Genomic DNA, 119,189 nt, shown 5'->3' on the forward strand with positions numbered 1-119,189 from the left:
CAGAAAGGAGCAGTGCACACAGAAAGAAATCATCCTCCAGAAAAGCAGTAATGGACACATTCAGTAATGAAAAATATGTAATTACAACTAAGTTTTACTGGAAATATTTATCCTTATTTGCAATATTTGGTATAGCTCTTTATCCAGCACTTGAAAAGAAAAGATGTGGCCAGAGAGCAGCCTCAGGAGTGATGTCAGTGGCTGTCGATCCAGAGCAGTGTGCTGGGTTTGGCTGGGATAGAGTGAATTTTCTTCACAGTAGCTGCATGGAGCTGTCTTGGATTTGTGCTGAAAACTGTGTTGATAACACAAGGATGTTTTTGTTGCTGCTGTGCAGCACTTAGACAGAAACAAGGCATTTTCTGTCTCTCACCCCACCAGTGAGATGGCTGGGGGTGCACAAGAAATTGGGAGAGGATGCAGCCATGGGAGCTGACTCCCACTGACACAAGGGATACCCCCTACCAAATGGAGTCCTGCTCAGCACTCAGACCTTGGGGAAGAAGAAGTGTTCATCTTTCAGAGATGCTGAACTTCTGACCAACAGAGAGACATCTTAATGCAAAATGATGCTCCTCCATTGAGAGCTGGGACAGAGTTTTGTGGGATTCACGGCTGAGAGACACAATCTGCACTCCCATTGTATGTTTGATAGGGGCTGGGAGGTGTCCTGAACTCCTACACTCAGCACAGTCCATTTCTCTAGATATTCATTAGACAATATAATAATTACATCCTAAAATATTTAACAGTTCATGTCATCTCTAGATTCCTCCCCCTGGGGATCATTACCCAGCTGTCCCAACTGCAAAGGGGTTTTTAAGTTGTTCCAGTCTGCAGGAGCCTCAGTATATTCTGCAGCCAGAACAAAGTTTGTCTTTTTGATGAATGAGGCTTCTTAAGCTTTATTTATGATCAAACAGAAGTTTTTCTCTGGGAATCCAAAATTCCTGGAGAGACTTTTTCTCATACAAGCCAGATCTCAGGTCATGGCTGAGAGAGAAACAAAGAGGCTCTTCAGAAGTGGAAAACTATTCCCTCCCCAGCAGCCCTGTTCAGGTGAGAAGAGAGAGCAGAGAGGGTTCAGCTGAACAAAAAGTGCTAAGAGCCCTGATCCCTGAGGTTGGGGTCTTTTGAAAGCCCTTCTCCAGTCATGGTAACTGGAGACATTGTCACTTCCCCCAGACCAAAGTCTCCACTGGCCCACAGAGAGACTCCCCAGCCTACAGAAGACCTCTCTGCCCCTCACCCCACAGAAATCCCACGAGGAAGGCTTCACTGCCCTGGGGGTCCGAGTCTCTTGGCAGACAAACCCCCAGGAACACCCAGCAGCAGCCCAAGAAGGACTGCCTCTTCTCTGCAGCCTCAGCTATCTCCACTGGATACGTTTGTCCATCTGCACCTTCACCTGAGGAGGGCTCATGTCCTCTTCTTAGCCTTGGCACTGCTCCCCACTAACCCACAGCCCCGACCCCTCTGCCTGCACCTCAGGGTGCGAGACCCTTTGGCCCAGGGCAAGGCTCTGCCCACTTCTTTTTGCCTCTTTTGAGCTACTGGCAGCGATGAGGACGCAGGAGAGCTGGTCCAAGCCTGGCTGTTTCACGGCTCCCTCAGCCTCTGGATGGATTGTGGGAAGCCCCAGGCTGGAGCTGGCCGCTCACTGATCAAGCATCTGACACGGAAAAAGGACCACGAGTGGAGGAGGGGGTTCCTGGGGCAGGAGTGCTCATCTGGCACTCCAGGAGAGCCTCTTTCAGCGCCCCCGTACCCAGAGCTCAGCGGTCCTGCGGGGGCTTTTCTCTGCCAGGCAAGCCCGGGAGATGGGGAGTAGGAGGTGAGGGCAGCACTCATCTTTCTCCTGCCTCTAATCAAAAGAAAAACAAGTTTGAAAATCACTTTTCCCTCCTCTATCCGTGGATCGTTAAAAGCACCTGCGAGCTCCCATCAGCTCCTGCCCAGGAGAAGGCGGTTTTCGCTCCTGCAGGCTCCTGTTCCCCCAGCGGGGCCAGGCACACACCAACCATCACAGGCCCCCCTCTAGTGGCATCGCTGCACGTCCCGGTGTCCGGGAGGTTCCCACACAGACCTCTCCACTGACTGCAGACAGTCCATGGCTGACCCCAAGGAGTCCCAGGGCCCACTATGCTTCTAAATGAATTTTGTAATAAAAAGGGAGCACTGTGTTGGCACGAGGTCTGGTTATTCATTGCCCACAGTTATTTAACTGGGAAACATGCTGTGATGGCCCTCCCGAGGCAGCAGCAGCTCTGAGGGCCAGGTGCTGGCAGCTTAGGGCACATCCACCCCTGGGAGCCTTTGGTGTCCCTGCCACACCTGCAGCAGGAGCACAAGGGCAGCTGCCTTGGTCCAGCAGTGAGCACAGCGTTCCCTGCCTGTCTGACCCTTTGGGATAGCTTCTAGTGACTGGGGTCCTGCTCTTTGGTGCTTTGTACCTGGTTTTGGGAAAGATGTGAGGCTGTTCTGGCACCAGTGCCACCATCCCCTCTCAGGAGATGATGCCACCAGCCCGTTTTCTAGTGCCAGGGAAAACTGCAATCAATTCGGATTAGAGGCTCTTTCTGCAGCCACAGAATCACAGAATATCCTCAGTTGAAAGGGACCCACAAAAATAATTGAATCCAGCTCCTTAGGCTGCACACAACAACCCCGAAGTGCCCATCATGTGCCTGAGAACACTGTCCAAAGGTTTGTGGACTGGCAGGCTTGGGGCCATGACCACTTCCCTGGGGAGCCTGTTCCTGTGCTCATCCACCCCCTGGGTGAAAAAACTTTTTATAATATCCAGCCTTAACCTCCCTGAGATGGGTTTAGCCCACATTCCTCCCCATCATCCTGAGGGTTCAGGGATACAACCTCTGCACTCTCACCTGGTATAAAACCACAAGTGCCCTTTCTCTGCAGGCTGGTTTTCCAGCCACTGTGAAAAACAAGGTTAAATACTTTGTGTGCCATTTTAAATATAGAGTCTCAGCTGTCAGTGTTTGCAGGGGCTATTTTCTGGTAGAGAGGAGACTGGTTTATAACAATTAATTTCCATATTGGCAAAGTACCAAAAACCTCCCCTGAAAAGCTCTGCAAATGCTGGCATTGAGATATGAAAGCTTTCTGTGCCTCTCTGTTGGGAGGAGAGCCTGACCCCAGCCAATTTTGGGGAAGCCAGATGCAAAATCCTACTCCCCAAACAAAACACCCCAGAGCTGGACATCACTGTCAGAAGGAAATACCCACCCTGGCAAGGCCACCTCCTCCATGGGGCCCAAAGGACTCAGGCTTCCAGCACAGCAGGGATATAAATATTTGCAGTACCAAGATCCTGCAGAAAAGCAGCTCAGCACAGGAAAGAGCTGTCAAACATACCTCTAGGTCCTGCTAGATCATATTTTCCTATTAATTTTTTTTTTAAAATCATATATACTAGCCTTTCATTCATGTCATTTAAGGAATGTGCTTTAAATCTCAGTCAAATTAACAGCGACAGGAGCTATAAATCCAACCTGATTTAGTGACAACATTTCTTATAAGCATGCAAAATAAATTCACAACTATAAAAATTAACTCTGAAAGTCTGAGAAATTCTGAAAAGCCGTTTAAAAGCCTTTTCTCAGGAGGGCCTGGGGAAACAGCCCTACACAAGAGAGGGGCCTGGCAGCAGGGCTGTTTTGATAACCTTCAGTGAAAGGGACCTGAGAATATTAACCATTACTGAAGGCTGTGGAGGAAAAAAATGCTGTAGCCCTCCTTGCTGTTTTCCAGCTCAGATGGAGCTGTGAAGATATGGCACCTGGGATGGGATATCTTTCAAGTTACTGTAACACAAGGAAAAATTACTTTTAAAAATAAACATTTGTTTAGAGGAGTTTGGGAGTTTGATGCTGAACTGTTCAGGTACCCAGTAGATTTAGTCTCAGCAAGGCTGGGTGCTCCAGTGCATGTTCTGCACCACTGCTGTCGGCAGCAAAACTCCAAACACTCCTTTCTGCTGCTCTGGATGTGGACAGGAGATATAATAAATAAGGAAAAAAGAAAAAAAAAAAAAAAAAAAAAGAAATCCTCCAAGGCAGCTAGCACAAAGCACAGATAAACACCTGAGGATGCTGCCAGCACCCATTCCTTGGGTGCCAGAGCTGTCCCTGGCCTGGCAGAGGATGAACTGGGCAACCAGTTTCATTTGGCTCATAGGAGAGCTTAGCACAGCCAGCTGTCATAATAACAAATGGTTTGGAAAGAGTCTTTCCTCAAACAAATAAAAAACACTGTGTTAAAAAGCATTGTGCCATTCCCTGAATGAAGTTTCATGCAACTCCATCCCAGTTTCTGTCAAGTGATGTCTCTAACCAACTTGGATAGGCTTTTCCATGTGATTTATACGTAGGTTGTTCCCTTTTTCTTTTCAGGTGAAAAGGGTGCACTGTCTGCACTGCAAGTGCATTTCAATGTGGAGTAAAAAAAATAATTAGAAAAAATAATCAAATAAGTTTAAACAAATAAATGCAGAAGCTAAAAGTGAGTAGAGAAAAAAAAACCAGTTTCTGGATTAGAAATTTCACAACTCACTTTCAACAGACAATTAGAGGGAAAAGTAATTACAGGGTTTGCATAATCTGTCCAAACTCAGAGTCCTGCTAAGCAACAGCCCCAGCACCCACATTGTCAATGTGCCCAGCTGATGTCAGAGCAGGGCAGGGTGTTTTGGGGGTGAAGGGAGATCCAGCTTGGACACACAAAGTGTTCTGTACAGGCTTAGGCCTGGGGACTGACCACTGCAGGAAGGTGGACAAAAAAATACTAAGTACACTGGAATACCTTTACATATATATACACACACATATACATATAATGCTTCAAGGATTAATTACATAAAGATTTAAAGAAAAGGTTAATTATGCAAAGATTAAATAATTTGAATTATTAAAATAGTATGTTTTAAATAATTTAAATTATATTAAGTGTTTTAACAATTAATGTTAATTTAATAATTTAAATGCATATATATAATTTATTAGAGATACTCACAGCTGCAAAATGCAATTCTCAGTTTTGAGCAACACCCCAATATATGAGGCATTTGCCACGCTGGCTGCAGAGATGGCTATCAGAAACACAGAGCCAAGGCCATGGACAGCCAGAGGGATCTGAAGAGGGAACTCCAACAGCTCTCCAAACCAAAGGAGAAGGCCAGTGGGCAACCAGCAAAATCCCAAGATGTGGCAGGAACAAGTGCAGCCTGGGGTCAGTGATGCCTACAGGATGAGGACAGGCTGAGTGTGTGGGTTGTGAGGAGCTCCAAGACACTTATCTCCAAAGACCCCTTCTCTTTGCCCATTTAGATGCACAAATGCATCCCACCAATACCAGGCAGGGGGCTGGAGTACTCTGGAGTTACCATTCCATGGTAACTGCTGTGCTGCAGGGACTTACCTTCCACCACCCCCCAGAATACCCAGTAAACCTTCCAGCTGTGCCATGGGTCCCAGGCTGTGTTCCCATGCGGCAGTGCCCTGCCTTGGGGCTGTCCTGGATCTCTGGTCAGCAGCAGGCAGGGCTCCAGCTGGCCACCAGGGCACTGCCAGGTCTAGTCAGTGCTCACAGGACAGCTTGGGCCAATTGAGGAAGGATGAAGAAGTTCCCAGTGGGACTCATAGGTACTAAGTGGCCAAATCCTACTGCAAACCACCACCAAGGAGAGACTATAAACAAGGAAAAAGAACTTAAGTTCAACCACATTGGTAGAAAAGCACTTTCACACCTAAAGGCAAAAAAATTATGCCAGTCCTCTTTCTATACTGAAGGAAGTGCGTCTTGTACCATTGCAAGTCTGCCCAGCAGGAGGCACTGGGACACCGGGAACCCGTACACGACCCAACCCCTCGGCTGCCTGCTAAGGCAGCCGCTGCACTCAGAAACCTTTGTCAAAGCGCCAAGGGCAGAGCAGAATGTCCCCCAAAGCACTGATCTGTGCCCAATACAGTCAGTCCTCAGTTGGCAGAGCTGCTGGAGGTAGCTGAATGCTGTTGCCTGAAGCCCTGCCAAGCTCTTCTCATCACCACCACTGGGTGCTCGCTGTCCTTAGCAAGGTTATTGTTGCGGCCACTCCACAGCTGTCAGTGCCCAGGCCAGGCAGAGTTGGTCATTTGAAGCAGAGCTCAGTTTTTACTGGAGGTAACCCCAGCCACAGTAGCAGCCAGGGTCCATCAACTTCACAGACAACTCCTCTAATTTCAGCAGGTGTCATTAAACTAAGACAAGGGGGCAACAGGCCAGAGAAAGCCAGACAAGCACAGGCTCGACTGGGACATAGGAGTTATGCAGGTGAGATGCTCTCAAGGTTTACTCACACCAACAGCTGTATCCAGGTTTGTTTTGTTTAAAAACATTGAATAGGAGGCTCCCGCTGAGGTACCTAGCACAAGGCTCGTAAAACACAGTTAACTATAAAAAGGAAATAATCTGATAAACCTGGGGCAGGAAAGTCCTTGGCAGCCACTGCATCTCAAGTTTCATCGGGGCTTTCAGCAGGAGAGTGTTTGGGAAAACATCTGCTGGTTTCCATGGCTGTTCCTGGAGGTGCTGGCCCCAGGTGCAGGGAGACACCTTCTGCAAACAACCCCAGGGATCCCGGGGGGAGCGGCGGGTGTCGGGAGTGCCCCGGGATCACAGCCCAGACGGCAGCTGCCCTGAGCCTGGGGTCTGCACAGGGCAAAGCAGCAGAGCTGTGTAATGCTCCACCCACACTGTGCCCACTGCACCCTGCACATTTATGCCATATGGCCTAAATTTCTGCCACTTTGTTTTAAAGGAAAAAAAAAATTGGTTTCAGGGGAAAAAATTAATGGTTTTGAGGTTCTGCCCGAATTTTCATGGCTAGCTGCACAGGCCATAGACTATTTGGTCTGCCTGAAGCTGGTGTGTGGTGTAGTTTCAGCCTGAACTTTACTGACTACATATGAAAAGAATCCAATGTTGTTTTTAACATGCACATTTTAATGAAGCAAACATTTCTATTTAATAAGTTATAAGATACAATTTTACAATCCTGCATTTTTATTCCAGTTTATTTTGTTTTTACTTTCTAGTTTACAATGTAGTGAGCATTTCACATTAAGGCACAAAAAAAAGCACAGTAAAAAAACCCCAACCTTCCTTTTTTTCCCAGTAACTGTGCTGGAGAGTAGTACATCCACACATAATTACAGAACTGTAAGCATGAACTTCTCCCAAGGGCCAGTGACATGTCAACAGGTTTTCAACAAATCCTACCTTCTCCAAATTGCAGAGTTTGATCTCATCAGGAGAGTTTACTAAAGCCCCAGCAGCTGACAGCAATTCAGATATGCACCTGGGAAGTAGCATGGAGTAATCCGGGTCAAATAGACAAGTTAGAAGGAAGTTTCCACTCCTTAACCCTCATCAGAAACACCTGTTGCAGCTCAAAGAGGATTGCAGGAGAGGTGAGTTTGCTTCAGACATGTCCTTGGACTGAGAAATAATAAAACATCTTGCACCAAAGAGGGGTTTGTTCATTTATATTGCTGTTATTGGTATTGCTATTACTGGTAACTTCACAGACCCACCCTGTGTCCCACTGCAGATGTGGGTCCCATTCCCAGGATGGCTTCTCTGCCCCTCTAAGCTCTGGCCTGGCCTGCAGCCTCCAGGGGAACCACTGGTCATCTTCTCCACACATGTGGTGCTCTGGACTACAGTGACTCTGGGTCACACAGGTCACAGTCATGCCTGGCTTGGCAAGTTCAGGGGCCTTATTAATCCAACCAACCCAGGGCTTGTTCTTAAATCCAAAACAGTGTGGGGGGGGTTACCTGTAAAGTTACAGAAACATCACCAGCATCCCAAGCTCGTTAAAAACCGCATTACTAGCATCATGGCCAAAAAGCTACCTGTCTCTAGAGTTACAAAGCATAAACAGAGAGGCTGAAAGCTTACAGGAAGTCATTTTCAGTCTGCTTTTGGTTTGCTATAAAAGATAAACTTTTTCTAAGTGTAAACCATTAGCAAAGCATTTTCAGAAACATTTTAAATTTGAGTGGTAAAGCTACTTATAATAGCTTTTTATAATGTTAAGCGTTAAAATTGATCAAGTATACAAAGGCACCTATTATAGTACCAGTTTTACCTCATTTCTTTACAGAAAAGAATTTGAACTGGGGACAGCCCAAGTCATATTCCATAACTAAAATGTAAAGTCTCCAGTCAAATAAAATCAGTAGTTAAGATACCCAATTACAAAGACAAATTCCAGTTTTCAATTAACATCTAAAGTCTTTAACATCCGCAAGGGAAATTAGTGTCTAGTCATCCACATGATTCTCCAAACATTAACAGTGACCTGGACAGTACTACAAAGGTACAATTTGAAGAGATATTAAATAAATTGACATTAGGTTGGTAAGTACGATAGAAGTGAAATGCTTGTAAAAACAGTTACAGAGTTTATGTCTGACTATTGAAATGTGAGCCGTGTGTATCTAGAAACTGCATTTTGCAACACGACTGCACCCAATACAACTCTACATCTGAACTGCAAATGCAGAGACCATCTGGCAGCGCGTTTATGGAACGGTGACATGGAAGGGACTCCCAGGAATGTGCTCGTCCCCCCACTTCACTGCCAGCACATAGTCCCCCCTTTCCTTGACAACATAAGTGACATTATACTGATGGCTGCCCAAATGCTTGATGGACACCTCTTCACAGGGTATTGTAGGTCCGTGGACGCCAACCAACAGCATGTTGGAACCTATAGCAAAACACACAACTGTTAATATCCCTGAGCTTAAACAAGGCAGCATGGTTGTCCTATAGTATATTGGCTCTGTAACACATGAAATTTGTTATTTTAATTCACAGAGTGGTAGCTGAGCCATACCTCAAATTAATTTGGTATAAGAAGGAATTTTACATTAAAAAGCTTTCAACATCATAGAGGTGAGGGTTTATCTGTGCTATTTGCCAAACCTGACAGATTACCACTATCTAAGTAGAGCACAGGAGCCATCCACGTTACTTGTGAAAACAAGCTGGAATTACTTTACAATTACTTAATCAGAAGTTAATAGCAGGGGCCAGTGGACACAGCTGGCCTGTAATCCACCCACCACAGAGCTCCCAGATGATGATGATGACCATCAAAGGTTACAGGAACACTGTGCATTACATGCTACAATGCACCACAAGAGTTGCTTAAGTTCAGCAACCTGTTTGTTCTCATGCCATAACCCTGTGGTTCATTCAGGCGCACCTGGCTCAGATGAAGCCATCTGGAGAGACTGTAAAAATTCTAGTTCCTATGTATTAGGACTGACTTGATGAGCACAGTATAATACCTGGCATTTTTCTTTAGTACCAGATCATTACCTCAAGCTCTGAGTTTTACCTCTGAATCTGCAAGTTTGTTTAGGGAAAAAAATGCCCAGCTATATCACCAACCCTGAACATCCATCTGGTTCCTGTATCCATACCTGCTTTGCTGCAGTCCACAGAGAAGGAGCTTTTCTGACCCACAAAAGCCTTTGAGAGTCCTGCTCCCCGGGAAACCACTTTGCTGGCATCTGAGGTGGATTTGGGAATGGCACTATAGCAAGTTTCAGTCGATGACCTTGTCACCGACTCTACCAGGATGGAAGAGGTTTCGTTGGCACTGCCTGGGCTAACCAGTCGCTGCCCTGGAAACAGAAAAGGTTTCTGACATTCAGATTCACCCCATCTGAAAGGCATTCATAAGAATGTTTCAAAACTCTCCTAATGACTAGCATGCATTCTGCATCCAAAATGCATTTTTGGAGAGGAGCAATTTCCTGCTTGGGTTCTTAAGCTGACATCTTCCAGCATCGCTGGCAACAATCCCATCCCAGAGCCCTCAAGTGGCTAAAGGACCACAGGAACTTCAGGATTCATTAAGCAAAGCGGGTTGCTTAAGAAGAGTTAATTGTGCTCCAATCACCAAATGCCAAAAATTACTTGAGTTGGCAGAAAAGCAGGTGCAGTTTTGCAATAACCCATTTTGAAAGCAGAGCATGTCCCGGGAGCGCAGTCCCCGCCACCCTCTCCCAAGAACACCACCACACTATGGACACCACAAGAGGGTTCATGAGTTCAGGAGCAGCAGTAGAGATGAGCTTGAGCCTGTGCTTAAACACAGTGCTGGAGAGAGAACAGGCTTCCTAATCCAGCCCTCCTCACTTCACCTAGGAACCTCCCAGACATTAGGAGGTCAGAAGCCTCCCTGACCTTTGGCTAGGTGATACCTGCACCAAAATGACACCAAGAGAGGCAACACATGCTACAGGTGAGCAGGTTCCAGGCTTTGAGGTGGGGAGAAATGCATAAATAAGTCATATTTCCCTGCGACCCATGCAAGACCTTAGCACTAGATCGGGACTTAATATTACTCCATAAAGCTGTTTTATGGCCCATCACTTAGTCAAGCTGCCAGGCTCCATGACTACTGCTTTTGTAGCTGTTCCTGAGACCCCTCATCTAGGCTTTGGAGGTGATGGGAAGCAATGTTTTGCTTCTCATGGATTTGGGCATCTAGACTAGAACACCACATTGTCTCAGGAGGATGTTTTTACTGAATGACATGACCTACTTCAGGTACAGAGTAAATACTAGTTAGCTTTTTACCTGTAACCTTTGCCTTGAAAGGGCTGCCCACTATGTGGTTAGGTCCACCATATTTAACTCCAATTAAATAGTTTCCTGGAGCCATGGGTGTGTACATGACTTTGTAACCTTCTGGAGTTTCCTGGCAGTCCATTTTCACCTTTGATGGCCCTTCAATTGTAACAGAGAGGGTACCTGGACCAGCCTTGGTCGTGTTAATGAAAAACTCCGACTGCAGTCCTAGAAAGATGTAGCACAGTGAGACACACTCTTCTTCACACCCGATGTTACACACGCAGCCTCACGCATTAAACAAGGGGTAATTCCGCGCAAGATCCGTCTGCCCAGGGCTGCAGGCAGGGAGAGACACCACATCCACCCCAGCAGCCTTGCACAGGCCAGCCCAAATGGAGTTCTGCACCCCTGGCAGCCTCCCCAGCTTCATCCTGCTCCCTCCTCCAGTTAGGTTGTGACTGTGTGGGAGAAGGCATCGTGAGAGCCCTTCAGGACTCAAATGGAAGTAATTTGGTATCAAAAAACTGGCTCAGAGAGAAAACAAGAGCTTTTCTGCTGGGCATCAGAGTCCACACCCACACAGCTCCAGCATGGCTAAGTTTGGGAGAGCTCACAGCCGTCTCACTGTCTGGACTGCAAATCAGCAGTGAAGAGCCCACAAGAAAACAAGAAAGACAAGGGGCAGGAGATGGCCTGGAGGAGATGGGTGTTTGAACTGCTCGGCAACAGCACTCTAAGCAGTTTGTGGAAACAAAAGCTTGTTTAATTACAGCATCTGGTTAACACAGCTGAATTATTGCTGCTAATACTAAGCCAATGACACGATTCCAGCAACACAAGAAAAAATTAAGTAAGGCTTTCAGCCCCCAAATAATTTACTGTCAGACTCTGGCCTCAAATATTTATGATCTTTGGGCTGTTGCATGAGACACTGTTGCAGAGGAATGAAGTGCTCAGGGCTCACTCAAAACCAGAATGGCCATGGGAAAGTTTACTGCTGCTGAGATGGAAGCAAAAAGACGTGGGAATAAACTCGGGAGAAGTTTCTAGCCTCCCCGCAAAAGAGGTTGCTGTGTTGCAATGCTGGAAGAGTCCAGCTCCCACAGAGTGCTATCTTCCAGCGCTCCAGCAGCCCATCCCCCTGGCACTGCCACCCTGGGAGGTCAGGCATCAGCCTGAAATGCCCTGCTCAGCTGGAGAGAAGTTAATTCTCAAAGCCAGCAAGCTTCACAGCTTCTTGCTAAGAGCTCTTGCTCCAGAGGCACTGCTTTTTCCTGTGCCCCAGATGAAGGCTCGCATTGTTGGAGGCTGCAGACGCTCAGCTCTCCCAGGGGGACGGTTCAGGTGCTCAGCCACTGAAACCCCTACACTGAGTCATTGTTCTGAAACGCTGCTCAGCAGCTCCCAGGGCACTGCACTTCTGGCAGTGGCCAGGATTCAACAACGGGGCACAGAGCAGCTTTGCTGAAATGAAACAGTCTATTTAGATTAAAAACAACCCCAAGCACCTTTATAGATGAAGAAATATTCCTCTGTCCCTGAAGCATCACTGGCTAGTATTAATGAGTGCTTTCGTTTCCACCTATTAAAGGGGCTCAAGCTACATCTTTATTTTATAGAGTGTATCTGCATGTTTCCAAACCCAACTGCTTGGTTTCTCCAGAACAGCAGAAGCTTTGACTGAATAACTGCAGTACATTTTTTTTCACCGGGAGAAAAAAAAGGTATGAAATGGAATCCACAGGAAACAGCAGTGGATAGGACAAAATGAACTAGCTATTCTGTTACACAACAAAGGGAAAGAAAAACAATCATTTTACTCTGCTATTTACCTGTGTGTGTGGCCTGAGCAAGAACACAAATAAATTAAAGTGCATATCCTGGAACGTTTTCATACTTACTAAGGGCACAAATCATAGAAATGAAAAACCCTAAACCCTACATTCTTGAGTTGAGAACTATCAGATGAGGCAGCCACAGCTGACAACGAGGTGTCAGATTTCCAAGAAGAAACTGTTCACACTGCATGTGGAGCATGCATAGCATACTACCAAGAGAACAACCCACCTTCTCCCTAGGGTTTACATATCCTACTACATTTCACTTGAGATTTCTTAGAGGTGCAAGCACCAAAGGGAGGTAACAGGGTACACCCTCGTACCCATTTAATCTACACAAATTAAACAAGATTCCTTCATCTCTAAACAGCCAACTCAGACGTTTTGTTCATGTGTGGAAGGGGGCCAGAGCATCTCCAGAGCTCGAGGGACCACCGATGTGGAGATAAGCTAACCAGCAGAGCTGTAGTCCAGCTGCTAACCAGCAATTCAGTGAATACATGTTGCAGTTGCTGTTTTACAGAAGTTTGTTAAGGCTCAGTATAGGCTGCAGACTTGTGAGTGATGGTTACAAGACGTGAGCATGCTAGAAAGCAAAATTAGCCTGCAGTCAGGTCAGCAGAGAAATGTGGGTTAGTTGAGCTGCCTTAGCAGGTGAAGTCGTGTAAAAGTATGCCTAGAAGTAAGTTCCGTATGTCTCAAAGCCCAGGTGCAAGCAGGTCTGTAGGAGAAGAATTACCCGTGGTGCCACTCTCCAGGCCAGATCCGTAGGCCATGACAAGGGCAGGGTTGCCCGCCTGGCCAGGCTCGCCCACGCGCACTTTGAAAGGGCTGCCCACCACATGGCTCCCGTTGAACTTCACGTCGATGGAGTGGATGCCGTTCTCGTGGGGGATGAACCGAACGGCGTATTTATCTGCAACAGACAAGGGGCTCTTCTCACAAATCACAGGCAACAATCCCACCATAAACCACCAACTAAACCCAACACAGGGCTGATTAACAATCTGAGCTTCTGAAAGCCTTTGACATATTTTGGTCCCAGTTTAAGTGAACTCAGCTACATGAGCTGCTAAACTTGTATTTAAGGAGGAAAATGCTGTATTTATCACAGAAGGTATTACAGCTTGTGTTTTCACCTCATTCACTAGGACTTGATCTCGACTGTCATCTAGTCTGAGGGTTATTTGCCTCACTCATGCACTAAACATGAAAACTGAATCACACCCCAACCTGTTGGCAGCTGAGGGAGCCGTGTGCAGAAGAAAAGCAGCTGGTCAGAGCAAGCCAAAACTTACCAGTGAGCTGAGTGTGCTGCTCTGACACCACACCTTTATCTAATGAAGTCATTTAGCAATTTGCTGATATTTCACTTTTTTGATTGCATGTTAACTCAGAGGCGGGACTGATCTCTCCCAGCTGGACAGCTGCTGTCTGTTCACAGTACAGACCATAACTCATACAGACTTCAAGTGAAAAAGAAAAGCTCATTGCTGAAACAGGTATTGAGCTTTCTGTAGTGTTTACTTATAGACAGTTTCCTTGACATTTCATGTGAAGGAGTGAGTGTGAGTTAAAAATAAACTATTAGTCAAAGACTGAAGCACAGCTTTGAGAAATAAACTTCTTCCCTGGTTAAATCCAACAACGACATCATATTTAATTTATTACTAATGTCACTGTACCTTCACTGGCAAGCCAAGACTTAAATACTTCTAACTTACAAGTTGGAGCTCAGTCAGTTCATGGAAAAATATGGATATAATCCTGATTGAACAGCTCTTGACACCAATTGTTTTCCAAGCAACATGCTCATCCCTGGAGCATACTACTTGTAACTCAAAGGAACCAAATACCCTATGTGCCAGCAAGTGCTTTGGAGGTCATGCAATTGTTTTGATCCATCATCAAGTTGTGCTCACCTGGCTCCAGCTCAGACACATGGCACTCCTCGACAGCTCCGGAGGGGCTGTGGACTTTAGCATCGATCTTGCCCTTTGCCCCATTCAGCCTTATAGCAAAGGATGCTGGCTGATTAACTTTTAATCCAGACTCCTGAGAATGCAACAGTCAGATTATCAAATTCAAACTTTCATTTCAGACCGCACAGGACTTCTGGCAGGGAAATAACCACTTCACCATGAGGATTTTTTTAGACTTCAACAAAAAGCATAAAGTTGTGACTTGCATTAATTCTCAAATCAGAAGCTCTCTCCCTCTTAGGGGATGGCTGATTCAGGAGTCACCCACAATGGCTAGGCTGACTTTTCCCATGGTAACAGACTGTTTGCACCACATCAAGGAGTAACAGATTTACAATACTAGTCACCCGTTATCACTGAGGTCAGCCCTCGGTATTCAGGCACTTGATTTAAAGGATGCTTAAGCTATAGCTCCATTTTCAGCCCATTCATTCCAGATTCATTCAGGGAAAAGCCTCTGATAATCCAAATGTCTGAAAGAGTAATATGCATGTTTATATTTGCACAAGAGGCTGCATTTGGAGCACCACCACAAGACAACTCAAACATAAGAAAGTAATTTAGAACACAAAACCGGATGTTGAGGTGCTGTCAGGCCATTGGTGGAAAGTGAGGCAGCTCCACACCTGAGCCACAGTGGTCCTGCACAGCACAGCCCATGCAGCTATCCGGCAGTAATATCTCACACTTAACATACTTTACCTCATTTTGTTTTCAACTAAATCCTGAAGAGAGAAATAAATGCAACTGAGTAGAACTGAGGTACAACGTATAAACAAGTCCCTCATGTGAATTTAGTGGAGGCTGATGCTGCACAATGGACTCTGTTAAGGAATACTCAGCTTTATCCACCTCTCCAGGACTTAATTGAAGTGTGAGTATTCCTGTCAAAGAGTCTTTAAATGAAACACAAGGCAAACATCAATACCACAGTGACTAATTAACGCCCTTGTAACTCCTGGTTAGAAGAGATACTATTGGATCAGGCTGTCATGGTTCACTAACACAGCCGAGGCAGAGAATTCCTGTAGCCCAGGCAAACTCCTAGGGATCACAGCTGGGACATAACCAAAAAAAGCCTTAACATAAGTACTAATCACCACTCAAGGAGGACTGAGGTACAGTATATTTAGACACAGATTCTCAGTCTCATATCCAAGCTTCTGGCTTGGGAGATTTCAATCAGGCCTTTAATGTTACTTGTATTTTAATGCCTGTAACCACACACATACATAAATTATATGGTGAGGTTACCAGATGCGCCTAGACCAGCTACAAAGCTGTGATTCACTCTGAGATTCACTGTGATTCTGTGGTTTTGTGACATCAGCCAGAGCAAATCTGCACCCTGACCTCATGGTGGGGCCACCTCTGTCTGCCTGGCCAGGCTGCAGTCATGTCCTAGCCATGCAGCCCTGTGCTACCTCACCCATGGAAACACAACTCTTCACACACGTGCCAAATGAGAAACTTGGTACCAGCATGATCACTGGTGGTTCACCTCTAAATTTCAATTCTCCTTGTCTTTCCCCTAGCTAATGCCATGGGAAACATGTCTTAATTCCTCCAATGCTATTTCTGGAGCCTTTTATTCCTAATTCCCAAGTGTTATCACTTGTAAGACACTCAGTTGAGCCTTCTGCCTTTGAACTCTGGCTAGCCAGAGTTACCCAGGGGTCAGCTGGCAAAAATCTCTCTGGCTGCAAGCTGAGTTTGAAAACAAGCACCAACCAAGACAAGGCTATTACTAATAAGGGACAACCATTTTGGTTTTGGAGAACAAGGACGAAATCAGTCTCTGTGGTAAGTCATAGAGATGTTTCCTTATGTCTCACCTGAAGACTAGTGACAGTGAGCCTGCGAGCATCATCGGAGGGGGCGATGACAGGAACCAGGTAGGGGCTTTCGGGAATGTGCTCATCATTGAACTTTATGGACACCTCATAGTTGCCTGCAGAGAGAAGAGAAGCAGTGAGTGTCCTTAGTTTCTTTGAAAGTCACAATCAGTGTTGTTTCCATGTGATTTGGTCTCAGGACACACCTGGCTCTTGAACTATATATGATGCACCACAAGATCCATCTTTATGGTCATCAAAGGTGATTTCTGCTTTACTTGGGCCTTCTACAGCAATAGACAGTCCTCCAGCTCCAGCTTCCCGTGTCCATATGCTGAACTCAGCTGTTGAAACACATAAGACCACACACAAGAGTAAGTTTGCTGCTGTTGCTGGGTTGCAGCTTCCTCCTAACAGATGGTAAAGTTCCACTTGAGCGTATTTTAAGAATAGTAGCTCATCCCACCATCCTGGGAGATAATGTTCAGCAGTTTCTCCAGGAGGCTCTTGTTAGCAAAAACACTGCACTGCAGACCTGCACACAGCAGATTCTGGAGCCCACTGAGAGCAGAGAACTCACCTGGAACACCTGTCTCTCCACGCTCCAGCCCCGGGCCTCCAGCTCTCACTTTATGGGCTCCTCCCTCACCCAGTGGCCCCACAGTGAACTGGAAGGGGCTGCCTGGCACTGGCTGCCCTTTGTATTTGACATCGACAGTGTGGACCCCCATTTCTTGCGGCACAAAGCGGACACAGTAGGTGTTTTTGTCACACTCCACAATTTCAGCATCGAAGTTTCTCCCAGAGGGACTGGTTACCTGAGCTGTCATATCAGCACAATCAATTTCTAGCAAGAAGAAAATAAAAAAAAAATGCAGATTAGAAAGTGACAGAGTTTTGGAAGCCAGACCTGAGCTCAAGTGATTACCCAGTACAAATAACAGAAGAGGCACACATATGCCCATTGCATGCTCAGCTGTGTGCTTCTGAGCAGAAAACCTGGCCAAGCTGCAGCTTCCCAGGTGCTACAGAGGCCGATGAAGTGGCTGGATAAGTGCAGCCAGCTAAGTCTGGCCTACATGATTCACAGTTTCCAGACAGCAGGACAAACATTTAACAGCCAACATGATCTTAAAACCCTGGAGCTAGAGTGAGCTATGCACCCCATTCTCTAGCACACTGTACACAGAACAAATTAAATTAAGGCCTCATCAGTATTTATTTCTCCATGTGTTGATCATGGTTATGCATATTTTTAACTGTTTGAAAAGACACATTACCAGTATTTCTTCCCTAAGTTCTGTTAATACGAGGATACCTTTACAAAACAGAAGTTCATATTTTCCCTGCTTCAAGTACCCCACGCTACACAAGTGCAGGCTATGATTTTAGGGATAAGGATGTTGTTGCTTACCTGGGATTTTTAGGTTCAGATCACATATACTTCCTACTGTTGCAACAGAGGGAGCCCGTCTTGTTCGTGTGATGCTTTCCTTAACTCTTCCTTCACCACTGATCTTTACACTAAATGGACTGCCTGTAAATATCACAGCAAGTCATTCCTCCTGTGCTTATTACACATGCCACTGAGGACAAAAATAAAAGCTTTCTCTGACTTGTAGGGGATCATAGGGGAACTTTTATACCCACCTAACAGTCAGCCCAAGTCAAATACACCCACATAACCAGAACAGTTTTGGATGCTTGCTGCTTGGGAAGAACCTCCTCGAATCTTTGTGACTTATAGTCTAAGCCAGATCACACAGCCCACCCACAGCTCCAGAGTACTGGTCAGCCAGATTCCATTGTACTAATCAATAATTTGCTTAACACTTCTGCTTACCTGGAATATGTTCATCTGCAAATTTTGTGGACACAATGTACACACCAGGTACAGTTGGAAAATAGGAGACTTTGCAAGTTCCATCTTCTAGATCTTCAGTTTGGATCTCTACCTTACTGGGTCCTTCAACTGCCAGGGAGATACCACCATAACCTACAATACAGATAAGTTAGCCTCAGATTTGCAAAGCTCTGCTCTAAATCTGACATAAAATAGTCCAAACCCATAGCAGGTGCTAGTTGGGAGGTTTGTACTTTAACAGACAACAGGGAGTTGCATGATGCCTTAATGACATTTCTGTATTCCTAATCAGTCAGAAGCACAGCATGCATTCAGCTCCTAAAATTCTCTGACTATATCCCTTTTATTTCAATAATGTTGAAAAGTTATCTACCAAGCTAAAAAGTTATCCAAAACATTAAACCAACAGGGAAATAAGTATATCCCTCATTTCCTTCTTGCTATACCAAATGATACTACAGCCAGCACCGCCCCAGTGACAGTGTCAGTTGTAACAAAGACCTTACAAAACATATTTTAAGTGAATAGCACTATCTGTGGCTAATAACTGACAAGAATGCCTGTGTTTAATGGCAGCTGCTGCTTTGCAGCTTACACGCTGAGGGAGGCAGTGCTGTCGTGTAGAGTCAATATATATCTCATAGCATCTTATGGTCCCTTTGGGAGGGAACTAACCAGCATCTCTTGTGTCTACAATGAAGTCACACATTTCAAAGGTTCGTCCTTCTACCAAGCCACGTCCAAAAACTCTTGCCCGTCTGGCATCCCCGATCTCAGACTGGACCACCATGATTGTTACAGGGCTGTTTGGTACATGGCTCCCGTTTTTCTTGATGCTGACCAAATGTTCTCCTACTTCCCGTGGAATGAATGAGATTCCTACAAAGGAGAGAAATGTGAGAAATTTTTCAGTTTTTGTTCATGTTACACTTTATTTAAATGCCTTAATCACACCAAGAAATGAAATACTAGAAGAGCACTCTCTCTACTCATGTTGAAGAGTTGCTCTCAAGTGGACCACAAGGCCATTCATATATGCTGACAAAACTCACTTCAATTGCAATCTGGCATATCACATGCAAGCTAAAATAAGAGGACGTTCTTCATACTTGTCTGTCTTTGGACAGCTGTAACAGACACTTTCAGCTACTTGGCTGGACAACACTCTTCCAGGAAGGAGTAAGAAGTCAGTCATTTTACACAGCAAAGCAAACTGGCTATCACAGTAGTCTCTCAGAGCTTACCAATGTGGTTATTGGGCAGCCTCTTCAGAAGACAAGGCTCATCACGACCAGATGGGGCTTTAATGCTGGCTGTTAGGAGACTGAGATCAGTCTCATTGATATCCAACATGAAGTCAGCAGCAGAACCAAGTTTAACCTGAGACCGTCTTCTGCTATCATCTGAATACAAAGAGAAACAAGTCACAAAACATTACAAGGTTAAGGGCAGAACAAGTCAGAGGACTTCAAATTCCTGCCACAAACCAGGTTCCCCATGCTATCCGAGGTTAATTTTTAATATGAAGTGCTTTCAGAAGTTTAAACTTTATACCTGTGATCTTGGCTGTGAATGGACTGCCTGGAATGTGTTTATCATTGTATTTGACCAGGATGCTGTAGTTCCCAGGTAGAGTAGGCAGGTATGTGACTGTGCATGTCCCATCTTTGTTATCAATGCAACTGATCTCTGCTTTTGAAGGTCCTTCAATAGCCAAGTCCAGCCCACCTAGGAAAAAAGTAGAGTGGCATCTCCATAAATCTTTGTGAACACCAGGTCCAAAAATTTGGTCGAAAGAGAAATATCCAGTACCTTGTACTGAAATGGAGCTTAAATGCATGTTTTCAAAGGACAGCAGCAAAAACAGCTCAGACCAATCCACTAAGGCCACAGTTGTATTCAGCCTTTAGATTCACCTAACAGTGATTCCATACCCAGTCATCATCCACTAGACTTAATCTGCTTTCAGTTTATTTTAAATTAAACAAGTAATTTGCACCCTACACCACAGGGTACATCTACTGCTTTCAGGAAGGGGCAATATACCAGTTTTTACTGCAAGTTACAGCCTGATATTTGCATAAGTTGTTTTGTGTCACATCAGAGATACATAGTTGGACAGACAAATGTAAATTAAAGCAAATGTGCATTACACTGCCAAGAAGTTCCTTATTTAGGGAAGGATGGGTTTAAGGAACTGACTTACCCTCTCCTGCATCTTCTGTGACAATAGTGAAAGTTGCTGGTTTGTTCGCAACCCCATAAATGAGGCCAGGCCCATAAGCAGAGACACTGCCACTGTTTGGGTAATTGACATAGAACTGAAGAGGGCTCTCTAAAGGGGAAAAAACCAAAAAGCAGCACTTTTAAGAATGAGTGGTCCAGGCTACAAGAACTGATACCCATGTTCTTGAATGCTCTCTCTCATTATGTTGTATCTGAAACACTTACTGTGACTGTAATGCACTTAAAAACCAAATAAGCCTCCATTTCAATCTTCAAAAGACACTGTTCCACAATTTGTGCCACATTCATTCATGGAAGAGTAAGTGTTACTCTAGTTACCAGAGATAAGCTTAAAGGATGTTGCAAAGGGTCTTGTTCAGTCCAAGTTTATTTTTAGCACATTAAATCAGAACATGACTCAGAAGCAGGCTTTCAGTTCAGGCACTGATTCTGAATTTTGGCAGCCCAGAATTAGGAACTAACACAGCACACAGACTCAATGAACCTGAACTAGCAAATCTGAAGGGTATCCAAAAATGTATTTGCCAGCCTCAGATTAGCTAAGCTGGTGCACAAGAACAAAAAGTACAGTCACCAACAACCAATAATGGTTTCAGAAAAGGCACAGACAGCTCTTCAGTCCAATGTTAGATTTTGCAGCTGAGACAGTAAAAAGTTTGATTCATGACAATCTTCATGAAGGAAACACTATTGCACATCATCTTTCTATCCTAGCACAGGGTAAAGGTCTTAGTGAACCAATACATCAGACAGGTCAGCATCTACGGGGGTGCCATATCTATAAAGAGCTGAAGGACTGAAGCAGCACCATGCATCACACTGCTGAGCTCCCTACTTCAGCCAAAATTATCCTGTGTTTCTGTATGAACAGAATCAGCAGTCCCTCTCAGACTGTGCTGAAGGTATTTTGTCTCATTTCTACACATCCTTTTACAGGTCCGCCCCTTTCAGCCCAGCCCCCCAAAGCCAGCATGCCTGGAGAACCACAGGGCAGCCACAGCCTCCAGGCGAGGCAGTGCTTCCACTGGGGAGCTGGTGAAGCAAGGACAAAAGAAGAGAACTGGAATGAAAGGCAGTGGTTTCTGCTTGTTAAAAAGCAGCCAGGGAGGAAAAAAGAAAGATTACAGCATAATGTGCATGTTTTATTTTATTGCAATCAGATGTAAAGAGTAACTATAGTATTTCAGCCAATCACTTCTCCCCACAGTTTTGAGATTTTTTTTTGCCAATGCAGTTTTAAAGATAAACACACACTGTAACCAATAGTTTTGTTAAGCACCATGGCAGTAAATTTCAACCTGAAAAACTGGTAGTTAAAAAATAGTATGTTTCTTCTTCATAATAAAACAGCACAAAAGCTAGTTCCCAAAACCAAAATCCATTTTAAGCCTGGCTGGTACGACTAAACCACAATAGAAGCTCATATGTGCTGGCACTTCTTTGCTTTAGTTCTCTCTGGACTACTCGCAGAGAAAGGGCTGCTAAATGGTAAAAAAGGCTGGGCAGATCTTTCCACAGCATGTACAACTCAGCTATAGAACCTCAGCAGCGACCAGATGCATCAGCAGGACTCTGCACTCAGATTTGCATCGCCTGTTTTGTCAGACTTACCTGGGATGTGATTTCCCATGTATTTTATGTGCATTTCATGCAGCCCAACCTCAGTAGGAGCATATTTCACTGTTACTGTGCCATCTTTGTTATCCACGATATCTGGTGTATCCGTCTTTCCAGAGGGCATGTGTACTTCACCTACAAAAGGCCACCATGGGAGTTACAGAAGGAGAAGCTGCCTGCTTTCCCTCTCCCACCCACAGAGAACTGTCTAGCCATTTTAAACAAGCATTTTAAATTGTTAAATTCCTTACCCACAGGCACAAATAGAAGACTATTGGGAACACTAACCAGACATGTTTTCTACTTAAGCTACATGAATACAAGGCAATGGTAGACATCTGGCAAACGGTCCTGTGACCTTACAAACTCTACAGGCAGGGCTGTTTGCTGCAGCACGGAGCCTTTCACAGCAAGCCACATAAAAAGTACTGATCTACCTCATAGCAAGATGGTCCCTCTTCTACTGCACTTTTGAAAAGGAAAGACTGACTGTTCCTCCAAGCTGGGACAGGCCAGGGCTTGGGGTGGGACTGCTAAGCTAGAGGGCAGAGGGGACACAGGCCTTGTGTGCAGGAGCTTAGTGCAACCAGGCTGCTACTGGAGCGATGCTCTCAACTGCCAGACCTGTAGAAAAGAGGTCACCTGCTTTGGAGAAGGTATGTAGCAGGAATGCAGAATTAACTGCTTTATCACATCTGCAGAAAAGAAATAATGGAGCTTATCAAGGATGCATGTAGCTGCTCCAGAAGGGAAAAAGCATCAACAGGCCCTACAGTGCTGTAGCTCACAGCCTAGCACTGAAGACCACAGTAACACCAAGAATCCTCACTTAACTCAAACCATTCAAGGGGCATATCCTACTCATCCTCAGTGGATGCCGCTCAGTGTGAAATTAAACAGCTACATTGCTGGCAGGATACAAACCTCCCACACACACTGTGCTCTAGACCACCCAGTCTGTTAGCTGCAAATGGATAAAAAGCATAAATCTCCCTGAGAGGCACTCCAGGTACCTGTTATTTCTCCTTTCCTTACAGCAAATGGGATAACCATATCAAAGGGCCTGAATCCCATGCCGTTCATGTCTCCAACAGGGACATAAGCTTCTTCTGTAACCTGAAGCAAACAAAAACATGGGTCACTTCATAAAGGCTGGTAGAGCCAAATTAGCACTGAGCAACTCCACTGCAAGCACAAGCAGAAGAGAGTGTGCAGTGATTATTGCAGCCAGCCAAGGACTGGGCTCAACCAGAGCAGTGTCCGGCCAAGCTCTCCTTTACAACACCACACTGCAGAGCAGAGCAAATCAAACACGGCATGGATGGAAGACATGCTGGAAAAAAGGAAGAGATAAAAATGGAATACAAAGGGATGGAAGACAATGTAGTGCACACAAGACCCAAAGTGGCTCCATCTGAAAGGATTTAGTTGCTTAAGGCCTGGAAGAGAAAGTGATTTTTAAATGGGGCAGAATGATTGCAACACAAAATGGACAAAAGAAACAAGTTTCACAATGCGACTGAACTCAAGATACTGTGATTTTACTGGGAAAACAAAGCAGTGCACTCAGGGTGCTTTTGCCAACAGCAGACATTTCAGAAGTTGAAGCTGTGGGTGCAATGATCCTCTTCATTTTTACATGAGTTTATTTGGAGATTCCCTTCAAGCAGCAAAGAAAAAACAAGGTCTGGATCCCAAGAACAACTGATGAAACAGAAAGAATGGACACAATGACCAGAGCAATCAAGCAGTCCCAAGAAGCAGGCTGTCATCTGAAATGGAAGACAGATGGGGAGCTGAAAAATGTAAAAATTGTGTACCCAAGGCTGGAATCCAGGGCGGGAAGCGCCCACTGGCTCCTGTGACTGTGAGGTGACATCATCAGCATCTACAGCCTGGGCAGGGGTAGAGGCAGGTTAGTTGTTATTAGATGTTATTCTGGCATGGAAGCATTCCCACCTTCCACAGTGCAGAACACACTGCTCCTTCCAGTTCAACACTTTGCTCTCACAGTGTAGCCCCTCCAAATCCTCTTGCCATAGCAAAGACCCAGATCCAGTCAGAGAAGCTGGGAAACTGCCCTTATCTGCAGGCATTGGGGGAAGCCAAGGGACAAAGCCAGTATGTGCCATTGTTGGATACTTGGGAGTGGAAAGCTGTGCCTGAACATTGGTGGAATTGAATATCAGAGTTGCTTCCTTATGGGACTGACGCAGTGAGGGAAGGGAAAGGTTTAAACTTAAGATGAAAGTCCCTGAGAGCACTGCAGAGCATGACATGCCAGCTGGGGGCAGGGGACCTGGCTGTTGTGGGAAGGCTGTTCTGGCTCACTGGCACTTGGTGAGTGAACCAGCCTACGTCCAGACACAGCAGCAAAGCCATACTTCTGATTTATAGCTGGGACTGCATTGTCAAGATGCCAAATGTGTTTTCCCCTGGCGCAGCCACTCTTCTCACCAGGCACACCAAGAGCATAACTTGCAAATTCCCAGCCCTCCATTAACCCGACACAAGTGGCTGGGACTGACACCCACGCAGGCAGCTCCTCTGCAAGGCTCTGCCATCCCAGCCCCTCCTGCCCATTTACACCACTGCAAACCACCCTAATGAGATAACCCACTGGAAATTTCTGCGTGGATAGACTCCACTAAGAAAACCAATGCAAACCAGAAATGCTACTGTTTCGGTGTTCTCTGTCCCCAGCTGAGACACCCAAGTCAAACACATACTGTATCAGTCAGCTAGGAAGTGGGAATTTTGACTGGCCAGAATGGGCTCCCTGACCTCGAGAGGCACTCTCTGTGGTGAACCTTGAGCAGCAACCAAGGGAGTCGTTTCTCTCAAGGAAATCTTCAGACACCCATAGCAATCTGCCAGGATGACAGGTTAGGAAGAGCCAGAGTTGCAGGCCCCAGAGATTTGCCTGCAAGCTCCATCTGAACTCAGTACAAGTACAGTCCTGTGATTTCAGGAACTGAGATGCACCAGAGGCTGCTTTGGCTGAGATTACAAAACCAGGAATTTTTTTATCAACAGAGAGATGGTCTTCACAAGAAGGGCTTCGGTGAACCCTGAGAGGCACCTAGTCTGCTTCTCAAGTGGCTGGCGTATTGTTTGTTAAATGTGGAGAACTGCATATTGGAAGGAAGATAATTAGAAGGAGGGGGAATTTGGATGCAACAGCTTAACTAGCATTTAAAAATCATTTAAAAGTGTGAGCTAACAGTCTGCTTCCCTGGGATCTGTCAGCAGATCATTCCTTATTTTGGTAGCAACTTGATAAAAAGTGAGAAACAGAGAAGGCAGAGCACTGTATCTGACAATGGCCAACATAATTAATTGTACAAACTGATTACAACCACCTTTACATAATTTAGAAAAAATCTACAGAGTCAAGAACTGAAAAACACATTTCATCAGAAAAGGAAAGTCTGATCATCATCCTCTGATGGTTTCTATCCCACTTTGCTTAACTGTATTGCCTGCTCAAAGCAAGTTCTGCAAGGAACAAGAATTCATTAGCTCCTGCTAGCCTAATAAATATCCGAACAAACATTTACACACAGTTAACCTATTGCTAAATAAAACATGGCAGCAGTAATGTGAGTGGGAGGTACTTCTGGAGCAGAAATGGCTTACCATGACAGTGAAAGGACTGTTGGGAATGTCCACCCCACCAAAGCGGACATAAATCACATAGGTTCCTGGTTTGGCAGCAGTGTAGAAGATATCGTAAGTCCCATCCTCATTTTCAACAACATCTGCTTCAGCTTCTGTCCCATCTGGCGTGAGGACTGTGCACGTCACTTTTCCCTTCCCTGCTGATTTGGCATCTACCACAAAACCAACCTCCTCACCAGTCTTCACAGTGGGTGCAATTCCAGGACCTAGAAGGCAATTTTCATTACAGGTGTTCACAGGACAGTTTTCCCAGGCAGACTGCCTGTGAGGTGCCTAGGGAGCATGGCACCAAGACATTGGTCCCAGGGAGCCACAGATGTGGTTTTGGGAGCAGATGTACAACAAGGGACATTTGTAAAATTGGTCAGCACAGTGCTATGCAAGAGCTGGCTACTGGTTCTCTTTCTCCTCTGCAATCAGAGAGGCTGGATGGGAACAGAGAGGAAAAAAGCTAAGTTTGAAGAAAGCAATGCCTTAACCCATACTCTTATCATCCTACTCCTTTATGCAGAGCCAAAGACCCTTTCTTCTGCCAGCAACTTGGCTGCACTGCTTTAACATAAACCTCCCTCTGTAAGCAGCTATAAAAGGGCACAGTAGCAGCCATGGCCACATTTCCTCCACCATTATCCACAAATGATTTTCCACTGTTCTACCACACATCTCAAAGAAAGAACATCATGCAACAATGCCAAAATTGTAGCAATCAGATCTAGCTTGAAGAACACTTTGTTTAAATGAGAACTATTATGTCTTATTTACAGTAGTACATATTGAATACTCCTGCTTGTTACCAGGTAAATGGCTCATTTTCAAGTGGCAACAAACCTGCTGGTTTAATACCTTGGCAGTATTCCAGCACTTACTCCTACAGTGATTGTATTTCAGCTTTACAGCACTGAATCAGAAGCACTTCTTGGAAATGGGAAATTTTAGCTGGCATCTGGCAGTAATTTCCATCTCAGTTACTTTGAATAGTTAGTGACTTGTGTTACTTGGAAGAGAATCAGATTTACCCATTACGGCATCTTTTACACAAATTTTGAGGCAAAGAGGGTATCTCTTTTTTTCTTCCATTGTGTCAGGAATGTATTTCTGTTTAAAATAACCTGAAAGCAGCCAGATCCTGGACAGGCCTCAGGTGCGCTCTAACTGCACAATGCCCAGGTCCAGCACAGTGCCCACACACTCTCACAGATCTAAAACAACAGATTAGATTTTCCTGTTCCATTTGGCCTTGCCAACTTTATTTATTTATTCTACAATCAAGGGACTTAATGTTTAGTGGTATTCTTGTAACTAGCCTCTGTCACTTCTACTGCCTGCCACAGCCTCCTGGGAAGTGGGAGCACGCCATGGTGACCAGCCCAAAGCCACGTGATGAACACCTGTCCCTAAAATCTGTGCGCTCCTACAGCAAAAATCTGGAGTTCTCTACACCAAAGCAATGATGTTTTGAGTCATAGTAGTATCTTATCTTTGGGTTCTCTCCTTCCCAAAAGCCTGTTCAGACCCAGGCCAATCTTGACCAGAAAGAAAAGCAGCAGAAACCTCCACTAATATCATCCAGCCTGAATAGGCTTTGCTAATATAGATGCACATGACCTACTTACATCCTCAGAATTAATTCTGTTGTAGCTTGCAATGAAAAGCTTCTCACAATGCTCACTGTGCAAGGAGCATAATGCAGTGGACACATACATATGTGTTATTTCTAAATCAACCTCACTGAAGTTCTCAGCTAGATTTATTGATGCCAAAATAACCATCAGACAGTTGCATCTGGCTGTTTGTAACAGCCCAGGCAGTCTGACAGATTTTGTTAGAGACTGCAAGAGATGTCCGCTCACTCACAGGGTGGACACTACTTTATCTTTAGGAACAGCCCCTCTGTAAGAGCAGCCAGACTACAAAAGTCTCAAGCGTGTCTTCTACACCCATCACATCCACTGCACCATGCTCAGAAGGCAGCTTTACACCCAGAACAAACAGCAGCAAAGAGAGGAGTCAAACACTCACCTGTGGCTAAACACTTGCTGGCATCCCCAGCTGGAGATGCCCGGATCCGATAGGGAGAGGCCGGGATATCATCTCCACCATACTTCACGCCAATCGTATAGCGGCCTGTTTTGTCAGGGACATAGGTGACTGTGTAAGTGCCATCCTTGTTGTCATGAATGTCCACTCTCTTGGGTTTGCCCTCTTGGTCCTGAGGAATGCAAACCAGAAGATTTAAGCACTATGAAGGTTTTGAATTTCCTTAGCTGGGCATCAGATCTGTTCACAATCATACTTAGGTGTTCTCAAGCAGATACAGAACTGCAGCTTTTTGAAGTTTAAAGATATTTTGCTCAAAGACTAGTAACAAAAATAGTTAGGAGCAGAAAGGTATCAAACCACCATAAAATAATCAGGGTTATCATTAACCACTCTTTGGTCAATATGAGAATGCTTACAAGAGCAGCAGGCCATTTTAGTGAACTTAATATTAATTTTAAGTAGTTCAGGCTTCACTGTCATACTGCTGTTGGAAATGAAGAACATTTCCCAGGTCCCTGAGGCACAAATGGGCAGTCACACTGTGCAGCTCTGTCCTGCATAAGTGGTGGGTAGCCTTGGGCAGCTGCTCCCTGAAAGGTCTGAAGGCAGGGGGAAGCATTACTGGAGTTTGCTGTCATCCCTCCTGCATGAGGCATCCAGCTTCTGGCCCATTGCAAAGTCTACAGCTAAAAGCAGGTCTATCCAGCCCCTTCAACTACCATTTCTAATCAGTTGCAAAGCACAAAGCATTTTAGAAAGTCTTCCAAGCCTGCTTACAGGGAATCATATGTTGACTCCATTTTGTATTTTATTACTTAACACTGTCTGGGGTGCATTATAAGTGGCAAAGGACTTGAGATTTTTAGGTACAGCACAAAAGAGCTTACTTCTTTCAGGAAGGCTTGTGAAACATTTGACATTCAACAGCTCAGAATAAGAAGCAAACAAATGCTGCCAGAAGGATCACCTATGCACTTCTACCATACAGGACTTGTGGAACTTGATCTTCAAAGCCCCAGCCAGGCTGAGAGCTCTGATAAGCACTTTGGATCCTTTAAGAGCACACCTGCATGCCAGAATTAATGGCAACTGCTTTGGTGTACCTGAGCAGGCATTGAGACACAACAGGAGCAAGAATGCAGAAGGGCAAGTACAACCAGGCATACCATGACCCAAGCATGCCAGAGCTCAGCTATGTGCTTTATGGTCCACTATCTAGATACCTTTTTGCTAAGGCCACAGAGTCTAGGCACCAGAAATTTCAGAAAGAGTAGTAACAAACATAAATCAAAACATTCCTGCAGTATCTCCTTAAGTAGCTTATGACTTCTGGCAACATTGAAGGAGACACTGTGTGGTAACTTATCATAACATGATGCTCAGAGTGGTCATTATCTCATGGCCTTGCTGAACACTGCTAGATGACTGCCTCCATTTCAAATGCTAGTATTTTCATAATCTTAAAAGAAATTACTTATCTCATTTTGTGCATTTGTGGAGTATAAGGTTAGGCAAGAGACAAACAGAGCATATCTGATGACTTTAAGACAGAAGTTTCACAAAAGCACTGTCAAGCGCTTCACAAATGCAGAGTGCAAGACTTTCCTGTACCGGACCTTAGGATCCAGTCAGCAGCCCAGTCTCCAGGACACTGGGTATGTTAGGATAAAGCTGTGGCCACTTCTGAAAGGAGATACTCATGCCCACCTAGAAAACATGTTTCCTGTCCTGTCTGGTTTTGTTACTTACCGTGATCTGTACAGCCAGAAGTCCCTGCCCAGCATCCTTAGCATCCACAGAGAACTCCACAGGCAGACTGGCTAGAATGCCATAGGAACTGAGCCCTGGTCCACTTGCTGTCACTTTGCTGGCATCGTATGTAGGAAGCACCTTCACCTTGAAGGGACTAACAAGAGCAACTCATGATTTCCCCTCCTCCCAAATCAATGGCTGATAGTTGCTGCAGTACACGCTGAGGTACATGTTGATACAACCCTCTTACACTGTCTGCTGCTGGTGCAGTGGGCTCAAAACACCATTGAACCCTGAAGTTGTGCAAGGAGCTGCACTGGTTAAGTAGAAAGGACCACAGCCACTCATGTACTAGGAGAACATAGAAGATTCTTAAATCTTCAGTTCTCCAAAGCTTCTCTTATCACCTTACCTGCGAGGGATCTCTTCATCAGCATATTTGACAGTGATCATGTAGGGTCCCTCCTGCATAGGGGTGTACACCACCGTGTGGGTGCCATCTCCATTGTCTACCACATTAACAGGTCCCACAACTCCTAAAAAGGCAACATATGATTTTCTCAGCTTTCCTATTAAAGGACAGTCATTTGCTGTACAAAGCTATAAGATGCACTGCTTATTTACAGCTGGCAACAAATTTCAATTTTTTTTTTAATGAAAGCAACAGGCATGTATTAATGATCAGTTTCCCTTATTTTGTATTCAAAGCCATTTACTCAAGATAGACTTTTTATCCAGTGCTCTCTGGGCTCCCATCTTCTTGCTGTAAATAAAAGCTAATGCGAAAATACTGGAGAAAGATCTGCCTTTCGGTACAGTCTAGGTCAAGAGCAAATGCTAAAAGTGCATTGAAGATCTTTCAAGACAGAAAATGAGTAATGCTTATAATTGTCTGAACTATCATTTACAAGATTACTTATTATTACTAGGATTCACTGCACAGAACTGAGCCCTAAAGCCAATTGGTGTGTAACATTCACCAGCTGAGTCTTTCACAATCAGGTGTTTAGAAAGGCAGGCTTGCTGCCTAGGCAAGAACACCATGCAAGCTGCCAAAGACCTAAGAAAGTAGATCAATTATTTCAATTTGCATTAAGCTAAATCTACAACAGATTATGTCACATATCAGTTCAGATCAGCACACAAAGCAGACTACAATTACAAGTGGGCTGCAAAACACAGAAAGGATTAGTAGTAGAGCAAGCACAAAAGAAATGTATACAGTTGCCATGCACAGCCTAAAAGCAACACCGTTGGTTCCCACTCCCTCCTGCAGATGATTCTTGCTGCTGCCAACCGGATTTCCAAGAACCACAACTGCCAGTAGTTAGCGAGAGTTCAAACCTGTCTCAGTGTCACCCTTTGGACCACCTTTAAAGAAATCTGAAATTGCTTTCAGTGGGGAGCGCCATCCCTGGGAATCCATCTCATCTGCTAGAATTAAAGAAGTGTTACCTGCAGGGCACATGCAGAGCAAGACCTGACACTCCAGTGGGGAGGCAGCTCTCACCTACCAGTAAGGTGAGACTTGCAGCCAGCAGGTACTTGCTGCCAAGATACTGTGCCACTGAAACACAGCTTTCTAGGTTAATGCAAACACCATAAATGCTATCACTCGAGGACCTTGTTGCTCTCTAGGGACCACTGCACACTTTCACCATGATTCAGGGACTCCTGCAATCTACTGACACAGGTTTCCCAAGTAACTGTTCATATGTTAGACTTTGGATTTACTGTTTGATGTTGAAAACTTAACACAATTGTTCACCTGTGATGGTTATTCACATCACTTCTCCCAGCCATAAAGATTAGGTGATTAGGCTAAAGTCAAAGACACTGGCCACAGCAGACCTACCTAGGACACAGCTCTTCTTTCACAGAATGACATGTGGGTCAGCTGCCAAGGGGCACTTGACAGATAAACAAGACCAGAGGAAAACGCTCATTCAAGTGGTATCACCATATTTGCAAGCAGGGCCAGGACCATGTTACTTGTCCAAATGCAGATATGGGCAGAGCCAGATAGAATACTTTGGGTTCTTACCTCTGGGACCCATCACCACCACTTCAAGAGGCGCTATTCCTGCCTTGCTGGTGTCTACAGTGAAGGACTGGGGGATTTTGGCTCGAACAGCTGTCCCCAGACCTGGTCCTGCTATCTTCACCTTGCTGGGATCCACAACATCCTTCACAGGAACCTTGAAAGGACTGCCTGGAAGGTGACATAGTAAATGTTAAACACCACAAGGTTAACAGAGAACAAAAGGTCTTTTTTCTCCACTTTTCCTTAGGCATTTTTATTACTATCCCTCTGGTGCAGGCAGGAATGACAACCCCACAGACTCCACACTATCCCTCTGCTTCTGTAAAAGCCAGAATTGTAATGATGGTGCTTCTACATTTTCACAGAATTGTTGACAACAATTCTGTTGTGACCCGTCTGCCTCTCACACCTCAGGAGAAAAAAAATAAATGCGAAAGAAACCAGAAGTGTGAACGAAGTATCATGGAGGCAACATATCTCCTTATATCTTACTAAGTTCAGTATGTCAATAAAGAGAATGAGAACAACAGGAAACATCCCCTCTTACTGCAGAACAGGATCTTTAATGCACCCACATACCAATTTTCATGACCCAAAGTACTACACACCACTTGTGCATAGTACCAGTTATTTGTCAAGGGTTAGTGCCCTTTTTCCTATTCCACTCATCTGTGTCCATTTGAGCAAATGCCACTGCCTTTTCTGCCTGAGTTCTGAAGAAAAGCAGAAAGCCAAAATCACATCAACATCCCAGAGCACAAGACGATGCAGCCAACAGAGAACTCTGAGTCCATAGTTTGACTTCTCCCCTCTTCTGAAAGCCACTGAGCAAGAGCTCTTACCAGGAATATGCTCTCCCCCGTATGTGATGTTAACATCGTACTCTCCTGGAACATAAGGAACATACTCGGCACTACAACTCCCATCTTTGTTATCTTTACAGCTAATTTTAGATTCTGAAGGTCCTTCAACAGTTATTCCAAGGCCACCAATTCCTGCCCCTCTGCAAGACAGAAACATATTGTTAGAACCACCTGCTTCTAAAGCAGCTTGGTAGCCTTCACATGCTCTGGCTGCATTTTCATCCTTTTTGGAAATGTGGTATCCTGACTTCCAATGTTCAGTCTTCAGCACATTCTAGCATGCAAAGCTGTTCAGAACTACTTCACTCAAATTTTCCTAGAATTTTCTCCTCAGGAACTATAAATTCCTAATGTCGAATGTTTGCAGAGCAGAGTAGAGGAGTAGACACATAGTCAGCAGCTGGACACAGCTTGGCCTTTTTATAAATATTTGTACTGAGTTTAGCATCCTGCACTGCATACATCACTACACTCCTCCCCACCTCAGATATCTACCCCTTCAAGATCAAACAGGCCCCATCACCTGGTGACAACCGAAAAGGCATTTGGCTGATTTGTGAAAGCTTCTGTAAGTCCAGGTCCTTCTGCCTTCACACGTGATGGATGGCAGCCCTCTGCAACATTCACTCTGAAGGGACTATTTGGCACAGGCACACCATCATATGTCACACTGACTGTGTGTGGACCTGTTAAAGAAGAGGGAAATGTTTTCTCAATTCTCTAAATGTGCTCATCACTTAAATAATTCTACAAGATGCTACAGATTTAAATGTCAGTATATGGGTAAGAATTCATCTTGGATTTCACAGGACTTCACTAGTGTTTTGTTACTGATATTCCATCTACACACTGTTCTTCTAAAGACAAGTTACCATAAAATTCAGTTCTTAAAGTTAAAATAAAGCTACTTCCTGCAGAATTAGCTCCTCTACTAGCAGACTTCTTGCAAAGATGCCAACAAGTTACTGGCAGACCTCAGGGGTTTGCCAAATGAAAGTGGCAGAAGAACTGCTTGCTCTTGGTTTTCCCCTTTCAAATAAAACAAGCCCTGAGGTTACCCTTTTCAAATGGTGTGTACTCCACTGAATATGTTCCATCAGCATTGTCTTGGATGAGACAGTCTGTGGGGGAGCCAGATGGGCTTGTGATTTGTGTCCTGATGTGGTCACCACCAGCCTTAGTTAGAGGTCGAGCATCCACAGTGAACTCAGTTGTAGCTTCTCGGAAAATATCTACAGGAAATGTTTTGAAGAGTCACTTCGAGAAGAGCATATATTCCAACAACAAAACATTTGGTGAAGTAGCATGATAAACAACTTGTTTGGGAACATGAGACTCTTGTCTGTCCGAGAATCACCATGGAAACATACAAGGCTTTTACAACTTTCAATGCTCAGAATACTCAGAAAGGACTTCAAGTCCTACAGATTCTGATAACAACAGTTAGTCTCACCTTTTCCTTCAACTCCTGGCCCAAACACTTTAACTCTGCTTGTGTCCACAGCTGGCTCCACTTTGACCCGGACTGGGAATTTAGGCACTTGCTCTCCTCCGTATCTCATCTTGATTGTGTACATGCCAGCTGAGAGTGGCACGTAGGTAACAACATAGGTGCCGTCTTTGTTATCATCGATCTGGACCTCTGCTTTGGAACCAGTATCTGACACCATGTCCACCCACAGGTCCCCAGGACCCGCTTCTGTGCAGTCGACATTCAGCAGTCCCGCCTCGCCTACTTTACCACGCTCCAGACCTGGGCCTGTGGCAATGACTTTAGAGACATCAAATGGCATTTCTATATCTGCCTTGAAGGGTGAACCAGGAATGTGAACTTCTTCAAAGAGGATGTTTACAAAGTACTCTCCAGGCTTTGTAGGCAGGTAGGAGACAGAGCAGGTTCCATCGCCGTTGTCCGAACATTCAATTTTAGCTTCACACGGGCCTTCTACTGTCAAGCCCAAACCTCCAGTTCCTGCTCCTTTGGTATCTATTGTAAATTGGGCTGGTTTTCCAACAAGACCCCCTCGAAGACCTGGACCATGAGCTTTTACCTAAGAGAGAATATGCAGTTGAGCTAAACAGCCTTTTCCACGTTATTGCCAGAAGACTTCCTAGATAGACTTGTTTGTATGTGGGACTTGATCAACAGGCTCTTAAAAAGACACAGAAGGCACTGTCTCCTTTGCCACTCAGCCCATTTTTACTGTAAAGCTGGTACTTCTCCTCCAAAGAGGTTTCTAGGCAAAGGATATTTATAATCTCACCATAGCTGTTTTTATATAGCCATGGGAAATAAAAGGTGGAAATGTTACAATATTTGATGGCTATACGTATTTTTTCTAGAAATATATTTCCTTAGGAAAAAAGCATCTTAATACATCAGAGATGCTTATACTTGAATTTGCCACACTGTGCAGGATGCTTGCCACATTTTTGATTAGTTCAACTTTTTTTTTTTTTTTTCCTAATACAGTGTTACAGGAATGAATTCTTCGAGTCATGGAGGCTGCAAAAGGAATCACTGAGCACTCTGAGTAAGGATGCTCCTGGGTATGTTTTGACCAAGACCAAGCCAAGTCTCATGCAATAGCCCACAACTCAGTTTTCAGGTATCAGTTGCTGTTGCAGCCCTATACTGTTCACTTACCTTGGAGGGGTCTGGAGGTAATGTGGCCTCCACAGTGTAGGGGCTCCCTGGGATTGGGTTGCCATCATAACTCACATCCACCACATACAGCCCTTCTTCTCGTGGGATGTATTTTGCAGTGCTGCACTCTTTACCCAGAACTGGTTCCACCAGACATGGCACAGCTTTCCTCATAGGACTGGAAATATTAACCTCCAGTTTACCCTGCCCACCAGCTCCTTTGGTATCAATTACAAATTCCTGATCCTTCCCTACTTCCACTCCTGAAAAAGACAAAACCCATAATACGTTACTTAACATCAGACAGTGGTCCAAGGAATCTTCCATGCTCATATCACTGAGGGAGCAGGTACTGGCAGAGCCCTGCCCAGTCTGCATTCCTCTGCAGGCAAAAAACCCTCCCAAGCCAAACAAAAAAAAAAACAACCAAAACCAAATGCCTTGGTTAATTGACAGCACAAAGCTACAGGGGAAAACAAGCCTGTAAGGTGTGGTCTGACAGTGTCAGAGGCTCATTTCAGGAAAGCAACACTATTTCACAGCCTTAAGTTCTTCCACTTTTGGAAAGCAAAAGGACTGTATGAATGACACTGTGCATTGTAATGGTTTGATACATTTGAACAGCCATCTAGCCCGCAGGGAAACAGATTTCATCAGTGAGTGCTCAGCCTTGTGAAGCATCCAACTCAGTTCACCACAAAGGACCAAACCCCAAACACATTTTCTCCATATTACTATGTAATCTTAGTAAGAAAGAAAAAAACAACCCCAGAAATCTAAATTGAAATTCAGTCCTCAAGAGGACCACCTAAATAAGTGTGGTCAAGTTATAAAGTTGGAGCTGGTTAATCCCCAGCTGTAGCAAGTTAAAAAGGAGATTGTTTTGCCTGCTCCTGCTCCAGCAGGACATGTTTGCTATCACCCAGACTCCAGAGACCCTTCAGAGGCTTCCAGCCCACAAGTACTTACTGTTTTCGAGTCCGTTGACTCTAACTTTGCTTAGGTCTAGAGGAGCAGCAACAGCCACTGTGAAAGGGCTTTTAGGGATAGGATCACCACCGTAAGTTAGCAAAACCTTCATAGGACCCTAGTTGGAGAATTTACATGTTAGCTCAGTTCCTCACTTTGCACAGACACAGCAACACCCAAGCAGTAAATAACCACATCAACTCATCTATTTCATCTGGTGACAGCCAAACTTACTGGTTTACGGACACTAAAGCTCTCGCACCACTGCAGCCCTTCAAAGTACTAAATGGTTTTTATTTAATACAGGAAGAGCAGAAAATACAGTTCTTTCCAACATTTAATTAGACTATATTCAAGCTGCCTGGCAAAGCCTCCAGCTCAGGCTGGCTCCCACCCTCCCAGCACTCAGACCTGACAGCTGAATGAATGTCCCACTGCCCCAGACCAGGTATCCCCTTCCACCATACGGAGACGCCAAAGCTAAGACTGCAAAGAAGCTGTATTATTAGAGCATCTGAAATACCAGGGGTTTAAGCTCTACAAGTCAGAAAGATTAATGCTCTTGTGTATTTTGGCTGGAATGCTGCACAGCCACAGCAAGCTCCAGCCCATGATGTGTGTTCCTTTTATTCTCTCCTACCGCAGTCCATATTTTAGCTATATTCACTGTTTGCTTACTTTTCATTCTTGGCCAATTCTGCTCAAAAGTGAAATACTCACGGATGTTTCATGCAAGCTAGTGAATAGATTCCATGATTATTTTTAGTTGTTTTTAGGAAACATACACACGGGTAGCTGTAGCAACACCACAAGATAGATAAGGCCAAATAAACAGCATTAAACCAAGGCTGGTCTGTGACTTGACGCTGCCCTTCAGGAATTTAACTACCTACTCCATCCTTGCCCTGCTCTGGAGTCTACAGTCTCATGCATAAGCTACTCCTAAGGAACCTAAGAAGGACAGCGTCCAGGAAAGACCTATGTGCTCACAGCGTGGAGGGACAATGAGGCTACTCTAATTACTGAGCAGTCTATTTTCATCTCTTTTTAACCATTGCTCTCCTGCCACTGCAACCTGCGAGCATCTCCTGTAAGCCTACAAGCTCTTCCATGACCCACGGTACTTCTCCAGATGGAAGACGCGAGTGGAAAATCTAGTTTGGACATCCTGGCTTGTTTCAACAGTGATTTTCAGGTGAAATACAGCAATCTGCTGCTGCTCATGAACACATGGAGTACAGAGGAGTGCTCCAATCTGCATACTAATCCTGATTAAACAAGGCAAAGCCTCTCCAAACAGGCACACCAGCCACATCCTGAGATCATGCAACTGCTTTATGGAAAAACAAATGCCAGCTTTATGGTGCTTCCAAGAATTCTGAACCAGCACTATCAGCTAAACAATACTGCAATCTTCCTTATTACTTCACTTTTACATAGCTCCATTCAAGGAAGCTGGGGCAGATGACCAAGTAGTGCATTTGGTTGTTCAGAAAAAGAGGAGCAAGACACTTCTGTCTCAGCACAAGAGCACCTAAGTCCTCAGAAATATGAGCTTTGTGCATTCTGGTGTTCAGTGGCCCTTTACATGCAAGTACATCATAAGGAGAAATACTTCTAGTTATTAGGAGCTTCCACTTTTAGCTCTTTAACAGTGTGCTAGAAAGGCAACAACTTCATCATTTGCCTACTGGGAACTAGTGCAGCATCATCCAAACTCTTTTTTTTTGTCCCTTTTGCACTCCAGCTCCTTTGAGACCAGCAGCTTGCTGACAGGCAGCACACCACAACCCCAACTCTGCAGCAGTCTGTGGCAGCTGCAGCAGCAGTCAGCTCTACTGTGGAGTCTGGGAAGGTTTGCCACCTTTCTTCTTCAACTGGTAAGGTATGGAATGGCAATGTGAGCTGTATTCTACTGCATCAGTATCTCTTTGCCACAGAAAAGAAACCAGTGGCAAGCTATCAATAACTACACCAGAAAAACTTCATTACTGCTTTCCAACTCCCATTGTACTGCAGGCATTAGGGATCCATGGGAACAGGATACCCTGGCAAATTTTTTCTGCTTTTTCCTCTGTGCACAGGCACTAGGGAGGGAGGTCATTGCACTACAGCAACATGAGTTGTTCACTGTTGTACCACTACAGGAGTTGGACCTACCTGCTGTATCGGTGTGTACCTAATAGTGTGGGAATAGTCATAGTTGTCAATGATATCCAGATCCATCACTGCCTCTCCTGCCCCTGAGCTGCTGAACTGCACATCCAGTGGTGCTTTTCCAGCTCCCTTGGTGAACACAGTGAAGTGTGTTGGCTTGCCACTTTCCACACCTGAAGAAAAATGTTAATTCTAATTTACACACAGCTCAAACACAAACTTTTCTCAAGAAGCATTCAGTACCAATAAAGCCCAGTCAAGCAAAATACCAAAGGAAAAGGCATTGTCTCCAACTGCCTGACACCCCACCCCACTGCTGCATCCCAGCTATGCTCAGACATGCTGTAATCATCCTGCGACAGCTCCTCATGATCCAGTACTGGTCACAACACATGAACCCAGTTCTCACCGGTTTTGTTCAGCCCGGGTCCTTCAGCTTTCACTTTGCTGGCATCGTGTGAGGGGTCCACTTTAACTCTGAATGGGCTGGCAGGAATTTCCTGCAACAGAAACACAACTCCAAAAATAACCAGGTCACTTAAACAGACAATAATTTTAAGATAATTCTGCTCTAATTCCACCATCTTGAGTAAAATTTCACTTCACTTAAACATTGCCTTGCTGAGTAACATAATTCAAAATATAGGGCAAAGTTCACAGCTGGAAGTTTGTCTCTCTTGTTTTTTATTTTTAAGGAAAACTTTTTTCCCCTATTTTCCTTGAAAAGTCACTTAGGTTTTTTTCCTTCAAAAGGCCCCATCATGGAAGCCACACTCATGCCAGTCCAACATGCCAGTGTCCCCAACTACTCCTCTCACTTGCATGCATGCAGGTATTGAAAAAAGTTTCCATTTTTTACACCGTTACAGAAACGGTGACCAAACCAAGTGCATGTGAGCTGACATGGAAAGAGGCAGTGGTGAGCTGGCAAATGCATGGTGATGGAAGAGCAGCTAAAGAGATTATCGAAACATCAGGCTGCAAAACGAAGCTTACGAACCTCTCCTGCAAAAAGTACTTTAATAGTGTAGCGCCCGGCAGCAGGTGGTGAGTATTTCACTGTGAATGTATCATTAGCATTATGGATGATGTCAAAATCTATGTCCTCTTCCTCACTGCTGACCACACGAGCATCACACTTAATTCCAACACTGACATCACCTAGGAAAAGCAAGCAGAGGTTTTACTACTGGACAGCATAGACATTGCCAGCCAAACAGCCAGACCATTCCCATGTCTAGCTGTCTGAGTCATCATGTTAACTAACTAAGATCAGATCACAATTCACTGCAACGTTCTGCTCCCAAGGTTTTTCCACTAAATAAGGAAAACCAGCACAGAACAGTACATAATCCCCTCCTTGCATGACCTGTGATTCTGATACCACAGAACAGCCCAGCCTGCTTTTACCTTCTCCTGCATCCGTGCAGTCCACAGTGAAGTGGGTCGGCTCACTTGCTTTCAGGCCAGTTCTCTCCACACCAGGTCCAAACACTTTGACTTTCTGAGGATGACTCCCTTGACCTATAAGGACCTACACAAATTCCCAAGGGTCAGAATCACACACCTCTGCCACACTTGAGATTACAGCCAAGTCAGAGCACTGCTTGGAGAGGAGCTATAGGATAACAGAGGCAAATGAATGGCTGCAAATCTGCCAGGCTGCAGGTGGGCTGATAGGAAACCACCATGTGAACTTGTAAAAACAGAAATATTTATACAAGTGGCTAGATTTCTAAAAAAAATGGAGCAGAAGGACATACATCCTTGAAGTTCACAGAAGGGTTTTATCATCCTAGTTGTAGTAACAAGTAGTTGTGAGTACCAATGTCCTATTCGGCTAGAACTACAAACTATTCATCTCTGTACTTACCCTAAATGGGCTATTGGGCACATTGGCTCCTCCCCAGACAACAGAAATTGTATGTTTGATTGGCTTAACTGGCACATAGGAACAGGCAAACACACCATCAGGCTTGCTCTTGATCTGGATATCTATAGGGTTTCCTTCTCCATCCTAAAAAGCAGTAATACAAGCAGAAAGTTCAGGTACTTCAAAAACGTTTGCATGGTTTGAACAGCCCAAGACTGTTCCAAAATGTGTCAGGCTTTTTTCTTCCAGATTTACAGCTCAGAAGTACTGAAGAAACCTGCAATTTACACTCCTGTAAGTCTTCCTCATCTAACACTTGCTCATTCACACACCATTCTACAACACATAGAAAATTCACAGGCTCAGAAACACTTCAGTGCTTCCAAATGACAACTCAAGGAAATTACACCTTGCTTTGCTGAAGGGACTCCAAGTAAGGAAGCAAAGCCATGAACTTCATACACTTCAGAGCAGTCACTTTTTCTTCAGTTGTTGCCTGACTACATTACACAGATCAAAGCACAGAGATTTGAGTGAATTATACATGGCCAGAATTAAAGTGGTGTGTGAGTAGAAATACTTAAGCCACTTTTCTAAACCATATTAAAGCCCTTTCGCTGCAGTTTCACACAGCTGCCTTTGGGCTTTTACCTGTGCATACATCTTCAGAGGTGCTTTCCCAGCATCCTTGGTTTCAACTGTGAACTCAGCAGGAGTGTTCACTATACAGCCAGTCCTCTCCAAGCCTGGGCCATAAGCCTTCACCTAAAAGAGCACCTCAAGAGTGTTAGTTTGCAGTTCAGAAAGAGAAACAAAACTAAGTGATTTATGTATGAAGACCTGCCCCCTCCACAAACCCCATGAACCATGTGGTACTTCTTCAGCAAGTTTTCATTACATTAAAAAACCACAAGTGTTATTAGAAAAAGCTGAGGAATATCTGGCTGGGTAATACCTTGGCAAATTCAGAGCTTTAAGCAGAGGCAGCTTAAGAGTCTGCTAGCAGAATCCTTTAGAAACATCTCTACTGTAGTTACATCAAATACATGCTATGCCATGGGTGAACTCCTATGCCTCACCTTATCTGCATTGAAGTCTCCTGAAGCTGGTCGAATGAAGGCCATGTAAGGGCTGTCTTTTATGTCCTCATCATCACACATGATGTGCACAGCATATTCACCAGGCTCTTTGGGCCAATACTTAACATCACATGAGCCATCATTCTTGTCATCACACTCAATTTTAGCCTGAGAAGGGCCTTCTATTGCAAAGCCTGAAAAAGGAACAAGTAGGTTCCTTATATTAGGTTTGTGGTGGCTGCTAATTTAACACCACTTCCGCAAATAGCTTTTTGTTAGCCATAACCATGCCTGATCTCTCAGTCACCCTTCTTCAGCAATACAGGAGATAATCCATCTTCCATCATTCCAATCTGGATGTTATCCCACAAAACCACAGATTAACACTCATCACACACACTCCTGTCTCTAGGACTTGCCTTTGATACTCTGATAGATGTTTGTGTTTAGACCACAACATCTTACAGACATGGTTTTTTCACTGTTGGGAAACCGATTATTTCTCATGAGTTCACTGCTAGCATTGCAAGACACAAGTATTTCAGGGAAACTAAGTCAAGTAACATACCAAGAGAGCCAACTTCTGTGCCAATGGACTCGACCACAAAGTCAGCTGACTTGCCCACAACTCCCTCATGCAGTCCTGGCCCCCAGGCTCGCACTTTCTGAGGACCTGCTTCATGACCCACCTGAACTTCAAAGGGGCTACCAGAGAAAAACAAAGCATGGTATTAGAAATGGGGACAAATACAGCATCTATGTTTTCCCTCAGGCATTTTAATGAGTCTTTACATTGGCTTTTCCAAATTAATAGATGCTATCATGTGGTGGCACAGTGCCCAGCAGTGTCTTTCTAGCAAAGAGGTCATCAACCCATCACATGCTTACAGCTTCCACCACAAATCCTGAGTGTCATATACTTGCTCTGCTTGCTATAACTGTGGACACCGAAATAATAGATCCCTTCAAAATCTTACAGCAAAGTCCAAGCTGCATCATCTACCACGTTTTACTAGGTTTTTTAACTCATGATTTCATGTCAGAAGACTGATGCAAATGACCCTTCAGAGCTTTGTCAAGTGCTGCAGCCCAAAAACAGGCTATTAAAAATAAAACATTGTAACAATATACCACTAACTTATCTCGCCAGCGCTTCTTCAGAGGTCAGCATTGCTTTAAAAGCCCACCAACTATGTAACCCACTGAAGGACACAAAAATGCTCAAGAACCTACTTTTGACTCACCTTTTTGGGATGTTTTGCCCACCCCATGTAATTGTGACAACGTACTTCCCTGGTGTGGCTGGGTAATATTCAAATGCATATATACCATCCATAAAGCCTTTTTGTTTCACCAACTCCTCCAAGCCCTCTGTTGAAAGATCAGTTCAACATTGAACTTAACAGTTTCCATCCTGCTTTCAATTACTCAGACAAGTTCATGTTTTCTAGTATTTATTTTAGTTTGCAAGAACAAATTTCTTCCACCAGAAAAAAAAAGAGGTCAGGTTATAGGGGAAGTTAGTTCTAGCTGCCCTCTAGGACAAAGGCAGCAAACACTTCTAGAAGAAATACAGAAGAAAGTATTTCAAGTTACCAGACTTAGTAAGTTCCCTTGTGTTTTATTTTCTTAGTCTGCAGTATGATGTGTGTCATATGTTAAAACAAAAAAGCTTAACATTTGTCAGACTTTGTAACCACAAGTATGCAGGGAATGCCTACTTTTTCATTTTCTTCAAGATGAAGAATTTAGGAAGAAAAGCTTAATACGCTAAAATTTACATTGATAGGTCTGTTGCCTTTTTCCCCTCCGGCCTCATGAAGCCACACAGCCAGAGCTCTGTGTGGAGGAGGTGAAGGCAATACAATGCACCTTTGAGTGCTGCCCCAGGCAGGGGGAGGTTGCAGGCTCAGAGTACCACACAGGGACTGCTGCTGGCAGCCACATGAGCCAGCTGCCCCCGTGCTCCCATCCTCCCAGGCAGAGGGCCACATCCAAAGCTCAGGACCAAGAGACCTGGGGATGAATCCTCACAGATGGTCTCTGTCACCCTATGGGTTCCTTTCCTCCTCTGCCTGTGTGCCCAAGCAGCTAGTGCTACCAGAATACTACTCTGAGCCATTCCCAGCTTTATAAGAGCAGGATTTTCATACTGCCAGAGATCCTGCATGTGATTTGCTTCCACAAATTGGATGAAGATGCAATGTGTACCCATAAAGCTTGGAGGCCACAGCAGGCAGATGCACGGCTCTCCTCAGTTTTGCTAACTGATGCATTGAAATGGAAAGAACTAAAACCAGATATAATCTTACTCAGCCCTGCAGATCAAAACTTTCTCAACAGACACAAAGAACCAATAAATCCTTCTGAAATCTGGCATATTATAGAGATCCCATCCCATGCCATATAGAGACACCACCTCCCTCCTGCTCTTCTTTTCCCAGGCTTTGCTCCTCCCCCTTCTCCAAAACACACGCACAGCACAGATTCACCCCAGCACTCACTTGGTCCCTTTATAGTCACTCCAAGGTCTCCGCTCCCTGCTGCTCTTGTATCAACCTTGAAGTCAGCCGTCTCCCTGATACGGACACCTTTGGGCTGCAGACCTCGACCAGTGGCACGACACGCGTTGGGGTTGCATGCTGCAAGGCAACTTCAGGCATTACTAGAGTCTCTGATCTCAACATACAGGTAGCCTAGCCAGCCAGGGACAACCTTTACTTTAATGTTGACTCAGGGCAACCACAGCTTAGCTTTCAGCACAGGGTTATAGCATTAAGGCAGACAGACTGAAGTCTGCCCAGCTGCTATCTATGCTCCCTGGCTTTTAGGCAGTAGCAGTCAGTGCAGCCAGGGAACACTGATCCCCTCTAAGACCATTTTTTTAGAACAATTGCAAACACTGAAGCCCTGCTGCTTTCCAATTCAACGCCAGTTATCAATACAAGACTTTTACACAGCTATCACAGAGAAATTTACCACAGACGCAACCTTCCTGATGCCTTTTGCATTGAGGCCCACTGCAGTGTGGGGTGAAGGGTCCCTTTTGCAGATAAGCCCCAGTGAACGGTATTATTCTTCTGGTCTTTCAGAAGCACATGACTGGGATAACTGCTATTAGCAAAGCTAAGTTTTGCCTGTGCTTCATTAGAAGATGTTGCATCAACTCCTCCTGCTAGTCACAGTTGCCACTTTCACAGAAGCAAAGTCACCAAGCCATCTGCAGACTGAAGCAGGGTGGGGCAGGAGGGTTACACATGGCTTAGGTTTATCTTGGCCACTTTACTGCAAGCACTTCTCTGGGCCTGCAGAGTGGCTACAGAAATTACGCGCACTTAGGAATAATTACACAATCCCAGCTGTCATGAGGTTTTCAACGCCAGAGACCTGAGAGGTTTGAAGGGACTTACAAACAACCACAGCTTCCCAGCACTGTAAACCGAACATGCATTTTCCCCAAGCACGCCGTGCTTACAGCAGGAGCACAAGTCTGCCAAGCAGCTTGTTAGGTTTTCACTCATTATACAACAGCTTACAGGTTTTCCCCTCACCCCTGCAGCAGCCAACATCACCCCGTGTCCTACACTGGATGGTGTGAGTGGAGATTGTGTGCCATCTTCCAGCTCCGAAAGCTCAGTGGGGACACACAGGAGTGTGGCAGACGTGGAGTGAGAACAACTTGCAGTGCACTTACACAGCTGCCTCAGGCAGCTTGTGGTTAAGCCAGTTTCACTGACTGGGTCACACAAAGCTTCAGTTCACTTGCAACTTTCCTTCCCAACCCCAACAAAACCAAAAATCCTTTTGGCTGCGACAAGCTGCAGGCCAGAAGCTTACAAAAAGCAAACATGACAGAGCATCCTGCACACCTCTTACCAACTACGAAGCCATTAGCAGTGAAGTCCAAAATTCCACAAATGGAGGGTAGCTCAGGAGAGATGAGCAGAGATCTAAAAGCATAGGAGCAGGTAAGGATGGAACAGAAAGCAAATTAGGCATCCATTAAGGAGGAAAACAGTAAATACAGTCATTTGAGGAACAAGGGTGGAAAACAGCAAGACACCGCATAGCTGCATAAATTACTCAAAAAAATTCAAAGGGCAGCTTAACATTTGTAAGTCTAGGCAGAAAAGAAACTAGCAACAAAAGCCATATTACTGTTAGAGAGCACTGGTTTACCCTGAGAGTACTCAGGTTACCCACTGACACAGGACGAAGATGTTGAAAGGTACAGAGAATATAAAAGGCATGATCCAAGCATATTCTGTGATCACATCCAAGGAGAAAAGTTGCCATCTACATTTATATACATTTTTTAAAAAACGTACCCTCTCCAACGAGAACAGTGCAAGGAGTTTTGGGAATTGTCTCCCCAGCAAAAGTCACTTTGACAATGTGAGGACCAGCTTGAACAGGTTTATAGGTGCAACGGTAGACTTGGTTGCCTTTGTCTTCCACTACAACTTCAGCAAGGCTTCTTCCCTGAGGATCCTCCACTTCCACAATCACATCCCCCACACCAGCACCTGCAAAGGAAACAAGCCCAGCTGAGCCTTGGCTTCCCCACTAGCAATAGGCACCCTGTTTCAGACTACCACTAGCTTTCTGGGCTCAGCCAGCTATCCTCTGCTGCCAATTCTAGGCATAACTCTGCATTCAGCTTTTCCTGACAGCAATCAAACACTTGAAGAGGGAGTGCGCAAGACAGCATGGTGGCATTCCATGAAGTCAAACTGACAGAGCTCTGCTGCTCCAGACACAGGATTTCACAACATAGTACTGAATACACATACAGCCTGGTTACCCTATGGGCACCATCCTGAAGCACTTTTATCACAGATCAGACCACAGCTTTACCAGTCAGTTCAATCTCTCAAGCTTTGAAGTGGTTTAGATTAAGAGATTGGACAAATGAATGCTGGTCTGACAAGGATTTTCTGCTGGATTATATGTATTCGCTTTTGTTCAGACTGCTCCTCTCACATCTTATTCAACTCATCATACAACAAAAACAGTTTTCTATACACTTTTTAGAGGCCAGAACTTGTCTTTACATGATTCAGACCACTCCCTCTCCCAATTAGAGACTGAACGTAATACTTCCCTCACTATAACATTTAATTTTATTCCTAAGTTCCCTCAGGCAGAAGGCAATTTCAAATATGCTACTCAGCGTATTTTGGTGCTTAAACGCTCCAAGTAACTGCCCTAAGTAGTTTCACATTGTTCTAAATGAATTAACATTTGTAGCATCTTATTGACTCATTCCTCCAGGCTACAGCATTGGCCTAATAGCAGGTAACAAATAATGTGATGGAGATGGCCTAATGAAGATAGTAGCCCTCTAATAATTACAATAGAGGTTGAAACCGGTTCATCATTGATTTACGAACTCAAAATAGCACTGCAGCAGGTTCTTTCTGTAGAGCTAAACATAGAACACACTATGTGTTGACAATTTGCTCACGGTTTATCCTTCACATTTATGTTCAACATGTCACACTCCTGTTTAAACTGAGAAAGAAAGAAACCAGACAGGAACTTGACTGCTGCTGTCCACCACATTCATGGCAAAATTCTGGGTCAGGCTTAGCCCCCTCTCGCCCCAGCTCAGCTCTGCACTTCAAATACTTCATACACAGCTGAATCCTTCTGAGCAGCCTGGCTTTTATGTCACCTATGAGCTTGATGGGGCTACAAATCCTCATCCACTTTTCAGCTTTTTTAGTTCTCCAAGGCCTTAGGTTCTCACATTTGAGGAAATGCAGGATTTCCATCATCACTCATCCTGCTTACCTGCTGTGTAGATGTCAAAGTAGGTAGGCTTATTGGCAATGTTCCCTGCTGCCTCCAGGCCAGGTCCTTTTGCTGTCACTTTGCTTGCATCTCCCTGGGCTTTGTCAACATTCACTTCAAATGGGCTCTTTGAGATGTGCTGCCCAGCAAACAGCACTGAAACCTAGAGACAGAGAGCATCAGCTTAGACCCACTGGGCAGAGTTCAGACCACCACCATAAAGCCAAGCACAGGGTGAAGCACCTGCATTCCTGACACAAAGCCTCTTTCCCTCAGAGGTGAGGAACCATGCATCCCACAACCCTCATCACATCCATGCTAATGCCGGCCACCTTCTTCAAGTTTTATTGATTAGAGTCAGGCATATCATGGAAGCTTGAATCAGGATGTGCCAATACAAGGTGGATATCCATCCAGCAATAAAGTGGCAGCATTTTATCTTTTCAGGGTGGCTTTGGGGGACAGCCATCCTAGGAAGTGTCAAAGCAACAGGATCACCCATCATAAACCTGTGTCTTTGGGCATCCAGGGACAAAGGGAGGGAATCCTTCTCTGCAAAATCCCTACAGTGTACAGTACCATCAGCCAAGAGACACCTTATAGAAACAACTTGCTGTTTTCATCTGCATCTCTGTGACAACTAACAAAACAGCCTTTGTGAGTTGCACAAAGTGGCCCAGCTATAGCACTTGATACCCGAACACAAATGCACTTCCTCCCAACACATACTTCTTTCCCCCTTGAGAAGGGAGCAGCCCAAAAGCCAGATGGAGAACTAAGGCCACACCAATTTAACTTTTCTTCAGGATGACTGCAGTGGCTCTTACCCATCAGTGAACAAGAAGCCCTCAGGAGCTCATGTTAACAACCAGCAAAGCAGCATGTCTAGCAAGAGACTACTGGTTATTGACACAAAACCCACCTTATGGGGTCCAGTAACCCTTGGAACATACTGTACTGAGTAGGTCTTGTTTTTGTCACTGGACGGCGTTATCTTCGCCTAGGAGAGAAAACACATTCATCGACAAGCTGTGTCTACATATGCCAGCTGAACTTTTTTCTGGTACTGCAATCTATGTCCAGAATCAGCAATGTTAGACACATGCTGCTGTGAGAGCACGGATCCTTGTTATCCCCCTCTTCTCACATGGAAAAGCATGCCATTGATTTTGTCTTTACAAGAGAGGAAGCAAGCCACCTTCTCCCCACCCCATCCCCTTCCTTTGCTGTTAATTGCTCTATTGAAGCAGGCCAAAAATGAGGAGACAGCAAGTCCAATGTACAGCTGTACTTTCCTGGAATGTTGTAACATGATCAAGTGGTGCACTTGGATGAGAAGTTTCTATAAACATTAAAACCAGCATTTTAACTCAAAATGATTCATGGCATCTAAATAGTTGCTTTAGCCATTCTTGCAGAATGAGTAAATGCAGATAGTGATTTAGTGATGTACATTATCTAAAAGCAGGTCAGAGTGTACTTGGCTAGTAAAGCTAAAGCTCTGCAACTACTGGACACTGAACTGTGCTGCTTAGTGCAGGTAGTGACTTTTTTCCAAGGCAATTATGAAGAAAAGCTTGAGGCTTCTTGCACTTCAGATAAACAGTATTTTGGAATTTCTTTTTAAATTACTTATTTGTTAAGAACTGACTCGTGAAAGATGAAGGTTACCGCAAAAACTACACCATTCAGACCAATTTGACTTTTCCGTACGAGACTCTTAACATACGTACCTCCTCTCTGTTTCCTTCTGGATCTTCTATGAAGACCATGAGGTCACCCTGCCCAGCACTGATGGTATCCACCGTGAAGATGGCAGGCTGCTTCACCATGTTCCCTTGAGGCTCAATCCCTGTGAGACAGATACAGAAGAGCTCATTAGCTGCTGCCACAAAACCTGGAAGACAGTTTGGAGGCTACCGAAAAGGTGTTGGACCCATTCTCCCTTGCAAGCCATCAGAATCAGTTTCCACAGACTCCTGCACGTCATGTCTTTACCTTCTGCCCATAGCATGATGCTCACAATAAGGCCTTCTCTTACCAGACAAGCATTTTTAAAAACTGGTTGAATCATCAGCACTCAACTCATCTTAAAATCTCTGACCAAGTCAGGAACCCAGCTGCTATCTGGATTCAGGTAAAAGCAAGTTACCCTGACAGGTACTGAGGGTCACCCCTGCTGCTGGTGAGTGCAGCACAGATGCTGACAGCAAGTGGGATATGAGCATTAGCTGCTCTTTAGGAGCTGCTTTGCTTCACAGAGCTAAATGCTTAAGTGTGGTACACCACAGGATGGGTGACTAAAGAGGCAGGAGAGAAATTTTGGGAAGCTTATCTGTGGAAGCATTACTCTACAGCCAAGAGTAAAAGACTTACTTTAAGCAAGGTAATTTTTACCTGTACTGCCCCATCTTACTCCATTTTCAAAACCCAGCTGTACTTACTGCTCAGATTTACTACCATATTCTTTGAAATCTGCTCAGACTACCTCACCAGATTGTAAACTGTACAAATGGCATGCAGGAACCTCTTAAAACTGTAAAAATCTTGCTATTCAGTGTGGTTTCCACTTAACTTTTAATCAGTTTCCTTATTCCCCAGCACAGTGCCTGCTACAGCACGCATTTACCAGCAGGGTTTCATCACCTCCCTGCACACAGTCCCAGGTCATGACATCTGTCATGGTGGTGTCAGACTGAGTGGGTGTAAGAACTTGCCAAGGTTGCTGATTCCCGACTAGCCCAAACACACATACCCTTCCATCCAAGGCAATTACTCCTTGGCTGATTCATAAAATCGTGGGCACTACTGCTCCATAGCACAATTAGTGGAAAGTGCAGCTGAGAGATTATGAAGGAAGTGGTTGTGAACAACAGAATTCCTGAACTTGTTTATCTTCAGAAAACAGTAACTTGAGAGCAATGCAAGGAAGATCATGTTTTTGCTAGGAAATCTGAGCATTCTGATAAGGTGTTAACAACTGACATATTAATTCTTTCAAATTAAGCCCTAGTGAAACTGCTACGAATTTCCTCTGTGTCTCTCCAGTCCACCTCACAAGTATTAGGATATGGTATTCAAGTTAAGTATGCCACCTTCTGCAAGCACAAGAAGGATCGATTATCCTCCTCTGAAGACAATTTTGGCCAGTTGTAACAATTAGTTACAACACTTCCTTAGCCCACACTTCTAGATTTTACTATCTTATCAGTAGTCTGCTTTGGGTGGTTAAATGAGAACTTCTAGCGCATCACTGATGACCTGCACAACTATACATCCCCTTTGCAGGCTCATTTCACATCATCTCTACACATGGCTGTCCTTGGCACAAACCCCCACGCTGCTCAGAGTGCTGTGCTACAGCTAAGACTCTTGTTGGGAGGTTATGAAGAGCATACAGGAAAAAGGTTAATAAAAAGGGCCAAGACTGACCCGCTTCACATGTGACAGTCATCTTTTTCTGAAAGCACAAAAACCCGTTTCTCACCTGTCCAAAAGACCCTGCTCAGTCAAGGACTGAGCCCCTTGCTGCTGGAGTCACTTTCCAGTTCTGACATATCTTAGCAGTCAAAATCATCAATCAGTATTTTTAGTGACTCTGTTTTGGCAATCAACTTCAGGAAAACATCAATCTTTCAAGAAGAACCACTCACTCTAAAGTAATTTCCATTACAATGGTTCCAGAGCAGAACACACATGAAAGCAGGCAACAAAGTAATTCCAGTTTTTGAATGAATCAAAACATGACTAAAGCCAGACTTGACAGACTGAGGCAGACTGATCAGTCATTTACCATCTGGGGCCTCAAAAATGCGTATTGTGGTTTGCTGCCGGAAGGCACCAACAAAGGACATAAACCCGAAGTCAGATAGGTGCTAAATGCACTTTAACTGCAACAACTGCTCTTAAGTGTCCATGTCTCTTCATTCCACTAGTTAAGTTTCAATGGAAAATCGAGTTTAAAAACACCAAAGCAAATAAGAAAACCAGGAAAAAAAAAAAAAAACTTTTGTTTCTTTCCATTTCACTCTTGTACACCCAATTCTGAAATGCACTCATTCTAAAAATCTTGAAGGATCAACAGCAGCCCACAGATGCAAAAATAAAAAAAATTAAGATGGAAGGAAGAGCCAAGTGTAATGCCAAAGAGATGTCTTCCAACATACCAAGCATATTAAAGGTAAAAATTTGTTACTTATTCAGTTGTGACTGTGCGCCAATCTAGAATAGAACCTCATCGATAGTTATATGAAATTATCAATTTAAAAGGTCAGTTAAAAATAAGGATGCCTACACAGATATACAGAATCTATGGATTAGATAAGAATCTATGGACAACCAGCAAATTCAGCCTTCAGTCCTTCCAATCAGTAAATACAGCCTTTCCAACAAAGGCTCAGCACTATTTAATGTCTCAAGGGCTACCAACCCATTTTGTACATGTGCAAAGTATTCAACACTACCAATGAATTCAATTAAGTAATTTAGAATTAGCCCACTCTAACACACATCAAGCCTGGGAAATGGAAAATTGTCTGTACAGAGAGCCTGCTCAGAGAGACAGTGAGGTGATGAGGTGTTTTTTCCCCAAGTTACCAAGGAGACTAAGTGTTGGATACTTAAAGAGTACTTAACCAAAACGAAGAGATGGCCAAAGCTCAGAGGGGGAGATAACAGGAGTTTTGGGGCAGGTAAAGCACAGAGCTTGAGGCAGCTGGGCACTCTGGTTTTTTCGGTGTTTGGAGAGAGAGGATGGCTGGGTTGCTGCTTACTGTGAGAGGAGTTCACTGTGGCCAAAGGGGTACAGTCCTGGGAAATCTACCATCATCTGCTCACCCTGGAATTCTGAGCTCCTCCGCCTACCCTGCTGGAGCTGGGCCAGCCCTGCTCTGCTGTCCCTGTCGAGATTTCTTCGGCACTGCTCCTCTTGCTACAGTGTGACCCCGCACCCCCTGCCCTGCCAGGACATCCTGCCATCCCAGCTACCAGCCCAGGACTTTTCCACTGTTCCAGCTTGGTGCTCTGAGAGCAAAGAGTAGGGCCACCGAGACCAAAGTGCCCTGGGTTTTTGTGAAGCAAAGCCCTCAAGGTTCTTGGTACTGTTTGTGTTATTAATGCTGTAGTTGTTGTTTCTGTTTGCTTTGTTGTATATACTAGTAAAGAACTACTATTTCTATCCCCAAATCTTTGCCTAAAAGCCTCTAACTGCAAATTTATAATTGGAAAAGGGGGGGAGGTGGTTTACATTCTCCAGTCCAAGGGAAGCCCCAGCTTTCCCTGGCAGACACCTGTCTTCCCAAACCAACACATGAGGTCTTTCTTCTTTTAAGGAATGCTTTATCACAAGAAGCATTCACTGCTAGATCATTACCCATCAGCAGCAATACTGCTGGCCTGAATTCCACACCAAGGTTGTTTTAGCCCCATATCATGCTACTTGTTCCAGCTGTGGACGAGAGGCTGGCAGCTTGCAGAACAGGTTCAGACTGGGGAATTTACATGTTAGAACTAGGAGTGCCTTTTGGACTATATCCATGTATTTCTGAAACCAGGCACCACACCAAGAGTATACAAGTGAAACTCTGAAGTCAGTTACAGTAGGTCTGAAGTTCAACATAAGCAGAAAACCCTACCAAGCTTTCTGAGGTTACTGCTCCGTGCAGCTTCAGTTCACCAAGTCCTTACCTCTGCCATAAGCCCTTGCTTTCTTTGGATTCAGTTTGGGTTTTAAAGGAGCTCCTGGTTTCAGCTTGGCTTTGGGGAACTGGGACAGGTAAGTCATCACAGAGTGCTCATCCACATCAGGGTGTATAATTTCTTCAGGGGTAATAACCTGAAAGACAGTGCAATTAAGCATATTGTACCAGTGCTTGGTTACCGCATGTCAACACAGAAACAGAACTATGACACAGACTTGGATTTCAAAACTCCCACATGTTAATGGGATTTCTTACATTTATTTTCCCTTTGATACATAGAACATCATTTATTCTCTCAGGCAAGAAAATCAAGAAGCTCATTATTGTCCCAGTATGGTTTGGGGGCTTTTTGTGCCTTGATTACTACGGGTTCTCAGGAGACTGCAACCAGCTTAATGGTATCAAGGCAAGACAACAGTAGTTATGTTCTCCTTGAAAAGTGACATGGGAATAATGGATACTGAAAAAGTTAGTAATTCATAATCCTGTATGCTACAGCTTTGAACTGCAACGCTTGCAAAGTAAAACTTGTGACCAGTCTCTTCTCCTGCTTCCACAATATAAGCAGCTTCAGAGACTTCTAGAATTCTGTCCAACTTTATCAGCATGAAAATAATCCAGTTTGTAAATGCATTGCTCTTTGAACATTATCATCGCAGGTGATTTCCTAAGCCAGTAAGTTTTTCTTCTGTGGAATTCAATACAGCAAAACAAACTCACTCTATAGACTAACAGATCAGGCACCACCACATAAGGCCCTTTCCTGCTACTTTACATGATGCAACAGCAACTGTCTTCAGCAGAGACACCTACACAAAATCTTACAACCAGAGCTCTGAAATGTAATTCAGTGTGTTTCATTACAATGCACCCTTTCTCAGGCAACTCTACACGAGTTAACAGCAACTTTTCAAAGCATCCAAGCAGCTTCACCTGTTTTCCTCAATTTAAACTCCAGCTAGTCACAAGGCCAAAGCTAGCCCATGTGTGGGTGGCCTTACCTGCGGCACACCCAGCCAGTCATCTGCCTGCTGCATGGCTTCCCGAGCGTTGTCCACAGGCTTCTTTGGGTCCCAGGTTTCCCAGTCAGGGCACAAACCTGCAAACACATTTCAGTCATTGTGTGTTATCTGCCAAGCTGCTTTCCCAGCTGAAAAAACCAAGTCTAAACTCCACATCCCCCTGCATTACACTGCTTCACAGAAAGACGTTCAGAGCTTTGCAGAAGTAACCAAAACAAGACATGCACATACTGCTCACTCTAAGACAACAATCACTATAGAGTCAGAGATTGGTTTTGGGCTGGAAGGAATCCTTAAAGGTCATCTAGGACTGACCCCTACCCCCATAATGCACAGTGACATCTTCAACGGAGCCTTGTACAACCTGACCCTGAGTGTTTCCAGGGATGCAACATCTACCATCTCTTGGGGCAACTTGTGCAAGATATCACTCTAAATTTAGCACAAATATATCTACCATCGTTTATATTTCACTGGTTCTCTTGCAGCATATTTAGGAAAAAAGTTTCAGCTGCTTGCCACAGCAGCCCAGGTTGCATTAGATGCACTAGCAAGGCTGTTTTATAAGAAGGGGAGGAAATTTTGCCTTTTTCACACTTCAAATTATTTGCCTTAAGCAGCTCGGTCTCGGCTTGCTAAACACTGAGGTTTCAGTTAGTGTGCAGCTTCTGGCTGCTCTGCGCTCCCTCTGCAATCTTATTTCAGAATACATGAAGTCTCCCACTGCACCCTGAAGCTGAAAGGTTGTTGGCACTTGCCGTGGGAACAATCCTTTCTTTCATTTAGAAGCTAGCATTTGTGCCTTTGTCCCTTGCACCCAATACAAAGCTTAGATGTGGCGCCTCCCATAATGCAATCACACATTCTGCTACAGGCCAGAATTTCTCATGGCCAAGACGTTTGCAACTGGCTGCTTCCTGCAGCTGGTCTCAGTGGACTCTTTTGGTTTTCTTGAAAGCCTCGTTCCAGTCTAAAGCCCAGCAGTGAAAACCTCCTCCCACATGAAGAGCAGCCACAAGGATAATAAGCAAGAAAAACATTTGCCATCAGAACAAAGGACATACCTGGAGCACAGCTGTCCACAAGAGCACCCAGTGCTTTGCCATCCTGCCAGTTCTGATTGAAGTTTGTGATTGGCAAGTAAGGAATTTTGTTCTGGATCCAGCCTAGCAGCCTCTGCTTAGGGGTCTGCTTTTTTGCATCATCATCACCTTCATCCTCCCACACTGGCATAGAAATGGAGTAGTGGAGGATAAGGGTCCATATCAGGCCGAGGATCAGCTTCAGGTTTCCATCAACTATGGCTTTACTATCTGGAAGACAAAAGACATACAATTGATTATTTGCCATTCTAAAGAAAGGAGGTGTGTTTTTAAGACAGTGTGCCTGCACTCATGCACAGGTAATCAAGGACAAGAAAACTGACCCAGGGAACTGCAGGCATTTGTTCAGGTAGAGACACCATTCCTCACAGGAAGCATTAGACAGGACAAAAAGAGGAGTCAGAGGACTCGATGCTCTCCAGTTGTCACTTGCCCTTCAGCTTTATGATCTTAGCTGAGGAGAAGTGGCAGTTTAAGATCACAGGTATTTTGATTTGGGAAGTATCACGTGGTATTTTGTAACAGCATTTGTATTTTATGAAAAAGGCCAAACTGCATGTGATAGAGGTCACAAAACCAGCATCCCAATAGGCACAATACACTCCAGGGCATAGATAAAAGCATAATTTAGGAAACAGCATTTATATACAGAGACATGTCTCCCACACACATCAATCATTTGCTTTAACAATGGTGGGGAAGAAAATAGAGTGCTGCTATGTAGTGAAGACAAGCAAATACAGAGTTTGGAATTGTTCTGGATACATCAAGACCTGTGTATGATCAGCAAAGCGGGCAGTGGAGGCCCATGGACAGTCCTTTGCACCATCACAGAAGACATCATCCCTTCACACTACAAATTCAGAGTTACAGAAAGGAAGCTTTGGCTTTTCCACACCATGCTTCAGTTAAAGAAAAATTTATCAACAGAGCAGCCATGCTACTGTTCTGCTTTAAGACACACTAAATGTCTTAAATGGAGCTAAGTTTAAGGCTGTTGGGTATCAAGATCATATTTCTGTAAGCAATCCTGCAGGGGCAGGATGCCTTTCTGCATCAGTCTGGCCTTGTGAAGTGACCGATACAGTTCTGCAAATTCTCGTTCAAGTTACTTTAGCTTTAATGAGTCACAGACTGCATGCACTCCCTCCCTTTGAGCTTGTAGTTGTTACTCAGGTTATATTACACTGCTAACAGCTCCAGCTTTTTCAAGCTCACCCAAACCGGAGTTCTTTTGCAATGTTTCAGGATGCTCTCAGCCTGACAGTTCCTCCTATTCACAGCAGAATGTTACAGCACAGCATTTTTTTGTTTTTTCCTCCATTTCAAGCAAACTTTTACAGAAATCCCTTTTCAGTCAACAGAAGTTACAAGTGACCAGGAAGTTTTTGTTTCCTCTCCAGCTCCTGCAGCAGATGCTGGAGTAAAGACAATTACAGCTGTATAAACTCCCTTTCATGCCACCAGAATTATTGTTAAGGAAACTTACAGAGTCCTAGCTAGCAAAGTAAAAGTGTTCTGTAACTGGATTGCATTCTTCACATTCAAAGTCCTCCAAGGTGCACAACACCCACTGGGCATGCCTTACCCGTTCCTCTTCATCTGTAGAGGCCACAGCAGCAATCCAGCACCATCTTATCAATGCAAAAAGATCTACTAACTTTCAAAATAAGTGATTATACAGAATCATGACCAAGAACAGTAACCATCCTTTAACCCAATGCTCAGGCAAAGCGGTTAATATTTACATGGTTTCACAATAGATCGGTATGTCCTAAACAGATAATACTGTAACTTCAGACCTTGAATGGCATTCAGACTCGCTGGATAGACTAAGTATCTGTTTTCTACTCAGATTTTTATTTCTATGGGACTTTTTAACACCAGTTTTGACTAATCTTACAGGATTACGATACGTGTCTGCCACTTAACTACTGGCTGCTGATTGCACATCCAGTCCAAGGTACACAATAGATAGCTATGTGGTGATTAAGCCCTACTGGGTTTTAATTACAGGTTCCAAGGTAAAAGTCTACATCACAAAAACAGTGGGTCTCCTAGCAACAACTAAACAGGCCCTAATGTTACCGTTTCTGTTCTCTTTCCAGCTGAGCTGCAAACTGGTCAGTGCCTTCCCTCCCTCTGTGCCAGAAGTTCCTTCATCCCACCCCACAGCACAACCACCAGGTCCAGCTGTGGTGCTGGAGCACACCAATGGCCAACCCATCTCTGCTCCAGAAATGCCTCCAAGCTTCAGTTTCAGATTTTTATCAATATCAGCATTTTTACTAGAGGGACACAGCGATGATTTAGTATGCTACAAGCAAGCTCATTTCAAAAAGCTATCCAGCATTTCCAGGGAGGAATGCCAGCAGGACAGAACCATCTTGAGTACAATACACATTACTTGAGATAAAGAATGGCTCATTTTATATTTATAGCACATAATGCCTACATGTTGTTGTGCTGTGGTTTCTGCAGCAACCAGCTGTGTCCTCAGAGCTTCCCCCAGCACCCCACTGCCCCATCTAAAGACACAGCTGGGCTGTGGTCCTTGACCTGGGGAAACACAGGCCTGTACAGGCTTCACAGCAATGGCAAGAATATCTCATTTCACCAGCCTCATCCTGAAAGGCTGCGTACAGGGCCACTGCCCTGATGACAGGAAAAGGTCATAAGAGGAACAAGACAGCTCTTCCTCTCTGGAGTTGGTGCCATTGCCACAACTGCACTTCGTTGGCAAGTTACAAGCCTCCCAGCTTCCTGACAGGCATAGGGATCTCATGATGTAATTTTTTCCAAGCTAAGGAGGAGGGCTTGTTGGCTTTCATTTGGGGCGGGAGGTAGGGAGGAAGAACTCCTGGGAAGAACAGAAGACCTTATTAGCACCCAGCAGAGCTGCTCACATTCCCTTCTCACACGCACCCCACTCCCAAGCACTGGGCACAATCTCCATCACTATATGAAAGAACCCTCCATGTTCAAGAGAAGACCAAAGTCCAGCTCATAGCAGGCTTATCTTCCACGCACTACTGTAAAGCTCAGCTCCACCTGAGCACTCAGCCTCGTCAGAAGAGCCTCTGCTTGAGTGCTGCCTTTTTCATTAATTGACTAAAAATATTCAGTGCATCTTGGGCTTTAAGATGAAAGTGGCAACCAGGAAGATAAACATCCATTCAGGTCCTTACAGGGAGCACAGAACTAGCCCTGAGAACACTTTTAGCACAACCTAATTTGCAAGCATCCTCCACCAGCTCTGAGGGCACACTGCCAGTGTAATATTGCCAAGGTATTGAGAGAGTGGAAAAACTAATATATTCCAATGACACCTAAGCACCAATAATCATTAGTGGAGGCCCTGCTTGTACCCCAGCTCAGCTGGCTTGCCACTGAATTCCCTCCATTCCCTGGTCTGCTTCAGGATACTTTCTGGCCATTTCAGGCTGGAAAACAGATTACATAAACAGTGGATTTCCACTGCTGCTTTCCTACAACAAAAATGGCTTTTAGGCATACTTATTACTCACACAATCAATGCTTTACAGAGCCTTTAAAGTCATGTTTCCAAACGCTCCACTGGAGCTCATAGTAAATTTACAACATAGAGATGGACACTTGTGGTCAGCTGCTCTAAACGAAACAGCCTGGCCCCTTGACAATTCATTTCCACCACCCCCAGTTGCATTTGGCGTTCAGCTTCAATGAGTTAGGTGGACGGGAACAAACTGCCTGCTTTCAGCTGCAAGAGCATGTTTACTCCATAGCACCAGCCACATTTCCACAGATTAACGGAACCCTCTCCATGCAGGAGACAGCCACTGGTCCCTGCCTTCCTGTGGCCTGGAGAGAGTGAGCTATTGGATCTCACCTGCCAAGACCATTTAGCAGGGCTGAACCAATTCTTTACAGCATCATTGTAGACAGCTTGAATGTAACCCTTCTTGGAGAAAACATAGTCATCTACTTAATTTGCTTTAGTCATGTCACAGTGCTTATGTTAACATCTGTGAGATGCCCTTACAGGTGTGTCAGAGAGCAATGTTCCCTGGTTCCCAGTAGGAGATGTGTGCTTTGGAGATCAAAGTCCCTGCACAGCTGACTCATATCTGCTGACAGACACTGGACTTCTACTTTTTAAAAGGCACATTTTTATGGAAAGCCAAGGCATGAAGCAGGAATCCATGCCTCCCTCTTGCTTCACACTAGTACTCGGAAGGACTTTAGCTCAACTGGAAACAGGCAACTCTAAAGATGCCATCTAGAAGAACCAATGGATGAAGGGTTTGGAAAAAGGATTTTGTGCTGTTTTTCATGGGTTTGAGGTTTTTTATTATTAGAACTAAGAATTTTGTGGGTGTGATACACAAGTTCTCCTGACACACTTGCCGTGGATGCCAAAACTTTGAATGCTGTAAGGTGACTACTTTCAGACAGTCTGCAAGTTCTCACAGCTAGACATGCTGTCCTGAATCAGCAAGAAGCAAAAACCACAGAAACGTTCAAGTTCAGATTTAACACAAGCCTTCCTTCCCACCTACACTATTCAACACGCATTTTAACTTCAGCTTTCCATCTCCAATTTGCTTTCCTCCTCTAGAAGTACCCGATGACAATCCAACATCAACAAAAGAGCAGCAGCCATCAGCAAGACACAGCCCCCGTTCAGCTGCAGGCAGGCAGGACCATCTGCAGAGAAGGGCTGCTGTCAGCCCACTGCTGCAGTCCTGCTGTCAAGGGTGCATCTCGACATGACATACATGCTGATCTGCTGGGGAAAACCTGCCAGCCAAACTTAAGCTGTTTTGCAGAATCAACAACAGTATTGAATAAGCAGGCACATACTTTCCTTAAAAAAAATTTAAAAAAATTAAAAAAAAAAAAAAAAAAAGCACCTATATATAGCCTTCAACATTTAAATTTTATGTAGAAGTATCCTGCTTCCTAGTCAGCTATTAAGTAGCTGCCTAGTAGGGTGAAGAGGAAAACAGGCTGAACCAGAGCTCACTTGCTTGCCCCATCACACCTCTGAGTCTAGATTGTAATTCTTCCACTTTTATTATCCTATTAACTAAGTGGCAAACAGCCCAAAAAATGGATTAGGGCAATTCCATTGGCCAGCAGTACATACCACTGGTCTCAGTCCTGAAAAGGAACCAATTTTCAACTGCTCAAACTGATTTATAACTGTTGCTCTATATTAAAATACTAATATGATGTGTTACACTTGGACTGCTAAAATCACAGTCCTCAAAGCAAAAAAAGAAGATGTCAAAGTGCCAGGGTTTCAGCTAGCAGTGTGACTAATCTGAGCCAGCAATGTGACAATTTTGAGACAAATGTGTGTCATTTTTATGGCTTGGGCCACAATAAACTTCCTAACCCAACCTACCAAGTAGAAAACTGCCAATGCTTGGTCCTCTGCATTTGTGCCTATAGCTGCCCCAGGAGCCAGTGCCAGAACTGAAACCTGGCACTAGTTTGAAGCTTGCACATTTATCTAGTCCCGTAGAAATTCCTAAATTCTACTTGGAACACATGGCTTGAACTATACGACTTTTATTAGGCCTATAATTCTACAATTAAAAAGAAAAAGCATTATAAACAAGTTTGTGACTAGTATTTTCTGTTCATGTCTAAGTCTGCTCTGCATTCAGATTAAACACAAGTACTACCCAAACTGTGGCAATGTTCCTTAAACTCTGCCCTACAGCAGTGCTGCAAGTCATTCTCTGCTGGACAATTAGTGGAAACAAGCTAACGAAGCAGACAGTTTCCTTACTAAATCAAGCTAGTCATACAGACTGTAGAAGTATTGCAAAACAAATAAAAGCTTTTGAGTCGTGAATTTTATTATTTTTTAAATAGTTTCATGGCTGAGGCTGCAGTCAACACAGCTTATTCACTGTCTCACAGAGCCATCTCAGAAACCTTGATGTCAATTGTTGGTTTTCACACTGAGAAGTTAAACCACAGTCAGCACTGTTGCAAACCTCTTTGCATCCACCTTCTCTAAAAAGTGGTCTTCATTTTTTATGTCTTCTATATTTAAGCATATGTTCTATGCCTTATATGTAGGGAGAAACCAAATCCACGGTTCTCAACACAAAACAAAGAAGTCTCACCAACAGCCCTTACTCCTTATTTCCGGGCATGGAAGGAATTTTGTATAGCGCATACAAAGTTCGTCTCAATGACTTTTCACTGGAGGGTGTAAGAACAGTACCTGAGTGGTCACCTGGGCATGAGGACAGAAAAGAACATGGGTGTTTATTTTTTTGCAAGGGACAGAAACAATTTTCTTCTTGCTTATCAGGGTGACTGATACTAAATAAATTAATTAATTAAAAAAAATAGTAAGATTCCTTTGTGATACAAATCTTTAATATCTCAAATCTTGTGAGACAAGATTTGATATATTAAACGTTACACTTCAGAGGGTTTTCAACCATTAAAAGTGCTTACTTCAACTGGATTTGAAACCAATTATGTCAGAGAACTTCAGGCCACTGTTGCATTCACCACCCTGTACTGCCTATTGGTGCCTGTTGCGCCTCTAGAAAGGACCACATGAGGTGGAGCTGGTAACCAAAAAAATAAGTTCAAACCCAGTCCTTTTACTATAGGTTTGGCACGAAAAAAATATCACACAGACTTTTAATACAGTAAAGAATAAAAATAATCAAACAAAAGGAGGTCTCAGGGGCAAAATAATGATTAAAATAGCTCTGCCCAACTTCTTAATAGGTGCCCAGAGACCACTCACATCTCACATCCAGACAAGAAAGGCATAACACAAAGCAAGTTTAAGCCAGCAGTATAACAGCAACAGCAACCAACCCAGCTTCTCCAAGAGAAACTGAAATCACCCAAGAGGGCTTGAAGGAGAAGTCAAGAATTTCAAGATTAGGAATTGTTAAGGTGGTTGAGGGAAAAAAAAAAATTCAAACTGCAGTTGGCTTATGATCAAATTCCTTAATACCTTGAGTCTGAACACACCTACGTTTTTGGTGCCTTAAGTGCCATATCCCAAGTTAGGATATGAGAAGGTAAACCACATGACTTACATCCAGGAAGAGCTGCAGAAGGCGTTAGTGCACATTCAACCCTCCTTGTGAATATGTCTGTGAGCATCAGGAGGGCTCTGCACTGCTGGCACGCTGCTGGGATGGGATCAGCCAGCAGTGAGCAAGGATGCAATACAAAACAATAAGAGCTGCCATTCACAGTGGTTATTTCAGAGCTGGCTGCATCCTTGTCAAGCAGGTCCCCACTCACAGCTGCAGGACTACAGCACACGTACCCAGCTGAACAGCATACAGAAATGCCCATTATCTGAGATCCTTTTGGACAGGGGGGAAGTAAGGAAGGCATCTGAATGGTCAGCCTTTGTAGAGCAGCAAGTTGCCATGAGGGCTGCTTTGTCCACAGCCAGTGAGCCCCCCGCCAGCCTGGCGGGGCAGCGTGCCAGTGCCACACTGACCTCAAAACCCTGGCTTGTCTTGAGACCTGGTGCAGCCAAGCCCCTGGCAGCCGGGGGACAGGAGACATTACAAGGAGGCTCCTCCAATCCTAGAACCCCCGTGCCCCACCTGCAGCTCCCACCCCATACATGGCCAGCAGCACAGCAGGCTCTGGGCCTACCACAGCACGACTCTGGCCACAGCATCACTGCCAAAACCACCCCACAATGGGCCCTGTGAGCACAGCCCCTGCACCAACAAAGCACATTCCCCACTGCTGAGCTCATCCCAACGCCCCTCAGTGCTGCTACCGGCCCCAGCAGTGGCTAGGACACCGAGGCTCCCACAGGCCTATGCTGGGGACAGACAGTGTAGGCATCCTGCACTAGCACCAAACCAGCAGGTGACATTCAACCCCTTCGATGGCAAAGATCCACGTTTCCAGGGAGGAAGGAGTGAAGGAGTGGAAGCTGAGTGGCAGAGCAGCCAGCCTTCACACTTCACTGTGCAAAGGGAGGCCAAGCCTGCATGGAACAATTCTGCTCCCCATGGGCTCAAGTTGACTTAGCAGCACCCCATCCTCCAGGACAGCACAGTGGCAGCATGCCGAGACTAACTGCATTAACCTCACACACAACAGGTGGAGTGGGAAAGCCTCTGGACAGCACCTGGCAGCATAGGAAGGGGCTGTAGAGAAGGACTTCAGGATAGCACCCACATGGACACTCACACCCAGCAGACCCAGGTTCAGAGGCAGGTGGGAGGGAAGCTCCAGGAAGCCACAGGGACAGCACAACACAAGGCACCCAAGTGTTAATTAATGATCCAGGAATAACTTGAGAAGGAAAGTCCCTGCAGTGGGGAGTGAACACACCAGAACTGGATTTCTGTTAAATTATGGAGGGAGGGGGAAGATGGCATTCTCCTGCCTTTGTCACACGCTGCTGAGAAACACTTCCCTCAACTTTTGAAACCAAGTGACACAGCACAAACTACACCTCCCTCCTCCAGTCGTGAGACAGGAGAGAAAAAAGAATGACCCTACACCAGGTCTGCGCTTCCCAGGAGTCAGTACATTTACTGCCATGGCACAGGTAGGCTTCACTTTCCTATCAGAGCAGACGTAAGCTACACCTGAGCCAGCAACACCGCTACTCAATTCACAGGAAACAAGTTTCAGTTTAAGCAAGGATCAAAAGCAGAGAGATAAATCCGAGATAAGGACATTAAAATTTTAGCCAAATGTATAATAGTCTACACCTCACAAGAAACACTTCTCTTAAGAGTTCAATCAACTCAAGGTTGTTTCATTCACATGTGCAAACAAAAAAAACATATCCTCACAACACAACTTGTGCATACACAACTAGAAAGCCAAGCCTCAAACAGAAAGGCTGAACTGAAAAAAACAACTGTAGTGCCAGAATACTGCAAGTGACACAACAAAGCTACAAATTGTCTCTGAAGCCTAAGAGTGCTGTAGCCATCTCTAGGATTAAGGTAATCCTAAATCTCCCAGGTTACTTCAGGTCTCATCAAGGTCAAAAATCTGTCTAGTTCTTGCAAAGATCTCCCAAGGGCTGGCAGATTAGTTGACAAACCATTAGCGCTGTGCTGTATCTCACATTACTGAATGAATGTTACCAATCTTCAGCGCAGGGGACAACAAAAAAGTCCACCCTCAGACATTGGAGATGAAAGAATTGCAAGAGACAGGGAAAAAAAAAAAAAAAAAAAAAAGCGCCTCAGCACGACCAAAGAAGCAACAAATAATGCAGAGGTTTCCAGGCACCAAAGTGACTCTTATGCTACACTAACAACATGTTTATTCACACAGCGAATAGGTCAAGATAGTTATATGAAACAACATGTAAAGTCTTGCCGATATAAATGAGCCTATTCAGATAGGGTTGTCTAAAATCTGTGCAGCAGACACCAGGCACAAAAGCTGCAAGGGAGGAACTTGTGAAGCCAAAACCAACACATTTGAAATTATCAGAAGTGATTACTGTTTGGGGAAATCCTTGGCCACATACACCAAGATTCAATTTTTCCATTTGAAACCAGAATTGCTACACTGACTGTGATTCACTGTGTACAGGGCTGTTCAAAGGAAATCCCCATTCATGCAGTCCTGCACAGCTCAACTCATCTCCACTCCGCACTGCAGCACCAAAGTACTGAGGACTGGAGCACATTTTGTGGTCTGGGGTTAGTAACACATCAAAAAATAACCTGCCAGTTACTTTAGCTTTGCAAAAGATTTGTGGTTTGTCTCAGTTTTGATCATCTCTAATCCTGAGCACCTAAGAGCACTGCTCTATGCAGGCTTGTTTTGAAGCATTAAGCCCAGGTACCATGCTACAGACGCACTGCAGCCCCCTTCAGCTTAATGACAGAGTTATTCCAGTTATCTCTGTCCAACCATTTCCCTGAGAAGGAACAGAAAAGGTAATTAAACTCTAACGTGCTCTGCTCAGTTTGGCTGCGATAGAGTGAATTTTTTTCTCAATCGCTGGAATGGGGCTGGGTTTTGGATTTGTGCTGAAAACCAAGCTGATAACACAAGGATGTTTTTGTTACTGCTGAGCAGTGTTTACACAGAATCAAGGCATTTTCTGTCTCTCACCCTACCAGTGAGTTGGCTGGGGGTGCACAAGGAATTGGGAGGGGACAGCAGATCCTCAGTGACTCAAGGGATACCCCATACTGTATGGTGTCATGCTCAGCAAAAACCAGAAAGAAGCAGGGTGGACATCTGGAGCGATGTCATGTGTCTTCCCCAGTAACCATTACACATGACAGATGGCTGAACACCTTCCTGCCTCTAGGAAGTAGTGAATAAATGCCTTGTTTTGTTTTGCTTATTAAACTGTCTTCATCTCAACACACAGGTTTTACCACTTCTACTCTTTCAATTCTCCTCCCCATCCCATCGCAGGGATGTGAGTGAGCAGCTGTGCAGGGCTGAGTTGCTGGCTGGGCTTAAACTATGACATGTGCAATTGTACCTTCACTGCAGACTGGAACACGCACTTTAGAGTTACCCTCCAAATCTGAATTTCATCAGTCCATTTTCGCACTCAGGCATAGTACTCACTCAACACAAACACACAGCACCAGAAGTAGCCCAACACCCACACACCCCAAGAGAGTAAGGCTGCTCTCTTGTAGCTGCACACTAAGGAATGATGTGCAGGGCACAGTCACTACAAACACACGCATGTCCCGGAACGCACTGCTGCTTTTCCATGACCATTATGGAGATGTCTTAAGCTTCTGCATGTAAGCCACCATGACCTAATGAGTTAATTCCCAATGAGCTTTCACATATAGACCTCTATCGTCCCCCTCCACTGGAAACCATGAGTAGCCCTCTCCAAGAAGGAATGGGGTTGCTTTCTTCTTGGAATGCCAATTCTTAAGAAAAACACATTGTGTGCTGCATCTTGAAGGAAAAATACTTTCTGCCCTTTCTGGGAAACAGTGAAGCTTCAACAGAGTTTTGTATGTTTGTGCAACGCAGCCATAAACACACTTCCATCTGCACATCACACAAGGCTCTCCCCTGCATCGTGTCGATTTGAGCCCTGTGTGTTTAACACCCCACACACAACAGCGCTGTGTTTATACAGTTTCAGCTACAAGCTGCTAACATAAGGAATAGATGCTTGGCTTGAGGCCCAGGTAATTCATCCAACTGTGGCTGCCACTATCAGAGAGACTCCTTTTGAGAGGAGCTCTCATGACCGGGAATATGATGCTGAATCTGCAGAGGCATAATCTGCACAGGTGGTCTCCAAGCACCTTAAAGAGGACCATCTGGGATTAACGGTACAGCTTGAGCCCACATTAGCCCCAGCTGTGTGACACCCACTCACGCAAACCACATACCCCCACCTTCCACTCAAACTCCCTCCTTGCACAGCAAAGCTTTGCTTCAAATCTGTGGATTTTGCTTGGTCCTGAATAGTCCAAGTCCCCATCTCACCACAGCTGCCATGGGCTCTCCAGGCCCCAGAGCTACCCTCCTGTGCCATGCCAGGGCTCTGCTCAGGGGGCACCCTCTCACTCTCCTAGCAAAAGGCTGAAGCACATCTATTTGCTCATTTGACACCATCAGCCTAAGCCAACTTAGTCAGGAGCTGCTCAGCTGTACCAGGCTCTGGCTGCTAACAGAGTTTCCAAACTAGCCAGTGCTTGGAGGGATACTACCTTTCCTCTCCAGAGGCTGGACTTCAAATCCTCCAAAAGCTTCAAACAGGTCTTTCTAAACTTCACAAGCTTGCAGGGCTCTCAGAGACAGCATTTCATCACACACATGCTAACCAAGAAGGGTGAAGGCAATTACCCTCACCAGCTGCAAGATCCCATTTTTAATCTGCAGTCTCACATTGTTCACATTTGCAAGCCTATTGTATTTCACACTTTAATACAGCACTGGCTCTAGGGGCAACTTTTCTAGAGCTGGAATAGTTGCAGCAACTTCACAAGCTACACTGCTATCTGACCTCCCATACTTCTTCCAGGTACCGACCAGGTTTGATGCAGCATTAGATGCCATGGGTTTTTAGCAATTCCTCCATTTCACTGTGAAAAATGTTTATTGGCATACTACTACCTCCATCCAGACACAAAAGCCCCACAGGCGTTTATCTTACTCCCAGAAGAAGTCTGGGCTGCTTCTTTCAGCTTCTACATTTGAGCTTAAATACTCCTGCTAACCAGGTACTGCTTCAGAAGTCTGAGTTACTTTTCTTACAGGTAGAGTAAGAAATATTCTGCAGCTTGTTAAAGCCTATGTTTAAGTAATAAAGCTGGTTAACTTATATATCTGAACTCCCTCTTCCTTAGGAAGTGCTTTCAATCAATAGCTGCAGCACTCTGTGTGAAGCAGCTCATTTTTTTCTCTTTGCAATTAAAACCTTTCAAAGCAACATAGTTTTCTTCAGTTATTTATCTATACCAGAATAAATATTTCTTTACTCAAACACCAAACTCAGAGCTAGGATACAAAATGACAGCAAAATTTGAAGTGTTGAAGTAGGGCTTTATGCCACTAACTTCAGAGGGCTTCCCCTCTTTGAGATAAGAGTCATTCAGCAGAGCTTTCCATCGAGGAAATCCCAGACATCTCCACTGTTTACAGGGCCTGAACTAGCAGCTCCTCACTCAAGTCTCCTACTCACAGTGCTTTCACAGCAAAGCAAACCTTCTCCATGAGATGACCCACACAGAGTAGCTACAAACTGCCTTCTTCCAGAAAGCAGTAGATTGGGATATACTCCAGTGAGAGTCCCAATGCCAATAGAGTTAATTATCTGGGACAAGGTCTTTGCAATACCCTTGTCCAGGAGTAGCACATGCTTCTATCCCTATAACTGCATATGTCTGCAAGTCATTAGCACACTCAGCAATGCTCACTAAGCAGCCACAGATCATCCAGTGACACCACCAAGGGCAGTGCTGAGCCAACCTGTTGTACAGTGGCTGTGAGCTGAATGCAATCAGTGTTACTTCACTCATGTTTTTGGAGAGAATGTAGATCACTAGAAGACTATCTCGGGCTGGCCATGTGGGAGCTGCACCTGCTTCCTCATGGCTCTGGGGAGCCTCAGGGCACACTGCAGCTTGGGGATGTGCAGGCACTCCCAGGTCACCTGACTTTGTAGCCTCCCACCAAGTAGACAACTCACTTGGTCAATGGCACCTTGATGGAGCTGGCAAACCCTGCTCCTGCTCAGCACTGAGGTTAGGCTAGAGAAGTACTACTAGCAGAGGTGCTGTTTTATCAAAATACAGCAATCTCTGCAAGCTGGGGTCTTCTCCAAAGCAGATGTATTGGGCTGTGGCAAGCTACCCTCCTCCCTTTGGCCACCGACATTTGATGTCACTGTTCAGTTGTCCAGCATATATGTTGCATCCTCTGTTAAGAGCAACTAACTCCCATAATCCAGCACTAAATAGCACAGGAGTACATAACCACGAAGTGCTGAGAGCATTAAGGTGGCACCACTATAGAGAGTCCTGCAGTCCTGGTTTAAAAGCCTCCGTATCTTTGTCCTGACTTCTGACAGTAGCAGTGTCCAGCACTGGTGAGCTTAGGCTCGGGCAGGAGAAGACACTGCCCTTTCAAGTGTCACCACAAATTTTCCTGGCAGTCATCAGCCTTGATTTTCTGCTTCTTCATAGCTGCATTTTTACTACATGCCTAAAAGAATTACCAAAAGAAATAATCCCCAGAGATAACTAAAGCTGTTTCTATTTGACTTTTAATTAGATCATTGATCTTGTTCTAGTGGTTACATGAGCAATAGGATATTTGCATGCAACCACAGTGGTAATCAACAGCTGGAACAAAGCTGAAGCAACACGATTAATATCACAAGTCTTCCCACAGACGGTACTGTGAGTCTGCTCAGACACCAACTTGTCCCCCACAAGGGAATTTGATAACAAGCCATGTCTGAGCAAGTGACAACTGCTCAGAGAGTCACTGCAACTACAGTGACATCAGCAAACAGCAGCCCTTCAGGAACATCCAGGCACTGGAGGAGGCTCAAAGATGCCTGGACTTCAGAATTATTCGGGAGACCAACAAGCAGAATTACTTCTAGCTTTGCAGAGAAGCCCTACAGAAACTGTCTAGCTGTGATGGTGGGGCATGAAACATATGATACCTTGCACCATTAAGGTGCAAGTTAGACACCAATTTTGTTTAGCAAGCCAGCATTTCCTGCTCCGTAGCAAGGATCAAAAGTGGAGAGATAAATCCAAGATTTGTGTCTCACACCACGACAGACACAAAGTGTATTTATTACACTGTCAGTTCCCAGCATGGAAGATGCATGGAAAACAAACACAAGACCCTACACATATACCCCAGGTCAGGCTCTTTGCTCCTCTAGTCTGAGACCAGGGAAACTTGCTCCTTGCACTCACCTTATAAAAAAGGGAGGATCTGCATGAAGGTAAAACTCACCTCCAAGATGTACCCATCAGTGTTTTAGCACTGAGACTTAAACTAGTTCCAAGACCTGGCTTGCCAGTATTTGCCTATGGAAAGCCCACTAAAAACTTCTACACCTACTACTGCAAGGTTATTGTGAGAAAAGGGAATGCAAAACATTTAATTACACCAATTAAAGGAAACACAAAGCAAGTTAGTATCTAGCCAAGGGGAACAGTATTTCCTCTTCTGTGTTTGAATAGCCTTCGAATGCACGTATCACGGGTGTTTGCTCAGCACAGTTCTGCATGCTGTGCCTCCTGCTGCAGGGCCCCAGAGCAGACACATACACAACATAGCTCATCAGTTGCTCATTTTGGGCCCACCAACTACAACAATGCATTTCAATATAGGCTCAGAAATACAGAATACATTGTCTCCTTACAAGAGAGGCCGCAGACTAATCAAAAACAGTAGACAGCCACAAGCACACAGGGTAGCCCGAAATTCCTATGTGCTGTGAGCTGCAGAGGAGAGCAGCCACCAGCTTCCGACTCCCAGGTCAGGCTGGGGCAGCCCACAGGGCCAGACACACTCACAGCACTAATGCAAAGGATAGGTGTTGGCGTTTCAGAGCAGCATATAATAGGTCAGCCCAGGGCTCATCACACAGGTTTCAGCACAAAAAGTGGGTGGCAGCACACCAGCCATGGGCTAGCAGTTGCCTCCAGTGCTTTCAGCTGCTGCTCCGCAGCAGAGCAGCCATGCACAGGGCTGTGGCTAGTGTTGCAAACGCCTGCACCCCACCCAGGCAAGCAGGAGGCAGCAAGATCCACCCCAGCAACATAAGGAGAGCAGAGGGCGGCTCTCTGCTCGGTGCAGCACCCGCACCATGCCAGACCCGACCACAGCAATGTGACAGTGGGATGTGGTGCAATAGCCATTGCCCAACTTGCTCCTCTCAAGTGGGCAGGCTGAGTGTCAGCATGGCAGTCTGTGACCACCTCGCCCTCAGAGGACCCATCATTTGGGAACTGTGCTGCCATACAGCCTGGCCAGCTCATGCTGGAATAATTCAATGCTCTGACAAATAAATGCATCATGATTTACAGCATGGCCTGAAGCAAGGGAGAAGGAGCCACAGCCCATGATGTCATTGTAGCCCACAGCCATTTTTGTGCTGTTACTGGGTAACAGTTGGCAGGAGACTTCATGCAACCTGCTGCTGCTGTTAGATGAAAACAGCCGGTCGCTTTGCAAGAAAAGCCACAGCCTGGATGGTCAAAGCTCTGCCACTACCAACTCACCTGATCAGTACAATTTGCTATATTTCAGTAACCCAGACAAATTAACTCTGAAGTATCTGCTGAATTTATGCTTTAAAGTAAGAGACTGCCTTCTGTATTTACTGGTTCCTTCCCATTAGTTTAGCTGTCTAGTTCTCCAGGTTGTAAGGAACAGCACCTCACTCAGAGGAAGTATCCCACTAGTAACCAGACAGTTCAGCTGCTTCTGTGGCCATTCTTCTCAGACACTGTAGAGAGACATGGCTGTTTTCTTTCAAGGGCTTTATCAGCAGGAAATTCAAACAGCTTCTATCCATCACACCAGGGGAGACAGGATTCAGCTGCTCCACCCTCTGCCCACTCCCAGGCAGCCCAGGGCAGGGTCTGCTGCCTTACTCACCACGAGAGGATGTGCCAGGCAACCCTTGCTTCCCCAAGAACTTGGGCAAGCTTCATTTGGCTGTTGTTTGAAGTGGCCTAGCTTGTTTTCACTAGCACAAAAAATCCAGTTTATTCTTGCAGTGGTTGTATCCCAGTTGCCAAGTACAAGCACAGTAGGAACTAGACACTGCACACATCTCACTTTGGATGTTAAGACTTCAACTGCTTACAGCAGAATAGTGCTTACATAAGGATTTGCAATCCATTAGATGAACCCAAAGCCCACCACAGCAGATCCAGTCCTCACTGTGATGTACTAGATACTATGTAGGCATGTTCAAAATTCAAGGTTAGTTGCAGGAGGGACTGAGAGCCAAGGGAGGCTGACAGACAGGTTAGAGACCACATCAGAGCCCAGAGAATCATCTGGTTAAGACACAGCATACACTTACTGCAAGGCTTTTGAGAATAGAGCTGGGATTTATCTCCTAATGATGACCTAGAAGAAAGTCCTCCCTATTAGATTACAGAGCACTAGTTCTTCCTTAGGAAGAACACAGGCAGGAGTGCAACTACACAGACTTTTGCCTTGTGAGGAAAGAAAACCTGCATCAAGTCCCCAGAAGCAGAACCTAGGGGAAAAACTCACTAGAGTTTCATTGTACCAATCCAAATAAACAGGCAGAGCTTGCTTAGCGCATTGCACAGAACCTCAGATCTCATTTGAGTCAACTCTGAACCCGAGGTCAAGTTTCCAGGAAGAGCAAGGGTAGCTCTACTCACCCCACCTGGTAGGACGTTGCAAGAGGGTGGGGTGAGTGTCCATTTTTACCAAGCACACAGACAGACAAGTACAGCAATCAATAAAAAATAAAGAAGCACCTAACAGAAGTTTCACAGACACAGTATTTTCATGAAACTGCTACTCTTATTCCTCCAAACACCACCTAAAGACACATACTGTTCCACCAGCACCTTTGACCATTAGCAGGAATTCAGCCTGCAATAAGCTAAGCAGTGCCATGTAGTGACACACTGCTCAAATCACCTAACAAGAGTAGGTGGTGCCCTCCACTAGTCTTTTCTAGGTATATTTTGGGTTGGATTCTCCCCACAGCAGTTAACATTTAGCTACACCAGCATTTCCTTCCTCCAGCAGAGACACACTTGGTATATCCAATTCAGTTTTTCTTGCCATATCCAAGTTGATTGCAGCTACCCATCCTCACCTACTTCCATCCACCATGTGTGCCCATCACTACCGTGGTGCACTCCTTCTCCCCATGGGTGGGTGTGCTAGAAAAGGACCCACAGCACCACCAGAGGACAAAAAAAAAAGCAGCAGGAAAACCCGACAGGCACTTACAGTGTGTCTACAGAAAGCCTGGCTACCTCACCAACAGCCAGAGTCTTACAAAGCTCAATGCTTTATAAGCAAGAGGCACTGTGACAGGCTCTTCAGGCACACTGGTACCACACTACAGAGCCAAACATCAGTTCACTGAGCTCTGTGTCTTTTTTACTGTAATGAATTATGAGTTAGGAGACATATTCATGAGCTCACTATCATGCCAGGCAATAAAGGAAGACAGGACTACCTGATGCTGGTTGCAAGGACCTGGTAAACATCACAGTACAGCAGAGGTTTGCTCACTCCAGCATCACCAGCAACACACTTTCACTCTGGTGTGCTTACTAAACATGCATTAGCGGTTTAAACTTAGCAGACTCTTGTTCAGGACCCAAACTAGCTGTTCATCAAAGCCTTTTTCTGAGGGGCAGGGAGAAAACAGAATTCCTTTGCAGCCTAGGGGATTCAGAGACCATTGTTTTACTTACTTCCCATTGCTTGGAGCAGACAGAGAACAATGCTGGCAACAGCAGCATGACCACACACAAAGCTAACCACATTCTTAGGTTACAGTTGTAGGGTAGAAAAGAGTTATCCTAACCCAGTTAGATTTAAATATCCCCAAGTAAGCCAATACAGGACATGGCATTAGAATATGGAGCAGTTAAGATTTCAGACCATTTTGAATAGCTGGCATAGCCTTCAGTGCCTTAAATGAAAAAGCTGTTTAGCACATTAGTCTAACTGGCCCCAAGTAATTTAACCAAAGTTTGATCACTTTACAAGTTTCCCCTCATATGTAAAAGAATGCAAGAACAGTCTGTGTAAGCTACCTTAAAGTCTCCTGTAACTTGGAACTCATAGTTCAGGCAAAGGCATTTTTTCACTAGACCAGCAGTCCAACTACCGAAACAGGAGGTCCTGAGGAGACCAAGCACCTTTCAAAGCTGAAGCCACCTCCAGCAAAGAGGTCCACTGCCCATCTATCAAAAATTATTTTCAAGGGGCAGGAGTGCCATATTTCCAAGAAGCAGAAATCTGCTTCCAAGACACACTGGATATTTTCCAGAAAGCAGTGTCCAGGGAAGTCACAGATAAGTAGCAGACTGTATTTTGACTACCTCCTTATGATGTGTTAATAGAACATTGAATGAGACAGAAGAACCCTTAAATGCACACAGGCTGAAAACACATTTTCTTTTTTCAGTTTTCAAGGACCTAGCTCTAAGCATTACAGACAACACATCTACTGTTTTACAATTTTCCCTCTAGAAATGTATGGTTTGGTTTGTCACTCTTTAATGTATCAGCAACATATGGAAGAAAGGTGGTTTTCAACTGTTTTCCTAAAATGAGATTTCTGTAAGGTCCTCAGACTCACAAGTCATGACACTTTCACCTTAAACACACTATAGACCACAGTACGTTCATCAGGTACTTGGTCGTTAACCAAAACTCCACCCAATGCACAGGTTAGGTTTGGTCAGTACTCCTGCAGCTGGGATATGCCACCACCAAACTCTCCATGAGGCAAGTACCAACAGACCATGATTAAAACCTCATACTCCCCTCACCTATCTCCTTCCTGGAATAGCTTAACTCCCTGCAGGCATGGCAGCAGGACACAGGACCACCACAGAGACAAACCTGTAAACAAATCATACAAGGCCAGCACTGGATCCTACTGCCATGGCAGCAGACGTGCCACTGCCCATCCATTTACTTGCATTGTCACTTCACATCCTGCCGTTGTGAGGCAAGCCAGGTCAGCTCACTTACCTGGTGAAAGTACAGCCTGGCAGAGAAACCACATTTTTCAGTTTGCTCAATCTGACTGTAGCAGCCCAAGACTGCAGTTTTACTCAACAAGGCAGCTTGGCAACTGTCCTCCCTCTACCAGTGACCTGAGGCTGCTGGGTGAGCAGCGGCCATAAGAACAATGCCAACAGGAACTGAGCAGTAGAGTACGAACCCAGGACCTGCCAGCTGCAAGCTTGGGTGCAACTTGGCAGGTCTCATCCCAAAACCATTCTCCAGGCTTCAGCCACCCAACTCCTCTGTTTCTAAGCTACATCAGTTGACTCCTATTGCCAGTTACCAGGGTTTCTAAGGACAAGCTCAATGCCAAATTAGCTTCAAGTCCCCTTCCTTCTCTGAGAAGTACTCTGTAGCGTTGATTCAACCCCTTCAGCCAAGAGCAAAGCCCTTATACTCTACATTCCTGGCATCCTACTCCCAGTGCCTGTCATGCAGCATGCCACTCAGCACCAAGGAATTTGCAATTATCTCAGTCTAGCAGACAAGAAAAAAGGCTAGACTTAACACTTGTTAACACTTGAGCAGCACAGCAGCCACCTCATGTTGAGCAGAAGGCTCTGTGAAGTTACCTGCTCCCACAACAGCTTTTTCAGAGCATTCACTGCCATCTTTGCTGGATGGTACAAAGCACAATGTGCTTCATGGCCTTTTTCACAGTAGATTACACATGCAGTTAATTTTGCATTGAAGTGAAGACGCTTCATGCCATAAGAAAAGCTTCCTGAAACTAGCAAAAGACTTTGAGCAGGGACTAAAAAAGGGGTAACAGCAGCAGGAGAAGTTGGGCTGCTAATGTGCATCCAGAAAGGGTTGTGGCCAAACACTGTGTATAGGCAGACTTATTTTAAATAGACAAACACTGAATGCCAAAACCTTGCTACTGAAAAGGTTTTAAAATGTGGTTGTAGTACAGCAGCAGTAGCTGAGCCATAACACATGGCTTCCAAAATGTTCCTGGAAGTTAAATAATAACTGGAACAGGCACTGCATCCACTTAGCAGAGGTCTGATGGCATTATTAATGCCAGAAGTCTAGCAGGCGCAGCTGTCAGGTTTTCCCAGTAGATTTGGCTCAGGGTTGGCCCCAAACACCCCAGGCACTAAAGACCAACCTGGTGTTCTCCACCTAGAGCCTTTACTAGTTTCTTTTTTTCACTTCAGCTCCAGGATCTGCAATGGCCCTGGTTTTGTTCAGCAACACAAAAGAGACTAAACAGTAAAAACAAAAAGGAAGCCTCAAGTTTTTCAGAACCTGCAGGGAAAAACACATCAGCAGCAGGTAGTGAACTCAATGGATGCTGCACCTGCAGGACAGGTGCCAAGGGCTTCAGCCCTTCAACCCAGCAGAACACTGCAAAGCTCACTCAGATTGTGTTTTTTGGAAAGGGCATTCAGAACATTTTTTCAGGACAGGCTCAGTTTATCCAGGAGGCACAGTAGGGCTCCTGTGCCACTCCTTGGCTCCAGCTCAGGTGGTAGAGCTGTACACTCCTCGATGCAGAGGCTGGGATATGGCAAAAGCATTAGGAGTCACAGTCATTCCATTCTCTCAAAACTTCAAGTTTTCTCAGAGTCTGTTTTTTTTTTTAAACTTTATTTGGTTTTTTAATAGCCAGCACAATTCAAGTAAGCTGTAAAACAAATAAACGTGTCTTAAATGATTACAGACACCCTGCAGTTCAGCCTAACCGTGTAAAGGAGCTGCACGGCCATAGCAGCTTTTCTAAAAAGGAAGTCACTGAAAGCTGGACCTGACTGGAGTAGCCTTGATCTCCCAAACCCGCCACCCTCGGGAAGTTCCACAGACAAATAGGAAGGCAGCTGGAGTAACAACATTTTTCTAGGGAAAACAATAAAATAGGAGGGGAATGCTGGCCTGGTGTTAGAGCTAGTCCAGCAACTGCCACAGAAAGGTGAGCTCTTGATGTTAGCAAAAGCTCAACCCGGGACTCAGCAGCTGCAATTCAAACCCGACTGAGTGCAAAGGGAATCCACCTCTAAGTAAATAATTAGCACCAGCTTCATTCCCAGCTGCAAGTACATTAGCTGTTCTGCCCAGGGAGGAAAATCAGCCACTCAGGACCAACAGTCCTCACTTCTCGGCCAAAGCTCCTTGTACACATTAGTAGACAGGAAGAGGCTATCCAGCTACAGGTTTCCAGAGAGGGCCAGGTCTCCCCCAAACTACAGAGGTTTCTATTTTCTTGCTACTGCAGTTAAAGCCTTTGAAGGGAAACAGCTTTTACCTTGGCCAACCATTTTAGACAACTGAGAACTACACTCGCCCAAATTCAGCTGTGCAATTCATCGAGGCCAGAGACATCAGGAAGTAGTAGTTATAGTTATCCGGCAAAGAGCTAAAAAAGGCACATTCCTTCCCAGAGATCTCTCAGGCATTCAGATTACTGCTTTACAGACTAAGTAGCGTGGCCACACCTGAGCTACTCGCCAAACGGTCATCGAATGCATTCCTAAGGGATCATTCGCAATCCGAGGTGCATGCCAGTAGCCTTCGTCTCTAAACCACCAGCTATCAACCAACTGCATACTCCAGTATGGAACGGGTAGACAAATCTCATGCCAGCCTGGGTGGCAGCAGCTCAAAGCCCTCACTGCCTGGGCTTAGCAGGGCTCCTTGAACATTTCCTGCTGTAACCTACCGCAGCAGAATAACTGAGGAGAAAAGTGATCAGAAGCTGCAACTGTGCTTAGGGAAGCATCAGAGCTAATCTGAACACTGGCATCATCTACTGGGCTGTGGTGAGCAGTCTCCCCACTCTCTTATACTACCTACAGCTGCAGCTATTCCGCACAGCCGCAGAGCCTGGCTCCAGCACCGTGCCAGAGCCCAGGTACGCCCAGCTAGAGCGCCATCGTCCTGCCGGGCTGCTGGAGGGGTCAGTGCCTGCAGGAACTGGCTGCATAGGGAGAGAACATGCTCTGGCACTAGGTTTCTTCAGAAACGACCTGAAAGCAAAGCTTCACCTCTGAAGCAGTTAACAAGAGGGAAACGCTGAAGACAGGAGCTCACTGCCAGTTTCCACAGCTAGACTGTGGGGCAGCCTCACGGCACACACAGCTCTTTAAAGACAGAGGCAGCAGAAGCCTCTCAGCTTCCAAGCCCGCAGCACCCACTACCCCGAGCCCCGTCACGGTTCCACCAGGCAAAGGTCCAGCGCAGGAAAAAAAAAAAAAGAAAAAAAAAAAAAAAAAAAAAAAACCACAATAAAACGAGAAAACAACAAAACGGCCTGCCGGAGACGTACTCACCGATGGAGACCAGCTTGATGCTCTCGCGCTCCAGGAACTCGAGGGCCACCGAGACGTTCTCCAGCTGCATCTGGCGGAAGGTGGGCCGCTGGTGGTACTTGCGGTACATGCGCTTCTGGCTAAGCACCTCCAGCAGAGCGATCAGCCGCAGTCCATCGCTCAGGTCATGCTGCAGGTTACCGATGCGCTTGTTGACGCAGCGCAGGTGCTCGTTGCACCAGCGGGTGAAAGTGTTCTGCTGGATCCGCTTCCAAGGCGCGTCCTCCGCCAGGTCCTTCTCGGTGGCGGGCATCTCTCCGTCGGGATCGGCCGCTCTCCGCGCGCCCTGACTCCGCGCCTGCGTGCTCATGGCCAGCCCCGCTCCGCCTCCTCGATCCGCTGCGCTCCGCCCGCGCCCCGCCCGGCCGCCTGCGGGGAGGGAGGTGGGGAGTGAGGAGCGTGGCGCTCAACAGCGGCTCTTCTCCTTTTCCTGCTCTCGCGGCCGCTTCTGCTGCCGCTGCCCAACCCGACCCGCCCGTTCTGCACGGGCCTGCGCTGCCGCTCTGCCTTTATCCTCCGGGAGCGGCACGCCCTCCGCCGCACCGGCCCGCGGGGGCTGGCCTGGGCCGGGCTGGCCTGGCTTGGCCCTTGATGGTCCGGGGGCCACGCTGGGCCGACACTCACCTGGCCGAGGTGCCGGGCGGCGCTGGGGCGCAGCTGGCCTTGGCGGTAGTCCCCGGCCGGGGTGCAGCCCCCTCGCCCCATAGACAAATGAATCCCGCAGTAGGAACAGGAGCACAGTCCTCGACCCACCCGCACACCCCCACCACAGCCCCACTCAGGCGACACAGGTCAGGCCGTGTGCCGGCCGCGGGTGGATGCAGCCACGGGTGGGTGAGGCCTCGCCGGGCCTGCAGAGCTGTGCAGGGTGGCCGGCAGAGCCGAGGCCCGGAGCTGGGGGGATTCCATTCTACACAGCCCGCTCCGGCAGAGGCTGAGTGCTCACACGAGATGCGATGTGACAAAGGGACAGCAACCTCTGTGTCGACGCACACGATTTGATCGGCCATTTGAAAATAATAGAAACTTCTAAAAACAGTGAATTACGATTCGAATTCTTGGGGGGTTCTTTGCTTCCCCCCCCACTTTTGTGACTGATTTCCTGGCGCGCCACTCCCTGCTGACATACAGGACTGTGACTTGCCGCTGAGTCATTTGATGACAGCAGAGTCAAATGGAACTACTCCAGCTGCCTTGCTGCATACTGAATTTTTGCAGGGTTCCCGAGACATCTCATGACACTTAGTGGGTCGCTGAAAGCTGCGGACACAATAGTGTCCCTGCGTGTCCCTATCCCGAGGGAAGCCTTTGCCCACCGCGCTCACCCTCTCTTGGGTTCAATCCAGCACGCACTTACGGTCTTGCTTTACTACCAAAAGCTGCTCCACTGATTCAAGCGAAGTGTGTGTGCGTCTACCTATTTTACATCAAGGCTGCCACACTGAAAGGTGCAGGTATCTGTCAGAGAAGACAAATCCATAAAAACACAATCAATAAAGTCTTATTTAATTAAATTACTATAGTAATTCTCAGCTAGAAAATTAGAATACAAATGCCCAATTATTTTCTTTCAAGGGTGTTATTCTAATGCCTCCACTAAACCATAACACCATGGTTTCTCTCCAGTGACCTAATAGATCCTTCCTCCAGACTAATTTATATTAGATGCATTTGTTGACAGTAAATTAAGAAAGAAGAAAATATGAAGGTGAGGTAAAGTGGGAGTTATGTCTAAACTTCCATTGTTCCCTAATCAGCATTGCCTCTTGTTTTAAAACTATCGAAGAAATCAGAGATCAGTTTTAGTATACTGAAATGTTGAGGTGTATCTCATGGCGCAGCAGGCACTGCCCTTTCCTCAAGTTACTGAGCCAAGCACTTGGCAGGAAGCTGCTTTTATTATTAAAATAAAAAACTGACATTAAGTGAGAGCTTTAATTTACAGAGACAGAACATAGAGATGCTGGAGCCAGGGAAGATTGTGCCTCTGTGAGCAGCTCTCTGCTGTAAGGGTAGGCTTGTCCAGTCCAGAGGAAAGCAGCCTGGAAACATGGAGCTGAGCCTTTTCTCAAGGACTTTTCTCTCATCATCCTATACTTCATGTTTTTATGGGTACTAATTGCTTATTGACTTTGGCCTGGGTTGGGACTCCTTAGCAACTATTCTACATCCGGATTAGCTGATTGCTTTCAATGTCTTATTTTCCGTTCCTTTTCACACCCACACCTAGTAATGCACACTCTTTATTATCATCTTGTGCCTGTGCCATGCTGAAAGTTGAAGCTTCAGACATTGTTTTTTCTGTAACAAAGGCAACGAATACGAATTACACAGGAAAGAGGTAGAACTAGTATTAGGACCTCTATTTTTAAATTACATATTTTTCAATAAAAGTAATTTTTCCATAGACCCAGCAAAGAAAAATTTCATCCCAATCATATACTGTACAATGACATGCTCTGCACACATAAGGACAGCAGTTTCTTTGAGTGGTTTTCCACCATTCTGTTCATCCATCCATCCATCCATCCATCCATCCATCCATCCATCCATCCATCCATCCATCCATCCCATCCATCCCATCCATCTATCCCATCAGAAGTACTGAGGCACAAAACCAGATGTGAAGTGCTCAGCAAAGCCCTGGCACAGACATTCAAGCCCAGCTCACGCCATCAGACTCAGGACAAGGGCAATAGCTGTTGCTGTTGAGACCATGCAGGGTTGGTGGGGTGCTGATGGTCTGGATGCAGCAGCCTGTGTCACTGTTGCCCCTCCCTGCACATTACAGGGCTTTTGATCACAATTCAGCTTTTTGCATCTTGACTGCTTTCATGATTATTGGGAAACAAAGATTGCTTTATGGAACGAGAATGAAAAAAGCAAAATAATTTCCTCTCTGAGGAACAGATCTTGTTTCGTTCCTTTCTTCCCAGTCACAGATGACCCTCACAGCTATGGTCTGATCAAGATTTCTGGTTGATGAGAAGTGAAGAAGGGCAGCCCCTGCCTGCACAGCACCCCATTGCCTGAAAGGGTGACTGAGATCAGGAGAGGTGCCCTGTCTGGGACCTGCCTTGCCACAAATGTGATATCCAGCTGTGGAAGCAACTGCAGGGCTGGGCATCAATGCCAGGTCTCATCTACTAATGAGAGAGTCTCTCTGTACTGCTCTGTGATCAGATTCTTTTTGGGGTCACATTTGACCTGAAAAACTGTATTTCCTTTGAAATTAAGTTGGAAGACAGTTTAACACAAGAGAACCTGTGTTTCAAGTTTCATCGGGAGACAGAGAAATAAAAACAAGCTAACCCATGAATCTGTACTTGCTGGAATACCATCTTGATATTGTATATTATTACAAATGAACTAAGGTATGCCTTGCAGAAATACCTTATGTGCATATTTATATAGGTGGATGTTTGTGTGCAAAAAGTCACTGCAGAATGTCTCCCAAACCAGAATACGGCATTAAGGTGTCTGAATTCACAGGGAGTTGCTTTGCTAGCAGGATTAAAAGATATTAGGAACACAGTTTAAACTGTAAAGGTAAATAAAAGTTGGCTGGCCTTTGCAGGTCTGTTGCTGCTCTTTTAGGGATTACTGACAATCCTTAATGGAAATTTAATCTAATTTATCGTATCTTTGGGGGCCCTGGAATGGTACCATGGGGCTCCACAGTGAACACTTGCCAATAGTTTTTGGAGCATACTAACAGGAGAGGGATATGACAGTTCTAACACCAGCTGTTTGATTGAGGACAAGTCTGTTGAAGCCTGGTTTTGCAAAAGCAGAAGGGTGTGGGGAGCAGCAGCATGGGCCCTCGCTGACATCAGTGAACAGCGCATGATGGGGTGACTAATGAAGTCAGATCTGTTTCAGGGTAATCAACTTATCACAGTCTCATGTGATGATATGTTCTTGGATTCCTCCAAGTCATGGGCCATACATGAGAAAGCCCAGCCATTTGGGACACTGTACATGCTCTCTGCTTGATGCATTGTTCAGCAACAGATTGCTTTGATTTTAAGAGGACAAGAATTGGAATTAATCTCAACTGTTAATCCAACATCTGCACACTGCTGAGAGCAGGAGTCAGCCATGGCTGAGCATTCAGGCTGAATCTTTGCAGGTAGGACTTTTCTCTGCCCCTGGCAGGTCATGCTTTAGTTACCACCTCTCTGAGGATCCGTACAACAGAAATGTCACCTTTTAAAGATGCCTGTGGTGCTGCTAATACACAAGGAGCAATGATATTTTTTTCCCCACACTTCAACTAACCTCACACAAATTACTTTGAAGGTGCATCATATCTCAGCAGAAATGTGTGGTGAAAAGCCAGCAGGATGCCTCCATCTTTTCTAAAGGTTTCTGTCAAAGCAGTAGCATACTGAAGGTTTGTACCCTGGGGCCATCAAAACTTGTGAGTTGTCAGGGCAAAGGCTTGGAGAAAGAATAACTAGGCCATGGGCTATTACACCCCAGTAGCTTTAGAAATTTATCACGAGATTTTAAAATATTTATGATTTTTTGGCACATAATAGCCTTATCCAAACACAGGACAGCATTGTGCATTAAAACAAAAACCATGCATAACAAATGCCATAAAATACATTGTAGCACATTCAAACCAGTGTGCAGATGCTAATCCTCACATCCCCACAGGGCAGCTCATCCGCTAACCCAGCACCCTGCCAGTAATGCTAAAGATCCAGTAGCTGAGGCTTACAGTAGTTAAAGGTTTGCCTTTTCAGAAGCCGCAGGCACAGTAACGGGAAGGAATTTCATGACTAAGTGACCATAAATGGCATTGCTACACAGTTGGCAGCACTGAGCCTGGCTCAGCATCACAGCCGGGTCCTCCCAGCCTCCCATGTCAAAGGTTTCCAAACACACTGAACCTTTTCTTCACCTGTTACCTATTTATTTGGTTCTGAATGACAATAGAAGTGTTTCTTCTCAATTGATGAAGCAGTCATTAAACCTCTCCTTCTGTTACCATGATCTCTACCAAGTGAAGCCAAACCCAGACAAGCCATTCAAGTCAAAGCATGAATCAAATGGATTGCATCATATAGATTGCATTTTCCTTACACATCAGTTCTATGGAAGGCAAAGAAGCTCTGCATTATACAGATTTTGGCTAGGACCTTTGATACAACTTGCTCTGAGTTTTTCCGTCTTCTGTTTCCTCCTCTCTTATCCAAGGAAGAGAGCAATATGAGAGCCTGCAGCAGCAGTTCAGTCCAAATTGAACAGAAGGATGTCTTTAGACAGAAAAATCTCTAGAAATATACTGACCAATATTTGTTTTAGAATTTGCATTGAACTTTATATTTGGAAAGCCTATTCAGGCAACAGTTGCTTCTAGCAGCAGTTGTATCTGGGGCAATTTTCATCTCTGTCTGGAAGAACATGGTTTTTCTTCTGCACAGACTTCTTGCTGCATTATATATATATATATAGGTCTTGCTGCATTATATATGTATCCAGAAGCTGAAACTGGTGCCAAAAGCAGCCATCCATCTGGCAAACACAGTATTTTGCCAGAACTTGCAGTACTGCTTTTGCCTTGAGTCCCAGGGAGACTCGCAGCTGGAAATTAAAGGTCTGGTTTTGACACAGGCTGTAAACAGCCCAAGAGCAAGGCTGCTTGTGCTTTTTGCTATCCTGAAATCAGAGGAGATAACTAAACTGAAATCCATCTAGCGCATACTGGAAGAGCAAGGAACAGGGCATTCCCTGGGAGTGTCTCATGCAGGAATTCACCTAATTAATTTGTCCAAAATCCCCTTGCTGCTTGTTCCCATGGAAATGTTATGAAGTTCATCTCTTTTTATTGGCTCATCTGTTTTTCTGACTGATAAACTGCTGCAGGGTGTTTGATTTTCCTTCTGATTTTGTGAAGTTGATTTTAAATAAAAAAACCCCCACATACTCACAGCCATGTATAAGCATCTCTCTTTCTAAAATCCAAACAAATTTATGTCAGTACCTGAGGACAATGCCTGGCAGTGCAAATGTCCCCACGGCAGTGCCTGCTCTCAGCCAGAACCTCCCCCCCCCAGCACCAGGAATGTGATGATGGCTGCGCTGTGGGTGTCCGAGTGAAACACAGCTTACCCAAATAAATTTGACTTGACATATCAAACATAAAGTTGAAAAATAATTTAAAATAGCAGCTCATTTTTAAAATAACTCAGGATCTGATTTCATGACCTGGGAAGTCAGATCCCATACAAACCCACACAATGCTCCAGTGTGTAGCTAATCAGGGCTTCCTGCCCCTAGCAGATACCACAGGCATGGGCCTCATTAGGCATTTTCTCTGCTTACTTGCAGCCTTACTTACTGCTTGTGTTTACACTCAGGCTAACCAGAGCTCTCTTCCTAAGATGATACACCCATTTTTCTCAGGGTTTGAATTTCTTTTCTTGTGCTTTTAGTCCATGAGTTGGAGTTTGCAGGAGTGACAGTGTAAAGCTGGAATTAAGCATCTTACATCTGCCAGAGCTCATGGACTGCACAGAATTCCAAGTGTTTCCCAGTTAGTCTTCAGGAGCTGTTGTAACCTGAGATACAGATGAATAGTTTTGTTTGACTTCAGAGGAGTAGCCAAGCTCCTCCTTGGGACAGCTGGAACAGGGGAACAGCATATATTTTTTTAAACAAACCAAAACTCTTCTATGTGACATAAACAAAATTGTTGACCTGTGTCCAGCCAAAGGGGGAGTTTGTTTGGCTCTGCTGGCACACACCCCAGGATGCAGCAGTGGGCTGAGAATGCCAACACATAGAGAGAGTGAAAACACAACATCCCAGCTATTTCACAGGAAAGGCATGACGCTGCGGTGCTCACTTCTACAGTCCCCACTGCAGTGTTCTCATGTTGCCAAATAACCAACCCCAAAAGCACTTTTAAGTGGATTTGCTTTCTGTGAAAAGCTGAAGTCATGCTCTTTTCTCTTTTTTAAACATTCTCACAAAAATATTCCCAGACAGAAATCTTGCATAAAAGAAGTCTTAAGCCTACTGACTCATTTGAAAGCTGCTTTATTAGAGAATTTAACTTCCTCCATAAATGCTTGTACCTGTGAGTCGATGTGTTTGGGAGCATTCCCCTACTTGAAAGGAATCTAAGTTTTTAAACATGTTGCAGAAGCAGAAGGAATGGCAGAGGCCTCTGTGGACAGCATCACATTGATTTGGGTGAGAATTAGGAATAATAAAGGGCAGAAGAAAAGCACTGGGACCTGGCCAGCAGTCACCAGCCTCAAGCCACCCTTCCCCCTGCATAGCTGTTAGTCAGTTCTCCTATTAGTGATTATATTGCAGCCTAACAATGTCCTGCAGCTGAGCTCTGCCCAGCAACACCCTCAAAGAGGAAAGGCGGGAATGCAAGAAGCACCCACATAGGGGAAAAAGGCAGGGTGTTGCTGTTGTCCTGGAACAAATGGAAGACACCACCCCAGGGTGGGCAAGAGGAAGGTGGCGGTTTGAAAAACCCTGAACTGTGTGAGCTGCATGAGCTAGGGGGCATGAACTAGGGGGCTGAGTGTCTGGGGACAACTCAGCAAGGGTTTGTCCAAAGAAACTGGAGTTCTCAGCTGAGAGGAAGAAGGTTAAACAGATCATCCACTCCATGGTATAGTCAATGCCTTACCAATTGCTGGGATCTTCTCTGGCTGTATACTTCCCCTAAAAAAAATATGAGATTCTCCTGGGGGGGATCCTCACTCTGCTCTGGCTCAACCTTTGGCTTGTCAGGCAAAACCTGCAATTCCCAGGTTCCTGCTTTTTTAAAAATGATGATTCCCAGATTTTGTGAAGCAGGCCCAAAATCAGGAACTTAAAAAAAAAAAAAAAAAAAAAAAAAAGAACTAAAAGGTATACTTATGGGAGAAGATTGCATCAGAAAGATATTACTGGTGGAGCTAGCTGAGCAGCTAGCACCTCTTGCTCCTTGCATGCCTGGCAGTCCTGAAATGAGAGATAATATTGAGAATGAGCCCAGTCACAAGCTGTCTAAAAGGACCAAATATAGACCCTTTTCAATCAAGGAACTGTGCATTTCAAAGGGCAGTTCAGCCACAGCAGCAGCTGGTGCTGCACTTCACATCAGCCATCTGCTATGGCACTCCAAGCAAGGAGCCTTGTCTTTGTAATTATTGTCACTTCCTTAAGCTAAAACACCAACCAAGAGCCTGGTATGACACAAAGGGGGAAAAACAGAGCCCTGGCAAGCCCAGTCCTACTAATCAGAGTGAGCAAGAGCCAAATGTAAAAGGGGAACAGGGTTGGGCCATGGTTTGAGAGCCTTTTTTGAGGGTAGCTGCTGTGCTCTAGTTCCAGCTGCCTCATTGCTGCAATAGTGGTTTTAGAGAAGGGGGAGGGAAGAGTGAGTTATAGATAGAGCAGCCCCAGGTAAATGGTTTTATCTTTACAGCCCTGGTGATAACATGGTTTGCAGCAGGATGGGGGTGATCCAATCCAGCTGGGACCAGTTGTGCTATGTGGAAGCCCCACAGGGGCCTGGCAGTGAGGATGTCTTCAGTTCAGGGCTGCAGGAGCTCTGCAAAGCTCTGGGTTATCACCACTGCCCTCTCAGAGGCACTGGATGTTTGCACAGGCACAGCATCATGGCTACCCAGGTGCCTCTGGGGGCCCTTGTTTGCTTTTGGCTTCTCTGAGGCTCAAGCCTGGAGAGGCAGATGGCAGCAGCTCCTTTAGGGACCAGAAACAGCCCCAGATTGCAAGATGCACCAGGAGAGCCAGGTGCACCCACAAGAAATCTCCTTGTCCTGCTCTCTGCACGGCAGTTGCCTTCTGGATATATGTCTTCTTTGTTGAACTTTGCATGTAAAATTCTTCCTCTGTTCTGCACGGACTTTAGTTTCTTTGGCACAGCCATCGCTGGCCGGCAACCAGCTGGTATGACTGTGTCTTAAAGCATGGGGCTGAGTGGGGCACATGCCAGCACACCTGTGTTATCTCCGTCTCTCTGGGAGCAGTAGGTCGGAAGACTCGACTGTGAAAGACCTCGATTCTGTGGGAAAAGCACCAGTCTGGCTCTTAACACGCTGGTGCTGCTGGCGCTCAGCTGGCACAGGTACCATGACACAGCCACTGCCCAGAGCCTGGGAGCTCCACGCAGCCGGATGGCAATCCCCTGTCCTGTGACAGGCTGGTTGGCCCCACAGGAGCCTTCCTCCTGCTCCTTCGCTCCTTCGCCAGCCTTGGCAGTGGTGTGTGTCCTGAGTTTTCTGCGGTTCTCACAGCAACTGCAAATTTTCCTTCTGCAACCCAGAAGTCCTGTCACAGGTTCCTTGACAGCAGCGAAGTTCCAGTAACGAAGCAGTTGCAAACTGGTCAAGCACAACTGGAGAACGGCTTCCTTGTCTGGGGGGGGCAGACCGGTTTCCCTTTCCGGCAGCTCCAGCCGCTCTGACGGCTCCTGGGAGCGCTGACGGCACGGGCAGGGGGTCCCTGAGGGCACAGCCCGGCGCCTCGCCCGCGGCTCCGTCCCCCGTGAGGGCGGAGCGCCCACACGGCCCTTGGCGCGGCTGCCCCCTGCCGGCCGCGGGGCCGCGCTCCGCCCCTCAGGCGCCGCTGCCCCTCAGGCCGCCCCGCCGCTGCCGGACGGGCCCCAGCGAAACGCCTCACTGGAATAATTTGATCAAAATCCCGACAAAAGAACCTCGCGGTGGTGAAATGATAGAGCCATAGAATCCCTTAGGTTGGAAAATCCCTCTGAGATCACCAAGTCCAACCGTTAAGCCAGCACTGCCAAGCTTACCACCACTAACTCACGTCCCTCAGTGCCACAACTACATGGCTTTTAAACACCTCCAGGGATGAGGATTCCACCACTGACCTAGGCAGCCCATTCCGGTGCTTGACAGTGCTTTTAGTGAAGAAAATTTCCTTAACATCCAATCTAAACCTTCCCAGGTGCAACTTGATGTTGCTTTCTCTTGTCCTGTCACTTGTTACACCTGGGAGAAGAGACTGACCCCTCATCTGGCTACAATCTCCTTTCAGGTGTTGCAGAGCCATAAGGACCCCTGAGCCTCTTCTCCAGGCTAAACACCCCCAGCTACTCCCAAGGAGACTTGTGCTCCAGCCCCTTCCCTGGACACACTCCAGCACCTCAATGTCTTTTGTGTAGTGAGGGGCCCAAAACTGAACCCAGGATCTGAGCTGTGGCCTCAACAGTGCCCAGTACAGGGGACAGTCACTGCCCTGGTCCTGCTGGCCACACTATTGCTGATACAGCCAGGATGCCACTGGCCTTCTTGGCCACCCAGGCACACCTGGGCTCATGTTCAGCTGCTGTCAACCAACATCCCCAAATCCATTTCCAGTCGGCAACTTTCCAGCCACTCTCCCCCAAAATCACACAAAGCCTGTGCAGCCGATGGGTTCATTCGCACTCCCCGGGCCTTCAGAACTGCAGTGGTGGGGTGGGAGCAGGGAAGGGGCTGTGCTGCCCCTGCTGCGGTCTGGGAGTATCTTCTCATGCTGCAGGAATGTGGTTATGTCATGGCGAGTCCCCCACACGCCCTGCTGCTGCCTCCCAGCCCCTGCCGGCTGACAGCTCTGGGAAGCATCATTACTGCTGAAATGGAGGCATAAATTTCTGTTGGCAGGGCTCCTGGCTGTGAAAACTTGTGAGCAGCAACCACTCACTGCGACAAAGTTACGCTGACATTTCCCATGGTCCCGGTCCCCATCCCTCAGAGCTGGGGGCAGGAAGAGGGGGAAAAGGTTTTAAAGACTTTTCATTTTCCTTATGTAGTTGAGCATTACCGGGGGCGGTATTTCTGCCTGTGCATGAATCCTTCCTGCTGAACTCATGGGGCATGACGCACCCACAGGAGGTGAGAGCATGCCCGAGACAAGAGTGGCTGAAGTATGCTTCTTCTAAGCTGCTCTTTCTGAGGATTTTTCTGAGATTTTTCCAGCCAAGGAGTTTCATTATTACAAAAAGAACACGAGTTTTTTATGAGTGATTTTACAAATTAATTTCTCAAATTGTTTGCAGCAGCACAAGAAATGTTACAGTCATTAAAGTTCATAGAAAGTATCAAATGCTCCATCACCGCAAAGCTTTTTCTTGTGCAGAAACAAAGCAAAGTCACCCCTGGCATATTTAGAAGTCTGACTCAGAAATGCTGTTCATCACCTCTCCACCATAGCATACAGCAACTCATCCTGCCCTTGTGCATGTTGCTAGAACGAGCCCAGAGCTGAACCAGCACAAACCCAGCTACAAACATGATTTCAAAAACAAACAACTAATTATTTCCATTCACCTCATTTAATTTGGGCTCATGAAAAAATGCTGTTCATCCAATAGTCCAAAATATGTCATGTATTAGGAGCTAAAGAGTCCAACCCAATGAATGAGTCATCACCCAGTGGATGAAATCCCATATCTTCATGGCTGCTCATAAATAAGACAAGCTCAACTTTATAGTAAGTCCTAAGTAAACAATGAACTATATGAAAATCAGACTCAGCTGTGTTATAACTGCATGGGCACAGTGCCTACACAGAAATGAAAAGCGAATGTGATACCATCACTGTTTGGCTTTGGAGACTGAATTTGGGACTTAGACTCTTAAGGGGTTTTGATGTGTGTAGCAGGGCAATCGGACATCCAGGCCTTTGAGGCCACTGCAGATGCCTGTTTGTAATAAATGACACATTATCTTGGCCATTAGCACTTCTGAGCCTCAGATTCCATTGGGCAGACTTTCTGAAATTATCGTCAGGTATCTTCTCACAACAGAAAATCTCCAAAATCTCCAGGCAGTGCTCTCATGTTCTTGCAGCCTGCTCCTTCATCAGTGCTCTCTCCCAGAGGGAAATGGAGAGCAGCAAAAAGCTGTTCCTTCACCCTAAGATGAGCATCTGTACATCCTGTGCATCTCTCATAACCATAACCTGAATGCTGGGCTGGATTCACAGAGCTGGCTGGAGTTTTTGATTTCATAACTATTTGAACAGGTGTTGTGAGAGAAGGCAGGAAATAGCAGAAAGTATTGATAAACCTCTATCTTTTTATAAAATTAAGAGCATATAAAACACAGCATTGAAATAACTGGAAGCCTGACTACACTGCAGACAGCCCAGCAGAAGGGCCAGGCAAGAGAAGGTGTGTTGATGGCACTGAGAAAAACTCTGGAACAGGGTCATGAAGGGATCCTTCTGCAGCAGGGGCAGCTGAACACACCTCCAAGTTTGAGCTCCATTGCCACCCAAAGACCCTGCCCACAAGCAGCTCATGGGGCTGCAGACAGTTTTGCAGAGGCATTTACTCCAATAAAGAAACATCTTTCTGCTCCTGAGAAAGAGAAGTGTTTTGTGATCTTGTCAAAGACTCTGGGAAATGTCTTAAAATTTCCTGTTTGTATTCAGGTTAATGGTGCCAGTGGGATACAAAGAAGATCACAGGAAGCAAGTCCTTGAATTTTAAGGAAATCCAGGATGTAGTTGGATGTGGTAGAGGGTACACAAGGTTGACAATCTCAAAGGATATTTTCATTATACTGACATTGTGCAGGTAACCATTAGTGGCAGAGCTGCTATTGCCTGAAGAAAGTGCTCTAGGGATAGGTGCCTGACAGAGGAGCCAGCTTTGAAGTCTTCCAAGTCTGCATGGGCTTTGTGGTGCACTCTGAAGTGGAGATGTCCTGCTGCTCCCTCACTGTAACCTTCTTCTCTAAAATACAGTAGAGCAGCTCAGGCTGCCTTTCAGATAACAGTTAGGCCAAGACAGTAGCTGTCTGGCTATAGGAAGAGAAGAGACCAAAGCAGCTTTTCCCTGAGAGAGCAAAGCTCCAGCATCTGCCAAAGTACACAAGGACACAGACTGCCTTGTGGCTGTCCCTGCAGAATAGGGGCTGGGGCAGATGGGGATATCCGTTCTACAGTGATGTGTCCAGACAGGGGGGAGTGCTTCAAAGGCCAGAAAGCCCAGAAGAAGCCCAAGCCTGGTCACAGGCATGCAGTCCATCTCAGGGGATGCAGGGTCTTATGCTGGGAAATGGGGCCTGGCTCCTTTCCTCCTTCCTGCCCCGACATGACTGCATTTCTCTAAAAGGCTGAGAATAGTTGTGCCCTCTCAGGATTCCACAGATGATTTACAAGTTCTCTCAGGAGGCCTCCAAAGAGCTCCTCTGGCTCCTTGCCTTCCTGATGGTTCTTGACCCAAGTGGCTCTGGCAGTCAGAGCAGGCTGGGCAGTACCACAGCCTCAGCTCAGGTGTTTCCCAAAACAGATGCTCTGATCAAGGAAGTTGTTTCATTTTCTCAACCCTTGGTACAGTTGTAACAGGGCAAAGCATAGATGATATCCAACCAGAGATGTGACTGCACGAGCCCAGATCACTACTTGCTGTCCAAGCAGAGATCATCTGTATACATTCTCTTTTTAGCACTGGAAAATTATAGCACTTTATTGAAGTTCTGTAAATGGATGAATAATTTCCACAAGGAAAGAATGTTAAACTTGCATTGGCACAACATTACTTCTAATCAAGTGATCTTCATAATTCTCCAGAAAAGCAAAACTTCATATTTTCCATATGTAACCATCTTTGTCACCCAAAGTACTTTGTGTTCAATAAAAATACCAGCTTTCATTGAAGAAAAAAACCCGTTTGGTCTGCAGTTTTTCTGGCACTGCACATCTCTGGTTCACTCACTCAACATGTTTAGAATTAAATCACAAAACCTTAATTCACCCTCTAATGATCTGTTTGTTTCCAGATTCATATTCCCACAATATGCTTGCTGACAGCAGTTGGGCTCTTTTACAAAAGTCAAGAAAATTTTCCCAACAATGTATATTTGCTTCATTCTGGTGAATTACAGGGGAGGGGGTACAGGCTGTACAAGCTGTCACCAGTAACATGACTGTAAGACCAAGTGTAATTTATTTAGTACAAGCTAAATGTTTATACTAAGTGTTCTTTGTTCCAAACATTATCACTTCAACATTGAACTTTTTGTGAAGAGAGTTGTGAGAAAGGTTGAGCCCTGTTTTGAAAGGATTTTTAAATTTAGCATCACTATGCTGGGGAGCCAAAACCTTAATGCATACAGTTCTCAGGAGAATGATGGCAAAAAGCTGTTCCCCTTGGTTTCAGGCACTTCTTAACTGTTCTTTTTGACTTTGTATTATGTGTTAGAACTGAATAAGAGCAAATCAATTCTTGAAAGGATAAGTTGTTTCAAAATAAATCCAAAATCTTACACTCCAAATAATGTTCAGTGTGGTACTTTGATATTATTGCACCTTATCCCTTTCTCCCACTCTTAAAATAATTCCTTCAAATTCATATTGATTTCACAAAGCACTTTGACCTCAACAGAAATAAAACACACTGATATGAAATCTGGTCCTACCAATATCTCTCAGCCTTTCTCACCTGCCCACTGATGGATGGGGTGTGGAAGGTGTCCCCACCTCAGTGTCCACACACAGCTGCACTTCAAGCAACAATGACAAGCAGCCCTTCTTTAATAAACCAGTGACACCAGTTTATTAAATTGGCAATAAAGCGAAACTAGGTCTGTGATACCTAGAGGATATTATATCTTTTAAAAGTCAAGTGCAAGTGACTCTGTCAGAAGAGTATTGGACTTTGTCAGTAGCATTAATAATCTCATTCCATATACAAAACACTTGAAAACTGCATCCTAGTATGATATTTGCCACTCAGAAAAGACAACAAAAAAAAGGAGAGCAGCAAGGAGGATGATGATTATGGCACAGGAAACCCACCTTGTAGTGAAGGGCTTTGAGATCCTGATCTGCTGCTGAGGTCAAGGCCAAACAGGGTCACGAGCTGCAGCACCTGGATGGAGAGAGCAATGTCAGAGGCAAGGGGTTTCCACTTCCCTGGGGAAAAGTGACTCATGGCAGAAAGCAGCCACACACCAGGGAAATACATGTTCAAACAGGAGTAACTTGACCTGGTAAACAGCTAACTGTACCCTTAACTATCTCTTACAGTAGATCCTCCACCTCTTATATGGAAGGAAGACTCAATGTCAGATTTTTCTCTAAAACACATGTATTTTAAATAGGAATAGTTGAAGGCAGCAGTTGCACCTTACAATAGTGCATCCTAGTTCCTGTTTTCGTGGGAGCAGTTCATCCTATGAACAGTGATTCCAAGTTTTACTCCTAGAAAGCATTAACATCTTACTACCATTTCTATAGCAGCTAGAATTATCCTTGTTTGCTCATTGAAAAATATTTTAGACACAACAAATACAATACTTCTGGGTTTATCCGAAGAAAGGAAATCCTTTCTGCAGACTTCCCTTTAGTCCCTGCTGAGTTGCCAGCTCCAAAGCCTGCAGAGTGCCCAGCAGCATACAAGGGTGTTTCTCTCGGGTGTGAACCCTCCTACAGATAACAGCTTTATGGCACAGGCGTTGTTCCTTACCAGGGCCCTGTTTCCACAGGTATTTAATGAATAGGCTTTCAACTGCAAAAACACAGGCAGAGATCAAGAAGGCAAATGACCTTTGTGCTTCTGGTTGTATGTTCACATAGTTATGCTTATTTTCCTCGTTAACATATAGGAATCCCTTTTTTGTTAACGCACTTTATTTAATTTCTAATAGCCTTTTTGTTGTATTTAAAAATCTAGAGGAAAACAGAAAAAAAGTCCCATTGTTCTTCCACATGTTTGTTTTCACTACAACTACTAAGAGGAAAAGCCCTTTACAAAAACAGGATACAGCAGACTTCTCTACGCTGTGCACCCCCCACCTCCCCCCCAACTCCCTGCACACTCACACTCTCTGGGCTTGGCTGCAGTGGTAATCAAGAGTCCACAGAAAGTCATCACTTTGAATGAAAAACAATCACTTTTGATTGAAAAACATCAATGGAAGTTTTATTATCCACTTGAATGAGAGTAGTATCAAGTCCTTGCTGAATAAACCTCACCAGCCTGGGCAGGTTCTGCTCCCCTCAGACAAATTACCACCTGCCTAAGGATATTTTCTCTGTGACATCAGTTATAGAGAGAGGGGCAGATGGGGATGTCTGCAGGGCAAACCCCATCATTGAGGAAAGGCATCATGTCAATGACAAAAGCCACAGCATCCAGCATCCCTTCCCAGCAGTCCTAAGAGACAAATCAACAGAGAACCATTTGATGTCACCTACATCAGGTGCCACCTGGCCCCAAGAGATGCTCCAGATCCCCCACGGATCTTACTGAGCAGCTGCAGGCTGTCTCTGGGGTGCCTTCAGGAGTGGGGTTCCCCACTGCGTTTCTACCAACGACTTTTCAGAGCTCTTTTCTTAATGTATCCCATGGCCTCCTCCCCCCCCTCTCGGATTATTGCTTCCCCTGATGGATTTTTGGCCAGTCAGCAGAGGGGTTCCTGGCTGTGCCAGCAGCCCTCAGGAAAGGCCAGAGCTGGGGCAGGGGAACTAAGCAGCACTCACTGCAAAGCACATTCCTGTGGGCTGTTGTTAAGAAGATAATAAAAATTGCTGCTTTCTTTCTCCCCACACGTTAGCATTTGGGAGAGTTCATACTTCCAAAGAATAACACTGACTTGTTCTCTGTGATACAGAAGAATAAATCAAATGCAATTACCAGGAAACCTGCATTTCTGTAATCAAGAGCCTCATCTCTGGCCAGAAAGTACATTGGGGGAATTTAGTTCTAGCGACTGGGAGGCCAGTAAAGAGCAATTTGAACTTTTCTGACTGAAATGTGGTGATTACACTTCCATTCACCTAGGCAGAAACTACCGCTTAGCAGCCGGTAACCTCCTTCAAACACCATACCAAGAGCATTTCAGTATAAAAACAAAAAGTCTACAGTTTTAGGGAAATATGTCTTCTGATTTCTTTCTAAGGAAAAAAAAACCATAAAATATAAGGGTTGAGGATTTTCTTGCAGTGAAGGGAACAGAATACTACTTTGGGTTTAATTGTATAGGACTGTGGTTCTACTTGTTTTTCTTTTAACTATGTTAAGTAAGCCTTGTTTCTTCACCAGAAATTATAATGACTTTTGATTTAGCCATACTTTCTGAACAAGAGAATTCTATCATGCAGTATGATTACATTACAATGTAAATTATATGAGAACTGTTTATGTAAATCCTTAGGTAAAACAATACCACTTTATTACTGCAAAATAAACTTTCATATTACTGACACTTTGTCTTTGAACCAGAGCGTCTGCTATGGCTCAATAAACTGAAGAGCCACGGAGACAACTTAGCACAAAAGGCTATGCCTGATAATACTTAGAATCAGATCACAGTGTTTTCAGTTCAACGGGGAAAAACTCCAGTTTCCACTTACATCAAAATCTTTCGTTGTTTAGAAACTGCAAACTGACATCAGCTGCTTTTTGCTTTTATTGGTAAATCTCTGACCATCATCAGAGGACAGGGTTAAATAATGCAGCTGTCATTCCTTCCTCATCAGGGAGAAATAAACCCACAGTGTCTTCCCTAGCTCCACGCAAAGAATTCAAGTACAAAACTATGCTTTTCCCAAACTCTCAGTATCTGCTGACTGGGGTCCCAAAAGGCAAGAAATCACAATTCTCCCGGCAGTGTTGGGACAAGCTCACTTGGAGCAACTCCTTTTCTGAAAGCAGAACATGGACAGCTCTCTGGGGGCACTCCCTCCATCCCACAGACCCTCACTCCGTGCCATCGCCCTTCGGGGTCCCGCCGGAGCCGAGGGCAGGTCCCACATGGTGCCCAGCCACGCCGCCCCTCGCACCTACCATCCACTGCTGCCCGTGGCCCCACCACGCCGATAGATGGATGGAACTGCCGGGCTGGGCTGGGAGCTGCTGCTGTCCCAGCAGCAGGAGGTCACCGGGCTGCTGGTCTGATCTTCAGTTTGTTTTCCATCTGAAAAGTTTAACTCCTTCACGCCCTGAAAGGCACAATATCAGCAAATACTGCGGCACTGTGCTCATCCCTTGCCAGGGACTCTGGGCACGCCTTTGTTTTAGACTGCAGAGAACAAGGACAGGCACCTGAGAGAAACCAGAATATGGGGGGTCAGCATGGGCAGATTTGCTCTGAGACTTAGGGGTGAGTGTGATGCAAAGAAGTCCTCAATGAGATATTCCTCTTAACAACGTACACTCCTAAGCCCTGTCCTGAAGTCTCTTGTATTCCCACACATTCCTGTGGCTGCCAAATTCCTGCCGGGGACCCCAGGGGCTTACACTTCGGAAGGGAAGGGGAAAATCTTGACAGCACTTTTTTTCCCTGTCTCACCAAGCCCCTGGGAAATTGAAGGGGGTGGAAATTGCTTCTGGCAGAGGAGACACCCAGACCTGAAAGGGCACACTGGGAAGAGGCTCAAAAAACTTCCAGCCCCATCCTTGCTGCCAGGAAAGCCCAGCCAGCCCTAGCCTGGCCATGCCTATCCCTGGGCACCCATGTCCCTCTTTGCTTTGATCAGAGAGGGGTTCCTGGTGATGGGGTTTTGTGGTCCAGCTCAAGATGCCTGTGCAAGAGCATGGGTAAGAAGTTGTCTCTGCTTTGCCCTCACAGCCCACTGAGTTTCCAGCTCTCTGCACACCAGCCCTAGGCCCTGTATGTGGTACTACCAAAATGTATAGGACAGAGTAGTGGCAGCCATGAGAACTCCAACTGCTGCTTTTTCCAGCAAGATGTTTAAAATGGTTACATGATGATATCAACCTTGACCTCCATGTTCCTCTTGCACCCCTCTGCTGTGTGACTGTTGAGCAATGGAAACACATTCTGGGTTTCAAGGCACTGAGTTCTATCCCTCATTGCTGGCTGTGGGCTCGTTCTCACCCTCAGCCACCACACTGTCCTCTGCAGCCTGTTCAGATCTGGCAGATGAGAAGTTTTAGGCTCCTGCCCCAGCCCAGGAAACTAAGCTAAATCTGGCCCCATGCAAAGCTTCTTCAAACAGCACTTGCTAAGCATAAAATCATGGCTCAGTACAAAAGCCCACTCTTGCTGTCACACACAGGCTGCCCTCTTGCCCAGCTGTGGTGGCAGTCACAGGAAAGGGACAGGTGTGAACTTACCCTCCTCCTCCAAAGGAGAATGTGCCAGGCAGGCAGGCAGGCTGCAGGATGTCACATGGAAGGCCACATGGCAGGGACAGGAGCATTTTATGGGGCCAGCAGGAAAGCAACAGGTCCAAGCTGTGTTGGAGATCTTCTACCCAGGGTGTTGCAGTGCCCTGTGGGCACAGCTCTTGCTGGCCCAGGTGCACTGGCACTCACCATGCTGAGCCCAGCTGCTGCTCACCCCTGCTCAACCTCTGTATCCTTTCCAGTGCACCAGCCCATGCATCCACAGGAACCCGTATGGGTTCTCATCATTGGTGACAAAGTGCTCACAGGAGACAACCAACACCAGGCTCTGGTAACCCACAGCTCCAATGCCAGCACATCCCACCATGCACTCTGTGGCTGGGCTTCACTTGTAAGCTGCCCAGGAAGAGGCTTTGCTGAGACCCTTAAGTCAATCCAGTGCATTTTAGCCCAATATAAGTAACATGACCCTCATCCAGTCCCCTCCAGATGGGGTGCACCTGGCAGAGCCTCTTCCTATCCCAAAGGTGATTCCCGAAGGACCATCGGTGCATACCACAGCCAGACCCTTTCAGCTCTCAGGCTCTGTGAGTTAAGCAAAAGGTGATTTTGTCCCCAGTAATAGGAGCCTGAGTGCGGGAGAGGGCGGGGAGAGGTGCCCACTGCCCCCTTGCCCTTTTTCTGCAGAACAGGAGGCCGTGACTGCAGTGCTGTAATTCCAGGTCACACATGGCATCTCTGAGGCTGCACTGCTGATGGGGCATGAGATGGTGACTGACACATAAGCCCTGTGCAGACACCCTTATCAAGGGGCTGCAGCAGCTTTTCATTCATCCTTTAGATCAGCAAACACCAACTTTTAAGATAATTTTCTAAACCTTGCTCTGAAGGGAGGACAGCTTTGGGGTTTTTGATTTCAGGTATGAAAAATGTAATTACGGATAATGACGCCTCTTGCTGTAACCCAAGCGAAAAACTTTTCTGAGTTTCATGGCTGGTCCTTGTGCCCTAAAGTAAAAGAGGGTTTCTGCTTTCATTACAAAACATATTTGTATTTCAACCTGTAAGGCCTTCTCATCTGGGAGCTCTCTAGTGGCCAGCAGTCACTCCTGCATCTGGTGTTACTTAGCCAGCAATTTTTCTTCTGTGTTGCCTGGGGGCCAAAAGTACTCCCCAAAAGGCAAAACACAGGTTAAAATTGTTTAGAGAACAAAACTCCGTTAGAACGTTTTATTGGGGTCTGGGGAAATTACTTCTAAAATACATATACATAATATTAGCAACAATAACAGAATTTTAAAAAAGTTCACTGTAAAAGTATTGATGTTTCAGATGCCAGCATTTCAAATCCTTCTGTATGGAGATGACATCAGACACACGGCTTATGTTTCCACTTTTGGTGGTGTGAAGGAAAATGTGCTGCTACATGTACTTACCTTTAGCTTGTGTGTTTGCTTAACTTGGACAGTTTGGTTGGGTAATTGCTTGAACTAAGAAAGCTTCACTGTCACAGAAAGCAAAAACTTTTTTTTTTTCATTTACAGGCTTCTCAGCTTGTATCAAAACCACCCCTCTCAATCCTCACTGGGTTGTGCCACCATGACATTTAAATCCACTATTCTGTTTAAATTGTCATAAGGTGATATTAATCTGGTGAATGCAAGACCTGGTGCACTAGACATCTCATACTGTTACACTGCAGATGTTTAGGCTCACTTGGTTGACATCAACCTTCCCGGACAGTTCAGTGAGGGGTGGAGCCACGCTGCCTTACCCTTCCCTCCACCTGGGGCAAGGCAGCTCCAGCACTCTGGCCACAGCCCCTCCCGGTGTCAGGTAAGCAGCTGCATTAAATGCTATCGCATTCTCGGCTGAAATTAGAGAGGGTGGGTTATTCCACGTGCAGCTCTTGTGAGCAGGAGCCAGGTCTTATTTCTCACCTGCCCCTAAGCTGGAGCCCAGTGTGCTGTGGGCAGCTGTGGGACGGTTCAAGGAGGTGCAGCCCCCGCTGATTTGGGCCCTGCCTAGGATGCACTGGGTGCAAGCACATTATACATTGCTTTCAATAAGGATACTTGCCACTGATGGCATTTTCTGCCGGGAATGGGAACTCCTGAGGACTGTTCCCACCTGCAGAAAGATGCCATTACCAGCAGTATGGAGACAGGCAGCGAGGAGGGGATCTGCTGACATGCACACTCTAAAGCCAGTCTGAGACTTCCACATGATCTTAAAAAAGTGTAAAAAAATCTAAGTGATAAGAACAGAACAATGAAATCTGAGTAAACAGTACTAATGGATGTTTCCTAATTCCTTAAGCTCCCTCCTATGTTTATAAATGAAAGAGAAACATCCAGAGGTTTCTACTATGAGAGCTCTCTTTTTTTTAATCAGAAATGCCCTGAATACTTTTCAGTTTCTGTTTTCAGATGTTCCCTTCTCACAGAAATGACTACCTAAAACATTCATCTTTTTAATAAAAATACATCTTTTCATTAAAAAATTACATTGGGATTTCATTCTTATTCCAGTTCTGTGCTTTTTTTTTCTTTTTTTCTTTTTTTTTTTTTTTTTTTTTACATGGGGACAAGCATTTTTCTAAACTTAAAGAAATCCTTCTCAGTGTGTGTGTGTGTGTGTATGGGGGGTGGGGTGGGGAGGGGATGGAGAGATGAATTTTAAGATGTAGTTTTCTTTGATTTCCAAAGGATTTGATTCCAATGCTAGAAAGCTGCAGAAAAAAATCCCAGTGAGAGGAATAACCAGGAGCCAGGTTATTCCTAAGGCTCTGAGACCCTTTCAAGTTGGTCTGAAAACCTCATTGTTAATCAAAATAATTGCATGAGAACCAATCAGAAAATCCTGAAACATTCAGAATGAAACCTTGTCATTACAAATTCACCATCATGGCTAAAAACCAGATTATTTCCGTCAAAAGCTGTGGGAAAGTTTGCTTTGTAGCAGTAGGGGCAGAAGTAAATATTTGCCCAATCTTTTTTGTTTATCCTAAAAACATATATACATGTACAGAGTTTCAATTAAACAGTATTTTCTTTTTCCCCATGTGTACATCATTTGAATTGCCCACATGAGGAGCTTTTAAAGCATCTCTCACAGGAGTCAGGGAGATGCCTCTGTACCAGTGCCTTACTCAGACCATGGCAGGGCAGGTTGGATTGCTTGGAATTTTAAGCCTCATTTCTTTGGTCTCACCTCTAAGTCCAGGCATAGCTAGCCCCTTGCTGTAATTTAAAGCAAAAATCTAAAATTTAAAGCAGATGCACAAAGTGCCACTGAAAACATACCCACAGAATGGGTTGGTTTTGCTGGTAAATGCTACAATTTCCCAAGGCTGGTGATCGTGGGGAGCAGGTGCAGGAGAAAGGAGTTTAGGTGTGGATGAGGTTTGTTTCACCAACGTGCAGATTCCCCAAGTTACTGTATTTAAACCATTTAAGAAATTGCATTCTTTCCTGAGGAAGAGTAGTGCTGGGGATGTTTGAGCTGGTGGAGGAGCTTGGGAGGACACCGGGGCAGACCAAGAGTTCAAAACACCTCTTTTACTGCCCTGTGGGGGTCATGAGCCCCTCTTGTACCTACCCCAGAACCCTCCCTGCTCACACCGCTTTTGCAGGGACACAGTCAGAGATACAGATGCAAAAGGTCTCTGGTCTGGGCTGTCCTTTGCAGCAGCTGTTTGCAAAATTAGTTTAAAAACACTTTGTTTTGAAAATGAGGTCCACACTTATAAACACACCATTTAAAAATGCAGTCGTAAAAAGAAAAAAAAAATGAAAAGGCAAAGAATAAAAGGAAAAAAATCCAGTGAGTGGTTGAACCCCCTGAATCCTTTTCCCTGTGGCAACAGTGTTCAAACAGGTGAACAGGGAAGAAAAACAAAGACTGGAGAAAAAACAAATGGTCACCACATATAAAAACACCTGCTTGAAGTGACTGCAGCAAAAGATCATTCAGAAGATTTTAGAAAATACCTGAATCATGCCCATAATCCACTGCTGCTGCTGAGGGGGCTGAAAACCTCCAGGCAATGCACCCTGAGACCCCAGAAGAGGACTGGGTGTCCCAGGACTGATCCCACTGGCATCACATGAAAGTGCAACAATCCTCTGTGAGGTATTAAGATCATTTCAAAGTCTCTTCTTGCATGAAACAACTCACAGCAAAACAAAAGTACAGCTTATTTTGTCCAGATTTAGCAAGTCTTAGATCTTTAATCATCTCAGGGGATCAGGGTCCTGGTGCTTCTCCCACCCAAGTCATTGGGAATGTTGCCACAGGTTCCAGATGGCAACCAGACCTTATCCTACACACTGCCCTGTCGAGCTGACACCTTTTCATCTCTCAGCCCCTATAGCAGCAATAGATTTACCAGAGCTGGATAGTCTCCAGGAGGAGCAGTGGGACAGACACCAGCCTCCTGTGGCTGCCCAGACAGGCAATGACACTCAGTCATGACAGCTGCAGGTCCCTCCCAGCTCAACCCCCAGACCTACTGCTAAACAAACCTGTGCCAGGATCCCTGTGCTGGAGGATGAGCTGGAGGGGGCACCTGAATGCCCTCAGCTCTCCAGGCCTGAACCTGTGGTTCTCTCCCCCGGCCACAGGTCAGCGATGCAGGTGAGAGATGTGTCCTAGGAATGAAAAGTCTGGCATTTTGGCCCTGTTCTCCCTCCAGGCCCCTGCAGTGCAGTGAGGAGCTGTCTCACCCCTGCAGCCAGGACTGCACACAAGTTTGCTCATAAACACCACCACTTTCATGTGAGGAAGACAACTGGTTTGACACAATGCTCTATTTCAGAGTAAGAACTGGTTGCAGTTACAGGCTGATCCCCTGCGTGGCTGGATTTAATTTTCAACCCATTTCTGTTGGATGTAGCAACAAGCCTTTGTACCATCATGGAAACAGGCACATCCTGTGTGCATCCGCTACCAGGACCATCACTTCTGTTGTCATGAGGCTGTCCTGTGCAGGGCCAGGAGCTCGACTCAACGAGTCTCTTCCAAGTCATGATATTCTATGATCCCATGAGCAGCAGCACGTCCAGACAGCCACCCTGCTGTGCTGCAGCACCTCACTGCCATCACAGGTCACTGCTGTCATCAAAGCCGAATGACAGCTCTGAATGGCTGTTTATTCCTCCACATACATAGACGTGGGTCTGCCCCAGGTGAACGGGCAGAGGTGCTGCTGCCAACCAGGCACCTTTGTCATCCCAGCCCTTGAAAAAGATGGAGAAACCCAAAGGAAGTCAAGGACACCTTAAGAGAGGAACGGAAAACAATGGAGAGCTATGCTGGGAGGGAAAGAGGCCAAGGAGCAGCATTATAGATGAATAACATGTGCAGTGTAATTAACCTAGATTAGTCTTTATTTTATAGCATTAACAGCAGTCGCAGCATGCGGTGATCTGGTCCCGCGAGTTCCCAGCCTCGCAGGGCAGGGCCGGATCGCTGGGAGAGCTCCAGGCGGAGCATCGGCGCGCAGGAAGCGGTGCCGGTGACTCACCGCCTGCGTGCTTGCTTGGAGACTAATGAACTAATTCAGGCACTGCGGCCCTTTCCACGGCCCCCTTCCATTAATCTTTGGGTTAAAAAGTGCAGCAGTCGCTCAAGAGGGAAATTCCCACAGAGCAGAAGGATTTGTGCCGGGAGCCCGCTGTGCTGACCTCCTTGGCAGCCCCTGCAGAGCCAAACCAGTCCGACTCCTCGGCCCCGGGCGCCGGCCTCGGGAGCCGCTGGGATTTGGGTCTGTTCCGCCGGCTGCCCCGGGAGGTCCCGCAGCTCCTGCCGGCGCTGTGCGCTCGGGATGCGGCTCCCGCGTCAGGGATGAAATGCACACGCAGGATCTAGTCCTGCTGCCGGGCAGCTCACAGCCACAGCTTTGTTCCCACAGAAGGTCCCCCGTTGGCATTTTTTGGCATGTTCCAACTTCTGCAATAGCAAGTTGCCCACCCGAAGTGCTTACAGCCGTCCTCACCTCCCTCCCAGCCTCTCCTCCCTCCACTCAGACTCTGGAGAGTTGGGGTTTTGCTTTCCCTGGATTACAGATTGCCACGTGCTGTCCCATTACCAACAGGCATTACTCCTAAAGGGCCCATGTGTCAGTTGTGCCTTGAGATGTAGTAAAGCTTTCCCAACTTCAAAAAAGTGAAGCACAGTTAAAAATTGTTTCTTAAAACTCCTGAAACAGAAGAGCTCCACAATGCCACAAACAGCAGGAGAGAAGGGCATGGTGGAGACAGGCTCTCCTGGAGAGCGATGTGCAACAGAATTTGATCTGTGCTCCCCTTTTCATCCAGGACAGTCTGTATTTAACATTATATCATCACGTGGAAAACACCTAAATAATTCCAGGGATGGCAGAGACCTGCAACCGCAGTCTTGGGGAATTGAACAACCAGTGCAATTGGGGACTGGCGATCCAGTAACTACACAGCTACTTTACTCCATCCTTTGTCTTTATTTATATTTGTATTTCTTCAATATAATAGAATACAGCTTATTTTACATAATGTATACAAACTATATCACAGGCTTTACAGAGCAAAGTATGAATTACATGGAGAAAACTGGGAGAAAATGGTAAGGTCCTCTGGTTTGCTAAGCTCCTTCTTTTCTCCCTATTACTGGAGACCTCCCAGGAAACCCGCAATGTAGCGGGAAGCTCCCACCTGACTTATTACTGGCCCCAAGATAAATTTGCCTCATCACAACTGTGCTCTCCTCTCTCTGGAGCACTGGCAGGGCTGTATCCTAAGGAGTTGTCACATTTAACCCTCTTGTTCTTTTTTTTTAATTTTTTTTTTTTCACAAGACAAGCAGCAGCTCTTTCTTTTGAGCAACATAATTACTCCCAAAGTAATTACTGGAAGTGAAGGGAAACCCCCAATCATTTTTTTCTCCCAAGATGAGCTATTTTTTCCAGAGCACATGGATGGGCCTAGATAAACCACTGGGTTTGGCAATGTTGTTTGTTGCATTTATGAAAGCAGTAAATCCATCACAACTTCACGGTACCAGAGCCAGGGTGGGATGCAGACCTGGCTCCTCTGACAGTCTCTTTGTAGCTGCTTTATGAACACAGGAAGCAAAAAGCACTCACAACCGTCATTCATGGTGTTACAGGATACTGTAAATGAAATTGGGCTGATGGCTGTGGGAGGTCTCTGAGACCTAGGAATGAGAGCACTCACAACGGGAAATGGGAAGTTCTTGGAAGCTGGGAGAGAGTGGGATTGTGGACAACAAGAGCTGAGAGTCACACACGCAACAGAGAAATGCAAGGACAGAGGGAGACTGACCTTAATGCCAGAGGAAAAGTTTTCAGAAGGATCCCCAAAGTGATCCCTGTAGGAATCCTGAACACAACACACACTTCTGTGAATACATACAGCACCTAGCAACAAAAGGAAGGTACTGGCCATGGCTTCCCTCAGGCCCTGAGCTACTGCAGAACATCACATTGTGAAACAGGGCACTGTTTTAACACATACTTTTAATGAGTAATAAGAATAATAATCCACCCATTTTCCATTCTCTAACCTAACGGAATTAATGTAGAAATTCCCAGCATTTGTACAACGTCATGTCCAGAATGATCAGGATCCTTTTCTGCAACAGTAACATGGAACACACCCATGGCAGAGCTGATGACAATGGGCAGAAAAAAGCAAAGGCAGACACATAGGAGTAAGTTTCCCTACAATGCTTAAAATAGAAACATAGGTCAAACAGACATATGATGAGTAGGAAAAAGTGAACAAGAAACCAAAGTTTTCCTAACTTCAGAGTCCATTTCCTCCCTAATCCCTTTAATTTTAGATCCACATCAATGAATGAGAATTTGACCTAAAAGCTTTGCAGCAGGAGAATTAGCCAAATACTTGAATTAAATATTGCTTATAAAAATCTGTTTCCTTTTCTTAAGAGAAAATTTTCCAACTGGGAAAAGAGTTTGAGGCCCATATGCTTTCTAAGTTTGGTGAATTAGACACTTCTCTCTTAAATCCCATCCCTCATAACCTGGAAAAGAAAGATACGGCTTTACACATCAAATTATTTTCCAGGAGAAACTCTGCAGCATATTTGCTTAAGCAGGAGGATTTCTCTACATCTGAACGATTCTTGAACAACCTCTTCATTTCTGACCACACATCCTGTAGTCACTGAAACCACTTTGAGCATGACAGGACTCTGCTGGGCCCTGCTGGCTGCTGTTTGGTGTTCCAGGACTTCCTCCTGACCAGGACCTGACGCATCTGCTGGGGCTCTCCTGGTCTCAGTGGCCAAGGGACAAACCTACCTTGGCTTGACTGCAAGGTCAAGTGCTACCGTGAGGTCACTCCAGCAGAAAAAAAAATTTACCTCAGACTCTGCCCACATAACTGCACTTACCAAGGAAGTCCAATACAATCTGACAAAAAACCCCCACGTTCCTCTCAATTTTATAATGTATTGATATTGTGTAGTTACAATCTCTGGAGCAGAGCAGCCATGGCTTGTTCAGCACGCATGAACGAACCCTGTGCGATGGCCTCGCTCACAAAATAAACACATTGCCAGATTATACACAGCCACAGTGGCACAGGCAGGTGAACCACAGCTTACAAATCTTTCAAGAAGTGACTAAGACTTAGGGAATAGGACTGGGTCCTACTTGACTAATTTTGCTTTTACACAAGCTTTAATCTCTACTGATAAAGTTTGGGCTTGATTCAAGTGATAAAGTTGGGAACTGTAAACTCAAACAGTAGAATAACAAAGCGTTTATTAAATGAGTAATGGCTGGTCCACGTGCAGCTTCTTTTCCAAAGAAGGATATGACTATGATAAAAAACATTTAAAGTCTAAATAGGACTTTGGTTACTATGTTAAGGCCCTTTTTTTTAGTCCATCAATCATCACTCTTGGCTCAGCTTTGAGCTGCAACCATTTTTCAGACCATGGAAAGGAGGTTGTATCTTTCCTACAAGCAAGTGGAAGACCATCAAGTTTAACTAACGATGGAAGCTTTGCCTGTAGGAAATATAATAATTTAAGTTTCCATATTGGTGGCACAAGTGGAATATCTAAGTAATGGTGTGAGTGTTTTCTTGGACTAGCTTTAGGATTACTGCATAAAAGGAAACACTTTGAAGCTCTGGCAAAAATCAGAACTGGTAACTGGTGGTTTATATCCTGCTGGGCGTTTCAGAAGCCATGGGCATACATTTAGAACAGCAACTAGGCCAAGCTTTTCTGTTATTCCCAAGAAATGCAAAAACAGTTTTCGAGAATTCTTCCTTAACAAGAGAGGAAAAGGAGGCAGCTCTCACTGCACCACTCCTGACTTGCAGAGGGTGGCTCTACATGATGCTCTACAAGTGCACAAGGAGTTGGTGTGCTCTGGGGCCCACTCCTACACACAGGCACACAACCAACCCAGGGACTTGCAGCGAGCCCCTCACTGGGTCTGTGCACAGACACAGACTCTTCCTGCCTCTCCATCACTCTGCCACGCTCCAGCCACGGGAAATGTGTCCTGCAGGCTCCTCCAGGGAGCCTCTCTGAATCTCTGCCTGAGGCCTTATGTTTTTGCAGGGTCACATGGCCATGGTTCCAGGCAAGATGACAACACAGACCTTTCCAAACTCCCCCAACACCGATGGCACTCTATTAAACAACTTTTCCTGCACACAGGATTCCTGCTTGCCATATCCCACTCCCTCCACAGAGCAGTTAAGACACATACAGCAAACTTCATCCTCAAGTTATTTTGGTGGGTGAACAAGAGCCAGAGGGCAAGACACAATAATAAGGGGCAAAATAGTGAGAATCTAGCATGGCACCAGTTATCTTAGATTAGTCTTTTTGCTTTACCCCCGGCTTTAATTTTTAATGAAAAACTGATCATGTCTTACTAATGAAAATATTACTCATTTTTTTGCAGCAAAATAGGTGGCAACGCAAAGCATAATTTCCTAGGATCTCATGCTCATGGCATGCTAAGTCACATTGATTCCTGTTCTAGGTATGCATATAGAGATGTGTCAAGTTTTGAAGGACACAGAAGATCCTAATAAATACCCAAAAAACAGTCATTTGTCCAAAAGTGCTGTAAGCAGATATAAGGAACACTGAGATGGTCTAGAAAAAAAATTGTATCCTAAGGCAGTGATGCTTCAAACATGTGCTGAAGCCCATAAAAATAAGTTAAAGGCTGTGTTGACAGACAGGATGAAGAAAAAAATCTGTTTCTGGGATTAGTAGTTACAAAGGTCTTCCAGATCCTGGAGTAATTATACAATGAAATTTCCAGATGGCTCACCAGGATCTTAGTAAGGCCAGGGAAGAAACACACATCCCTAAAGTTACCAGGCACAGCAAATCTTCTGGATAAACGGTATCTCAAGGATACTCTTGAGAATCACCACATGATGGTGACACCCAAAATCTTCTCCAAATGAGGATCAGCTTCTCCAAAACTGGCCCAAATCTCCTCACCTTCCTGGAAGCAGGAGGAGTGAAAATTGCTTCTTGCCCGACATGTCAGCCAGGACACCAGCCCTGGGCAGACCCACACCAGGGAGGGACACACTGAGGATCTGTTTGGGGCACGGCTGTAATTTGGCCCCACTGAGGAACTTGTGTATGTTTGTGAGATGCCCCAAACCACTTCTGCCCTCACACCAGCTGGGTCCATCTGCCTTTATAAAGCTGCTGTTTTGAGATGAGGGTGAAGACACCTGGTAAGCTCCAAACGAAGCACAAAGTGCCATCAGGGAGCTAGAAAGACATAACACCTTCAGATGTGATCTTCCTCAGGTTTAAGCGTGAAACTCAGGCACGAGAGCAAGTGAAACCTGGCAGGAGCTATGAAAAGCAAGTTGGTGACCTCCCCCAAGCAACTGGAGCCTCTCCCAGGGCTGACGGGCGGGTCCGTGGGCGCTCCCCCGCTCCAGCCGCCAGCGCTGCCAGCGGCGACGGGAAAAGGCAACTACCAGATGAGAGAAATCGGGAATCCGACCCAAAGGTTGGCTGAGCCAGCCCTGGCTTAAAGCCAAGGAAACGTGGCAGCAGCTACTACAAAAGGATGGCTGGAGAAAGGCTGTTCTAGTATAATGCAACATTTGCCTTCATTCCCGGAGGAAAGAATCCTCTCTTCATTCAGAGAGGACAGAGGGTTCTCTGGTTTAGGACACGGCTGGAGGACACTGCACCATGGCAGCTCCGAATGTCCAACAGCCCCTAACGCCAGCTTTTCCCATGGCATGAGGCCAGGTTTGACAGCAAACTCACTGGAAAAAAATCACTAATGCTTGCTAAACACTTGCTGATCTTTTAAACAAACAAGCAAACAACAAACAAGCCAACCCAAAGAACTTTCAGCCTTCTGTCCCTGCCTGACCAGCACAGATGCAGTCACTTCCTGACAGCAAGAAGAGGCACAGAGACATGTCCGTGCAGCAAGGCAGTGCTAAGAAACAGGGAGCTTTTGTCTACTTTCCTCATCATAATTCACTACAGGAGCAATTCCCTCCAGTAACTATGGCACAGAAAATCCAAGTGAGGAGAAACCAGGGTTTTCTCTCTCCAGCAGGCAGGCCCATGTGTGGCTGCACAGGTACAGTTGGCACAGAGGTTGAGCTTGCCAATCTAGAACCATGCCCTTTGGAGAGAGTCATTTCCCATTCAGGTACAAAACAGAAGCAAGAACCCAGCCAGACCAGTGCTCTTGGCTGCTCACAGGATGCCTTTAAGGGTTGAATGACAAGCTGTAGAGCAGATGTTCACCCTTGGCAATGACTCAGCTATACTGTGGTGTATAGATTTGTTTTTTCAGCTCTGGCCAAAGAGGATGCACATTCCTCCACACTGTGTGATGGAGACTCCGAGACTGAACATGAGTGTGATGATATTTTTAAACAGATATCAGCAAACTCCCCCAGTAGGAAAGCGAGTGCTTTACTGGCAGTTCAGCACTGCCCTGAACACCGCCCCCTGGATGACTAACACTGAATCCCAGGAGCAAGGCAGTCATTACCATCACTGGATGGGTCAGGCATCACTTACACAAGGCTTCTGGAGGAGTGCAAAAGCAGATTTCTGGAGAAAGCTGAAAGGGGACAAAAAAAGCTGGCTGTGCTGCTCTTCACACTCCCCAGCAGGCTGCAAGCACCAATTTTCACACAGTTTAAAAGGAAAAAAAGTGATTAATATTTGCTAATACATTACAGTTTGAACTGGAGTAAAGTCAGATTCACAGAACTTATCTGACTCAGGATACAGCATCTTCTTAAATATACACACTTGAAGATGAATCAAACTTGTCTCATAAGGACACTTCCTAAAATTTGCTCTCCCGTAACTGTTTAAAGTTCCCGCTCTGCAATAGAAGCTGATGTCACTGTTTACATAAATAAAGGCAGTGGTGCTCAGATCAGATCTAGGAAACCAGTCTATTTCCTCTTAAAGTTATTAACCATGTCTTACAAGGTTAACCTTTCTTACAAGGTTGGGGGGTGTAAGTACTGGTCTGGGCATAAATAGAAGCACAGACAAAAAAAAAAGGTGCAAAAGTGACCCAAATCACATACTTCATACAGATTCCTTTTGTTCTTACAAAACTGGCCATGTTAAAAGTGATGTAGCTCTCATTGCTCTCACTCTGTCCACAGTAGGGCGATTAAACTTCTGCACAGGAGAGTTGCAACTGAAAATTATTGCCATTACACTGAGCACAAATAGCTTTATCTTGAACATTGAGCATGCACGTGGCCTCCCCTCTTCCCCCAGCTTACATTTTATGAGATTTTTGACAGTCAGAGAAAACTCTCCTTCCATATGTTCAGGATGTTAAGATTTCAACCTCCTTGCAGCAGGAAAATAAAGTCATCTTCTTTGTAATGCCACAGCACTGAGCACACACAGAGCACTGAAACAGTAATGCATGAACTGATCTCTGCCATTGCGGAAAACTGCAGGGATCCCGGAGCAGGTCTTGTTCCTGTCATGTCTGCAGATGCTCTGTTAAGGACTCCAGGGACATAGAGCAATTACTAGGGTTTGTTTCTGCTTTCCAGGAGCAGTTCTGTTTAGGAGAGAATAGAAAGGGATTATTTTTACCTTATAGTTTGGACTTTACAGGGTGTGAACTGAATTTTTGTTCCCACAGAGAGACATCATGTAACAACACTTCCAATGCCCTGTAATGGGGCTGCTCCTTCTCAGCACTGCCCAAAAGCCCAAGGGCTAATGAGGGTGACAGGCAGGGCCCAATTAGCAGCACTGGCATAGGGATGGTTGTGTTTAGGCCACACACTGAGTCTAAAGGGTTTTTTCCTTTTGTTTTGGGGGCTTTGTTGGTTTGTGGGTTTCTTTTTTTTTTTTTTTTTTTTTTTTTGCTTTGAGTCTAGAAAGTTGACATCTGCTTCTGGTAAAACTGACAAACTATTTTATTTGTCAGTAAATGCAGATTGAAACAGTACTGAGAACTGCATTGTCTGGGTCTGCAGGATTGTCGGAAGTATCGATGAAGCATTTTCCACTGGCACGTGTATAGAGAAGAAAACATTTTAGTGAAGATAATTTTTCCATATATATTATGTGCATTACTATATACAAGTGAGAATTAGACAAAACAAAACTAGAACAAAGATTCTTTTAAATTTTAAAAGGATCTTTGTCTCTCAGCCATAAGGATGGCTCAAGCCAAGCTCCAAGAATGAGGCAACGAATGAGGCAACAGATGCATCAAGGCATCTCACCTGTAGCACAGTCTAGCCAAGGCAAGACTCAGACCACGCAGATGTACTGGCACCAACGTCATTCTTGCTACAGCAGAAAAGATGTTCCCAGCTCTTACCTTCTCCTGCTGCAGCCAGGCTCAGGTGAACCCTTCACTGTCCCCTACACAAGTCCTGGCACTTGGGCCAGCAGAGCTGCTTTCACCAGGGGCTCTGCCCACCCTGCAGTGGCACTGTGCCCCCATGGCAGCGTACCAGCTGCGTTCTGCAACATGATCTCCACCCATCCAAAAAATCCCATCCCACCATGTTTCCTGCAGCTGTGACTGTCCAGACCAAAGACTTTGCTTCCTGGACACCTTAGTGACTGGAAGGGTGTCTCCAGTTAAAATCCCCTGGCAGCTATTTAATGTTCACCTGCTTAATGCTGCAAACACAGCTCCAGGTCACCTCCCTGTTGTAAAAGACGGGAGAAATCTTCTGCATTCAAGGCAAGGGAAGCCCATGGACCTGGCTCTTATGTGGTGGTGGAAGGTGCTGGCCCTGCACGGGTGGCAGGAAGCTCAGGTCACAGCAGACCCATGGGTCAATGCCAGGAAGGGAGAGAATGGAGCAGGCTTCCCACGAGGTTCAGGCATAGGGCAGGAAGGCAGATATTGTCTGTGAGGCCCCTCTTTCGCACAGTGTGTTGAACATTAAAACAGCTGCTCCCAAGGTCTCACAGGGCAGCTACCCCTGCCCCAGGCAGCAGCTGGGGCTCTCCAACACCATGCTGGCCCAGGGAGGCAGGCAGCAGACACAAGCAGAGTATGGGGATGCTCTTTCAAGGCTGGAAGAGTACTTTTCCCCTCTGTGGTAAACCCCAGGAACATCCTTCCCAGACTCGTTTGACCCTTCCCTTCCTGATGTGCCCCCTACCCCACGCCTCTCCCTTGCATTGCGTGGGAATGTTCCCCAAAACAGGCAGTTTTCCCCTCATTTCCTTCCTCTCAAGACACCTGGAACTTCCTCCTGCAGGCTCCTGCCACCCCTCATGGTGATTCAGGCCAGGTCAGGCTTCCCAGGCCACCGGTTTATTGTCCAGGAAACCAAAACAACCAAAAATCCAGCATGGGGCTGCTGGGGCAACATGCTCAGAGAACACAGCTACCAGGGCCTTTGTGTACTGAGGATGACAATTTATTTCAGCAAAACGACCCTGACATATTTGACGAAAAACAGAAGCAGCAACTACCAGCAAAGACACACCCAAGAAGGCTGTAGGGGAAGTATTTTACACCACAAAACTTGTTTTGAAATGTATTTGAAATTTGTCCTAAGCCATTAGTAGAAGCTCCTTGCTTAAATGAGTCAGTTTTGTGTGCACTAAGCAATACAGCACAGAAATGAAAGATAAAATCCTCTCCAGCTTCAATGCCAGTTTGAAAGTTATTGGGAGGCAGCCAATATATTTGGGGAAGGTTTTTAGACACATCTCTTTCAAACTAAGATGCCTCAGCAGAGATCTGTGCACACAGTACACACACAAATCCCAACTCCAACTTCACCCTTCTACTGCACTGAATTTTAAAAGCTGAAAATATCTTTATCTAAATCTCTATCCCTTTAAAACTGCATTGAGAAGCACAAAGCTTCATCCCACTAAAACAGAATGTACAGGAGTTTCATGCTCTGCTACACCAGCTTGTTTCAGCTCCATGATAATTTGATTTGGAAGCCATGCAAACACAGCTTTGCTAGTCCATTGAATGTGCACTGTAAACCAGAAACTGGTTAACTACCCTTAATCACAGAGTATTCTGAGTTGGAAGGGACCCACAAGGATCACTGAGTCCAACTCAATGTCCAACTCCTGAATGATCCACACAGGGATCAAACCCACAACCTTGCTGTAACCAGCACCTGCTCTGAGCAGCCCAGCTGATCTGTCCCAGAACCATTGTGCACTTTGGACTGAAAGGGACCTTAAAGATCATTTCATTTCAAGCCCTTGCCATGGGCAGGGACACCTGCCATTAGACCAGGTTGCCCAAAGCCCCATCCAGCCTGGCCTTGAATACCTGCAGGGATGGGACATCCACAGCTTCTCTGGATAACCTGTGCCAGGGCCTTACCACCCTCACAGGGAAGAATTTATTCCCAATATCCAACTTAAATCCATCTGTTAACATATATGCTGGGCTCCAGCTGGAAGCCAACCCCACAGAGCAGACCACAGCACACTGAGATGCGAGACCAGACACTGCTTTTCCCTGATGGGCATTCACAGCTTCCTCAAATGGGTATTGCCAGCTGCTGGGGTTCAGCTCTCTCCCACACTGGACACTGGCAGACACTGCAGCAGGTGTAATCGCCTGTAAAGCAGAACCCACATCACAGCAAATCACCTCAGCCTGGGACTGCAGAGTAAAGCACCGGGTTTTCAGCTGGAGGGAGGGAAGCAAGGCCATTATGTGTGCCTGGCTCTGCAGGCACCAGCCCTGGAAAGAGGCCCACGGGACCCTGAGACCTCCCTAACCACACAGTGCTGAGCCTGATCTGCTTTTTGAACAGGTGAGATACCTGCATGCAAGATCTGAGCAGCCACAGATCACTGAAGGACTGGGCTTTCTTACACTTCAGGAGGCTTCTTTTTATGGCTTCTCAGCTTTCATTAGTGAGAAGCAGGAAGACTGAAGTGATGGTATCCCCAGCCAGTGTTAACAGGATGTGACTCTGCCCTGAGTCATCATCCTCTTCCTAGAGTTTCCAGTTTTCACTAGAGATGGCTGCTCACACCTGGGTCATGGACACCTATGGCCATACTCATCAGGACAACTCACTGCTTCCCAAGCTTGCACTTCAGAGGCTGCAGAAAGCAACCTTCACATCACACAGTTAGAACTTGGTATTTTCAGAGCATCTTTACAACCAAAAGGACAGAAGAACTCAAAAAATGTGCTCAAAATCTAAAGATTAATACAGCAGTTTTCTGATGAAGTGTCTGAGCTAGCAGGGTTGCACCGAGGTCTTACTTAAGTCCAAGAAATTAAAGCATTAAGCATACAGCTGCAGAATATGACTAAATACACACTTATTGTTGTCTATTTTACAACTGCAAACTTACCACGTTTGATAATCTCCATGGAAATGTATTTCATGGGAACTGGAAACAATTTACATTAAATGAACCAAATGACCACTGTTAATGAGTCCACATGCACATGAGCAGAACTGAGGTGCCTCAGCTGAGAATTATCTCTGCCAATACTGTGGCTATCTTCCATCCTGACACTTACAACCAAGGTTTCCCTGATACATTGCCTGCCCATCTAAGGCAGTCATTCAGTAGCAGGGATGTCTCACAGACTCACATTCCAAGCAGACTCAACATCCTACACATCTGACCAAAGCAAGTCAGTTCTCACCAAAGAACATCCCAGAAGTGCTCATTCAGATGGAATTATTCCAGTATTGTTTTTCAGTTACTGGAAGAAACATCTTGTGGGGTAAATAATTCTTTTACCACTCTCTCTAGATTTCAAATGAGACACACCATATAAGACACCAAAATTTGTTTGGTATTTGTCTACTAAACATCCTCCTGAGCAGGGACATGGAAGTGATAAGTACATCCTCAGTTGCTGCAAAGGTGATCATGTAAAGTGATAATAAGGGAGGATTGTTAATAATTATTATTGGCTGGAACATAATTCTTCTAAGAGAAGTTACAGTTCAGAGAAATCTGCAGAAGGAGGATATACTATTGATGTACCACAGGCACACCAACACCTGGCCAACCAAGGCTGGAACTGCAATTAAAAAATTACCATGAAGTTGCTGGAGGCTGTCTTTGCTTATGTGCCACTGCAATAATTACGAAGTGGAAAAAGAAAAGAGCAATAAATGTCTCTTACAATGGATAGCTACCGTTGGATTCCAGTCTGGTTCTGCAACAGAAAAACTGCCCGTCAGCTGTGGCTGCTACACTTACACCAGAAACACCAAATGCCTTGAGTAGCACACCTACTGACCCTGGAATATTGACACCGAACCTTTAAAAATTACCAACTTTATTACCACCTCTTGCCTGCAGCATTACTTGGGAAAAAAAAACCTCATTCAGGGTCTAAGGAAGAGTGCTCTGTGCTGGTGTTGGGACACACAAATTCAAGACAAACTTGTAACACATTAAGTGCTACCAGCAACATCCCATGAAGAGCAGCAGATGTATTTATCACCTTTTAGGCTTTCTCCCCCCAGCCATCTACCGCATCTGGAAGAATGTTTTAATGCTAACTCTGACTTTAACTTTTTAAATTGAAAATAGAAGAGACGAGTTACCTGGGTCTTATACCAGGACTTACTGCTTTGCCTGAAGTGAACCATGTGTACTTAAACCGCACCCTCGGGCGGATCCAAACCACACAGTCTCCAAATAGGGAGACTTTACTTCCTCAAACTTACTGAAAACTATGCGAGTGACTCATTGAATGTCCTTCTCTGAGTCAGCACTGAAACAAAGGCCCGAATTTCCTCTGATTTACAGTGGAGATAAAAGACTGTAGGACTGTTGGTTTCTTGAAGGATGATCCGTGACTGATACCCTGAGGATGTCTCACCACTAAACCCAGTAACTCTTGCACAAACCAAGGCTGCATTCCTACCCCCTAACTCCAGCCCTTCTCTCTCTGGGTTCAGACCTGTTGGAGCCCAGCTTTACCATGTCATACAGAGGAGGGAAGGTCATGCGGGCTGCAAATCCCATTTGCACAAAGTAACAGAAAATATTCCAATTTGAAATCAATTTTAATCAATTCATGAATTAATACTTGTCTTCTAACGCAGTAAAGCAGAGTGCAGCAGGTTCAGAAGTTGTGGAGTGCTGGAATTTGGAGTTAGGCTGAATGAAAGACTATGTACAATACAAATTAGCTTTCTGTTGTGATGTTAAATTTATTCTCCATAGTTTTTCCATTTATTCATCCCAAAAGACATATTGCATATTTGGAACATTTTTAAAGTAAGAGCACTGTATTCAAGACAAGAACTAGTTTTGTCACATCAAAACTATGACATACTCAACAGAATTAATTTTTCCAGAGCAAGAACTCTTACAAGAATATAAATAGAATATAAACCTTCATAAATGATATAGCATGAAAAGATTAAAATAGCAAATCATTCCATACTGAAGGCAGTACTTTACCAATCATAGTGTGTGTGCGGTGTTCTAAAAAAAATCCATGTCCCAACAAATACAGGTAAGCTTTTGGTTACATTTTATTCCAATAGAACAGCATGAATTGATGATTTCACCTCTTTTCTCCTCATTTACTGACTAATATGATCAGGTAATAAAACATTGCTTTTAGATTAGCCCAGGCTTTGGATTGTTCATCAGACACGATGAAGGGATGACACACTTTGGCAGCACATTGGCAATTTCAACGTCTCACCTGACATAATACAGGAATTACTTCTCCCTGCCATATCTCCATTCCCACAGCTCCAGAACCATTTACCCAAGAATCTCAGTTCAGTACACCCCCACTCTCTCTCATGGCTGCTGAACCCCAGTGACCATGTCCTGGTACACCACATGCAAGCACAATCCCAGAACAGCACGGGACACACATCCACTCCCTCAGTGCCTTGGAGCTGGACACTACCCCCAGCTCCGGGAATGATGCCCACATGAGCACACTGAGGAAAATCAGTCATGTGAACAACCTTGAATTTGAAATGCTTGGGAGAGGGACTTGTCAGTAATGTGTAAACAACATGATGGGGCTGAGGGAAGAGAGTAAAATGTCTGATGCTTGGGAAAAGGACTGGCTTTGCTTCACTCTAAGATGTAAGCAAATCATAAAACAATCAATGGGAAAGCAGTCAGAAAAAAATCAAGAATGTAAAATAATTCATACCTGTCAAAGCATTTAGAAAATAAATTCCCCTTTTCAAAGTTTTTTAAAAATTGAATTATTAGTGTTATTAAACCAGACTTCTGTAAATCATGACATTCCATAAAGTGATCGCTACAACTACTATCACGGTAACTAATAATGCAGTTTACAGAACAGCTGTCATTTGTAAAAACTAAGTGAAGGAATTATTCAAAGAATATTTTCCCTATTGTGCTTCAGGGATCAGTTTTTCTCTCACTTCTGTTCAGCAGTGTATGATCAATAGTCTAGAATAAAGCTTCAGGAGTCATCCCTATAAAAACCTAAGAGAAATAAAACCTCTTCAATGCTGTGCTGAACAGTCATGGGAACAGGCTGCTGCTTGGGCCTGCCTGCCTACAGTGGTTTTACCAAACAATATTGCAAAGTCAGATACCACAGGGTGCATCTCATACTGGGGTGATGTGAGGAGTACAATGATTTGATTGACAAGATTAAAATCTAGAAGCTAGAAGTCAGTGAATCTCCCCCCCCCAAAAAAAACTCTGGTAAGACAATCAAAGAATACCAAAGCAGGATATAAAGCTTATTGTCTATTCATATGTTAGTAAGGTAATAACTGTAAGGACATCTTGTATTCTGGCATCTACTCTTTAAAGAGAACATTTGGAAAATAAAAATTGTTTAAAAGCTAACAACAAAAAACTAGAGGGATGAAGAAAGAACTGAAAAATTCAATCCATTCATATAAAGTAAGATTAGAAGGTATGATCATGGTGCATCAAATCCTGGATCAGGATAACATTTGCAGCAAAAGAACATCCTCCAAGAGAGATGTACTGGAGTTCAACTTCTGGAAGCCAAAGCAAGATGAACTCAAACACAGGTTGCGTATTGGCTTGGGTTTGTTTTGGTTTTTTTTGAGAGAACTATAGTTGCTCATGTACCTTATGCACAGAGGCAACTGATCCTTTTTCTGAAGTTCTTAAAGCAAGAATTCTTTTTTTCTGACAAATGCTGAAGTTCTTGACATTCTGCTGCTGCAATCAGACTGAAGTTTTATGACTGCAATATCCAGATTAGTGATGAGTTCCCTTTACCCTTACAAATGGGAACTTGAGCCTGTAGTGCCCCTTCCCATCAAAACATGTGTTTCAATTACTGATTTACCTTCTACTGCGGGGAGCCTTTAGTTGGACACTGGTAGCACCCAGCTTTTAAGCAGGAATGGGTGCAGCCCCTCTCTTCCAAGCAGAAGACTTGGCTCTGTTGGACAAACCTCTGCTCACTTTTATAAGTTGGTACAAAGTAAAACCCAGGAAGGCCAGAAAATAATCCCCTAAACTGCAGCCCAACTCTCCACCAGAGAAGAAAGAATTCTGTGTTCATAAGAACATGCAAAGGAGGACTGGGATGAGCAAATCAGCTGGATCTAGGGGATTCAATGCAGCTGTTTACAGGAAGCAGTCACCCTTCAACAGACCCAGAGGTATATGCAAGAGAGAAGGAAAAAATATGGCTTCTAATTCTGTTATATGATCAATTACTATTATTAATGGAGACTCAATTTTGAGACAGTTGCTAATGAAAGACTAATGGTGGATGAACAGCCAGAGGGGAGAAAGGTCCTGGTGAAACACAGCCAGCCCACTTGCAGAGCCAGTGCAAAGGACTGTGACTTCCCAAAAGCCATAGTGGTGACCTGGTGTTTTAAAACACTCAGATGCTGCTGGTGGAATGAATTCAGCAGTGGATTTGTTATGGAGAAGATTCAAGCTGAAGAAATGATTCTTGAAAGTGGCAGAACCCCTATGGATTAAGGCAGGAGACATTCAAAATCTTACATAAAGCACACAGATATTTGGAACAGATAATGTACCTCAGAAGACTTGATTAGAAAAATAACTTAGGGATATACCCCAAAAATACATGCACAGGTGATTGATTACCTTTGCTTCAGTATCAGTCATCTGATACTAATTCTCACTGTTTTATGAGAACTCTTACAATATATTGTTCAGGCTCACAATTCTCCATTTAGCACCAAAAATCCAGACATTCTGCAATAAGGATCAGGCAAAGACTCTGGAAGAACGCATTTAATTCAACTACAAGGAACAGGAAAATCACACTATATTTTTCACATATTTATATTTTTAAATAAAAGGCGTGCTATTGTAGTCCCCATGTAGATAAATTCTTTTAGAATTTAAAAAAGGTGCCTCACTCAAGACACCAGGACAAATCTGAAGAAGTGTTCAGATATTCTAAGATTCATACTAAATCTTCCAAATTGAACTCGCAACTGCTAAAACAACTCTCTGACTAAGTTTGCTACTATGAGGAACCTTTTTAAAACCTCAAACTTCAGTGCAAGCTCAGAGGACTTGGTTTACAAGTGGAGCATCTCACACATGTGAAAAGCTGTTCGATATAGTAACTCCAAGGCTTAGCTAATGAAGCCTCACAAAACAAAGAACCTAAATATGAATGTAAAGAGCACACACATATACAATTTAAAAAAAAGCAAAAAAACCAGAAAGGTTTGTGCAAGGAGTCCTTGCCAAAATAACTCCACTTGGGGTTTTAGTATCGAAGCACTGAAGAACAGCAGCTTCCCAGTTACCCAACCCTTCTCCAGGGATTCTCGTAACAGAAGTGAACTGTGCATTTTAGCCCATTCCTCGTCATTTTGAACATGCAGATGTCAAGAACTCCTGGAAAAGGCACTGTATTAGGGAACTACAGGTATGCTTGTAAGCACAAACCCCCATGCAATGTGTACTATGCACCTGTGTATATAATATACATATGCATACATGCACATAATGAAATTAGAAATATTTCTCCTTTAACACGACCATGTTTGGCCTCAAACTGCAGGTCTCAGATAGGCTAGAGATTCTGAAAACACAACACTTGTCTTTAATCCAAGGAGAAAATCAAGCCCCAGGCAGAACTGCTGTGGTGCAGGGCCCCCGCTGCCCCCAGGGAACCTGGGACCTTCCCTGCTGCCAGCGGGGAGGGACCCCCGGCTCTGCCAGGCCCCAGCTCCACAGGCCACCAGCACGGAGGGAAGGGAATCCGCTGCCAAAGGAACAGTAGCTGAAAGAGGGACAAACAGGGAGTTTGAGATGTTTAAGAGGTGAGGA

At 45.2% G+C, this 119,189-nt stretch overlaps 1 protein-coding gene across 6 annotated transcripts; it reads right to left on the bottom strand.

The window, feature by feature from the left end:
* Positions 1–6,981: 6,981 nt before the first annotated feature.
* On the bottom strand, positions 6,982–77,783 carry FLNB (filamin B). Of its 6 annotated transcripts, XM_066326711.1 has the most exons (47): positions 77,279–77,781; positions 54,726–54,974; positions 53,641–53,738; positions 52,626–52,773; positions 48,674–48,792; positions 47,863–47,940; positions 46,941–47,103; positions 45,473–45,670; positions 43,649–43,786; positions 42,389–42,515; positions 41,713–41,849; positions 41,145–41,338; positions 40,717–40,830; positions 40,066–40,209; positions 39,603–39,726; positions 39,193–39,353; positions 38,602–38,692; positions 38,196–38,365; positions 36,036–36,153; positions 35,067–35,329; positions 33,873–34,470; positions 33,478–33,651; positions 32,943–33,105; positions 32,399–32,559; positions 31,557–31,724; positions 30,857–30,946; positions 29,925–30,048; positions 29,510–29,666; positions 27,740–27,929; positions 25,679–25,926; positions 23,860–23,934; positions 23,053–23,155; positions 22,034–22,174; positions 20,382–20,510; positions 19,730–19,903; positions 19,420–19,578; positions 18,851–19,054; positions 18,155–18,307; positions 17,726–17,848; positions 16,892–17,158; positions 16,518–16,655; positions 16,312–16,427; positions 14,417–14,549; positions 13,234–13,410; positions 10,663–10,881; positions 9,498–9,701; positions 6,982–8,776 (listed from the first exon to the last, which is right to left on the bottom strand). In XM_066326711.1, the coding sequence occupies exons 1-47, from the start codon at positions 77,625–77,627 to the stop codon at positions 8,589–8,591; spliced, it is 7,959 nt and encodes a 2,652-aa protein (XP_066182808.1). In that variant the 5' UTR covers positions 77,628–77,781; the 3' UTR covers positions 6,982–8,588. The 6 variants fall into 6 exon arrangements, with proteins under 6 accessions (XP_066182808.1, XP_066182803.1, XP_066182804.1 ...); XM_066326706.1 differs by lacking the exon at positions 30,857–30,946; XM_066326707.1 differs by lacking the exons at positions 23,860–23,934; positions 30,857–30,946.
* Positions 77,784–119,189: the final 41,406 nt, after the last annotated feature.

This window comes from Sylvia atricapilla, chromosome 11 (assembly GCF_009819655.1).
Source record: "Sylvia atricapilla isolate bSylAtr1 chromosome 11, bSylAtr1.pri, whole genome shotgun sequence".
NCBI classification, from domain to species: domain Eukaryota; kingdom Metazoa; phylum Chordata; class Aves; order Passeriformes; family Sylviidae; genus Sylvia; species Sylvia atricapilla.

Excerpts from the sequence above, each read along its gene's own strand:
- FLNB (XM_066326711.1), bottom strand. The coding sequence starts at position 77,627 with ATGAGCACGCAGGCGCGGAGTCAGGGCGCGCGGAGAGCGGCCGATCCC. Across the intron at positions 42,516-43,648 it reads AGTGACTATAAAGGGACCAA|AGGGCTTGGAGGAGTTGGTG; the intron begins GTGAGTGCTGGG and ends ATCTTTCAACAG. Across the intron at positions 34,471-35,066 it reads TACCTCCAGACCCCTCCAAG|GTAAAAGCTCATGGTCCAGG; the intron begins GTAAGTGAACAG and ends ATTCTCTCTTAG.